The sequence below is a fragment of the Nipponia nippon genome, unplaced genomic scaffold (genome assembly GCF_047370975.1).
Source record: "Nipponia nippon isolate SJK-2023a ecotype South Korea unplaced genomic scaffold, ASM4737097v1 scaffold_16, whole genome shotgun sequence".
Classification (NCBI taxonomy): domain Eukaryota; kingdom Metazoa; phylum Chordata; class Aves; order Pelecaniformes; family Threskiornithidae; genus Nipponia; species Nipponia nippon.
The window spans coordinates 4826044-4970222 of NW_028262332.1; the positions used below are offsets into that span (position 1 = coordinate 4826044).

The 144179-nt window shown below is 43.2% G+C and overlaps 1 protein-coding gene and 1 long non-coding RNA gene across 3 annotated transcripts; one reads left to right on the forward strand and one right to left on the reverse strand.

Moving 5' to 3' along the window:
* The first annotated feature begins 12532 nt into the window (after positions 1-12532).
* On the forward strand, positions 12533-19038 carry LOC148056221 (uncharacterized). Its single transcript, XR_015703761.1, has 4 exons — positions 12533-12645; positions 14200-14371; positions 15883-16053; positions 17993-19038. It is a non-coding gene; the product is annotated as an uncharacterized LOC148056221 (long non-coding RNA).
* A 12636-nt stretch (positions 19039-31674) lies between these two features.
* Positions 31675-119148, reverse strand: BRINP1 (BMP/retinoic acid inducible neural specific 1). 2 transcript variants are annotated; one of them, XM_087753171.1, is made up of 8 exons: positions 118780-119148; positions 90848-91115; positions 58894-59084; positions 53739-53908; positions 52335-52440; positions 45421-45657; positions 39774-39996; positions 31675-33355 (listed from the first exon to the last, which is right to left on the reverse strand). In XM_087753171.1, the coding sequence occupies exons 2-8, from the start codon at positions 91063-91065 to the stop codon at positions 32215-32217; spliced, it is 2286 nt and encodes a 761-aa protein (XP_087609297.1). In that variant the 5' UTR covers positions 91066-91115; positions 118780-119148; the 3' UTR covers positions 31675-32214. The 2 variants fall into 2 exon arrangements, with proteins under 2 accessions (XP_087609297.1, XP_087609298.1); XM_087753172.1 differs by lacking the exons at positions 90848-91115; positions 118780-119148 and adding an exon at positions 70697-70913.
* Positions 119149-144179: the final 25031 nt, after the last annotated feature.

The following is a 144179-nucleotide window of genomic DNA, read 5'->3' on the forward strand; positions in this document are numbered from 1 at the left end:
GCTTTCTTTGGTCTTTCAGGTAAATCTTCAGATCTTGGAACATGTATTAAGGAATACTCATTTTTTTTGTGTAAGAAAACATGCAGTGCTTTTTTTCTGTAGATGCAGTTAGAAAAAAAAACAACCCACAACTCCCCCTCCCCCCCATGATCCCAGTATATCCTAAAGATTTAAAATAGAGAAGACACATAAACAAGAATTCAAAACATGCTTGTAAAAACCTCATGCATTTTTTTCAGCTGTTCTCATGCTGTTTGAACACGGAAAGCTGGGCATACTCTGGATACAGTTGACGTACCTCCTGCTATAACACTGTTGGAGTTGAGATGAGCTACATAAGCAGACAATTTGGCCCATAATTTTTCTCACAATCAGCAATTTAAAAAATAATCTCTGAAGGCAGTGGGTGTTTGAACACTGTTATCTCTGCTCATGCTGATGTTTTCCCTTACTGCGCCATCCTGAACCAAACCGTGTGCTGTTTGAAGCCTTGGCAATAGTGCAGCCTGGAGATGGAGTGGCCCTCCACCTTGTCAAACCACCCAGATCACACTTCTGCTCAACTAGGATAAGACTAGACTACAATAGGAATAAATCCCTCCCAGACTGTCCTCTCACTTCCCTAAACAACTGACATTTGAAAGAAAATCCATCCAAAGTTGCCTCTACTTCAGGTATGTCACAACAATGCCATGTCCTCCCTTCTTCTATGGGTAAACTGAGGTATGGAGGGGACACCTCTACATACAAAAAAGGATGTATAATAACAATAGAAGTTTCAACCCCAAACCACATATCCTGCTCATCGGAGTAATTTTCTTCTTAAATCCAATCTTATGCTTTAACTGAAAGTCTGCCTGTAAATGAGAAGAGAGCAAAACCTGTGGTTTCAACAAAGTGTTTCTGTTAGAACTGGAAAACCCTGGAGCTTTTGGTACATTATTATGCTCATTTAAAATTTGTTAAAATTAATGGAGAAAAATAAGAAAACAAAAATCATTAAAGGAAGCTTTTTCTTTTAATATGTATAAACTCAAAGCGATTGATGAACTGTTTTTTTTTTCCTACACAACTGTTTTGTTAATGAAGTATTTTGTTGTTTATTTACCTTTACAAATATCCAAGGACAGCTTCACAGCAGGGTTTATGTTATTCCCCAGGAAGCTGAAAGTTTGTGGGTTTAGGGAAATGTTTTTATTTAACATTTATATCAGAATACAGACCTGACTCACATGCAGAATTTTGTCCCACTAAGATATTTCAATATATCAGTAGGATTGATAGCAGAAAAAGTTAAACATAAATGTAATTTTGTTGCAAAATAGTTAAAGGATAGTTTGAAAATGCTACAAATTTTATTTTAAGTTAAAATCCTCCAGATATGTCAATTATTTGCCTCATGGTAGTGATATTTTGGGGCACATTATTCTCTCCCACAGGCTTCAGAGTAAGGCTTATACCTGTCTACTTCAAAGAAATGTTGAAGCAAAATCTGTGATGCTGATTTTTTTATTTATTATTTTGATAGAAATCAAATACTTCTTTGCAAATATTTTGATGGAAAATCCCTAGCAATTTCCCACAATTCAATGAACTCAACTGGATTCCTTAAATGGTCTAAATTCCATGAAAAACAACATCCTGAATCTGTGTCCAGGGGAAATAGGTATAAATGTTTTAGTGGGTTTATTATGTTTGGATCTTCCTTGGTTGTATCCCTGTGCCCCCCCTGATTTCTGCTGTTCCCACAGATGATTGAGCACTATTATAATGTTGAGCGCTCCCCATTTGAGTGTTCTGTTGCTTTCTACATCCGGTAGACAGTAACCTGGAGGGGTGCAGGGAAATGGGAGAAGAGAAAGGATGCCTTCTGAGGAGCATCGTTTCAGACGCATGCCAAACTTTTGTGACCACCCAGCCTTAAAATGGCATTTGTCTCCCATTTCCCCATCCCTGGACTATTGAGAGCAGTCATATTCATTGCTAGCAGGTTGACACTCATCTTTCCAGACTGTATATACTGATATACCTGTGACAAACACAGCAACAGGAGATCTTCAGATGCAGCTGCAGATTCTGGACAATTTGAGATGTTTCCAACAGGCTCCTTTTATTATCTCTACAATCCTACTTCTTTGCTACCAAAAGCCAACCAACCATGAAATAGCTGGTTCAGCCACATGAAATTTAACACATCTCACTCTCTTTTTTTTCTCCTGTGGTTGCATTTCATACTGAGTTTTGATGAGCTTTAGGGATATGTGCCCTTGTATGATCCAAAGTTAATAAAATAACAATGAGATCCCAAAAGTACTAATAGGATAATATATGGTGAGAAAAAGGTTCTGGGGAGAAAAAAGAAGCAAGAGACAATATGAAGAAAAGATGAGGGAAAAAAGGAAAAAAAAAAAAGAAGAAAGAAGAAAAGAGGGACAGGAGCAAAAAGGAAAAAAATTAACACAAAAACAAAAATAAGGGAAAGGATAAAAGGTAAAAGTGCAGATGGAGGAGACAAAATGGAGAAGATGAATGGGTGGGCTGAAGGAAGGCAAAGGAAGGGGAAAGCTGAATAAGGAGTGATGAAAGAACTCCAGAGTGATCAGTTTTGCAGGTGCATCTCAGCAGGTTGTCTCTGATCGGCTCTCTCAGGGACACAGCATGTTACCTGGACTAATTTATAAAGGAAATGAAAAGGAAATGGACTTGTTATAATGAACACCATTAATTCACCTCTTCAGACTTCACTGTTTGAACAGAGAGTATCAAACTACTCAACTGTCATTTGTCTATTCCATTCTTCTCTGTTGCCTGTTGGAAATGACTGGTGAGCACATACGCCCCCGAATGGCTGCACAGCCACTAATTAGCATATATATTGTTTGTCCTGGTACAAATTTATAGCAAACAGCAATATTTTACACTCCAGTAAAGTTAATAAATGAGGCTTTAGGCTATAAAAATTTCATGTTCTTTTGTGCAAAGGTCAATTATAAATAGTTAAGCACATATTCATCCAAAAGCTCTGGGCTTCAGCACTGGAAGACTAAAATATATTTTGGTCAGTCTGTTTGCCAGCTGGACAAATGCCTCTCATACAGCCTCTGAGACACCTCTCTCCCGAAGACCACTCAGTTGTAGAGTGCTTTTGGCTGTGAGATGACTGATGTCCCATTTTAGCTTAGAGGAGGAAGATGCTCTGAAGTGTTGGAGGTACAATAGGATCACACTGGGCCAGGCTAGGGGAGACTTTAATGATTGGAGTTGTCTTCTCTGAGAAGGAGTACTGGGGTTAGAAAATCAGATGCATTTGCTCAACAGCTCCAATGATGCTACAAAGGATAAAAACATAGGAAGAAGTTAAACTAAGGAATATGAAAGCTCTTCTTCATTTTCAGGATAGAAGGAAATCTGGGTTTAAAGAGATCTTTTATTTACATTATGGGAACACGTAGGAGCCACATTGTGCTCAACACTATAAATATATGAAAGAGAGGTGGCCTATGTTTTAAAGGACATCATCTGCATATGAGTGAGGAAAGGAGACATTTGGCAGTTATGCACATTATTACTATTATTATTTCTTTATAATACAGTTGCAACAGTAAGATTATATCCTATTACATGAGGTCACATGTGAACATATAAAGACAGACATCTCTCCTCAAGACTGAGAGCTTATAAGGTAAGGGATCAATGATATATGGATATATCTTCTTTCTAGTGCAGGGGGAGAGGAAAAGCATTGATCTTTCCTGCAACAGCCTTCTTGAGAATGGAGGCATTAAATCATAGAATTTTTTTTGAGGGATCCGGGGGAAGCTGGTCTGTGACAAGGTAATTCAATTGGAGGACATTGGAGATTACAGGATAGACTAGACTGAACATAGGATGCAGGAGGCTAGTTCCTGGAAAGAGACACTGTGAACAAGAGCATCCTAAGACTCAACACTGCAGGAGATTAGGAACGGAGAAGGCTGGAGCCCAGATCATGGAACAAGCAGTGTTAAACAAACTGTCATCCAACATTTGTCATCAGTGTTAACCTGGTAACCAGGCAACTGAGAGATATGTAAGAAGCTCACTGCATCATCCAGAGTGAAGGGATGTGTTGGGAAGGGATGAGAAAGGGCTTAAGAGCTCTGTGATTCATGGGATCAGCAACCTGTCATCAACGGCTGTCGTGTTGGCAACTCAGGGGACACACAAAAACTTCATAGGGTAGATCAGGGGTGAAGCAGGAAAGCATGGAAATGAAGGGAGGAAATCAGCACAGATGGGGGCTGTGCTGAAGATCCTAAGCTTCAATTATTGCCATTACTAGCTACCTCTGAGCAATTCCTGCAGTTATCCCAAATGCAGTTTTTCGCTTTGGTTTTATGCTTTCCCTCTCTCTCTCCAGGGTTGTGCATCCAGTGTGTCTCTGCGGAGCTTCATTCTCAGCTAAGGGTCATATTCAGGGACACATATCATGCCTCCACTGCCCAGAGACCATGTCAGACACCACAAGCTCCAACAAAGAGAAGGAGAGCCACTAGACTACAGTGAACTCCCTCACAGCAGCAGGTGGGGGATGGAGGAATAAAGTTGTTGAATTAGACCATTGATATCCTAAGATTGGCATGTCTGCAGACTGGAGGCAAGAGACCCCCAAGTTGGAGTGAGTTCATACAGAGAATGGTTTTAATTTCCTATACAAGAAGGAGAAGTTTGGCAGGGAACAGAAAGCTGTGTAGAGGAGAGATTAAATACTTGGCACACGGAGAGACACAGAAAGGTTTTGGGACAAAGGAAGGGGTATGGAGAAGGGATAGGAGGAAGGGGAAGATACATCATGCCACTGGAATGGTTGGTAATGCTCTGCATGCATCCAGAAAGGAGAACTCAGCAGTCAAAGCTTGTTTTTCCCACTCACCCTTCTTTTCACTGGATGAACTAGGAAGCTGGCCATGTGAACAGAGGGTGTGCAGAGAGTTACCACTTCTCAGCTCTCTGTGAGGCGGAGCAGTGAGGAGGCACCCTAGATACCACAAACTTCTGTAATGGGCTTAATGGTAAAGTTGACTGAAGCTAAACTATTTCCATCATAACAGCCTGTGAGTTCATTTCCACCCGATCCATTTTTTCTGCTTGACATTAAGGGAGCTCTGCAGCAGCAGGCAGTCCAGCAGAGAGCAATAACAGGATTGGAAAGGAAAAGCAGTCACCCAAGGTCAGCAGAAGCCTTTGGCTGCTAGTGCCAGGGTGGCTCAGCAAAGGTCACCACAAATAGGCAGAGACGTCTGCTTTGCAAAAGGCTGTTTAGCATATAAAAGAGGCCAGGCCTGAGCTGGGCTAGTCAGAGGGGTTTCAGAGATGCATCTGGCACCCAGAAATGGAAGGGGTGCTGATGTCTGCACTTGGTCAGAAGGAGACAAAGTTCAGGAAAGAAGACAATCCAGCTGTGGCTGTCATGTTGGCTTTGCTTCATTTACAGAGCCTGTTAATTACACATGGTTGGTGTTGGGAACAGCTGGCAAGGTTCCTCCTTCTGTCCTGCTTCTGCATGAACTGGTTTGGTTGTGTTCTTCTCAGGATTTCAGTCCCAGGTTCTGGAGGAATTTATTTGATTGTTTGTCTCAAAGGTGACTCAAATCAGACCCAGAAGGTTCTTGTCTTTGTGTGTCCAGGCACCAGTTCTCATTCTGGTTGTAGTTATGTAACTTCCCAATTTTAGATTGAGCTGTGAAACAATTTCACAATCTCAAACCATAAAGGCTGATAAAAGGGGTGGGGGGAGAACATCTCTTCTGCTTGGATATTTTCAGGACCCCTGTATCCTTCAAATTACAGGGACTCCTAGAGACAGATAATTTCAGCTCTCACTGCTCTAAACCTAGATCCTCCATATTGTACATAGATGAGGATTTTTGCCTTTTAAACTTTTGGAATTACTAGAGCCAGAATGGAAAAAGCTTCTGAAGTATAAGAAACAGAACTTTTGTTACTCCCTTGAATTCAAGGGAGATTATATTTGTTAGGCAGTGGTATATTTGTGACTGGAGAGCTCATTTTCAGAAAATGTTTACACAGATGATTTAAGATATAACTCCTGGGATTTTAAAGCATTTAAATAAAGTTTGGTGAAGACTTTGAATACAGCCTGGATCTTATCGTATAAGAGCAAAGGCTTGCATTCACCCACCTGTGAACAAAATCTGGTCTGAAGTGCTGTGCACAAGCAAAAATGACAAGCCTTGTGACAGCACACAACCTTCACAAGGGAAGTTAGCAGAGATCCTGCCAACGTGAAGTTCAAGCAAAGTGAAGAGAAATATGTCTGCAAAAATCCAGGCAAAATGGGTATGGTAATATCTTGCATTAAGAGGAGATTTGGATGAGGGTGGCCACCGGTTGAGAAGAAAACAGCCACAGGAGTGTCCTTTTGTGAGATAAACCCACTTTCAATAGTCCCCAGTTTCAGCTGATGTATCTTTAAACTTACCACTGATGGTGTAGGTCAAACCCCTCTCCTGGTATTTCAGAAATCACCTGGTTTTCAAAATACTGAGTGCTGGACACTGCTGTAGCAAGGGTAGGATAAGAGAGGTATCAGCCCTGCTACCCTGAAGGCAGAAGGAGATGTTAGAGGAGGGCACACCCATAATAGAGCACAGCCAACTCTGCTGCTGTTATTGCCACCTTGGAAGTGGGGCTGCAGGTCTACATAGGGGGATGGAAGGAGCCTAAGGAGTGTGAGAGGGTGTGTCCTGTGATCCACATCATCTCCTGCAGCTCCAGCTGTGGTGATCCGAGTGGTTGATAGATACAGGTTAGTTGTCCACTCTCTCACCTGGATATATTAACCCCTCAGGAGTTCAAAAACTAATATAGATTCAGAAATTTGGAAGCTCAGGCTGGTCTCATCAACACTTTCAACGTTATTATCTCTTCTAGTCAGAAGTAGATTCCAAACACCCTCAGGAATTCACCTTTAATAAACAGTTGTGGGGCGAGGGGGTGGAGAGCATCCAGCAAGGCCCCCTGTTATTATATTTTCCCCTTCAGTGCCGCTCTCACTCAAATATCTCTGAGCCGTAGGGGGCTGCTGGTAGTGATGGGGATCTTATTGCAATTCATTTCTCATCCAAATTAAAATCAGCGCATTCAGTTCACATTGCTGTGCTGACTGAGTGCTTTTGCTGGAGCAGAGTAAGGCGAGTGGTCCTTGGCAGTGACAAAGATGGGAGGTGGACACTGGAGACTCGCTACCTGAGAAGAAAAATGATCATTGAGCCATTGCAGAGTTAAAGCTAGCCCAAATTACCCTCTCCTGTTTCCACTGAAATCAATAGTCAAGCTTGGAAAGCAACAAGATTGCCTTCAGACCACAATTTTGTGAGGATGTGATGTAGCAAGTGTCATCTACATCTGGAGAAGGCTGAGGCAGAAAAAAAATACTAGTCCTATGTCAATATGAAATAGGTACAGCCACCTGAGTGCCACAGCTAGGCTGGGCTCCTGAGATGTTGGTCCAACCACTTTTCTCCTTGCAACAACCATCCTCTGAGATCTGGAGAAGGCTGAGGCAGAAAAAAAATACTAGTCCTATGTCAATATGAAATAGGTACAGCCACCTGAGTGCCACAGCTAGGCTGGGCTCCTGAGATGTTGGTCCAACCACTTTTCTCCTTGCAACAACCATCCTCTGAGATCTGGATCGGCTCCAGATCTCCCCTCAGGCTCTGCTGTCCCCCTCTCCAGCATGCTGTATGAGAAGCAATAACAACATTCAAATGTGTGCTACAGCCACAGGTCCCTTTTAGTATATGACAGGGGCAGCTTAAGGCAGTTTCCTCACTGTAGCAAGATTTGGCATCTTCAGGCAATGGAGGAGATGTGGGGGGAAGCCAAGCTGATAAAGCTCTGATCTGAGTAATTTGAGTGACTTGCAGAATTCATTTGACTAAATAGCTGAAGGGGCTTGGGGAATTATTCTTGGGCTTATTCCCAAATCTTCTATAACCATCAGTAACAGAGGAACATGGCCCCAGCATCTTCAGTGGGAAAGTCAGTAGTGGGGCTCCTCTTCACTGCTGTTCAGAAATCTGAATTACAAATGCTTCCCTTTGAAATCTCCTTTCACTTGAGAGTAGAGGCATGGGCTCCGGGGTTTATTTTATGTTTTGTTATTTTATTCCCAGTCTTTTTTTCTTGTCTTCAAAAGGTGCTTCTCACAATGCAGAGGGAGGATCTATTTCTTAGTTGAAGAGGGAAAAAAGTAAATGTGGAACAATAGTTGACAAAATGAGCCTATAAGGGAAAATCTTCCAGCAGTTTTGCTTTTTATTGCAAGTTATTATATACACCCCCTCCTCTGACATTATTTTATAATCTAAAACACTACCACGCAGTAAAAAATTTTAAATACAAATATATTATTACTTCTTTGCCTGGCTTAATGATGGACACCTTGAGTAAGTTTACCCACAAGGTATAAGCAGCTGGTGTCCCTGTTGCCTTTGACAACTGCTCTTGTCCCCTGCACTCTGTTGCCTCATTTCTATATGCTGCAGCACCTATTTACTTGGCCAAGAGCCGGGAGCCTCCCAGCTGAAGGAGGAATTTGAGCCTATGAAGCTATTTATTGTCATATATATACAACCTCTGACATCAATTTCATTTCTTGTTTTTATTGACCCATTTCATGCTTCTGAAGTCAATTTTCAAAGCCTGTTAGGGGCAGGTGTGCTCCCATGTCCTTGTTAAATGGCCACACTCTTTGGAGATCCCAAAGAGCACAACCGAGCAGCATCACTTTACATCCAGGACTCAGACTCCTGGTGTCAGCTGCTGCACACCTCTTCCCTGGAGCCCTGGAGTGGGACAGCCTTGGAGCCAGGCAGAGAAAAGCTGTGAAATGTAGAGAGGAGGGGGAAGGACTGGAACAGACTCAAGAAAAAGGAATGAAAATAAGAGAATAGCAGGAGAAAGTGATTTGCCATGACAGATCAGGCTGGAAAAAAGTAAAACAGAACAACAGGAGAATAATTTGGTGTTAACATAAAAAGGGCAGTGGGGAGAGATGGAGGTGGAAGAACAAAAGTTTGTGGGAAGAAAGGAGAAAAGAGAGAAGACAAAAAGAAAGAAAATAATTGAAAAATTAGTCTGAGGAAGACAAAGAAAGAAGGAAAAGTATAGTGAAAAGAGTTTGTACTTATTCCTCCAGGAGCTGCTGGGTCCAGTTTGTGCATAAGCATTCTGGGACTGTGTTTTAGAGGCTTTTCTCACTCCATAGATGAGTGTCAACCTTTTGGGCTGTCCCTATTGATGGTGACCTGGTAAGAGGACAACACAACAAGAATGGAATGGTCCCCACCAAAAACGTGCATTTCTTCCATGGGTGAGCTCCTCTTTTCCAGGGCAAGCCTGAGAGAGATTGCTCTGAGTGTGTGTGAGAGTCATCTTAGGCTTTTCTACGTTGTCAATAACACTCCTGCCTCAGGGCAAATACCCTGTGTCCAGCTTTGGTTCTTACCAGCCACCGCCATGTGATTCATCTTCATAAGGCTCAGCCCTGCAAACTGCTGATCCACTTACCCTTGCTCAAGGCAAAGTGCTTCACAGTGTATTCAGAGCTAAACAGATACTTAAAGTACTGCACAGAATTGGGGAAAGCATGCCCAGTACCTCACAGGATCAATCCCTATCAAAGAAATGGCTCAAGTTTTCACGTACTAGTTTGTGGTAGTTATTTTCATCTTACAGACATTGTGGATATCACAAATACAACAAAAATTTAGCTGATGAGGCAGCAGGGATGGAGGGAGAGTCTTTACAAATTTTTAGCTAAATTCTGCCATTAGTACCCTATTAGTGGCACAAAACTCTCTTAGGAAGCTTCTGAGGAAAGTACATCAACCTATTTCATTGGTTTTTTAGCAGAATTGGGTCCACGGATACACCGATTCCTGGACCTTGAGAGCTCTAAGCCAGCTAGGGCTGGACAGAGAGTACAACCTTCTCCTGCTTCCTCACTTGAAGTCACTACTTGCCACCCTCAGAAAGTGCTGAAATATGCTCTCTGTACCTCCTCTGAGCTCCCCACTGTCAGAAGCCTCTTTGGATTTCCAATTTAACTCCTCCAGGGACAGTGTGCCTGGAAGGAAGGAACATAAGCTTACTAAATGAATCTCTTAATCACTGTCATTTCAGTAGTAAAAAACCAGCCAAAACAACGATATATTTTTTGTAGACAAATGGAAGTCCAGAAGTTAATTCTCCCTTCATCTGATCACATCGCTCTTGAGAAATCTTGCTTGTTGAGCTGATTATACTTTTTTTTTTTTTAATAAAGCATATTTCCTTTGATATTTTTCATATTCAGCAAGGTGAAAATGCAGGTCAAAAAATGTTTTATTTCTGAGCAGAGAGAAAAATAATGTGTATACCAGGCTTTGAAGCCTTCTTGACTAAACATACCCACAGAGTGCTCAGGAGGATCCAAGCCCACGACATGTCTTTATAGACCAGATTGTAACATGCTATCAGTCTGGGCTAAGACTGGGAGGGCTTTTGCCTGTCACCAGTAGTGGGTGCAGACTAAAACTGAAGAGCAGTACAGACTCTCATTTCCAGTTCACTACTGATGCAGCCATACTCGTGATGGCATTAGTGTTGCCCCTAGCTCCCAGTTGGTCAAAATTATGGTGCACCCAATATGAAGTATCATAGTTAGATGAACCTGAATGAATTAAGTCTAGTCTACTCTCCATGTTAAACTGTCATAACACATTCAGGGTCCAGGGGGCAGAAGTAACCCATCTTTCTACTCACTGTGGTGCTCACAGGATTTAATTATGTCCATGTTTGGCCTGGTGTTCCTATGCACCCCTTCTGGGTGAACTGCCTGTAGATTTATTGTGGTTCACCTGGGATTGTGGACAAACAACTGGTATTTTCTCCTTGCTATTAATTGTCCTGGGGTAAGTCTCACCATGAGGAAATAGCTCTACCTAGGAGAAAGTGATCTTTGAAGAAAACACTGAAATGAAATAGCAGAAACTAAGCAGCTGCAGTGACATTACCTGCATGCCACGCATAAGAAGGAAAGGTATGGATTGAAAGCTGATCCCTACCTTTCATCCATGCAGTGTGCTTCCTACACCTGGGGAAGGTTATCCCAGATTTGTGAAACTAAAGAAATGCAAAGAAATCCCATCATCCTCTGCTTCCTCCCCCAGCTGGATTAAAATTGTGCATTCAGAAAGCAAGCTGAAATGGATTCTGTTTAATAAATTCTGTTTGAAAGCTGGAAGGAGGTTTGCAGCCAGCAGAGGAGGGAAGCTCTGGAACAGCCTTCAGCAGGAGTGGGTGGCATGCAGCAGCCTGACTAGTTTTATGATGAAGCTTGATCAGTTTATGAGTGGGATTATGTGGTACAGTTGCCTGAGATAGCAGGGGACTGGATGCAATGACCTTTGAGATCTCTTTCCATCACGTGTTCATCAACTGCAATGAAGTCATGGGATATAACAGACATAGTTCAATTTTTTTCGTGGAAGCTACTTTAGCTTACACCAGCTGAGCATCTGCCCTAGTGTGGCCAAAGTCAAGGCAGGCAACCTTTAATCCTTGTAATGTGTGATAACACTTCAGTTCTCTTTGCCCACAGCTGGCTTCCTGATAATACCAATGATGTCTTTATTCTGCACTGTCTATTTCTATTGTAGAGATGTTAGCAATGGCCTATCTGGTGGCCACATTCAAATATGTATTTTTCCCTTTGTCTGGCAATAAAAGATACCCTGAAAGAGCAAGGATGGTGGTGAGAGTGTCAGGTGGGGTCACGAGGCACAGGCATTCCACAAAAGGGAACAAAATAACAATGAGAAAATACCTCAAAACACTTTCTAGAAATAACAGCCTAATTAATACAGCTTTTGTTTGCTCAGTGGCTGTACCTCCTTTTCCTATGCTTGGGAATGACTACTGGGGAATATTAGAGGGAACTTGACTTTGTTTCTAGGCTTTACGCCTAACAACCTGCTTTGATAGAGAAATGTGTATGAAATCAGGGGGACAGATACACAGCATGTGAACTTTGGGTTGTGTCAGAACTAACCAGCGCAACATGAACATGGGATACAGAGTACTAACAATGTACTGCCTCTTTTTTTATATATATATATATCACAGAGGAATAGTGTGCCCCCAATCAAAGTGCTAGCTGGACTACAAACACAGAACAAAAAAGACAACCTGCAGAAGCTTACAATTCAAGTAAGTTATGACACAGAAAAATAATTCCAGGAAAAAATATTTGGCAATAAATCCAAAGAATTAATGATCTCAGTTGTAGGAGGATAACTCACAGAAAGGCAAAATGAGTCTAATAAATTATAAAGAAGCAAAATTAGCCTAATAAACCTTTGGCTAGAAGTTAATCATTGCAGTGCACAGGTAAAATGTAACTTCCCTTTGGGTGACCCCAAGCATGGAGAGTGACTCAGCATGGATGTACCAGTCTGGACATGTCAGAGTTGGGGAAGAAAGTGGGAACCGAGGGTTTGTTTCACTCCTTTATGAAACTCTCACAATGGATTGCTCATCAGATAACAGATGTCTCATTGTGTGCCCAGTCCATTCCTGATAGAAGACAGACACCAGGTTTGTAGAACTATCTATCTGTTAAGCTTTGTAGGACATCCAGCTTTGTGGGGCTTTTTTGCCAGTTTCTGTGGTCAGCCAAAATGGCATCTGTTGTGCTGTTGTTTCTCTAGAGGTCTTCAGAGATCTGCTGTGCATGTACTGCTAGTGTACACTGGCAGTGCTGGACTCATCCCTATGCATTTGAGGATACCAAAAAAAGGCTCTAGTTTTATAACACCATAAAATAAAAAATAACTTTGTCCAAGCTGCACAGGAAAGCAAGTCCAGTTGCACATTTTTTTTTTATTAATTGATCCTATGGGCAACAGCTCAAGGGTACAAAAGTTCATGGTTTCTCTTGCTGCCCCATATTACTGAGAAGCATCTCTACATTTGACATGGGAATGGCATTGACATGTCCCTCTATCTGCCCTGTGAAGGGGTAGGTTAGAATAGGGAACATGTCAGGTCAGGGCTCTGTGGCCTCAAACTATAGCCATGGAGTAGGGAATGATGTCCCCAGACAGATGTCTTGCTCTTGCCAGCATGCACAACAGCATGTTTTCTGTGCATCCCCACTGCTAGCGAGGAAAGACTTGAAGTGCTGTCTAAAACTCCACTTTTAAGAAACCTCAGCAGCTGCCCAAGGACACTAGTTTGCTTAATTGCTGTATCAGTACATTCAAAGATACTCACTATCTCACTATCGGCCCTAGCGAAACATGTATTATCCATTTGTCCTTGAAACCAGCCATCCCCTTGTGAAGTGATTAAAGTAGTCTTGTGCCGGACGAACCGTGCACATCTTTTTTTCTCCTGCTCCCCCAAAAGATATCATCCCCCCTGCCTTCCCCTACTAGTCACGACAAAGCTTCTTCAGTGCAATTTATTATGTTTGCACTCATTTGTTTTCCTTCAGACAGTCTTTGAGACACTGCATCCAATGACCTCTGGCAAAGGAACAGGAATAGTACACACTTTTATCCTGGCACTAGACAGCAGCAGTGACAAATTGGTTTACTTTTCTGCCTGACACTGGGGGTTGTGAGTAGGGAAAGGGGGTTTTATTAGCCTGGACGTACTTACGCATCTGAAATATGCTTTGTAATCTTTCCTCTCTGATGTTATTCAAAATATATATTTGAGCTTGTCTATTACTCTCTGGGAATGCAGAAAGTTTTGCCCGAATAGATGGAACCTTCTGGTGGGAAATAAACTTGTTATCATGATGTGCCAGGATTTTTTTTTTTTTTTAACAGCTAAATATACATTTATACATTTGTGTATGGATGTATTCAGCTATGCTAGGAAAAGGAACAGCAGACACATCCACAACCACACTTTCCAGCACAAAAATATCCAGCCGTTTACCAGTGAAAAGAGATTAGGAAGTGTGCATGGCCACTAACACTTCTCAAAGCCTATGGGAACATTTTGGAAAGAAAGTACTTTTCCCACTTCACTCCTAAACTGAGCAGAAATAGCCTAGCAGATGGGGGACTCTGGGTGATTCTTGAAAGTGCAAAGTGATAACAGCAATGATTTTATTTTCACTATTTCATGTTTTGTTAGCACCCCTCCTGCCCCCCCAGCGCACATACCCCCAAGGGCACATCCACCTTTGGGGGGTGCCCAGCAGAATGGCACAGGAACTAAAGCAATGGAGATAACTTGTGTGGAATTCAAAATACTAACCCCTTTTGCAAGCCTATAAGATCTACTGATGAAAAGCACTCTCTAACAGGTGGGTATTGTTGCCTTTATTATATTCCTCATTGATTTAAAAATCAAGGAAAGGTTATAACACTTGAGGACTTTTCCATAAGAGTGCATAACCATTTCTAAAAGGACATTCATATATTTGACTAGTCATCTTGTACTCTGGCTGTGCTAGTTGCTGTTGTTCTGAGGATGATTCGTGCAACATACTGTTCATCTAAGTTTACTGCACTATCAGAATAGCATTTTCACTGTTCCCATGTTGCTGCTATGTCCTGACCTTAAAGGGATGATCTCAACGCGGCCTCCTCAGACAACTGCATTTGTGTTCCCTCCTCCGCTTTCTTTTTTGTGACTGATGTTATTTTGTGTTATCTTAATTACATGCTTTAAGGATGCCTGCTGCACAAATCATTGATGGAGTTTGATGTTTGTTAATATCACATTGCATTATGAAAATCTGGTACATTAAGACCTCGGTGTCTTTCCAAATTATTCTGAACATATAAAAAACTTAACAAGCAACCCACTTTAACTAATACAGACTAATAGGTTGAGAAGGGAGGGGGTGAGTTTGGGAACACATTTATTTGAGGGGTTGTAAGTAAAATGATTTAAAGAGCCCTTGATCAGGACTTGCTAGTCCAGGTCAGGATTTAGTGTCAAAATTAGGGTTAGTACTAGTGGGGGTAGTAGATAATCACTTTGTGGTCAAATCAAGTCAACCTTCACACACGTATTTAATTTTTCCCCAACCAGCAATTTGACTTTAAATGTGAACACTTAGCTAAATCAGGTGCAGATGGTTGTTTTTATCAAATGAATGCTGTTTTATCACTTTAAAAGCTTTTGTTTTTAGTCAAGTGAAGGAAGTGGGCAGCACTCCCTTGTTTTTGAAAGAAGAGGAGCATATGCTTTTTGATTTGAAATGTAGCACTAATAGCATTATCCAAAGGGGATAGGCTGTGCTATTGTGGGTTGTAGATAATGCATTTATGCTCAAATATCCTTTATTCCCCTCTGATTGAAAGAATTTAATAGCATATTGTATTACCATGCCATGGAGAATATAGTTTATTCTAAGAGTGAATTTTTTGACAGTATCAACTCTGGTTTTGTTTTTTTTTTTTTTTTAATTTTTAGGGAAATTCTTGATGAATTTGCAATGTTCTTATAAGACTGTGTTGAAAAACACCCTTCAACCTACCATGAACAACAAAAAAATAGTGTCGAGGGGAGATCTGGAGATAATGCAGACAAGCACCAGAACCAGTTTCAAAAATAGCTTTACTGACACATCCTTTTTTTGCATTTCTCAATCTCTGCTCTCTTCTCACCAGAAGCTGGTGCTCATGCTACAATGGTGCCAATCTGGGCATGCAGCAAAATGGAGAGAAGCAGGCTTGAGACAAGAAAACTCAGTCCATTTGTGACTTTCTGTAGCAAGCTTCTTTTCCCCAGGGCTGTAAGACAAATGGTTTAATAACCCAGAATGCTGTGCTCTTTGCTTCAGCAAAGTTGACTCTCTGCATTCAGCTTTATTCACAGGTATCTCCAACAACCTCCTGGGAAAATGCTGAACAAACGGAGATCACGGCTTGGAGGCCCAGGGCTGGCCTTGCATTGTTTGCTTTTTATTGTAAGGCTTATCTTGCTGTGTCATATGGTTAAAAACTGGAGCCTTGCCTCCAAGATAGCAGTTGCAAGGTAAGAAAAGCTTGTGCGCATTTGTCTTCGGGTCAGTTTTATAAATGAATGTACTGATGCAGCCCTCAACAAAAATTCAAGGGAGAAACTATGAGCAAAAGAGAGCCAGAACAAGTCCCAGCTTCTTTCCCGTTGTGTGGTTTTCTGGAAATGAAAAATTTGAACACTGCTCTCATGCTCTCTCACCAGAGAACTGGCTGCACTCCAATAATGGTGTGAAGTGCTGGACTGGGTACTTCCACTCTGAGACAGCAAGCATGGCCATAGCTAGTCTAGCTGGAGGTACATTTGGAAAATGAAACCAGGTCTCATACTTAGTGCCCATCTGCCCCAGGATCTTGGGATGTCTTAGTAGTGTCAGAGATAGTAAGCCAAGCCTGTTAGAGATATCAAAATAGAATCAGATGACTAAGGATGAGAAGCTCAACGGAAAGAAGGCACCACAGCCCATGAGGTGTAATGCCCAAGTGGGGTGGCAAAGGAGAGGGAAGAGATTTTTGAAATCAAGCTGAGGTCTGAGTGCTCACTCACTACTTAGTAGCAGGAAACACAAAAAGAACTCCTGTTGTCTCCCAGAAGAATTCAGCTGAGGCCACAGCTTGAACATGAGCTGACTCACTGATGGGCAGCAATTACTTCAGACCTGTTTAGGACAAGACAGGAGGTCCATCCTGCAGCTCCTAGCTCCTCTTGCAGGATCACAGAGCAACAGCGGTTTGGTGTTCATCACAGTGCTTCATTGTGAAGCATAGTAATATCTGTGTCTTCTTCAGCAAAGTGAGGATTACTTTTACCCAGTTTTAGCCATGTAAAAGTTTAGATGTCTAAGCCAGTGATCTAGCCCTCCTCTACAGGCTGTGAAGAGAAAGGGAGGCATCTCCAGAGAATGAGTCACCTCTTCCAATGTACAGTGTCTAAAGTGGGTGGGATGACTCATCCTCCAAAGGTAACAGTCTCTCTTTCTATGGCTTAAATGACTAGTTTCAACTGAAATTCTAACTTTTTGGTGGCAGAAATTAGCCATCTTCACTGTTACCCACATTTGTCTCAAGGTATTTTCAAAATTCAGAGCAAGGTGAGAAGGCTTACTTCTCAGTAGATGGCCCCTTCAAAGGACCATTTTGTGCTTTCTCCTGGGATCTGCTGAAATGATTTGCTCGAGTTTCCTGGAGTCAGAGAAACTAAAGCCTGTTGGAAACATAAAAAGAAGTCACGTGACCCATCCCCAATCCACAGGCAGAAAGCTGCAGTTAACTTTTGTTATCCTTAATGTTTTCTCCTTTCAACAACATCTTCCAACAGTCAGTAAGAAAATTTTGGTTGTCTTCAGTGGGCTTTCATTCAAGCCTGCAGAGAGAGCAACAGAGAAAATTCATTTGCAGAGGCAAATCAACAGAAGAGAAAGGTAATGACACAAGAGAGCTAAAAGATGTAATTGTGAGAGGGAGGAAAGAGGGAAGCAAAGAGAGGTGCTTTAAAGATTGAGCAGTGGAAGAACACAGAGGCAATGCTAGTGGAGAAGAGATCTGGGCACGGGGAGAGGGACAAACTCATACCCTTGAAATACACATCTCCAACACTGCAGCATCACTTCTATTTGAAAATGCCTAACTGCTCTTCAGTTTAATCATTGCTGCACTTTTGGGTATAAGATGAATAATTAAGCCTGGGAGTAGAATACAGCAAGTGTTAATAGGGCAGAAGGTACTGCAAAGTCCTTATAAAAAGCTGTGCTTGCAGCACAAAGTGGCTGCTGTTCTCTGCATCCCCAATCACGAAGTGAGGAGCAGGAAAGTACTAAATTTAATGAAGTGCATCTGTATCCATTCTGCTGAACACTTTTCCCCCTGCGTTTGATACTATTGCTTGCTAAATAATACCCCGTCTCTAGCAAAGGATGAACAATGTAATTCTAAATTGTCCTTCCAAATCAAACCAGGACAGACATCCTGCACAGCCCTTCATTCCATGCCTACACCTGCAGACTCCCACAAGCAGAGTCTTCTCCCTTACGTAAGTTAATGTTTGAAGAAAATATCTTGTGCCTTAAAGAGACAATTCAGTCTGAAGTGGTGATGTTATGGAGTTCATCCTCTTTGATGAGTTCAAGATTGCTTCCTGTTGCTGTCAGAAGACCAAAAATGAAGAAATAAATGCCCACTTCAAACCATGAGAGACAACAATTAAACAATGTCTGAGAAGACGCTGGGCCAGCTACGCTGCTCAGGCACCTTGCAGTGCTGGCTCATGCATATAGCAAGAGAAGGCACAGCAAAGAAAAGCTGTAACTGGAATCAGATGCAGCTATTAATCCATGTACAATGCAAGTTATTGCATTTTGCTGCTCTGTCTACTGTTTCTCGATCTGAAGTGTCTCCATTTCCCTGAGCACACTTCTTCCTCAGACTGGACCATCAGGACAACAAGTAGCTTGAAAGAGAGCAGTTCATATTTGAATTACCCAAAACATATTTAGGGACAGTGTGTGAGGAGTGTTGTTCATTCCTGTGAGAGATCAGACTGAGTGTCACACTAAACAGCAAATGCAAATCTCCTCTTTTAGGTCTTCATTTTCTGCATGCAACCAATTAAACAGAGCTATATAAACTAATCAAATTAGGCTGGGAAGGAAGACAGACAGATTGTTATTTTTAAATACTTGGGAGATGTTTGGGAATGGGAGGTCATACAGGTAAAGAGGAAGGTCAATAAATAGAAAGTAAGAAATTATTTTTAACCATTGCAGCGAAGGTATTTTTAGAGCAATCACCTGAAAGCTCCCTGAACTACATAGAATGATAAGCAGTGCTCAACACTGCAGCAGTAATGGGAGCTCAGTTGCAGCCTAGCTCAGACCCATGTTCCCTTGCTTCTTTCAAGTGAGTTTTCATCATAATGATTTTTTTTCTTTTTCTTTTTCTCCCACCTCCTGTCCTTACTGCTGTCACTGAGGGTACCTCAGAGAGTCTGGCTCTCATATGGACATATGAGGAGGTTTTCAGTTGTTGCTAAGTGAGTATTTTTCCCTCTTTTTGGTTTGTTTTTCATTCTTTTTTTTTTTTGACTGGTCTCCTCCCACCTCTGCACTAAGTGGAAGAGATGAAGAGCCAAGCCTCCACAGGCAAGCATGTGTGAAAAGAAGCCAGAGGCTGACTTCCAAAAGGGCTGGAGGACCTTGGGGGCAGGGGGATACACCTCTGGCTGAAATATCATTGAGGAATGCCACACTTGGGGCAGGGGACAGGGGTGTTGCCAGAGTCCTGTGCAACAAATCTCCGTGCTGGAGGCAGCAGACATAGGCAGGGCTGCCTGAGGAGTCTGTGTGTGTTTGTCTGTGGTGGGAGAGAGGGACATCACTGCATTTTTAATTTCACTTTTGGCCCTTTTTGCACACTATCCCACACAGTTTCACCAATTACCTATATCACATTTTGTCAGCAACGAGACAGGATCAACACCTTCATTTTTCATAGTCTGGACAATGGTTCAGGAAAATTTAGGTAAAGGAAAACACCTTTGGATCAGGATAAACTTAGAACAGGCCTCCCACAGACATTCTACATTAATGCTGCAGAAAAAAGCATGGGATGCACTGATCATATTGTGTAGAAAACACTTTTTTTTCATCTCTGCTCTTCTTAGAAAGGGCCAGATCTTCAAGATGATTCAGCTTAAATCAGGCAGTGCCATAATGTGTAAGCTGTGAATTTAAAACAGATGTTTTCAAAGGTAAGGGAAGATGTCTGAGTATCTTCCTCAACCTGAATTAGTATTTTTCCCTCCTGGATGCTAAGTTTTTGAATGTGTCAGTATGTTGACATGTTGCCACAGTTTGGGGAAGACAACAGTTTTGGAGCCATCTTCCTATCTGCTATATTAAGTGTATAGTTTTACTGCATCTTCCTGGCCACTCCATTGAAAAGAATGGTGCCTCTGCCTTCATGGTTTTCCAGAGCTAGTGCAATGAGAAGGGATTTTTCTTTCTTTCAAGGATCAAAGCAAGACATAGAAGATGCCAAATGATAAATATTTGACTTTGAAATGTGAAAGAGAAGAGGAAGACTACCATCAAGGGAATAAATCTCTTGGGATGTCCTGCAGTCTGAATGTACATTTTGTATTGCTAAGATAGGAGTTGTGGATGCAATGTGTAAAGATGTGAGTTTTACAAGAAAATAGAATCAGCCAGGAGACCTCTGGGAAATCACAGAATGTGTGTACGCTTTATGGTTTGTATAAAATTAAATGAACTTTTTTTCTTAGAGGTATTGATCCTTGTTCTTTTATTATTTTTTTCCCCCCCCACCCTTATTTCATTGTTCATATCCCTGTCTTTCTGGTCCCTTGTTTGAAATGGTCCTATTTATGTGAAACAGGTTGATAACTCTCATCTCTTCTCTTTTGCTCTCAATAATTATAGGTCTCCTAGGAAAGCTGGCCTTCAGTAGGAATTTTGTAAAGGTTTTGAAAGATTTTATTAGAAAAGATTTGGATCCTGCACAATTATCAGTTCTGAAAAGTGCTTTGCCCACCTCCTCCAGTGGAAGTGCTATTGATCATCTCACAAAAGGAAGGCATGTACTTACAGAGAGAAAAGTTGAGGTCTGGTTGCCTTTTCAACATCAATGATAAAATTGCATCTAATGTTCACCTCATTCACCTTAACTCCACTGGTCTGCACTAATTAAGGTGGAGCAAGCCTTGCCGGTTAATAAAGAACACTGTAATTCAGCTTGTGCTGGCCAGCAATTGCAACAAGAGGAACAACCCAGTAACTGATTCAAAAGATGGGCTTTGATTAACAGAAATATCTAGGGCTTTTGTTCACTGATTGTACAGCACACGCTGTAAAACCCTGCCACTATCAATGGCTTAGATGTAAGACTCAAAATGCCTTCTCTCCCTTTTAAGTTGGGCTCTAACTTATAAAGTCCTGCTTTAAAATATTGCAGATGATCATCATAAATCTGCCTTCTATTTTGCAAAAGCACTGTTCTACTTGGCCATATGTACCACCGTATTGCTCCAAGGTCCTATACTCAGGGCAATCACATCCCACATGATAGCTGACTCCTTTCGGAGCAATCACCTTGCTCCCTGTAAGTCAAACACTAGTGTCGTTTACAGAATAGTTTGCTCCTGGGTCTATTTTAGATATCCCTGTGTATGACAACTTTGGTTCTCTCTATCCAGGACAGTTCTTCACCACTATCAGAACAGACTTTACCCCTTCACATCCCTACCAGCCATCCGCATGACACGTCCTGCAGTAAGCAGCATGTCCTCTGTGCCATGCTAGCAGAGCTGCAACACAAGTCCTTTGCTACCTCCAGCACTTTGAGGTGAAAAAATATACTGACAAAATAATTTTCTGGGGCAGTGGGAAGCCACACAAGGGCAAGAGCCAATTTGGGTGCTGTGTGAGGTCTCACCATCACAGCTGATTCCCTCTATGGAGCATTAGCCATGGAAAGTGTGACGGACACCAGCTTTTGCAGACTGGCCTGAAGATCAGCGTAGGGGTTGTAAGCACATGGAGCAAACCCATAGGCTTCTCACACCCCAGCCCTGTCTGGGTCAGCACATTACAGCTGTGCAGACAGGAGACAGTGTAATCAGGGATCACTCCTTCCTCCAAGGCCTCTCAGGAGCAAACCCATAGGCTTCTCACACCCCAGCCCTGTCTGGGTCAGCACATTACAGCTGTGCAGACAGGAGACAGTGTAATCAGGGATCACTCCTTCCTCCAAGGCCTCTCAGGAGCAGTAAGAAAGGTCTACATGTACTCAGCAAGGCCAACTTTTCACACCCCATTAGCCCAGATGTGATGAACTTCACTTCCCATAACTAGCTCTGCCAATAGAGCTGACCAATTTTTTTTTCCCCAGCTGAACAGTTTTCTCTTACAGAAATGCGAATTCAGCAAAATATAATTTTTGTTGACATTTTTAATGGGAAATTATTGAAACACTTCATTTCCATTTTAGCATTTGGCCAGTTCTGTCTCATCTGGTACGTAGTAATCAAAATCCAGCAGAGTAGCCTTTGCCTCTTTCAATCATTTACCAGAGTTTCCCTTCAAGAAGGCTGTCCTGAGATTCCTGAGCTGAAATATGATGGGAAGTTGCCTTTCACTCTAAACTTTGAGAATGGCACTTTCCATTTAACTTTAGAACTTTCTTCCTCAGAATGAAAATATTGTTCCAGAAAGCTGCATTTCTAGGGAGGAAAGCTGTCTTGCACCAGCTGAATCATAGAAAGGATGGTTTGAATCAAGGCTTTTAAAGAATTAACAGTTGCCACAACAGGACTCCCTCTTATGCAGCCAAGGCGGTGCAGAGAGGAGTTGGTACTGGGAGCCCTGTGTGGTTTAGGCTTTTTATAGTGACAGATTTCTTTGCATAATGCATTTTGGGTGAAGCTTCAGGTTTATTTTGTACTTATCTGATGTCAGAAAAGTATATATTAAGTCTTCAAAAAAAAAAGCAGGTTTTTTAATCAGCTTATTACAGCCTTCCCTGTATAATAAAGCAGATATATGGCAGTAAACCTGGAATCCTACAGGAATTTGTTGTAAAGTGACAGATTCAGGTCAGAGCTGTTAATGAACAGACACATTGATGTGATGCATAATGATGGGGGAAATGGTGTTATTGTTTTACAGGAGAGTGCAGAAAGGTAGGATATGCCGGGTCCGTTAGAACAGCTGGGTACCCTGAAGTTTAATACCTTGCCTTTGGCCAATACCTGATATTTCAGAGAAATTAGAGCTATTCTACAATTGGCGAATAAAGTAGCCACATGGCAGACATTTGGTTCCTTAGCTCCCTTCACCCTGGCAACTAACCCTAAATTTCCCAGTTGAGTCTTGCTTCTTCAGGTACAGACTTTGAAAACCACAGACATGGGCTGGGTATACTGCAACAGTGCTACAAGAGACCCATTTTTTTTCTTCCTTTGCTTCTGCCACTGACTAACTATGTGACCACAGGCAACTCTTTCAACATCTCCTTCTGCCCTGCTTCCTATTTTAAACAAATACTTTTTGGAGCACAAGTTTCTCATGTCCATGTCGTCTAGTTGGCTTTTATTTTATTTCTTGTTCTAAATTTGCTGGTCTTTATTTTCATTAACTGGATCTTATAATAAATGCACAAGTAATGCTGACCTGAAGGAAATGCTGCTCACCCTATAAAGAACATCAGAGCAGTAAAAAACCACTTTACAAATAGGAATATATGTAGAGTGGCAAAGGCAATGGCTCCTGTTCAACATTTCCTGGGAAGAGAGGGCAGCAAAAAACACCCTAAAGAACAGATGAAGGACTGGTCCATCTTTATGGGACTGACCCTTAAAAGCCCACTGGGTACTTCAGCTGGTGCCACATGCATCTTCCTCTTAATTAGTGCTCTTTTGAGAAACTTCTTGAAACCAGATCACCTTTTTCTTATGTCTCAGTAAAATGCCAGCTACTCTGGGGTCTTGGTGCATGACTGAGGTCCCCCAGTGCTACATCAGAGATATTAATTCTCATTAAGAAGCGATGCAATTGGTGTTCATTTGGACATGCGCCGTGCACTTCACTGGCTACTCCAGGAAGCAATGTAAGTGTTCATCTTGGTCTAAAAGGCTCTGTGTATATGCCATCACAGCTGCCTAGGCTTACTGAACCCAACCCAGCCACTGAGATTAAAAAAGTAATTCAGGCTAGCAAGTTTTTTTTTGATCTTGGAACTCTGGGGCCTTTACAGCCCTGAGATCTGGGATTCCCCTAGACCTCGACACACATTACCAGTTATTGAGAACTCTGAATTTGAGCCAGAAAAAGATATGAGCATGATCTTAACTCATATGGTTTTAAACAGCCCCTTTGACTTTCATGCATCTGTCTGCACACATGCATACACACTATTGCAATCCATCGTGCTCAGCACCTTGCAGGACTGACCCCTTCACTAACCCTTCTAAACCCAAGTCTATTGACTTTCAAAGCAACCCTCAAGGGTTTCTTATCTACATTTCCTGAACAAGCTGCTTGTTTAGGCTGAGCCTTTTTGCATTAGTCTTCAACCAGAGTTGATTTTGAGCAATGAACATGATTAGATTTTCATATCAAGAGAGACTGAAAGTATGGAGATAGTTCCCAAGTATCCCGGAGTAAGTCAGGAATGAACTTCCTTCCTTGAGTAGCTTGTAAAAACACAAAAAGATCAGAATTAGTGCCTAAATCCAACCTAGCCAATATCCAGGTTTTGCTTTCTCATCCTGGAGTGAATCTTAACAGAACAGAGTCTAAATGTCTTAGGGAAGTTTGAAAACCAGATCTCAGTAGTTAGATGCATGACATTTGTATAATATGATCTTGTCATCACATTGCAGAACAAGATTCAGTCCTAAATTACACCACAGCCCAACTCAGAGGGAGATGCTGCATGCTGTCAAGAAGCCTGCCCCAGAAAACAGACTGAAATAAGGATTGCTTTATCTCTAGAAAATGTCTATTACAGGCTTCTCTTTGCACCAAAATCAGGCAAAGGCAGTTCTTTCAGGCTTGACCTAAGCATTTGGGATGTCACAAGTCTGACACAAAATCCACATCATTGTAGCACATCATTATATGTCTTTCTCAAGGTCACTGTCAATGCATGTGAGAGTGGCACACTCAGACTCCAGGAACTCTCAGTGGAAATAAAAGCATACCTGGAATAACCATTCCTGCCCTGTCATCTCTCCTCATCTTCATATAATGGTCAGTCTTAAGACTGAGACTCAAGACAGACTCGGTCCCAGTTCTGTGCAGATTTTGCCATAGCAAACCAGTCTCTGTCCATCTTGGGTTTGCCTTTCCCACCTATAAAAATTAGGCTAGCCCTAAACTGATCATGTCTATTTAAGTGACAAGCTTGTATTATTTCTGTGTATGCCCAGGGCCAAACACAATGAGGCTTGGGTTGTAATTGAGACCTCAAAATATAGATAAATAGATAAATTAATAGATATCTATTAATAAGTTAAAAGATATCTAATATAAATACATCAAAACCTAACTAAATATATGCCTGTATATATAAATACAAAAGGTATCAATTGTGTTTCTGTCTTTGTGGTGTCACATTAAGTCTCTTGGCTTCCTCATTTGAATTTAACAGCACCATAATCCAGGTGCTCTTTCCTCTGTTCCTGGCAGCATCTTTGAGAATTCTTGACCTTCAGCTCCCCTTGGCACACCCTGTTCAAGATTTGTGAGCACCTTGGAAAATCATCCCCGTTGAATTTCTTTTTACTATTTAGACAAATATATGTTCCAGACATGACTGACCGTATTAAAAACCAGGGTTAGCTCAGATACTCAAAAAATAGTATCTATCCCATGGGTTTCAATCAGAAAATCTAGATTTCAAACTTCTCTTTCTTAGACCTCCTTTAAAATTTCAGTCAAAATAATTCAGTTGGACATTTTCTACTGGAAGTTGTTGTGTTGTTAAAAACTAAGGCATCTCACAGCAATTTATCACTGGCAAAAGCATCCGTAATAAACAGAATGAGTCTGTGTGCTTTTCCCATTTCATTTTGTTTCTTTGTTCAGTTCAATTTGGTTGACTTTTTCAGTGGCATTAAAATATTATTTTAAGCTGCACTTACATGATGTGTGTTATATATAATACCTAATAGGCTGGTTTTGTTCATTACTAAGCCAAAACTGAAAAGAGGAGATGATGAAAGACAGATGGGTTTGGGGAGTGAAAGGAGTCCTCCCTGAGCAGTGAGGTCAGTAATCCAATTTCTTTTGTGCCTGCCTATATCTGTTCAGGGTCACCTAACCAGATCTCGCTCCTCCACAGGTTCTACTGCCATGATTATTTTTTCTAACAATACCTTTTGTAGTTCTCCTGGGGAGGGACCCATGGCCTGTTTTTTCTAGGTCTCTACACAAGGTCAAATTTCCTTCTTCTCTGAAAAGCAAGCACTGGAGGCCAACAGGAACCACCCCGTGATTGCACTGCTGTACAGGTAAACATTAAAGATGGGGACACAAAATGGTGTACTTGGGGCTGTTCCTGTAGTTGTCTTTAGTAGCACTAAATGCCATTAAGATGTTTAGCTAGCTACATCCCACCTCATGTGTCCTGCTAAATTTAATACAGCTCTGACTGGAAAGATAGTCCTATTGTGAGACCCACTCTCACCACAGTGCCTGGTGGTATCTTTGTCAGTATTTATCTGAGAAGCCTCAGAGTTGGTGGGCTGGGGAGTACCACTGTTCGCCTGTTTCTTGTGGTCAGGATTCATATGGACAGTCTTGTATGTGAGAAGGTTTGTTTTGCTTATCCAAGGGATATAGCCTGATACCATTTGGGGATTTTTTTCTTGTTACACAAAAGGGGAAGTCATTTTTGGTTGAACAATGTATTTGTACAAAGCACCCATCTTCTGTCAGTTGAAAATTCAAGAGGAAGGACTGCAGTTTCCAACAAGGTTTTTACATAGCTTTTAGTCCTCACTATTTTCCATATTTATTTAATTTACAGAAGAATAATAATCCTGATGACATTAAGAGAAGGCAGTTTTAGATTATGGGAAAAAAAGATTACTGGAAGAAGCTGCAAAGAAAATGTGAGGGGGTGTTAATTGATACGTGGATTAGAAAAAGTATCTTGGTCAAGAAGATCTGTAATCCCACTGGGTCCAGCAGGTCTAATGTATCATTTCAAACTTTCTAGGGTAGAAAGAGCATGGAAATGTCTCCCTCATGACCTCCTTATGCCTTGTCTCATCTGTCTCCCTTCTGCCTCTCCCCTAACACACACCACTGACCACCCTCCTCTGTCTCTGCTTTCAGACAAGAAACTGCAGCACCTAATCTTCGTGCCATTTTTTTTCCTTTCAACAAGCACCAGGGTAGATTCATCAAGGAAAGCACTTTAGCTGGAGACAGGAGCACACAATTTGGATTGCCACTCAGCTTTTCTCCTCCAGCACTGGGAATTGAGCAGCCAGACTGGGGATCGTGCTACACCCTGGTGCAGGAGTTGCCATCTGCCAAATGTCCTTCTGAGTGGTGTTTTAGCAAGTGGGCTAAAAAGAACATCCTGTACATGGCAGATGAAGTCCATCACAGCTGTCACAGGAACATACGCACACAGCCTGGGCTGGAGGTGGATTCTGGCTCCAGAGGGAGACTGGGCAAGTGGCCAATAAGCCTCTATTGCTTGCCCATATTTCCCTTTGGGGAAAGGGATTCCTGGTTTAGCATGGCCAGAGATGGCTCCGACGAGCAGGACAGCACCAGGAAGCATTGGCATTCACTAATCCCAGGTACAGCTCCCCTAGGAAGATGCTAACTTCATTAACTGAGTTTGCCAGGGCCTTTGTGACCAGTCTTGATTTCTTTGAGGTCACTGGCATATGTCCCACCAGCTCAAAAAGCAGCAGATCTCCTATGATCTTTTATGCAACAGCAAACAGACTTCCTGGGAAGGGGGAAATAAGAGGGGAAATTGTCTCCAACCTTTATTTACTTCCCTGCCTTCTGCCCTTGTCACCCCCTCCCCCTTACTTGTCCACCCGCTTCTCATGCCTCCAAGAAGACATTTCTGCTCCAGGACGTTATGGTTGTTGGAGCTGTGGAGAGGTCACTAGGGCTGTGCCTTTTGCCTCTGAGGAGGGCAAAACTGCTGAGGTCCAGATTCTTCCTGATGATTTCATGTGATAGCTAATTAATGGCCTCCCCACGTTTCCATGGCAACTCCATGCTGTGCTCTTAGCCCTGATCCAAATGGGCATTCTGTACACTTCTGAAGCAATAGCATCAGCATATTAATAAGACTTGCTGACGTCCTTTGCTTTCTGCCGCATCGGCTGGTACGTCTAAATTTGAATAACTTAAAAAAAGCACATTTCTTAGTAAGCTACTAGTGCATTCTCTCATGTGACTTGAAGCAACTGATCCCACAAATCTTCTGCGTTTGAAGAGAAGCAGCAGGCAAATTCTGCTCTGCCTTCTGGTTTTTGCCATGCTTTGCCGTTGGGACACCTGGCACCTGGCTTTATTTGGGTTATTTGGAAGCTCCAGCTTTCATGCAGTCCCTAATTTAATTGCAGCAAGAGACAAGTATCTGCCATGATTTGGTAGGACCATCTCTGTATTAGCTGAGCTGGACAATCTTATGGATTACTCCCTAACTCCTTCTTGTACAGGGGAAGGAAGATGAGTTTCATTCTCGTACAGAGAATGGTTACTCATATTTCAAAGCATGAATGTCCCTTTTATCATTAAACTCTATAACAATACCTACTGATCATGCAGTTTAGTGAATCTAGTTGTACGGGTGAAAGGATTCTCTGAGCCCCATCTAATTTTCTATTAATTACCCTCCATTCTAGTCATTGTCTTGAAAAATATTTTTTTTGACCAAGTGGAAGACTTGGACATAATTTCCTCAGAAGCTCATTGACACCACTGTAGCGTTGCTGTGGCATCTCTAGGGGGATCTGAACTACTTTTTCTTATTGAGACAAGTATGTGAGATGCCTCCACATCTTCCATTTCCTGCAGAACCTATACCCTAAAACAAACCTGTGGAATCTGGTTCTGGATCTAGCTGTCACAGTCTGTCCCCTTACCTGCGGAAGGTCTTATGGGACTGAGCAGTGGAAGCAGAGCATGTGCCCTGTTTGTGGCAGACATTTCTTTTCTAGCATCAAAAGCAGACTGTAGCATGGTCCAGGCCACATTTGATTGGGTTGTTTGGTTTTGTTTTTCCTTTTTCTCTTTGAGCCCAAAATGGTGGCTGAGCTACCAGTTAGCTTCATTTTCCCCTACCCTGAAGGACAAGGGAATTTATTCTTGACATTTTGGCTTCATTCCACCACAAAATTTCATCTAGCTATGTTGCACCATTGCTCCAGGTCATTGTGTCGATGTGCCATCATACCCTCGTGCCATGTTACACCATCAGGTACTCCTAGGATAAGTTTCATATTCTGACAGCTTATCTATGCCAAACTTCCTTCTGTCTCCCCACACTGGTTTTCTATGCTTCAGCTTCACCGCTCCCAGCCATGCTGGAAATGCGAGCTCAGGTCAGACAATGCCTCTAACTCCACTGCTGTTCTACCATTGCTTGGGTCTGAACTGGACAGCAGCGGTTTCAAGTTCTGTTGGCTCCCAATGTCTTGTTTAAGGTTTGCAGTGTTGTCCCCCTTGCTGAAGCCCAGTATAACTAGGGGCTAATCATCTCAAGGCATCATTAAAAATACATGAGAGCAATTGATTTGATCCCTAACAGTCCCACAAATACAGGGCAAGATTTAGCTAATGTGTTGCTAGTTACCCGCAAGATCTGAGATTTAATTGCAACTTCTCTGGCTTCTAGTCACTAGAGCTGGATACTTACCTCATAGGCAAGCAATTTATCAAATTAATTTCACTTTGTGTTAGCACATTCACTATTCCCAGCCATGAACAAGTCCCATCACTGAATGCAGACTGCATCTGAGGCTATAGGTTGCTCATAAGCAGTATTCAGTATTTTTAGAGCAATAACTATAGTTCTTTTCAATGTCAGCTCTTTGGGTCATACATGTAAATTAAACAGTACATTTCTATTCCCTGCTTGGATGGATGTAACTGTCAGGAACATTATTTCCACTCATAATTACAAATTTGACATTCATTTCCCATGAATACTCTCTACTATTTGCTTAAAACTAACTTCCATGCATACTGTTGCTGGTGAATTTTCTCTTATTAGAAAGCTGACACAGGAACATGACAACTGTAAAGAAAACTCTTTGAATGGTGGGGTCTATAAGCATGAACCTCTACTGCACAAAGCAAAGACCAATCAAATGAAAAATAAAGAAATTAACAAACTGGGAAAAGTAGGCAACCTTGTAACCTCTTGCATGGACTGACCAGTAGAGATAGAAAGAGATCTCAATGCAAGTCAGGGAAAACACAAAGTTACTACCAATGGAAATCAATGGATGTCCTGAGAAACGCCTTTGTTGTTTAATTCACCCAGCTCTTCTTCAGATGCATGCACTCCCCCACCTTTTGGTAGACAGACATGGACTGATGTGTGCTTTTGTGACTAGGACTCCTTTTTGTTTTCTTACTAACTACCCAGATAGTTTCTCTTATGCCCTCAATTGCTAGTTCAGCAGGAGAGTTCAGTGAATGTATATTTTCCTGAAGGTATCTCATTCCTTCTTGGTTTGGATGAGCATCAACCAAAACCACACAAATTAAACTAAACCTGAAGCCAAACTTAATTGTCTAAGTCCCTGGTGTCACATGAATAACACCTCAATGCATTTAGCGCTTTCCAGAAGAACTGATGTTATTCGCAGAATCTGAGCCAAAGTCTCCAAATAAGAAGGTCAAAATTTCTACAAAAGTATTTTGAATTTGATTGAATCAACACGTTAAATTGTGAGACAGATCTGAATCTTGGACTTTGGATCAGGACTGTCCCTCCTGTTCAGGTCTTTTTTTCCCCCAGGATACTCCTCCAGCTCTAGAAGCCAGCAGGATTAGAGATTTATTTCTCCTTTCTAGGAGGGCAGAAATTCTAGTCTCTCACTAGCACTTTGCACAATCAACTGTAACTAAAAAGCAGTGAGATTAAGAGAAACATCCCACTATTCACCTCCCACTGTGTTCTGGCTTCATCACCCAGCTCAGTTAATCCTACATTCATACACTCCATTCAATATATTATTTTTTTTAAATTCAAACACACATGAACACACACTCCACAAAATTTTACCCACCTCTTAGTTATTTTAGGATTGGGTTTTTTTACAACTCAACCCTTTTTAATTTGGCTTTATCCTTGCAAATTCAGTGTAGATTTGGTTATTGTGCTCCTCCCTCCCACCCCTCCCTTTTACTACTTCTGCAGATATTCTAATAAAATTTTCTCATCTGTTTTCTGTAATTTTTTTTTTCTTTTGTGGACAAATTGTAAGTGAAACAAGGATATTATTCACAACCATGGAAACATAAGAAAGTAAAAGGGATTTTTCCTTCCTCAAAGAACAAAAATGACATGTATACCCTTCAGCATCTCCAGGTTTCCTTGGAAATGTATTTTCTTGCATTGTGCTTTGGTTTTTGTGGTGATCAGGGTTTCCCAGTGTTATTGGAAAACCCAGAACCTGAGGCAAAAAGCCAAACTCAGGTTTGCCTTTAAGTTTAGGTTTATCAAAGTGGCATGTGATTTTGGCTTTCTCTGTTTTAGGGACTCTGTTGAAGTACCTTAAAGATGAGAGACTCCGAAGATTTACAGGTGCTCATCCTCAAGGGGTTAGGCTCTGACATCATTGAAGGCAACAGCAGTCTGATACAGGGCATGAACTCCAGTTCAGCAAGGTAGCCGAAGGGACCTGACATGTCCCATTCTCCAGCAAGTGCTGAGACTCTACCTCTGGTGAAAAGTCTTCCAAGATGGAAATCCCAAAGTGAAGACACCTGAGACCTGCACCCACCCTCCACCACTTATGTGTCTTCTCACCAATGAGGCATTAGTTTTACTCTCAAAGGACTGCCATCACCTTCTGTCCTCCAGCAAACCTCAGCACAGGCTGTGTGAATAACTAAACATAAAGCTGGCATAAATCTCAACAGAAGAAATATCTTTTATCTTTAACCATTTACTCCCACTATAGGAATAATGGCAGTTCTTTTACATTTACATATAACTCTTGTTTGTTTGTTTTGATTTTTTTTTTTGTTTGTCTCTTTGTCTTGGCACCTGCATAGCAGAAAATTTTACAGTTCATTACAGAAGTTTGCCCCTCTCTCTGTTCCTCCCTTGATTTACTCTGCTGCCTCTGAGGACTAGCAAGCAACACCCCCAAGGTCAAGAGAGAGTAAGGTGTTACCCTTTTATGACGGATTATAGAAATAACAAACATGCCTGACAGTTTTATACAGCTGCTAGAACGGGTTTAGTTTTCAACAAATGAAGAATTTCTTCTTTTTTTTCTGTTTTGTATATTAATTACATTTTACAAATCCTGGTTTTCCCCCCTTTCTTTACTTTCCCCCCACTTTTCTTTCTTTCTTTTTACTTTTTTCTCTTTTTTTTTTTTCTCTTTTATTTTTTTACAGCAAAAGGATCAATCACCAACTTGTCCACTGAAAAGTCCGGGTTAGCAGAGTTTGGCTGTCATCTGGTCCGACTGTTTGAGGATCTCAGTGTTGTACAGGTCTAGAGCGTGGTTCACACGGATGATCTCACTGTTGGTGAGTTTCAGGCGGTGCTTGAGCATACAAGAGAACAGATCCAACTGGGGCTTCCCTGGGGCCACGGGAGGCGCCAGTCTATTGATTCGGTCCCGAATATCCAGCAGCAAGAGCATGACGGAGGAGGAAGAATAGAACTGCCCACCTTGCGTGTACGACTGGTTGACCTGCTGCACAGCACTGCGCAGTAGGTCAGCATTAAAACGCAGGCTGTAGCCATACACCTGCACATCTGAGATCTTGATGTAGAACTGACGCTTGGTGGGGTCAGAAAGGTCCACGGGCCCTTGGCCAGTCTCATTACGCAGCAGGGAGGGCAGCCGAGTCCGGCTGCGTAGGTAGATGTGGACGGTCTCGAAAAAGGTTTTCCACCGATTGCCCAGTAGCAGGGTCCAGTTGTAGCACTGGCTGTTTTGGAGGCGGATTTTCTCCCAGCGTGGGTAGCCGTACTCCCCAAAGGGCATGTTCCAGCCCTCAGAGTGACTCCCACTGAATGGGTTGACGTAGACAAAGAACATAGGGTCCAGGCTGCTGTTGCGCATCTGGCAGATTCGCATGGAGATCCCAATCACCATATGGATGAAGTCCATCCGGTTCTTGTTGCTCTTCAAGGTGAGGGACATGCGCTTGCGCCACCTGGGGTCGAAGAAGGTGTCCAGGCGGATCTCATTGCTGATGAAGGTGGTGTGTACATATAGACGAGAGTCCATTTTCTGCAGCAGGTACTTCAGCTCTAGGTCCTGGAAGTCCAAGTCCGTTTCAAAGCTGATGAACTGCTCGCTCCGCTCTGAGTCTACGTTCTGAGGCTCGCAGCGACCCCGGTAAAGCTTATAGCCCTTGTTGCATGAGCCACAGAGAGAGATGTTGGCAAGGCTGCACATGGCACAGCTGTTGTTGCCCCCGATGATGCAGGGGATGGGGCGCTGGCACAGGCTGGTGCCACCATGGCAAACACAGCTCCGTTGGCTTTCCAGAAAGGTCCCCCAGAACCCATTCTCATTGCAGTAGAGCAGGGACTGGACTCGAGTAAGCCATTCCTGTATTGTCCTGGTGGGAGAAAGAAGAAAGCATTAACATTGTAGAGCCTCACAGAGTCTTTGGCATCCTACTGGATGCCACAGCGTTTTCAGGAATATATCTGAGGCAGAGCTCTCAGAACACTGGTGCCCTACCATGGCATCTAGCAGCTATTCCACTCTGTTTCAAGACTGAATCTTTCATCTGCTGTTTACTCCTTTGGTGGAGAATAAAAGCCCTCTAAGAAATAGCTAGAAGTTAGGATTGATCATCTGAAGTCTCCCTCTTCACACCGTTCTAGGAGCTGAGACTGGCATACTCTCCTGCCAAGAATCCCATCGGTGCCACGGTGACAAATTCAACCATGGGAATGGAGCTGGTAAAGCCATGACAGAGACTGAGGTGCTATCAGATGTCACAAGTCAGCGTAACTTCTAGGATAGCAGGAGAAAACTCCTCTCCATGTCATGGGCAATTCCCCCCACTCTCCAAAAACAGACCTGTAATGGGATGAGGCAAAGCCACTTGTTACCTCTGCTTATGGTGCAGACCTCAATAACAGCAAAAAAGAGGATGGAAGTCAGGGAGCATAGAGACAAAGCCACTAGAGCAGCTTCTCCTTTAAAAAACCTGCTACTAATTAACCTCCTCTTACAGCCTCTCCCCTTAACAAGCAGCCACAGTTGCTCATTCCCAAGCCCCACCACTCCCATAATTGCTATATCAGCACCCTCACCTCCATGTCCTGCAGTCCAGGAACGACTCCTAATGAATGACACCGTAACCCACGTTTACTTTTTGTATAACCCACTTGCAATGTTGCCTTGCTGCCCCTTCTTCCCCCCTCCCCGTCACCCTGGGAAATCTCAGCACAGCAACTCCTTTCTCAGCAGCCTTCAGCAGAATGCCTTGTTCAGCCGCCTGCTCCCTCCCCTCCGCCTTCCCCCCAGCTAATGAATACTTCATTGTCTCCTCTGGGCAAAAAGTTCTTGGTAGCGCTGCAGTGAGAGGACTGGCTAATGACAAATTAGGATTCAGTCCCTGTAGAACAGGAGGAGTGATTATGGACAGAGGCTCTCAGAGCTGGATTAGTGAAATTCATGGCACCTGCATTGCCTGACCTCCGAATAATCATTAAGCTGTAGGCTGTATCAAAGAAGGCATTAAATGATACAGCAGCAAAGAACAGCAAGATGATTAGGAGGAGGGAGCAAGTGGAGGGATGAGAGTATAAAACAGAGGAAAGCACTAGAAGGAAAGAAATAATCAAGAAGCAGAAGAAGAAAGGGTAGGGGAAGAAACGGGGCGGGGGGAATGTGCAGGTAAAAGGAAAAATGAGACAGAAATGCAATGGGCAGGAAGAATAGGGATAGAGAAAGGGGAAAACAGAAACAACAGCAACAACTGAAAGACAGAGGGCAGGCAAGAATGAAAAAAAGCAGGAAGAAACTGAGTGAAAGGAAAAAAAAATGAGGCAGAGTGAGGAAAAAGGAAATGCATTAGCAGGAAAATTCTGAAGCTTTGGATGTGGGAAGAGACAATTTTCACATTCCTCTTGTGGTACAGGGCTGCCAGGGTCTCTTTCCCCTATTCACAGCTAACAGGAGGTCTCCTGCTAGTGGAAAAGACAAGGTTGGCTAGGGAGCTTGGGAGCAAGGCAGTGACCTCTATAAATATCTGCTGTAGAGGAAGACGGTGACAGCCCTGGTCCCTAGAAAAAGTGCACAGGGTTCCTCCTGGTTTCTAGGATAGGTCTGCTTCAGAGGGGAGGGGACAGCACAGTGTGATGGCAAAACATGTTGCTGACAGCAACAAGCACTCTCAAAACCACCCCCTGGGGACTGAGTCTGCCTTCTACTCATAGGTGAATTTTTGCTCACTTTTTCAGTAATACAAATATTTTTTACCCCATCTGAAGCCTTGCAGTTTCTGTTTGGAGAGCCAGCCAAATGCACTGGAATTTAGCAAGGCACGCAGATTCCAAGTTTCAGTCTCCCTAAGGTGCTGTGAGCCCACCTTGATTCCTCCATGCACCTCCTTGAAAACTTCTTTCTTTGCTTCTAACCACTAATCTAAGCATGAAGCACAGGGATGACGAGCAAGTGGAGGATGAACTAAAACCAAAGCAACCCTCCAATACGCGCACACTGGCTGCCTGGGTTCACTGGGTTGGGGGAATTGCTTAAGGGAAGCACAAGGTTCCTGCATGCTGCCTCTTCCTATGATTGGGCTTGATGACAATGATGAAAATCAGAGATTGCTTTGAAGGCAGTATCTCCTGCAGCCCCAAGCTTTGTCCCTAGCTCCCGCTGTAATTTCTACCAAGACAAGGACAGGGAGAAGCCCAGTAGCATGAAGAAAACAAAGGGCTGAGGCAGCAGGCTAGTGGCAGATAGATGGTAAATGTCTGGCTCCATCAGGTACCCTCTCAACATCCCTACCCCTGTCCATGAGGTGAGGACAGTATTTCCCTGATTTCCACAGCTCTCTCCATGGTCATGTTTGTTCTTTTTGTGGTACTGGGCTTCCAGATGAGGTAGTAACGGGTGGTCATAGGACTAAAGGTGGCTTCTGAGGTGGGTTTGATGAGGTATTCGGCACTGTCAGAGGTGTACCTGAGTGAACATACTGCCACCACTTTTGTACAGCTGCTGATAGTCTCATACAGCTGTGTATGCAAACAACAGCCACGCACTGAGCAACTACCATGCATAGATCTCAATTCCAGCTCTGTGCAAGTGAATATGACTCTCCTGATTTCCTCATGTACTCGCTTGTGCCCAGGATTCCCAGTGTATTTGTGCAGTGCTGGCTTGATGCTTTACACAGGTTTTACTTGTTGATAATGCCATTGAGTTCATGGGACAAGGACTGCCAGACTATACAACAGGGGACATGATAAAAATTAGAGTCAAATGACCATATACTGTGTGTCTTAGGTGTGCTCTGTCTTAGAGGAAAAAAAAATGTTATCCTCTGTCCTTCTCTTATACTAAGAGTTGGCAGAGCAAAACGAGGAAGGAGTCTCATCTGATATCTTGCAATGGAAACTAGTAATTTTCCTGTTCCCCAGATCAACTTTGTAGAGGAAGGATGGGAGGAGATCAGGACAAAGAGAAGTTTTTTCTTTTGGGGGGTGTGTGTATGTGTCTTAGCATTCAGCAAAGACACAAGTAGGACAAAAAAAAAAAAAAGGCGGCTGCCCACCATCTGCTGATGGCAGCAATAAAGGACATAATTAAATGAAAATGCAGAATCCAGGGCAGAGATGGGCATCGACTACAAACATGACAATGGGAAGTGTGAGAGAGAGGAAAAGTGGTATAAATTACCCCATTTTGTCTTGCAACTAGGACAGGATAAGAATATATGCAGGACCAGTCACAGCCCTTCAACGGACAGGAGGTAACTTCTTAAAACACATACCCATGATGGCTCAGACTCATGTGAGTATAACCAAGAGGTGTCAGGGCACAAGGAAGCTGAAAAGAGCCACTGATTAAAAGCTGAAAGCCAGTAGCAGAGTAGCCATTGGTTTTCATTTTAATTATTTTCTCTTTCATTAAGGAGTCATCAGTTTATCTTTCTCCCTCTTAATATCATTGCGAAAGTTATTTAATGCAATGTTTGCTACCTCTGGCAATTCAAAGTATAAAGTATTAGAGCATGTGAAATTAAAAAAAGGAAAACTATGTTTTCAAAGGTCACTGTCAAGCAATTTTACATTCAACTTTAATATCTTACATTCCAAACTAAAATGAGTGAGAGCTATTTTGCAGTGTTTTCTTGCTGTTGCTCACTGGAGGCATGCAGTCCCCTGGCAATCCTGGGAACTGGGAGCCAGCTAATCATGCAGAACTGTTTCACCATTTAAAAACTCTCTCTTGTGACAAAAAAAAATGTTTTGCAGGACAGTGTTGGGCTTTCAGATCAGAAGTGGAGGTCAGGTTATACAGAAAGGTGGTGAATAATTTTCTTTCCTCCTGACTTGTCATCTTTCAGGATTAATCAGGTCTGGGGAGGGGAAGAGGCTGATGGGTGTCCCTTGAGAGAAAGATGCAGTTTTGTGGTAGGTGGTGTCTGAGCTGATTAGAAAAACAAACCGTACCAAAACAAAAACAAAAAAACAAATAAAAAAAATAAAAAAACCAATCAAAACCCCAGTCCAGCAGGACAGATTTTTTTTTTTTTTAATTGCAAGGAAAAAAGGTAGGGATTTAGCAAGTTTTCCTTTGCAAACTCACCTTTCACTTTCCAACCAGCACTAGCTGCTGTGGAGGTACTTTTGGGCTTTCTGTATGGAAGAGTGAAGTAAAAAATGCTATTTTTATTCTCAGCAGCTGTGAGATGTATTCTTAACTAATGACAATTTGGCTGGAGCCCAGAACATGTATCAACCCCCCCCCTCCTTTGGATGTTATTTATATTTTATATCCAGAGTTTTAAAATCCAACTATAGGTACTCTTTCAACATTGAAGCTTTAACAACTGAGGAGTGGTTTCTTTTTTAAACCAACAGACTTGCCTGCAAAGAGGTGTTTTTTAAGCAAAAGCAGTGCAGAGCAAATATATATATATATATATATACACACACATATTTCCTTCTTAGCTATTGCAAAAGGTCATGGACAATCAGTCTCATTGCCAAAATCCCTACTCCTTCTTTCTTTTGGAAACACCACCTCTTCCTTTCCCTGAGGACAATCAACAGCAATCCTATTTCTTTTTTACATTGCTTTTGAATATATAAAGTAGGCTTACTGTTATGTATTTTAAAGAGCGAGAGAGGCTTGCTCTTAATAGAACCTTTCCATCCTTTCAAAGCCACTGGCATGCTTGATAAGTGTCTGTCGTTCTGTACAGTAACAATTAGAAAATCAGAGTATTTCCAAGCCCCGTGAAAAGAACAATGAAATGCATACCTCTTCCACTACACATCTGACTATCAAGCCCCTCCCCTGTCTAGCTACAAATGCAGAATGACAAATAAGAAAAGAAATTATAATATGCCTGGTGGTGTTGACTTAAACAAATCAAGAACATCAGTCAGTTAAAAGCCCAGCTGACATCATCCATTTCGTCCTCCTTCCCCCCAGAATTATAGTATTAGTTGGAGGCTCCCTTTCTGCATGGCTGACTTTTTAAAATAGAAGAGAAATGCTAAAGACATATTTATCTGAATGTGTTGCAGCAGCATGGTTGGCTGGATATTTGCTCACTGCTGCTTCACATTGTTGTTGTGGCACAATTCAAAATAATGCTTGGACATGCTTGTGCCTCCACCACCAGTTGGATTGTTTATAGCAACTCAGCCAATTGGCAGGAATGAGCCAATTTTAGGAAGTTCTCCAGACATTTTTTCATAATCTCTTAAACTTAATAGACATTTCTCCTCATCTCTAGTAAGTCCATCAAGTCTTTGTCCAGAAACATGAGATCTTGGTAATTAAAGACTTGTTAAGCCCTGGAAGAGTTTCCTGAGCTGCACAGTGATGAAATTAAAACTCAGTGTGCTCAGCGGCCAGGGGGCTGGATGATAACAGGAGACAGCAGTCAATCAGTTTATTTTCTCTTGAGACTGAATATTTAGATAATGAAGGAGGTGAAAAAACAGTTCCTTTACAAATATTAACTTGGCCTGACCCTTCCAAGAGAAGCATGGAAGAAAAGCCACTTGGACTAATTTTTCCCTAGATTTTCAGTGTTACTTCACTCCAGACAACATAGAAAGAAACAGCAAGAAATGCTTATTAAAATCCACGGATGCAAGTCTCCAAAAATGATTGGAAGCTAACTTAAAACTCAGCCATAGGTCAGGGCTGAAAGGAGCCAGCAGGAGGTGACTATTGGATATCAATAGTTGCTGTAGCTGTAATGGGAAATCTCCTCTGTCCATCTGTAATAACATTGCTAGGCTTCTGGTCAGTGCAGGTTTGCAGGTTCACTCTGCATTTTGTAGAAGGGATGTGACCTATTCCAAGTGAAACTAAAGCTTCTCTTTCTCTCTGACCATATTCATTGAGGAGCACACCTCAAAAATGGGCTGAAGGATCCTGTGCTCCATTGTCTGCTTTAACAGCAAACAGAGGCTTAAAGCTTGGCTGTGGTACATGATGCAAGACCGCTTAAAAAGCAGCTTAGTCTGCTTGGCTGTCTGATGTCAGCCCTGTAATGCTCTTGCAGAACACCACAGAATAAGTGGGTGACCTTCACCTGGGTAGGTAAGACCACACAGAAGGGATGTGAATATTTTGAGGTATGTGATAAAGCTTACTTACACCTCCAGAAATTTCAACCCACTCCAAGAATTTAACATTTTCCCCCAAACCTCCATGTTAGCACACCCTATCTCCAAACACTTAGGCTGTTGGGTTTAGGTCCAAGACCAGGCTCAGATCCATCAGTCACCCATCACATCACTCCCATCCCCAATGAAGGATGAAGGTACCTTTCTCTAGGCAGCTGGTGGTTAGGATTGTGCCGACACCGGACACTGAGGCCAAAGAGTTTGCGGGCAGTGCGCTGGATCTTCTGGCGCTGGGCTTCCAGGGAGCTCTGCAGCAGCTTGTAGCGGTTCTGCAGATCCCAGTCGTTCCCCCAGTGCTGGTGGATGCTCCCAATGGTCAGGAAGTGGTTGCTAGGTAGCCTTTTCATGAAGGATTTAAACTCATCTGGAACACATAAAAACATGGAGAAATACAAAGGTTTCTAAACTATAACAAAGTTACAAAGCTTTTCATTGGCAGGATGGAGAAACAGCAATGATGTACGAGGCCACCAGTTCTCTGCTAAAGGAAGGCGATGTCCATTAACTCACTGGTCTGTCATTTTGCCCCGGGAAGCTCACTAATTCCATGGCTGTTGCTGCTCCTGTATGGGAGATGAAACCCGGAGAATATTAGGGTGAAACAATATGGTTAATGTGTACAGGGCGGAGAAAAAAAGAGAGCAAATTTCCTGGAGCATGGGATTATAGGCTAGGGGTTATGAACAAAAAGCAGGGAGTTGTAATGATTGTCAGTTAAAGAGTTCTCATTTAAATTGTTTTTTGGCTGCTCCTAAAATGCCGTTTGTTGTTGAAGTCAAATCACTTTGGCTGTGTTGTTAAAAAAAATAGAAAAAAAAAGCTTTAAAAAATCCCCAGAGGAAGGGTTTGGATTGTACTAAAATGTCCTCCTTTCTCATTTTTTAAAAAGAGCATTCTGTTTTTTTTTTTTCATTTAACTTCATTTGAAGTTAAATGAGTTGCTTTATGTAACAATGAAAATAAAATAAAATAGTTTGCAGGGCTAAAGTCAGAACAAAATGTGTCAATTTTAGCCAAAGGAAAAAATTTAATTGATCCAAAAATATGTTGTTAAATGTTGTTTTGTGATCACTTTATTTCAGTTTGATTTTGTTTGATAATGAAAAAAACATTATGAAGGGTTTGTTTGAGTTTTTTTCATCATGAAACAGAAAATCTGATAGTGTTTCTGTTTATGACCACCCCTTTCTTCCTAACTGAGAAGTATAGTTTGCTTAGACTCTGATTACCAGGCTAGGACGTCCTCATATGGAAAAAAACAGATGGTTCCAACTTTCTCAGTGGAAAATAACCTGATTTCTGATACCAGAAAACTGTTTGACACACTGAGACCGTGAGAAATGCAAGGAGCGAGCCAACAAAAACCCCATAAAGTGTAATAAAGAAAAGAACAAAGTTCTGCACCAGGGCAGAACAACCCCACACATCAGTACAGACTTGGAACCAACCAGCTGAATAACAGCTGCTAGAAACGTCCTGGGGGTTATGGTGGACACCATGCTGAAGGTGGGTAAACACTATGTTCTCACTGGAAATAACACAAACTGCATATTGAGCAAAATCCAGTAGGTTGGGGAAGTTAATTCTTCCTGGCACTACTGAGGCTGCACCTGCATTTTTCTGCCTAGCTTTAGGGACACCTGATTAAAGATGGGCGTTGAGAAACTGGGGAGGGCACAGCTGAAGGCTACTGAGATGGTCAAGGACCTGAGCACAAGTCCTACAAGGTCAGGTGGAGGGAGCTGCACTTGTTTAATCTAGTGAAGAAGAGGTCAAGGGGCAATCTAATTACAGCCTACAACTGCTTAAAAGGTACTTACAAATACGAAGGAGAGAAACTCTTCTCATTAGAGACAGATGATATAACAAGGAGTAATAGTTTGCAGCTTGAGAAGTTCAGATGATTTATTGAAAAACTTCTTCACTTGGATGTAATGCAGCACTGAAACATGCTGCCCAGAGATGTAGACGAATGTCTCATTTTAGACTCTGCTAGACAAGACCACAGCTGACCTGATCTAGTGCTGGTAGTAGTCCTGCTTCTAGAGGGAGGTGGACTAGAGCCCTGCCATAAACCCCACAAAGTATCCAACAAGAAATGCAGCCATCTTTCGCTATAAGTTGTCTACGTTATTTTTCTTCCTTTCCTAATTGTTTTATTTTGAAGTCCTTCATCCCATTTTCAGAAGCAAAAAAGAACAATAGCCAAAAAAAAGGCAAAAAATGAAAGCTTGTAAAGGTTGATATCTTTTCAAAAAAAGAAATAATCCATAGAATTATTCAAGAAAATCAGACCAGATAATTTGCAACCTATTCTATAAAGCTTATATATATTTGCATAACAGATTTCCTATTATTCAGCAACTTGCAGTTCATGCTCAACTGCTTAACAAAGAATATCTATGCATTAGTCAGTACCATCATTATATAGACGGTAAATGGATGTTCACATCCTACTCGTCACATGGTGAAACTGAGCACCTAATAAAAATAATTATCATTGTTGTACTATCAAGATGCACAGGACATCTGCTTTTCTCCTTTCTTCCCCAAAGATAACCGAGATTTTTTTTTTTTATAATCTCTCAGGTTTTCACTCTGTTTGTCGTGCTGCTTTCAGTGCCCTTCTCCTCCCAAAAAATTACTCTCTCCTGTTCAGTGGTCCTCTGAAACTATCATCATGTATAATTGCTTCTGTTGACCATGCTGATTACTCCTGGTACCTTTCAGCAGTAAAAGCCTTGCATTTGCTTCCCGCCCCTTATAAATCAATTTCCTCAAAAGCTTGTTTGTGCAAAATACCAAGCTCTTTTTCCTCTGATGATGAATGTGCTACATTTTTCATAGATATGGGTAAGGAAGAAATTTCAGTGCAGTGTGCACATTTTGATACTGCAGTGCAACGTTGGGGGAAAAACAAATGAGCAAAATAAAAGCTAGATGGGGTTGTTTTAAAAAAAGGGGTGTGAAAAAAGAAAATACTTCCCAAAAAGAATAGTTTCTTCATTATTTATTTATATTTATTTATACCTATCCCTGGAGACCCCAGCCAAGTCTATGGCTGCATTGTGCTAAGCCTTGTACCTTTCTGGGATTAGTTCATTCTTAACCCTGAGAATTTCCAATTAACTAATAAGGCTGTTTGCATTTGTTTTAATTTTATTTATCTGCACAGTGTTGATGATGGCTAGGACTACATCTCCCATAATGCAACATGGGCTCTCTTTTTGCAGAGCCACCCAGTGCCTGCAGGCAGTCCCATGGCTATGACTCATCATCACAGGTGGTACCAGGCAGAGAGTCCTGCCCCAGTACGGGGCTTCTGGAGAAGAATGGTGCCATCACAGTGAAATGGCCATGTCAAACATCTCTTTCAAAGATGAAACTTTCATTTTTCCAGTGCTTGTCTTTTCAGTTAAAAAAATCACATTTTCATCTGAAAGCAGTAACACTGCAAAAAAACCCCCATGACTTTTACTCAAAAGGCTGTTTTAAAATCCAGAATCACAGTCCTGATGCAGAATTTTTTGGCCAGTCATACTAAAATGCCAAGAATAAGGCAGTGTTATTTTTCTCAATTTACACATGAGCAATGAAGCACAGGACTAAGAGGGAGCTCCTGAGCTGATTTAAAGCAGCACCAGTTCACTGCATCCTCCTTGACTTTGAAGATGCTATCCCAAATCACACCAACTCTTGATTTGCCCTGCATGATTTTTTCAAATTGACATAGGAATCCAACACAGATCAGAAACAGAATATAGATCTTTTAGGCTATCAGCAGTTTCCTGTGCAAATGGTATTTGCTTTCAGAGCACTCGTGCCTTTCAGCCCACTTTATTGGAAAAGCCTTCAGATATCATTAGAGATTTCTTTTCTGCTGTTCATTACAAAGAAATTCCTCTAGTTATTGGGAATATTTATTAAAACAAAGAAGCAAAATACTAATACTACATTCTTTTGTGATAGCAACTTTCATCTCAAAGGATAAGTTCACGCATGATGCAACAAAGTGATGAATGAGATGCAGCAGCTTTAAACATAAAGATAATCACTCCATCTAGCCCTGAAAAGCCTCCAGCCCTGGTTGGAATATGGCTACAGCACAGCAGAGAATTGCACTGCAATGTGTCACTTTAACTTTGCAAATGAAAAACACCTTCGCCTGTTGAAATCTCAAGGGAAACAAGACTGAATATAATTATCTACCACAGTCTTTGCTTAGATCAAGTGCAACAAGTACAGAATGTAACAGTAAAACAATCACTGTGGGACTGTAAATCTTCTCTCTCCATAGGGGTCTCACCTTCTAAGTGTCTGGGTTAGATCCCCTTGTAATGTAAAGGGGTTTGATGAGTGGTGGCCAACATGTGGCTCTTGAGCATCTTGTGTGAAGATCCTGTGTCAGAACTAGCAACTATTAACACTTAACTAGTGGCGGAGCTGTGCTAGCAGGCACTGCCAGTAATCCTAATTTGTGTAGTACTGAGCTAGCAAAAGCTTCTGAAATCCACATTTCAGGTTTGTCCTGGTGTACCCACCCCATCCATGAATCTATAGAAACTCCCAGAAAGCCACTGACCTCTTCAGCTAGTGACGTACTTCTGGAACTGCCCCAGCCTTGTGGCTCCCCATAGTATATGAGGGACTCTTGTCAAGATGGTCATCAGCCTTGGGCCATTAACTACTACTCTGACTTTGCTTAGCTGAGCACCAAGTTGACAGTGTGAATTGGACATAAGAATCTGTGCAACAGCAGACACACCAGCAGGGTCCACATATTGAATTATGAAGCAGTCCTCAACAGCCTGTTGAGGAAACATCATAGGACACTTCATTTCAACCATTAAAGGGATTAAGGTGACCTTTAACATGAAGAAAGAAATTGCTGCTGGGAAGACTTCTGAGGAAGAATTATTCAATGCCTTGAATGGAGCTAGATGGTCCCTTCCTCATCGTTTTCATTCCTAACATGGAGACCTGGACAATTATGACAATAATCATTAAAGAAAATATGTTGGAAAGTAACTGGCTAACACTAAGAGATGAGAGGCAGCACAGGAATAAGAAGTGCTCGATTAAGTTCTGCTTAGTGCCCGTGTGGCTGAAGGGTAGGTAGATCACTTGCTAAAGGAAAGGATGTAATTGCATTGATAATATTGGTCTCTTTTCTACCTCAAGCCCTTGAGAGTGATGTTGCACACCTACTATGGGTGTTACCAGCATCAATGTGGAACAAACTCTGCAGGCACCCCCAGTGTCACACTGGGAGAAAGTGAAGGGAGAAGAGAAATGTCCACACAAGCAGCCATTGGCACTGTAGGAGAGAGAAGTCGTTTTCCCTCCTCCTCTCTATCTCAAATGAGGTGTCATCTGGCCTGTGCTCTCTCTCTGTGAATTGCCTTTCACCAAAGCAGAATAAATCATTCATGCAAATCTGAAAAGCAATTTCTGCATCATTCATATTGTGGAAGTTTCTCTGTAGAAGTATTAAAGAGAGATTCTGAGCTGGTTTAGTATGAAAAATCAGATTTTTAATCAAACAAACTCTTTCATGGAAAATATCCCCTTATACATAGAATTACATGTGGTGTGTGGTTTTGTCTATACATGTATAGAGGAAAAAAGGTACTCCCTCAAGACTAAGATCATGGTGTGGGGTTTAATATCCTCTATTTTTTATCCAAACTGGAACATTATATTAAGGGAAGAAAGGATTCTTAATTGGTATAATCTGACATGCTTTGTTTGAAATAAATCAATTGGAAAATGTGTTTTGCTCAGTTACCTGAATTCTCCAGATCTTTATAGGCTTCTGTCCAGGTCTTGGCCATATTTGCTAGTGTGTACTCCATTATCTGGATGTCGGTGATGGGGCAGTTGCACTGCGGGAACTCCTCCGCACACTGGCAGCCACACTGGCTGTTCCGGCAGATGTACTCCCCCTCACCATTGCACATGATGTAACTCAAGGCAGATTGGACAAACTTCTCTTGTAAATACTGAGGGAAGATGATCTGGAGACCTGGCATAGAAACAAGAAGTAAGGATGTGAAAAAAAAAAAAAAGTTATTTCAGGTATCTGTTCTTCTTTTCAAAACCTGTTTCATTAACAGCTTGGGAAAGTGATACTGAGGAATTAAAAGCTGCTGGGATATTTCTCTTTGAGTTGTCATGAGTAAGGAAGGTGGGGTACAAATTGCATGCCTCCAGTGCAAGTAGTGAGCTAGCTGAGAGCAGAGCCCGTCTGCTCTATGAGAGAACGGTGACAAGTAACTTCCCCCTCCCCGATGCCCAGTGTACCCCCTTCATCCCAGTCCTGGATCCCAGTATGGTACAAAGCATCTGAATGAAAAGCCTCACTTATTCCCAGGTGTAGGTTCTTTTATACTTTGCAACCAAGCGCTAGTTCAGAAGTGATGAACATTATGCTGTTCTGACCTGTTTTGAGAGAGACTAAATAGTTTGGGTACCACAAGAACAAGGAAACTACTCACTGAAAGAGAAAAGAAGAAAGTAAGGAAAACAGAAGAAAGGAAAATAATACAAGCAGGGACTTATAAAAGATCCTTGCAGAGTTAAGTGCTCAGCTCCCACAGCATAAATACAGGAGCTGGGTACCTGAGTCTTTTCAGCTTGCTCCCTGCTAGGAAGGCTACTTGCCAAATCCTATAAAAGTGCAAATGGATTTAGTGCCAATGATTTCTGTGGTGCTCTGAAGATTTACATTAGCTGAGAGATCTATCCCCATGTCTCTTTCTCCGTAACAAGTGTTTGTGTATCCATCCATCTGTGCATGCATTAGTGTAGGTGTACGCTTGCTCAGGTACCAGAGGACATAACAGTTTAAGTGTTTGCTCTGTGTACAGTGTACATGTTTTTCCATCCTGTCCCTCTCCAGCCCCTGTCTCTGGGCTCCCTACAGATGTCCCTGAGGATTCACAGCTGTTTCCTTCTACCTCATGAGTCCTGCTTGTCAGACTCAGTCAGCACCTGCAGTGCACAAGGCAGAGACGACAATAACTCTTAGTGAGCCTTTCGCAGGAAGCCTGGCCGGCTTCGCCTTCCTTGTAAAAGGCCCAGGGATTTCAGAGTGGCAGATAAAGGAGTTTATGGCTTGAACAGCAGTGCTGAACTCCAGTGTAATGAAGGCACGCAGGTCAATTACCCATCTGTTTGTGTTTCTATTGTGCTGAATTACTGTATCCGTGGCTGACAGCTCATTGGAGTGGAATGAAAATAAGACAATAATTCAGAGATTGAGACTGTGCAGGAAGGGCTGTGACTCCTTTCACAAGTTCAGGCTCATCTCCGTGATGGGTCATGTTCACCTCAGGCAAGAGAAAAGTGGCAAGCGGTGCCTCAGGGACCCCCATTACCCTTTTGCTTTTGGTTCCACAGAGACACCTCTGCCTTCAAAATGTCCCTCTGAAAGACCAAGTCTGGGGGGATCAGGAGGGTGTTGAAGGCACAGAGACCTCTGTTTCCTATCCCCTCCTGCTATTGCCAGGGCACAGTCTCTGAGAGCACCATACCCGGTGGCAGCAAGCTGCCCCATTGTCTGACCTAATTCGCAGTCAAGTGTGGAGCAGTGGCAGCCACCAGGCAGGATGAACACAGAGCAACATTCAGCTGAAGAGGTTTGCAACACTTGCACAAGGAAGGATTTCAGGCCCAGCATTTGGAGACACTGTGTCTGTGTAGATCCTGCTGCCTTTTCTGTGGTGCTGTTGCAGGGAAGGGAGGAACGTGCAAGGGGCTGACCAGAGTCTACAGCATCCCTGTGAATACCTCAAAATTAGTCTAAGGAAGATCAGCATTTTGAGGTCCCTTTGGTCTTTGCCGTGATGTTTCTCGATAAGAAGCTCAGCTTTCCTCCTGTTGTCTTCAGGAAGGACTGAAGTTCAGTCTCTTTTAGGGATTTACCTGAAGCAACCACCACAGAGGAATGGTCCCTTTTCAAACCTTCACACTGGCATTAGGAATGATCCCACCTGCCAGACTCCAAGACTTTCCTTCAGGATGGAAAGAAAATGAAGCACTGTTGAAGACCTGAGATCTACAAAAGGGGCTTGGAGATCCTGAAGGCTGCTGTACTCATTGAGCTTGCAAGCTCACAGGAGAGGCAGGCTGGACTTCTTGATGTGCATTGACCCTGTTTATTCATGGTCCAAGTTCCACGAATAAATCTTTCCACTCTCTGCTTCATGAGGGAGCAACCTGCCCTGGTTGCTCCTCCAACCTTTGAATATGAGGCCCAAATGCCCTCAGGCTCTTTGGCTGACCATATTTTCTCTTTGAATTTTACCTTGGATAACAGCATTGACATGCTGTCTGGTCCCAGCTACAAATAATACTGGTTTGGGAGACTTTTTTCTGGAGGGGATAGGGATAAAAAAAGCAACTAAAGTTTCAGGATAAGCACTTCCCATTGCAAGGAACATGCATTATGTATCTCAGCACATGCAGAAACATGAAGACTCTGTAATATCCAAAACATATCATGGTCCCATCCTACTCTACAGAGTGCCTCATGTGGATGCTTGCTTTTTGTCCATAAAACTCAGTTTCTAAAAAGCATTTCCATGATAACCTTCTCTTGTAAGAAATAATCTCATGTTTAAGAGGTAATCAGACCACCTGTACACTTAGCAGCAATTCAACAAAACACTTCTATAAATACTTAACTTTAATCAGGTAAGCAGTTCTGCTGGAATCCATACAGTTACTTGTAGCATTTAACAAGCAGCACATATTCAGATATGTACTTAGACCAGGAAAAGGTGACACACAAATCCAGCTACTCATTGAAACACGAGTGTGCATACACCAAACGTAAAGCCCTAACTTTAAAACTGCAAACATGCTGTAAGGATTACATGTGACTCAGATCTTTCAGCCAGGAATTTCCTTGCGGAAGAAATCAGTGTTAGGGTTACTGAAATAGAACCATGCCTGCTTTCACATTTGTACTTTGACATATATGTACAAGTACCCACACATTTATCATCATACCCAGACACAGGCAGATTGATATCAATATTTTTGGTTTTGTATTGAGCATCCTTGTGACCAGATCCTAGCAAGGTGGCCAGTAGCATCTCACCCAGTCCCAGTACCTTCCTCCATCATTCATATGTAGTTCCGTACCATGCCCAGTGACTAAATATTGCTGAAATTGACTTGATTACAGCACAGGTGAGATTAATCATTTTTAAGGTAAGCTTTATAAACATGAGATTGTAAGAAGGCCATACTGATTGAGACCACTGCTCTGCATGCTTCAGCTGCCACCTTTAAAGTAGGAAAACAGTAGTCCCAAGGACTGTAACAGCACACCAGCCCCACACAGCAGCTTGCAGCCAGCCATGATAGCCAGGAAAGCCCTGCTGCCAACCACAACCTTAATAAAACATCCCAAGATGCTGTTTTGCTCTTTAAGAATTTTCTTTGAATATTGCTAACATTAAAAAAAATATTTTTAAGCTTTCAGTGTTGTCTACTGATAAAGACCTCATCTCAGCAGCCAAGCAGGGGGGCAACCTATCTTAAAGACCAAGATACTGGATCATTTTCATGGGGTGAACACCTCAATCCAAGCCAGGGTGCACAAGGAATGGGCTCGTCCTCCACAGCAGCCTGAGGAGTTGATAATAGATGCAGAAGGTAAGTTTGCTGATGATGACTGTTAGGGAGAATATATTTAGTTTTGAAGTTAACTTATTAATCAGAAGGAGGAATTCTGCCACTCTGTAAAGTTCCTCTTAAAAATTAAGAGGAGCACAGATTTGGTATAGGTTTGGCTTAGATAACTACATGCAGAATATGAAGTGCCTGACAAGGGAACATGTCCTTAATTCACCTAGAAAAACTGTTAGGGAGAGATGTTTGGCTTTGGACTGTATATAAAAGGCTTCCCGCATTAAAAGAGGTAAATTTCCCCAGCTCTAAATTAGAGCTATTTGAAACATTTTCCACAGAAGAGTTCTCTGTTGAAAATGCAGTTTCACTGAAGCATTTTGTGAGAGCATGTTGACTCCAAAAGCACTTTTGACAGGGAAAGGTCTAAATGTATTTTTCATACTTCCTCATTTTGTTTCACTGAAAAGCTGAAATGTTTTGTGTTGTCATTACGGCTCTGCCCATCTTGGCAAAGACTTTAATATTAATTGTAATGTAAATTTAAAAATTCTATTACCATATTTGACATAACAAACTACCTAATATGCAATATTTCCTGTTCAGCGTCGCAATGTTTAGAATAGCACAGAAGGATTTTACCATATTGAAATAGCGCCATGTTGCAATATCGACATATACTGTCACACTGTCCAAGAGGACATGTCTCTGGAACTTTAATTTCCCAAAACTGTTCAAAATGTTGCTTTTTTTCACTCAAATTTTCAAATTTCAGCCTAGGACACTTTTCGAAGGAACACAAATTCCCGTTTCCCACCAAACTGCCATAGAGCTAACAGCATCTTCCCCTCCCACGCTCTGCTTTACTCCTTTTCCAGGCAGCACAGGCAGCTCGTGCATCAGTCGCACTACAGGTGGAGGCAGGTGAAGGGATGGTTTCATGCTGGTGGCAGGGACAGGAGGATACGAAGTGCAAATAAGAGCAGTCACCTGTGAGATCCACAACAGGATCCCCCCAGTCCTATGAGGGAAGGCTACATCACTGCACAGCCCTTCCCATGCACAGGACAGGGAACCTGCCCCCAGGTAGAGCTAGGAAAAAGGGAAACCTTCTGAGCTACTGTAATAAACGTACCTGTATATATACCCCAGCACAGGCATCTGACACAGATGTACATGCATGCTGGGTCCACATGGATACTGGTTTATAAAATAGTGATGATTTTCTGTCCATGTAACCACAGGTGCAGAACCAGACATCCTGCACTGTGCATGCATTCAGGTCCTCTCCTAAATCTCCAGGGTGGCTGACCTTCCCGAACCCAACATGCCGGCATGAAGGTAGCCTAGCTCTGGGTCTGGCCATTGCAACTCCTAAAGGGCACATATTTAAAATCACGACTCTCAGGGCTGGGCAGCAGCAAGCAAGTTCAGAAACAGAAATTCTCCCTGTCACGAAGATGCTGCTCTTTTATTGAGCCGGCCTTGGAGCCAGAGTGACACAAAGGTAGTAGCATGGATTTCTGTCAGCAGCTCATGCTCGGCTGCTAATCAGATCAGAGGAGACTCGGTCACAATCCATTACCTGCAGCCCTGTGACTAATTCCTAATGAGGCCTCGCAGAGCAGAGGAAGGATCCTGGGTAATTATCCCAAGAACCGCACGCCAGATTAGGCGGAAAACACTCAGGTGTAGCTTTAAAGGTCACTTTTTTCTATTATAAAGAGCTCTTACCTTCCTCCCTTTCCCCTCACTGTCTCCCTTGACTTGGATCTGGTCTCTCTCTGTGCTGGGTTATGCCATGAAGCTCCATGAAACACATGAGTGGTTGACCCCTAAGGTCCTCTGTCTGCTCCCATCAGAAATCATAGCTTTATCCACCTTACATCCCCTCTCTCTCTCCTAAGTTTTCCCTCTCCCAAGCATTTTGCTTTTTCTCTTCTCTTGTAGGATCAGATAGCCAATAGAGATCTATTGATTTACCTACTTAGCAGTTTGTCTGCCCATAAACCAAGCTGTCTGCTTATTCAGCTATTTACCTAGTTATCTGATGTGTCATCCTTGGGTTTTCATTACCAGCAGCCATCATCACAGTATATAAAAAGCCTGAAATTGTTTATTGTTAATTAGGTAAGAACCAGAACTCAGTGATTTAGATAATCACTGGAACAGTGAAAAAACCCTGCCTATTATTTTTAAAGGCAAATAATAACAACAACAATAATATATCCGCAACATGACTCAGTAAATGAAACCCAGTTTCTGTGAAACCAAGATTAACACAGCACTTGCCAAATTATACTCAAAGCAGAAGATGTAATGTAGCCCATTCATCTGAAAAATTAAAATTTGTGCAAGTACAAGGATTCCAGAAATAAAACCATCTGGGCAAATGAGCAATTAAATCCCACATTTCCTTATTTTGTCAAAAACTTGGGAATAACCTTAGTAAATTACACGCCCAGTGAATTTCCTCCTTCTACTGAAGCTGACTTCTCGCTAACCAGCATGTATTTATTTATTAATTCAGTCATGACCTCTATCTGTTGACTTCTGGACTAGCTCCCCAACTGGGACTGAAGCCATGGCTTCTAGCATCCAAATAAAACCTCTGTGACTTTTCCCAAAGATTACAGTCATTAGAAAGTCCCAAAAGCTGATCTGCAAGCCTCTTACGCAAATCAGCAATTTGGGAGGGACAAAGAGAGACATGGACAGAACACCCCTTCAATATTAATGGAAAGAGTCACATTTATTTATATTTATTTTATTTATATCACTGTATGTATAATACACATCAAAATTCAATGGCAGGGGGCACCCAGACTCTTCACTGGGGCCCAGTCTGCAGTTCCCTGCGCCTTTAGCTCAGTCCCTGTCAAGCCCTGGCTCTGCTGTGCTGAGCATCATATGAAGCCACCAGAAGCCACCGGTCCTGCTTCAGAGAACTTACAGCAAAGAAGGTGATCACAGCAAATAAAGAGGAGGGGAAAAGGCTAGAAAATCGGCCACTCCTCTTTCATTTCATCCCCCCACTCCATGCCCTGTATTCCTGTGCCCTACCTTGCAGGTGGAGTTTGCTCTCAGTGCTTTGCAGAAGGACAGAACTCACAGAGTCCAGATTGTCGTAGCTGTTACAGCCCAGGGGGCCAGTCCGAGTTTCTGTTACCTATGGAGGATGTAGAAAAGAGAGAGTGTTCCCTTTGATTGCAGCATCACTTCTTCCCCAGGCAGGTTCAGACCTTGTAATATAATGACCCCTTGTCACCAGCTGATGCAATCCAAAATGCATCTTCCCTAATTGGGAAGAAACGCCCCACACTGGACAGACATGGCTAATGTTTGGCACACTCACAAGCTGCAAAAAACGAGTGAATTGTATCTGCTTTCTTTATGGCACTGCATGTTATTCTGGGCTTGGCAATGAAGTCCTGCAGATTGATGTTTCTCATAGAGGATCTCCATTGGAGAACATCAGAAGCCAGTAGAGGAATTATTCCCTGGCTTCTCTTATTGGAAAGGAAGATATAGAGATGGATTGCCAGCCCACAATGATGCCTAGTGCTTCCACAACATATGTGCACACCATCCTTGTGCTGAGAATAGATGGAGGCACAGATGACCTGCAGTGCTGTTGCTGTTGGTTTCCAGCCATGGAGGAGAGCTGCCCTTCCTGAATTCACAAAGGATGATTATCTGCTGTCACTGTTTCAATATCTCAATTCGATTTCCCATCCAGAAGGGAACAGACTCAGACATGAGACACTGCAGAACAATAACAAGAGCTGAAACCTTTCAGAAATGGCTAACAATGACGACTCCATCCACACCACCTTCCCTGGAGTGAATTCTGCAACAATAAAATCCCTCCCCAGTATAGGATGATTACTTTCAGAGAAGGCAGCTTTTGTCTGCAGAGCCATTTTCCCTATTTTGTATGCTCTGAGCAGCTCCCCTTCCTTCCTGCTGAAACCCCCAAGCTGTCTCTCAGTCTGTTTCATTCTAGATGCCTCAGTAATGCCACACTGAGTTTTTCACCTTTTCTTGTAGTAAATTCATCTGAGAGTTGTTCAGCAGTCTTACACCCATAAGATGAAAATACTTCTGGATTGCACGGGGTTGCACATTTCACAGACCTGCCTTTGCCTTCCAACCTCCATCGCTGATCTGGATTATCTGTTCCCTCTCTCCCTTCCAGAGGTCACTGCCACATGTAATGGAAGTCACCTGTCCTACATAACCATCACACTGAATGCCCACACCTTTCCAGATATTACTGGCCCTGGGGAAATCAATTCTTCAGTAAGGTCCATAAGAGAACAATTTACCCTGGGAAATCAGTGTGGGAAGAAAATAACTTGTGATCAAAAAAGACATCACATTGGACTAGCAAACTCCTGCCCCAAATCCCTACAGTACTGGTATGGACCACAATCTTCTTTCTCTTCCCAAGGCAAGATATAGTACCTTGATTGCTCCGGTAGAGATCTGGATCTCATGGAGTCTCCTCATGGTGCCATCACGGTCTACAAAGTAGGAGGAAGCAAGCTGGTGCAATGCTTCAACACTCTGGGTAGCATTTCCTGACTTTCTGTCGAGGCGGCTTTTGTCCATGTACATGGTCAAGGCCTCCTCTCCTGCAGCAGAAAGAAAAGCAGATTTCAGTAAGGCCCAGGAAGGTGCCATTGTAGGGTCATCTTAACAGGAACACATGATGTCACATGTTGCACCTAAAGAAAGAAAAGTCTGATACCTAAAGCACTCTTAAATGAACCCATCATTCCTCACTGGTACCAGAACCTCCGTGTAGTATATATGAGCCTCCTTCTCTACTCAGCCAGAAAGGCCAGGTCCACCACGCTTGTAGATCAGCTCCACTGAATTGAGTGGATAACATTTTGGATGTTTATTAGCCAGCATAGCTTTACCACAACTGTTGAAAAGGAGTCAGACTATTTGTCCCACTTGAGGAACGCTTTTCTCTGTGGGCAGTGCCTCTGGAATGATGCACACCTGACTGGAGAAGATGCCACTTTTATGCAATTCTCTCTGACCTGATTTCTAGAAGGAACAAATGATGATTTAAGTTGCAAGTAGGACATAGGTATGTAGGTGGGTACAGAGGACAAACAAATGCTAGTTGTAGCTCTTTAGCTTCAAGTGACCATGCAAAAGGGTAAGGGCAGGGGGCTGAGTGAAGGAGAGCAATCAGAGGAAAGAGCAAATGAAAAAGTTGTTAAACCAACCACCCTTTCTGTTTTTTTTTTCCCCTCTCCTAGAGTCTCATTCAGTGAATTTAAGTGAAGAGCAAAAAATATTGTGCAAGATAAGGGACAACAGGTGATTTTGAGCCAGTAATCACAGAGAATCTGGGAGTGAAGCAGTTAAGACCCGATAGCACCAAACATCCTAAACATTAGCAGAAACCTGGATCTAACAAAAGATACATGAAAAGGACATGAAGCTGAGAAGTAATATTTACCTAAAAGTTCAATTTGTGCTGTATGAGCCAGATTAAAATCTGGTTCATTCTTAACATAAGGCTGGCATTATAGGAGTAAAAAGGTAGAATACCATCCTGCATTCTTAACGTCTGAAGTTCTGATTTTAATAAATGAAGAAAATAGATACCTAGGGTAGGAATATGTCATTTCTACATAGCTCTCTTAATGAGAAGAATGGTACTTGTTCTGATTTGTCTGAATAATTTCTTTTATTGCATACATAAAAAAAAACAAAAAAAAACCTACAAAAACCAAAACAAACAAAACAAAACAAAAAAACAGTAAGCCCTCCCTGTTGCTTTCTCTGGAAATTTTCCAGCTTTTATCTGGAAGCCAAATGCCTGAAACCAAACCAAAAATATTCTGGCTGAAAATCAAAATATTTTTACTAGATTTCAGTTTTTCAAGCTATTGATATGTTGTGGATTGAGCCTTTGGCTTTGAGATGAAAAATGGAAATTTTCAGTGGAAAGAAGATACTTTTAATCAAAAGAATTGATCAGCTAAAATCTTTTAATTGGCTTCACGGGAACTAAGTGGAGAAGTTTGGCATGTAAAACTTTGTCTTTGATATTTTGTTAAAAATAACATACTATCCTTTGACCACAATCAAAGTTGTAGTAGCAACAGTATCATCATTGTTACTTCTCACAAAAACACTTTCCCTGGAAAATGACCACCTTTGATTCCCTTTATCACAGTTAACATTATTATGCGTTGAGCAGTGTGAGCAGGGATCAAGGCTCTGTCACATCAGGCTCTATCCACACAAACAGCAGAAAGATGGTTCCTGTCCCAGAGGATTTAAAACCCACATAGCTGGTGAAACATAACAGGTGTATACAACAATCAGCCAGCAAAGCACAAGGTAATAAGATGACTGTGATTAGTGTGAGAAACCATGGTCACTGCACACCAGATGCCTGGCCGCTGTCAATGCATTTTCAGATTTCATCTTTGAGGTGAGTTTTACAAGGGTATTTGAAGGATGGTCAGACTTCATTAATTTTGACGAGGCAACACGTTTGCCACCAAAAGGACTTCTGCATGGGAGTTAGCCAAGAGGCTTGGGGAAAGACAGGCTGGATTGGTGTGAAAGTGTTGTATTTTTGAGCCAAAAGTTTTGTATCTCTCATGTAATGTAAGTATTTAACTGCATGGAGATGCAGCAGACAAATGATGCTTTGCCTCCATTTCACAAGGATGTGAAAGGAGAGGGAAGACCTAGGATAACTCTCCCCTTAGCTGCGATTCTCGGAGGAACCTGCGGGATCCAGGTATCAACTCTTCAATTCCACTAGTAACTGGAAAAAACACCTTTTTGTGGAAAAATATCATGCTCTCTTTTAATAGCCAAGGTGCAAAAATTAGGACCTTCTCAGTTTGGACCAGTTCATTTTAGCAGAGGAATGCTGATATTGGAAGCATGGGTTGAATTGCATCAGGCAATAACACTGGTTTCAGATTACCAGGAGATCCACCATTAGCTTTCAGTCCCCAGACAACACAAAGCAGGCAATCAGCAGCTGAGGCAGCTCCTAGACATCAGACAGGAGAAACCTGTTCTCTAGGGCAGTGGAGATTAGTGATTTCCCTGCAAAACCTGTCATTTTTCCTCCCTGAGGTGTTTGGACCCCTCCACTGGGGGGAAGAAGAAAACAGGAAAGTAAAGCCTAATATATTTGATGCTTCTCCTGAGAGACAAATACTGTCCCTATGTGAAGGGTGCTGAGCAGAAATAATGTAGCTGGAAACCTATTCTGTATACATGCGTGCAGACCTGGAAAAGCACAGAATCCCCATGGAGAGTGCACATGAGAAAGCTACCCTTAGATCAAGAGAGGTTAATAGACTTTTGCTGCATTATTAAGTCTTAATTTCTCATTTATTAAGCAGATGCTATGTTCAAAGTTGTCTTTCCTTCAGGGCTTTCCTTGAAAATTGGCTCTCAGCTCTGTGTGCTCCATCCCAGAGCATGGATGCCCTCAAAATGACCCTTCACCAATCCCTTTGTCAGAACTAAACTGGAGCAGAGCCATTTTTTTATTAGGCTCCAGGGTGACCCAGCTGCTCTGTAGATTGAAAGGCATAAGAGTGTTCCTCATGTGGCCAGGTGTGAAAATAGCTGCTGCATTCAGGTGGGCTGGCCTGAACCATCACCCAGCCTCCTGGGGTCCATGCAACAGCTGGCATTTAAAAGCAAAACAATTTCCTCTGTTTGTCACTTGTTTGCAACCTAATAAGACATCAGGCTAAGTTTACAAACCACTGTAATCCAAAGCAGAATTCTTGTAACTTCTCTGAGGAGACCTGAGGTCTTGGGAGAGCAAGGGTGCCAGGACATGTCTGCTTTTATATCCCAGTGGTCTTGTTTAGCCCACAGACTGTGATTAGAGTGTGTCCTCCCTGCATAATGCATGCTCAGCTTCATATACATTTTCTCTGGGACTGCCATTGCCAAGATAAATCCTTCTTTTCTCCCCCACCATTGCTCACCATGCTCAGGGCTGATGGAGCATTTAGCACTCCTCTCCAACACCAGTTCTCGTTGCAAGCCTCTGCATATTTAAAATTGTTGTGTTGTAAAATCAGGAGAAGAAACAAGCCACTGTGAATAATTCACCACCTCACCCAGGCAAAATTAAAAATATATTTTACCATCAAAGGTCTTTCTTATTTTGAATTTCCACATATGTGAGTGGCAAGAAAAAAAAGCACATCAATAGAAAGAAAAGTAAACTGGAGTCTATACTGGGCTGGCTTGAGCTCTGTAAAATACGGTCCTTAAAAATTATTTCCTCAATAAAAAGGAGTTTATCTTTATGCAGACTTCATTAAGGCCTGATACAGGCAGTCACTTGTACTCTTCAGTGCATGGAAACTTGCTTTCTCTCACATTTCTTGCTGATGGAGTAGACTGTTTGAATGCCTGGACTGGAAGAGCAGCCCAAGGTTCTTTAAAGGACATTTGCCACACAAGAGGCCATTTGACTTCAATGGAACCACGCCAATCTACCTACAACTTAATTTGTGCACAAATCATATGCACACATCTAATATCATCTATGTCTCATCCAAGTGTCTGCAGAATGCTTTGGGAACAGACAGATGGCCAGAAATTCCTCAAAGTTCACTACAAACTTCACAATGTGGCAAGGCTGGGGGTCAGGTACATTAGAAGAAGCAAGAGCAACAAACTCTGTACTAAAATTAAGACCCTTTACCACTACAGAATCCCTCTTACAGAAAACAGTTCTCAAAAGAAAGGCATTTAAATACACACCCCAAAGGGGTAAAGAATGGTAAAAATGGCACCCAAGAGAAAAAAAAAATCAGCAGCAAATATAAAGATTTTCACCCTTCTCATTTTCAATACTTAGTACATGAATTTTTTTATGCAGCACCAATAGCAGTGTATGCACATGGATTAATGGCCCGACAGTACTCTGTCTTACGTCATCACTGACATAGTCTGCTTGCACACACAAGCCTTTCTGCACTCCTTGCATATATATTTTGAATTTTACTTAACTGTTGTTTTTTCAAAAGTCTACTTCATGTTATTGCTTTCACTTATGCATTCAGCACAGGCCTTTCTGGCCATCTCTTCCCCTGCTGCACACACTCCCTGCCCAACTCCTTGAACTCCCTTTTCCTGGAGCTCTTTAAAATTCCTCCAGTTCCAGCAAGAAAGGATGTTTTTTTCCTCCTGCATTTGGTTTCATTCTGAAAAAAAAGAGGGATCAACACACTCTATTGTCAAATTAAGGACAGTGGTGCAGGAATGACAGACAGGTTCCCCAGCTAAATGAAGCATGTTTATCTTGACGCACACCGGTACCCATACACCGTTGTCAGAGGAGCACAGGTGCACACGTATCACAGATGCCAAACTCACACACATTGCACTGTGAATTCATTTGCAAAGGCTATTCATACTCTGGGGATTTTCACACCATCTCATGACGAGACGGGCTTTGGCTGGGGGAGCTGCAGCCTGGCTCTATGCTACCAACCAATCTTCACGCAACATGGCCAAGGTTTGCAGGTGCTGTCCAGTGCCTTCACCACCCCACCATTGACACCCACATAAGAAAACAGCTCAGGTTGCCACCTACCTCCCAGGGTGGCAGAGATGAGGATGTGGGTGCCGTACTTTTTGATGATGGTATCAATGAACTGCTGCGTGGTGGGTCTCCTGCCCAGGAGGCGGATGCTCCTCTGAAACTCAGGCATCAGGGGCAGTGGATTGTGGAGCAGGTCCCTCCGCTCGATGGCTGTGTTCCTCACCTTCCAACGGGCAAACTCCCTATGCGACAACACAGGAACACAACAGGGGTGAGGCTTCGAGTCTGGAGGGGCAGGGAGAGCCACTGAGGGCAGGGAAGGAGGATAGCAAAGGGGACAATCCTGTTGGACACCCCTACATGAATACACACGTGAGGCCACAAGGCTAGACAGAAGGAGAGGGGGAGGAGAAGAGGAAAAGCAAGACATTACTGCACAACACCACCACACTTTGAGGATCAGAGTCTGGGCTGATGAGGAGGTAGTCTCAGAGTCTCCAGGGATGTCTGGCAGAGGGCTGCATTTCCCTACACAGAAAGCAGCCTGGTTCTTTCAGATCACACACTTTAGGGTCTTATCCTTCTCCATAAAGAGCAAATTCTGGTTTCTGTCAGGAAAAGAGCCGGTCAGTTAGTCAGACTGTAGATCCAGACCAGTCTGATCACTGCTATGTCTCCATGTCCACAAACCTACTACTACTAAAAAAGCAGTAGCTACTGCTTTTGCAAAGCAAGGCTGAAGGAAACACTTTCGCCAAACATCTTAATCTTTCAGCACCAGGGAATACAGCAAAAGATCATTTTGAAAAACAATATGCTTGATAAACCATCTAAAAGGATCAATTCAGATATATGCAGAGGCCAGGATGAAAATGGACATTGTTTCTTTCTCTTTCTTTTTTTTAAAAGCCTATAAAGTGATTTTCAAATCCCTTCCTTTAAACTGATAGTAACTGGGAAAAAAATAATGTTTGCAAAAGCAGTGCTGTATTGCAGGTATCCATTTTGAAATAACAGAGAGGGAAATGCCTAGAGAAAACCTTGCACACCTGCGATCTAAACATCAGGGCTCTGACATACATCACCAGCTGAGCACCTAAAAGATGAGAAACCTATTAATGTTCTTGGAAAAATATTGAGCAAGGCCTTCTTAAAAGGAAAGAATATTATTTGTTACCACTCTCCTACAACACACCTGCACTATCTTAAGTCATCTCCCAGATAATCGAGTCACAGGTTTCTCTGTCACTTTTCATTCACTTATTCCTGTAACTCGGGTTTAAGACAAAAATTTGATTTAAATAATAGGAATGACAATACCTGGCACTGATGCAGCACTTTCTATCAATGTGTGTCAACTAGCACCAGCAATCCCACTTTGCTGGGAGAGAACCTGACATGCAGGCAGATTTAGGAAATGCTGTAAGTCAGTTGCAAAGCCAGGATCAAACACCAGATTATTTTTTCCCAGGCTGATTCTACACCCAGTCCACTTTATGTGTGTTAGGTTATTTTACTCAATACAATTATGTATGTATTTGTTTTGATTGCAGCCCATCACAACACCCCAGGCTGCCTAACAGCAGTTGCATTGATTAAAATAGCAAAGTGTCAGCTTTTTCCTTCAAAATATCTCCTTACACCTGAGCTGATGCCCCCTCTGTAGTTCCGAGGCTTTCACAAGCCAAGTAAAAATGCCAAAACAAAACAACCCTCTTACCACATCCTAAGAGTCATTAGCGTCAAACCTTGACATCTGCAGAAACGTCAGTCTTTTCTAGAAGAACCTCTGTCAAAAGGCCAAAAAAACCCAAACCCAAATCCAACCCCCAAAAAACATAGACTAGGATCTTAATACCAGGAGTGGAGAAAACATAGACCATTGTCTCTAAAGTTGTCTGCAGATAACAAGTGCCTTACCAATGTCCACATATTCACTGTATGGAACAGAATATAGTTTTTCCTCTGCTGTCCAAGAATAGTGTAAAAGTCCCATACTTGTATCTGTGAAAAGATACATTTGGGGGTCCCACGGTTTCTTTTAATGATAGGTGGAACCTTAAAAGTAAAGACAAATGGCCTCTCTCTAACACTACAGAGAGAGGTTGCTCTAACTATTCATTATTAGAGTGGTGATCCCAAATCTGGCTATACAAGGAAATCCCCTTTGCATGAAGAAGAAATGTTCCCTTCAGGATACACCAGTTACACTGTACAGAAAGACAGCTCTGGATGCTAAAAGACATGCAAGGTTTTATAATAAATAGAGATTCCCATGTTCCTATCATAAAGATCATAACTAGCAAGTGTAGGAAAAATGCCATCTGTGCTTCCTCTCCAAAGAGACAATTATTACTTCCTGTAAAACTCAAGCACACTTTTACTCTCAGATTACTGCTTCCTGTAAGCATTATCAATAAAGTCAAGAGGGACTAGAGTCCTCCAGAGCCAGCACGTTTTCAGAAAGGGCTGGGGAATGCTTTATGTTCCCAGACAAAGTACAGAGAGTTTGCTTTTGTTACTGTCAGGTTAGGTATTCCAAAGCAAAGACCATGGAGTTGAAACATGCAACTATTCAAGTAGGGCCCTATTGATGTATCAACACCCAAACCCTAGGCGTGCCTCCATTCAGTGTGTGGAGATGGACAGGGCAAACAGTTACAACTAGGACTATGCACTGGAAAGCAGTGGGCAATAAAGATGGGAGAAGGTAGGAACAGAGAATGAAAATTTTCTAAACTGTGTTCAAAGGGAAAGTGTGTTCATTTTTTACACCAGGTCTGACATCTCATGACACCACTGGCAGGGGCAAAACGAGCAGTTTAAAAGAAATCATTGTGATATCTTCAACCTTGCCTGCTGCCAAGAGACAATTCCAGTCACCATTCATGCAGTAGACAAGCCCTTAGCAGAATCTACATCTAAAGCATCATAGTGAAGGAGACTTTCCACTCAGTTCTTATGCATGCTGTCCCTCCCCAGGGTTTCCTACTCCTAGGGCATATCATTGAGGTGAAAGGCCAGTTCTATTATACTCTCCAAATGCTTGGATATGTGGCTTTCATAGCTGATGAGAAAAGCTGAGCAAATACGTTATGATGAATAATTTATGCAACTAACTTAGATGTTTATCTGCTGCTCATAGAATATCCATGAGCCAGTTGCAATTCCCTCTAATTTATGCATTATTTGAATTTACTTAGTGGCATTTTTCAAGCTTTTTAAGGTTTTGCATAGTATTTGGCTGTATTCTCTTTGTGTGCTGTTGATTGGTTGGGACTGGTCAAGCAAATGATATGTTGTTTAGCTTCCTGATTAATGACCACAAATACATTTTAAACTTGGCTTCCCGAGTTCCAGAATATTTTACGTTGAAAGCAATCCTCTAAATACTAGCAATCTTCCATGCAACCTATAGAAGTCTGTTCTGTAAGATGCACCCAAGGACAATACTATGGTACAATTTTGGAAAATAGACTTAACGTTAACTGATATGGCTAGTGAAATCACTTGGAATTATTGAGGTGATAAACAAAAAAGAGAGAAATTTGCAGGGAAGAGTATAGTTCTGGCCTTAGGGAATGGTCCATCCTGTAACTCCTGAAGCCTGTGAAGAAACACCTCCCCAATGCTACTGGCCAAAACTGAATCCATGGCACTGGGTTAGGTAAGCATATTCTCATCTGTTCGTCACCACTGAATCCTTGAATCTGTGAATCTTTGGAGGATCTACCAAGGCCTTGGATTCATGGATGATGCCTGCAAAAGGGCACTGAAATCTTTCCTCACAGAAATCAGTCTTGGATGCCATTTCACTGATCATTGTTGCTTAGAACCACCAGTGACACCACAGTCTCAATGCCACTGCCTGGAAAGCACAGGTGAGGCCTCTGCAGGTCTCAAGGCACTTAATAAAAGGGAAATGTTGCACTGTTGCTTGCTCATTTTCCAGGTGAAGAAGTTGCAAAGACTTGACCAGGATTATGATGGCACCCCATGATATGGTTAGGATTAGTACAGAGCTTTCTGACCCTCAGGGGAAATCCCTAGCAAGGACCTGAACTTCTGCCAGTGGGGAAGCTTTTAAGGTCTTTGGAAAGATGATAAACCTCTTAGCAAGGAGGAGGAAGAGTCTGTATCCCTGATGCAGAGACGGGATAAGGAGAAACTATGACCTAATGTCTGAGTACGGGAGAGAGGCACTTGTTTACACTCTAATGTCTCACCAGTGTAGACAGCCCATGCTAATGTGAAGTGTAGCCAGGAAAATGCCTGGCAGGTCAACAGAGGGGAGTCTGCTCTCTAATGTCTGGTGAAAGTACTGAAGAGCCTACTCTTCTAACATCTGGAAGTGGTAGGAAGTGCTAATGCCTAAAGGGGGAAGGGAGGTGAGAGGAAACAGGGATGATGTACTGCCTCAGGGAGGTAGATACACATATTTCACGCCTTCCTCCCTGTCACAGTAAGGGGATCATTTTATTTGTATACAGCTACATCTAAGAAAACACTTGCCCTTTCAGAGTTTGTGTTAATGAGCTTGCCATCAAGGCCATGCATGTCAGACAGAGGGAGCCACTAGGGACATCTCAGTGCTCATTAGCACTACGACCCCTCCAGGAAAACAGAAAAAAGGGGGAAAAAATGCTGAAGAGGAAGGAAAAGTCAAAAGCCTGGAATGGGTACATCACCCAGACCCCCCACTGCATCAGCAGAGAGGCTAGGAGAATCCAAGGGCATAAGCTTCTCTACCCAGGGAGACAAGTCTGAAAGAGAGGCTGTTGGAGAAAATTAAATTCCACATCTTCAAATGGCCAAGACAACCAAAGGATGTAAGCAAAGAAACAAGTTCAGTACAGACCTCGGGGGTTGGCACTCAAAACCAAAAAGAAATTAAACGCATTAAACAATGATTGAGACAGAGTCTGTTTGAAAAAGGAAAAAAGACAGAGCAGGAAGACACTGAACAAAGCCTATAACTGTCATGCTAACCAGAACACCCCAACACCTCCTGCCACTGGATATATTGCCTTCCAGGCAGCTAGTGCATCCCACTCACAGTGCACACTCAGCAAACAGGACCAGCCCCACCACTCCCTGAGAACTGGGCAAGAAGGCACCAGCTCCTTTCTGTTCAGCAGTTCTTTATCTTTTTTTATAGATTATAGCTCAAGAGCTATCAACTGCTCCCACAGGTGATGAGCAGAGAGAGCCTTTCCAAAGGCAACACCCTCTTCAGTAACAGCAAGATACAAAAGTTGCTTAATGTGCTCTACCTGGCATGCTGCACACATTACTGACACTCTGATGTCAGTAGCATTCCTAGTCAGAGAAATCCTAGAGCCTTCTTGCTCTCTTGGACTTTGGTGTATACACAATGGCATTTTGGTGTATACACAATGGCTTCTGCCTAGACAGGTCTCTGCCCCTTATTTTCATCCAAGCACCTCACAATCATTAAGACAGACATTTTTGGACACCCCTATTTATGTTGCAGACAAGTGTTATTACCTGTTAGAATAAGTGTGAACCAAAACAGACAGCTTTTAGGTCTTGCCCAGGTAAAAACCAAGTTTTGTGTTAGCATCAGGAACTTAGCCTAAAGTCCTCCAGAATCCTCACAGATGCTCCTAAAACAGAGCTGCTGTTTTGGGGTTTTTGTTTTGTTTTCTCTTTCCTTTTCTCAGCCTAATTGTCCCAGTTGTGGGCTGCACAAAGTAACAGTTATATTCAGTCCTCAGGGTGATAGCTCTTCCAGGTTACTGTGAGCCCTTGACTCTGCAAACAATGCCATGGGGGCAGGATATGAGCATGACAACAGCACTATAATGCTTATCTCTTAGTGCCAGATCTGGCTTAATGTGAGTCTGTACAGGGTATCTGTGATTATGGTGGGGTCAGTGACGTTTTATTTCTAGTCTGTGCCCTCAAAATGCCAGACAGCCCCAGGCTGAGCAGTGCAATATTCCTTTAGCAGTTTCCTCTGCAGCTTGGCCTCTTCTCTATCTAGGCCAGCATGAAGAAGTCAGTCTTCAAAGCTGAGCTTTTCAAAGGACCTACAAGAATTAGTTTCCTGTGAGGGTTTGGCACTCATCCCCCCTAATCTATTTAAGAAAACTCCAGTCCATAGATTCAAACCAGTTCCAAATTAGACAGAGGATGAAGCCGTGTTGTAAGGAGGAGAGAAAAAAATACAAAAATCTAATTTCAGAGAAGTATGAAAAAGAAATCACTTAAGCTGAAAGTCTGACCACATTTTGCATAACAATGAGGCAAGCAGACAGGCTGACTATGACAGCTGGCAGATGAATAAGATAAATTGACTATTGATCTATTGATAAATCCTGTGCTGTCTGCAGCAGTTTTATTCCTATATTTACCTGGATAGGACTGAATCCAAGGAGAAGACCATCAGTGTTTGGGTCATTCAACAGAATCATATGGCAGAAATAAAACAGCACCGTTGGACTACTTACTCCTTCACCTGTCTCCACAGGACAATGGAAGAATCTTCTGTTGTTTTTTCCTTGGTCTATACTTTGGCCATGTGCTTGGTGTTGGCTGAGGTGTCTGAAACCTCAACTACTTCCCCTTTTCTGGGCAATCATTTCAGCCTGTTGGATTTTCCTGTACAGAGTTTTGTTTTCATCTCTCTGATATTTTTCTTAAAAATATTAAATTGTTCCAGGGTTGAAAACTTGGAGGGTTTTTTTTGTAGAAGGAGAGGGAGGTAAATAACAGGTCCAGAATGACAGTAAGTTTGCAAGCAGCAAGAAGAAAGAAAATTACTTCAGAGTCAGGTGGATTTCATGTGACCTTGAAAATGCCTTGGTAAACAGATTGTTCCAGCACTGAATTAAAAACCAATCAGACAGACATGACTGAGTCTTGTGTTCTCTCTTAGGATGGGACTACATTTGGGTCTCTTAGGAGGCAACATGTAATTGTTGGATGCTGAAAAGACTGACTTGTTTAAAAAAAGATGAAGCTGGAATAAATTTATTACTAGAGAGTCAAAGCAGAGTGATACAGCACAGGTAAGTACAAGTTAAAAGATAAGTCATTAAATTTGGTCATTACTAAGTTTGCTTATTATTAAATTTGAGCATGGCCAGGACATGGCTACGATTCCTAGCTCTGACTTCAAATCTAAACATAGCTACCATTGCAATCAGACAATCACAAGCAAATGTGGCAGAGTAAGTTACTACCCCTTCATGTGAATGGAATCACCTCCAAATTATGTGCCTATGCATCCTTAGATAACACATAGTAACTTTAAACTTCTTCAACACAGAGTAAACTCACCAGCTACCTTCCTCTGTCATCTCTTGATCTGTTCTCATATTTCACCTGAGTCAGCCACTACAATTGCTTTTCATCACACCCATCAGGTTACACTGCAAACAGCTTGTGGGACACTTCTTCCACTCAGCTTTCCCCATAAAGTTCTTTATGCAGATTTCATTGCAAACAGCACACACCTCGGGCACTAGAGATACCCTTTCCTACACCAGCCTACTTAAGCCTTGTCCACCCTGGAGACTTGCTTGTGAGTAGTTCCCATTACTGTTAACACCATTTCAGCTGTTTTCAGCGTTGGGCTGATGGCACTTCTAAGCCACTACAATTTACATAGTGGTTGATACTAGCTGGTAGAAGCCGAAGTGACATCTCTACAAGAGCTCCCAGCATTGTTAGCACTGCTGCAGCTTAACAAACATTATCAACAATAGAAATGTTCTGTTCTGTTGCTGTTTTCTTCCTAAAAGGTTACCTAAACCAGACATGGTTTATTAAGCTACTGAGAAAGCTATTCTAATAAGCTGTAGGGCCCTGTGCTCCAAGCACTGGAATGGACAATATAGAGACACCCATTCCTTCACTGTGAATTATCACAAGAGATGCAGCCAGCACAATTCCCCACTAAAATACCTGAGGTAGCCTAGAGAAACTAATCTATGAAACAGGCATCTTGATTTCTACAGTTACGATTACAACACCACTGATATTTTTCACAGCATGGTCTCCTGGATTTATGTTTCCATGGGTATGACCCAGAATTCAGGATCAAGCAGATCCTGGGAAGTCAAGGAGCTGTCAAGAAGATACTTTCAAAGAACAGCACTTTTGAAGCAACAGATAGAAACATCTGAGTCACTGAAGGGATTTTAGATAGTTTTGAGGAAACCTGGGATAACTGGTACAATTTTAGGTTCTCCTCTCCACAATTCTTCCAATTCCCTTCTTGTACGCTCCTTTGCTCAGCACATAATCCTTGTCCAGAGAGCTGATGGCATACATCAGCCAACTAGACTAAGCCACAACAAGTTGGACAGGAAGCCAAGACACAGGATGGTGAGGCAATTAACTAAGGCTGTATAGGAGCACAGGGCAGAGACAGGAAAAGGCCCCAGATTGTTCAGTCTAGTGTTGTAGCAACTAAAAAAAAAACCACAAAAACAACCAAGAAAAAAAGACCTTTTCACATTGAAGTGTTTGGACTCCAGCAGGTTAGAGGATTAAACTCTTGATGAAGTCCCTCCTTATATGACTAAATAGTACATGAAAGTATTTAAATCTGTTACTTTTGAAAGCAAGTTTGAAATGGAAGACAGACAGATTTTAATTTATATAGTACATAACAAATCACCCAGGGGAAGACTGGCCCATGCTAAGTCATGGCGAGTACTCTTTACCCCTCAGTAAGCTAGGTCTGCCCTGCCCCAAAATTCACCATCTAGACTGGGCCACAATTGCCTATCAGTGTTCACATGAACACAACAGCATGAATCAAAGGTGGTAAAAAGAACATAGTTTGGAACAAGTCATTTCATTAAATTGCACTTACTTCATTTCCTGAAGATATAGGTGTAGGGACTACAGGGTTTTTTTTCCTAATTTTAGCTGTAGCAAGCTGATAACCTCAGCCTGTGACACCACAGCCCCAAGCTTTGCTCTTTATCATGATTCACAGTTAACTCAGATGAAAAAACTGCAAGAAATGTGGACTTGAACCTTAATTTCTCATGCTGCAGGCTAGGGTACCTGGCTACTGCACTACTGGCCACTTAAGCACAGCATTTGTCAATACTGGGAAAGTATATATCAGAAATTTAGCTTTGATTGCCTTTTTCTCAAAAAGCACAGAATTTTCTCCAATGCACCATGCAGCCATGTTTCAAAACTTGAACTGTTGTTAGAAAATGGAGCCATCACCCCTCTCTGGTCAGTTGTGCTACTCACTTGGCAAAGGCTCAAATTCACCATGTCAGGAGGAAAAAAAGTAGTGTTTAAATACAAAACCCCTCCTGCACCCAGCTGTGTCCTCAAGGCAGTCCTGGCAGAGCCACCTGGGCACAGCTACTACGCTTGCGGGCTCAGCAAGAGCAGGCAGTTATTGGAAAGCTGTCCCCTCTCGCCCACCCCCTCACCCCTGAGTCATTCTCAGCTGATGGAGACACTAGTGATCATGTAAGGCAGGTGCTGGTGGGCAGCTTGGATGCCTAAAGACAGCCAGTTGGCAAAGCCACCTGTTTACATCAGGGATTTCTTGCTGCAGGACAGTTGAGGGGCTTTTGTCCAGGTTAAGTGAAGTGAAGGGGGTCTATACCCTTCCCTGCCAGGAAATATCCTCCAGATGGAAGAGCATGCTCCAGCCTGCATGTAGAGAACATGTAGGGAAATCATGACTTGCACAGATGCAACAGGACAGAGGGACCAATCACTGTCTGCTCCTAAAGGCATACCCAGATTCAATACATGGTCACCAGCCTCAGAATAAGCCAGGAGATGTGATGAGGACAGGCATCCTTCATTACCCATGCCATTGCAAGGGATCTTGCAGAAAGCAGTTGTGAGTACATGGAGGAGGTATGAGAGTGCAAGTGAACAAAATCTGTTTTGTCGTCATAAATTAAAACCACGCTCCCCTCCCACACCAACCCTTGCTACTTTATTCCTATAGTGTTGTGACATTATTTCCTCCAAGCTGGTTTAGGAGAAAATGGCGGTTCCTCAGGACACCTATTTCTGTGCCTTCACCCTAAGAGCTGTGGCTCAACATCCCTTTGGTTTTCAAGCTGTGCTGTTACATTCAGGCCACTCGCCAAGGGCTGCTATTTTAATGGTGACATCCAACAAGCAGGGATATACACAGTGGCTATGTGCAGAGACTGTCCCCTCTCAGCATAGGATTCTGATGGTATCTGGGCCTGAAATTACTAGAAAAAGGCATAAGGTGAAAGGTGAAGGGCCAAAAAAATTAGGCTGCAGAGTATAGCTGCAGCAAAATTCAAGCCATCCATAATCAGAGACATTTGTGCTTTGTTCAAGATTTAAAAAAAAAAAGCCTGTCCCAAAAAGCCTGTGACATTTCAGAATTACAGTAAAATTGAAGAAATTTTCTTTAGGAAAAAGGTGACCCATTTCCTCAGTCTACATCCTTCTTTAGCAAAAACCTGAACACAAGCAGTGAGAAAGCCTTGAACATTCTCTCATTTCTCAAAAATCTCATTTCAACAAAAATTAGTTTTGATGTATTTAATTTTCATTCCTAGTCATGTCATTTCAAACTCAGACATGTTTTGATGAAGGAAATAAAAAGACTACAATAAAATAAAAATTCACAAACTCTTGAAGAAAGGCAATCTTTTTGCATGCTGCAAAGTGGCCTGCAATAAAAAGACAACCATGCTTTTCATGCAACATTTCATAAAGGAAAAGCTTTATTTTTGTCCTGTCCTATCCAGGGAACAGAGACTAGTGAATGCAAATGCTTTTGTTTTCTGGGATCTGTTTGTGAAGCTTTGAAGCACTTGCTTATTCAGGCACATGCTTAGCAATTTCCCAATCATGAGTCATGTTTCCTTTAGCTGTTATTTGTGACTTTGATACATGGATCTCAAAGCACCTTTAAACAAATGTGTCACTGTAGACAGAGAAGCTCAGGCAGTAAGAGATGAACAACTTTTCCAAGGAAGAGGTCTAGCATACAGCACAGCCATGAACAAAATTAACCCAGATCTGGAGCCAGGACAAAGCATTTCACCAGCAAGGACTAAAGTAGGTAGAATCATAGAATCATTTAGGTTGGAAAAGACCCTTAAGATCATAGAGTCCAACCATTAACAGAACACTATCAGATAGGGAGGGTCATGGTCAAACTTGCTGCCCCAGACAGCTGCCCATTTTGCCTGTGCCAATAAACACTCCCACCCAGGGTCCTTGCTGCCTGCTCAGGGCTCGGTTCAGCAGGGTGCGCCACTTCCCACATTGTACTCAATAATGCTAAGCATAGCAGTGGCAATGTGCAAATACAACCCCACATCAGCCACAGACAAGAGAAGCAGGAGCAGAAGTACATGTCTTAAAATCACCACTGCATGTAAATTCCCAAATCCCAGCCCTTTGGGGAGGACACAAGAGCCATGTGCTTCAAAACATGGAGCAAGCTGGAGTCATACCACAAGGACAGTGTTGGACCTGTTCTATAGCAAGAATGAGAGGTATCAAATGCATGCTCATGGCATTTATCTTCTACAAAGCAATAGGACCCCAAAGGCTGTGAAATCAATCTAATGAAATGCAAACCACTTCCTTTGGGAAGAGTATGTTGATTGCCAACTCTGTTGTGTTCAAACCAGTAAAGAAGAACGTGCTGTATGGTCTCAAGAGAAGGTTGAAGACCTCTAAGGCCTCCAGCAATGCTAGTCTGTACCACTTCAGGTTGTGCCTGTCTGAATTCCTACAATTTTATGAACATACTATAGCCAGATGATACAGGAGACTATTTTAGTGTAAAAAGCACCTATCCACATGAATTACTTAATTCATTTACAAAGCAAAATCAACTCACATACTAAGGTCCAGATGCAAAATTCAGGTTCTGGAGAAGTTAAGAGCAAAAACTCCTCAACTTCAGTGCAGGCAATGTCCCGCCCCACATGCAAAGGCGGTCTCAAGGCCCAGCAGATCTCTGGGCTGTCAGCATCAAAATTTAGGGTTTGGGACAGAAGGTTGGCGCTGAGCCCTGCTGCAAAGAAAAGGGCACAATCCCCTTCACTGAGTACAGAGCTCTCTGCTGTAGGGCAGGATAAGGCCAGCTGCAAAAATTTATAGCCTCACCATTCAAGGTCTATTTAGGGGGAAAGAGAAGTCAGCTGTGGGGGGTTTTGTGTTTGGTGGTTTGGGCTTTTTTGGGTGGTTTGTTTTTTTTTTTTTTTTTGCAAGGGATGGTGGTGTTTGGGTTTTTTTTTTTGAGTGGGAGGGGTTTTTTTTAAGTTTAGTAGGCAGTAAAATAGAGTGTGAAGGCAGTTTTACTTTAGCAAGGGCTCTTATGTCTCAAATTTTCATTTTGGCTTGGCAGGTATTTGCTTTGTGCTTTTATTGTGGCTCGGGAATCCTTTGCTGAGTCTGGGTGGGAGATTATATGGGGTTGGTTCTTAGCCTTTCGCCTGTGCTGCTGTCTTTCATGATAGGCTTTTCTGCTTGTGCTAAGTTAAAGTCAGTATCTCTCTGAGGTAAGGCATTGGAAACTTAGTCTGGGGGATCAGATGCCATGGAAAAGCTAAGGAGAAGACCTCCCCTCATGCCTATTTCAGGGGGTGAGGACTGGGCAAAGTAAAAGTGCAGGCTCCTGTGCTAGCTAAACCCATACATATGGCTGAATAAGGGATTATGTGCTATTGCGCATCTGAGCCTCTGCTCAGAAATAATGAACTGGACCCCAGAATTTTGAAGCACATGCATATTTATATATTTATCTACTGAACAAAACAACAATATCTGCAATGCTTTTTATTTGCCTTCTGGGTTTTGAGATTTAAAGACTCATATTTTCTAGCTTTTCTTTGCAATCCTAAAAGACAGCCTATTCTTATTTTTTAAATGGAAGTTGTGAGTTATACAATAATATGACTCAAGCCTGGAGTACTTAAAGAGAGGAAAAAAGCTAGTATGAATCCCCCAACTTTTACAAATACTGGAGGAAAAAAAAAAAAAAAGAAATCTGTGCAGTCTGATAGAGAGCCAGTCCCAACGTTTCCTGCTACTGACTAGAAACCTTACAACTCCCAGTGCCTGAGCAAGTGTCAGGAAGAAGGGGGACAGGTCAACATCTGCCTCCTTGCTGTGGGCTAGGTAGTTATCCCCTGGGGTACAGCCCTATCCTCTCCTGGACCAGGGTAAACTGCCAGATCAGCTGAGCTGCTGCTCAGGCCAGTAGGATGCTTTTTAGCACTCCCCTCCATGCCGAGGCACTCAGTTTTCTTCTTTCTCCTGCTCTTTGGTGGAGTCGCTTCCCCTCTTTATGCTTCCCAGCCCTCCTTTTTTGATCTCCCCCAGCTGTTGCATTGCGGTGAGCAGTACAGATTTAGGGTCCTACAGACCATATTCTTGTGGCAGGACGTAGAACCTGATGTAAACTTCAACTTGTTCAGGGCAGGGGCTGTTGCAAGCCTGATGTGGGGGAGAGAGGCGTCCTAAAACTGCCTACAGTAGGAAGAATCAATTATACGGCCCTGTGCAAGAGCATCACCCAGAGGCCTCCACAATAAGTGCATGTTTATCTCACTCAAATATTGCCTCTGCAGCAGACCTATTTGTCCCTGCTCCTTGTTCTGTTACTTACAAAGCCCAGCTACTGGCGAATTCGCTGATCTCCGGATATAAGAAGCAGTGACCATACTAAGGTGTCTTTCTGCAGCTCTGATATTACTCCTGTTTTAACTTACTCCCAACAGGAGATGTACTGGGTATTCCCACTTCCCTGAGCCTCATCCCCCTGCCTGCCCATCTCCCCTTGCCCCACTTATCCCCGTGTTTGGAAGGGCAGGTGGTGGCTGTATTTAAAGCCTCAATCTTCTTGGGCACTGAACCGTTACAAGCAGCCCACTCATCAGCAGTGCTGAGTTTCACTGACTGATTGTTTTCTGATTCTGTTTGGCATTTTATCCCGGCTGCATAGAAAACTTATTATAAAATCATGTTTGTGTTCCATAGATTATATCTGTGGCTCACTGCGGCAGGAGTACGAAGCATGACAGACAGAGTCGAAGGGGCATGGCTGATGAAAGTCCCCGCCAAGGTGACAGGGGCCAAACTGCAGTGCAGTCACAGTGTTTGCAGAGATGAAAATAGAAGCCCTTTGATCAGCCCCAGGTTATCCTGGGGGTAGTTTAGCTGTTGCAATTCTCCTGACCAGATCCGTGCCACACGCCACAGATAAACGTTCTAAACAGAGATTAGTTTTATGTTAGATGACTGCAACAGTCCCTGCTGCTATTAAAAATTGGATAGTCTTTCCCCCGGCTAGCTCCAGGCCAGAGCCTGACATCCAGTCACACCTGTATCAAGTCCTACAGCCTGTGGTAGAAGTAGAGAGAATTATCATTTAGGTTTTCAGTTGTTAGTTGGGTTCTGGGAGCAGCCAAGGCCTGGGAGATGCAGTCTGCAAAGAGACCACCCATACTGTCCTAGAGGTTTAGGACTGTAATTCTTAAAACAGCAAAACGCTGTGCCTGGCAGAGTGGGAGATGGGATACTGTGACCCTGGAGGGTCCTTTTAGTCCCATGTTGCTTGGGTTGTGATACCAGATGCTAAAGCCTCTCTGTCCTTCCGTCATCTTCCATGTAAGCCAAAAAAATGGTGTTCTGCGAGATCAGCTAGGCATGGCAGCAGCAGAAGAGACACTCTGCGTTGTGTGTGCCACAAAAATAAAGCCAACCCTTTTCTAACCATGCTTTTTTCATCTTCCTCCTAGCTACATTTTCTGAGTGCCTCCCAGAAACGCACAGGGCAATATGACTAGGATCTGACTGGTGGCATTCCTTCCCTTGGCCTCTCTCCTGGGGAGAGCTGAACACTTGGACTAGTGTTTTGTCCACTGCTTGACACAAACATTCCCAAAACAGGAAAGGTGTCCACAGCAAAAGGTCAAGTAGGAAAAAAAAAGTATCACTTCTAGAGAAACAACTAGACATAGCTTGTTGGAGAGGTGGAAAAATGTTACAGCGTCCTTCTCTCCAGAGTTGTTTCTGGTTTCTAAAACATGCATTTCAGGATGGGGGCTCCTCTGTTTCCCCCATCCCTGAGCACAGACAGATCTGCCAGATTCTCCTGCCCACTTCCACTGCTCATCTAAAAGCAAGCGGTCTCCCCTCGTTCACACATTGCAGATGCTGGTGGTGCAAAAGGCTTCACGTCAGTGGGGCTGGCCATCTGGAACAACCTTCGTGTATCTCTCCGTCTCATTGACTCTGTTCCATTTGAGTCTCAGCTGAAATTGTATCTTTTTTCTCTCCTCCCTTGCCTGTGACTCTCTTATTTTCTCCCTCATATTGTCTCTGCTGCGATATATTATTTATTCTCTGTAACTGTCCTATTTAATACTGCAAAATGGTTGGGAAGATGGTTTCTGTGGATGAAGTTGCAGAAAGCAAAGGGGTCCTGTCATTTACCCATCACAATGGAGCTGACTAAACACATCCCAGCATCATGGGAGATGGCAATATCACACCAGCACCCTGGATGATTTGCTACCCAATACAGTCAGGAGCACAGTGTGAAATGGTCACAGTGCCTTGGAGAAACCGTCAAGGAGATGCTTATGGGGACTTCTGGCTAAAGCAAACAGCCTTCAGGATCAGACTGGGAGCTCCTCTCCTTGCAGTGAGCTCAGGGCATCACGTTACTCCAAAAGGACTGAATGCCCTTTCCTGGAGGAGCAGCTTGGGATGTTACACATGCCATCATAGTCTTAATCTAGGGTGGAGCATGCTCTTGAGAGCTCTTGAGAGCCCATGGGTCCTACAGTCTCACCATTTCTGGAAAACCAGGGATCTGCAGGAGTCAGATCAGCAAAACACAATGAGTCTGTGAGGCTTCTTCCTACATTGGGATTTTTTATCACGCGAATGCCACGCTGCAGCTGGTTCTGGGAAGGCCTCTGCCCACACACTAAATAAATTCTGGTGCGGTGCGCTGCTTCTCTATGGAAACCGTACCCTGCATTTCTCTCTATAGGATTTTTCTCATTTCAGGCTCCATAATAAATTAACGAGAAGATGTTTTCGTTACACCAACCATAGGAGAGACTCTTTTCTGTACTCGATTAATCTTTAGTGATCTATATTAAATATTTATCTGAAGAAACAAGGCCTGTATTGTAGCAACATTTTCTATTATGAGACTTTATCATATTAAAAGATATTTTCCTGGCGTTGACTCCTTCATATATATCCAGCCAGAATTTCCGATGGAAGGGCACCCTTTTTTTTTTTCTTTCTCTCCCAGTGACCTTTTCCCTCCATAACAAGCTGCTGATATGTTAGAATTTACTGGGTTATAAACATTTTTATCGAGTAGGAGGAAGCTGGGTGATTTGGCATCAGCTTCCCTAATAAAACCCAGGGGAGAGGCTGTGATGTTTGACACCAATAAAGGCATGGAAGAAGCTGCAGCCTTCTGGGATGCTGGTCACGAATGACAAGGGGAGTCAGTGAGTGTCAGTCACGTAGCTTCGCTCTGCTGAGGCACTTTTGGAAGGAGGCCAGTTTGCTGGCATGGGAGAGGGAGCTGGGAGGAACCTGGTAAAGGGCTCTTCTGTTCTTTCCCAGCATTACCAAAATTGTGCGTTCTATCACACAGAGCAGTGAACTGGGATTTGCAAACCCTCTTCTCCTGCAACTGGGAGGTGGAGAGACACTAAACAGTTGAGACAGATACCTAAGAAGGGTTGAGGACCTTGGTGTTGAGTTCAGGCACTGGTCCTACAAGAACATGGAGAACTCAGATCATAGTTTGATCTTGAATCAGTGGTTAAATTTTTCTACCTGAGACAGACCTGGCATTGGCTATAGATAAACACAATTTTAACAATTTTTATTGAGGTACTGTCTAAAAGAAACCCAGACATAGGACTCTGCTTGTGGTGCCAGGTGCTGAACAACAATGCAGCAAAAAAGATGGTGCGAGTTCACCAAGAGCTCACAACCTAATATGTCTCTGCCTCCCAAGGGAGCAATGATTTAAACTGGTCAATAACTAACTCATTCCACAAAAGCCTGAATAAATCATCCGATGACTAGATATACACACATTATAAATGTTTAGTTCTGATAATATATGACTGAGCTGTTATTTTGACAAATAGCTAGTGAATAATATATTTGATGAATTGCATAATATTTTACTAATGATTAATTTATTCATTCAAAACAAACACACAAAACCCAGCCTTTTCCTCAGCTATCATAAGGAACCCTAAGTAATGGCTGCAAAGAGCTTTGAGATCCCTGGATGAGCTGTGTCTGTTATTCTTCCTTTTCTCATTGTGTATTTCTACTGATTTATTACCAAGGATAATAAATCCATGGCTTATGTTATGGACAGCCTCATTTAAGATTGTGACAGATTCTATTTAAAAGCTCCTGATTTTATAATGCCCACTAAAATATACAGGAATTTGGCACTTAGGCAGTTAAGTACCCACACAAAGTGCCTAAATACCTTTTTTAAGTCTGGGCCAAATTTATCTGAAATATCATGTGCTTCTGACTGGAGACAGAAGTGCTGTGGTTGGGGATAGTCTTGGTAGGGCTAGTTACTACCAGGCGGCAGTCTATAAGATTTAGTTGAGGATTGCCCTGGCTGTAGTTCTCCCTCTCCCTCACTCTTAATCCCATTCAGAAATATAATTTCTGTGAGTTCACAGAGAAGATCAAGGACCAAAGAGCAAGAGCGCTTCCTCAGAGCTTTGCTGCAAAGGCGGACTGATTGATTACAGATTGGATGCTGCTCCAACTTCCTTTCCTAAATGAAAAATTGAGACCTCTTAAAAATTGAATAAAATATGCCATTCTAAGAAGGATTTCCACTGGCATGAGCACAATAAGAGGTAGTAGTGAGTTGCTCAATATTTCTGTGTGCACTGGATAATCCTTTACTACTCAGTCCCTTTGCACTGTCCCTGTGGCACCTGATGATAACTCATCTGTAATTGGTAAGGGCTTCAGTTTTGTGTCTCCAGACAAAGCTTAAATCGCTCACGTTTGGGAGAGCTCTGACTTCAGTTGCAGCTGGAGCTGTCCAGGAGATTATTCCTTTTTGTAGCTACTTTCACGGCTGCAGAATCTGGCTTTGTTCCATGCTGGAAGAATCTGGAACAGCTTGTAATGTTTTCACTAGATAAAATTTTGTCAAAATAGCTCATTTCTTAGATCTCTGTCTTTCACCATAGTCACTAATGACCAGAGAGGCCAGGACTTCAAAAATATGTTGAATCCAATTCATCAGCCTGAAACACTATACTACTAACAAAACAAAGCATTTTGACAAAACCTTACTTTAAAGAAAATATTTTGTTACCTCACTGAGACAATTTTATTACACCTAAAATGCAAAGAATTTGCCATCCTGTCATTTGTCTTCCACCATCCTTGTAGAACTACCCCAGATCTGCTCCCCTTTCAGTGCAGAATCCCCACCACTATGAGTGAAAATCCAGCCCCAGTGGTACAAACACTTGCAAGATTCTGACAGAGAGCTGAGCTACTTCTATTCCAGCTGGCAGACAGCAGCTGTGCGTATAAAGTCTTTACCTTTGGATGCTCACCCACAATCGTACAGGAGACAATCACCAATGGAGTTTCTATGTTCAAGAGGGGAGATAAAACACTGTCTTTTTTAAAAGACGTGATGAAAATATCTCGGTCCCCAGGAGCGAAAACAATAAACTTATTTTTATGACTCTTCTGCAGAAGAAAATTAAGTCCAAATACAGTTGGCAATTATCCTGTAAACTTATTATATAGAGGCATTCAGCCTCTTCCACACTCTTGGTTCCTCCTTTGTTATATGCTAGAAGAGCTGGTAGGACTTTTTCTGTCCCCTATTATAGAGCCATTTCACAGGAAAGTATTCTCAGATTTCCTTTAATTCACCATAGGCTGTGCAAGATGCTTCAGCCACCCCAATATCTGTGTGCACGTCAAACATCAATGCTCATATCTGCACAGAGGCAGGTATGAGGCTCTGGAACAGCTACAAGCATGATATGCTCCGCTACCTCCCTATCTCTTCAGTATGCATGACTCAAAACGAATGTGCACAGCCTGACTAAACACATATGTGGAAGACAAGCCCACCACTTAAGGGTGACAGTGGCAATCCCCCTTCATCTTATCACTGGAGCACCCCTGTCTCGGTGTGTATGCAAATATTCCAGGAATAACGTGCCCCTGGGTGGTGCATATACCTCATAGAAACATTGGAACAAGTTGTTTCAACATCCAAAGGCTTTTCTCCCCTTTCAGGTCAATTAAGTTAATCTGAGATTATCAAACTATTAGCAAAACATCAGTTCTGGCATTGCTAACTTATTCACATGTGTCTGTTCGGTGTGCAATCTTACGGTAGGATGGAAGACTCTAGAATATATTTCTCTTTAGGTTTGCAATGCTATTGCTCTGTGGCTTGTTTTCCCTGATTATGCACGCTGACAAGATTTACTATTATGAATTGCCCCACAAAACCACCTTCAAACTCAAATTTAATAACCTAAGTATTATGAAGATCAATATTGTGGCTATTCTCATTCATATGATTAGCACTAATATAATTTTGGGAAATATTTCTGCTGCAGTAGTGACTGGAGACCTGGATTAAGAGGAGATCCTCAGCATCTATACAGAAGAAAAGACGTTATTCTCTCCAGCTGCGTACTGAAGTGCAATACTCAATCTCTGAGTCTCCACGGGTTTGGATATTTTATGTAAGTTATCTAATAAGATAACAAACCAGCCTTACAATCCCTACAGCCATATTGCTAACTGTTTGAAAATCATGAGTCAGGCTCCAAAAAAGAATTAAGAGATTGGTTTTAAAATTCATGAGACTTTTTAAATCTGATAAACTTCAGGGTTTTTTTTTTTTACTTCTTTTTTTCCTTCTGCTTTCTGAGTATGTAGGAGTCATATTATCAAGTTTTCCTCAGCAATTATGAGGGCCGTAAACTTACTTTAAAAATTGAGTTGAGACTCTTACATAATCACAGGACTCTGAAAGTGTGGGCTTTGAAGAGACACTAAATAGTCTTGAGATACAGTTCAACATGTGACTCGGCAACACTCGCCTGCTGCATTGCTATGGCACAGATTTCAAATATCAAATACTCCCAAGAAACAGCCCAGAGTCTTTTACAGGTGGAGGGGGGAATCTGAGACTTTAGTAGTCTGTGCATGAATGGGGGTAAGGGGAGAAAAACAGGGGGAAGGAAGACAAAATGCAAGGAGAACCTATTAGTCTGGTGGGGACTATTCATTTAGCTTGAACCAAAGATGAAGCTATCAACCTTCTTTTCTTATTCCTGTCTCTCCTGCTTACTCTTAACCATGCAACACGCAGTTCTGCCTGTGTACCAAGCTCTCTTATTAGCCTTACCCAGGCTGTGTGCCTGCACTCCCCAGGGAGAGCCCCAGACATTTGGAGGGGAGTAAAAAGTAATGTTCTTTCTGGGTTTTTGCTCAAGAGCTGGAAGCTAACACTGAAATATTTAATGCTGAATACTCAATAAGCAGGTTTTCCTTTGCTGAGAGGGAAAGAACCAGTATGAAAGAAAGGAGAGGAAAAGCAAAACGAGGTTGGGCAGGGACACACGGATAGCGAAAACATCTTTTCCCTCCTGACATAATGCTCGACTTCACCTCATCCTTTCTTCCACCTCCAGGTAGCAGTGTCCCTCACTGGTCAGTGTTTACAACCTCATCCAGGCTGAATCCCCTGAGTGCACTGTGATGGTCAGCGAAATCAGTGCTTAAACCCAGTCTGTGTTCCATCAGACCTGCCAGTCGCTGCCAGTACATGAAACCTTTGCAGCTTGCAAAAGGGCACTTTTATTGCAGAAATGAATCTCTAGCCACATCAGCAGGGGGATCAGTGTCGGAATGATTGTAAGAGCTATCACGAAGTCAATCAGAGCCCAGAGATATGTCCCAGTTATAAGTTATAGAGGATCAGCTCTTCCACTGGCTTTTTGTGATACTCATTCATGGGAATGAGAGGCTGTTGCAATATCAGGCATATTTGAGCCTCCAGGCCCTGGTGTGCTCGCTGAGAGCATAGCCATCAAATAAGGTTCTTTTTCAATGAACCTTGCCCTGGGAGATGGAGAGCACCCAGAAGCTTGTCTTTAACTGGTCTCTAAAACATCTAGTTTCTCCCTGCCCTTGCTAAAACTGATGGCAGGAGAAAACACAGCATGGGTTTTCGGGCCAATAGGTGTTGAAGGCTTGCATGCCATATAGGCATAACAAAGGATTCCCTTCAATTTGGGCTAAGGAACTCCAGGAGGCAAAAAAAACCCTGCCATAACCCCAGAGCAGAGAGTTTCCATGTTGCTGCTTACAAAGTGCTGCACACCATCGGCACAGTTCAGCCTGCAGGAACAGAATGACAGTTAGCTGGCTCTTGCCACCTCTAGAAAATGGCTGTGAACAAGCAGAGGCTGTGTTAGTGTAAAATTTGGCCCTGCAAGGCTACATGAGAGCCATGTATGGCAAGGGAGGGCATGTTAGTGTAATTCTGCCATAGCACAGCTTTTATGGAAACTCCCCTTTCTCCAAGCAAGTGCTTTCATTGCAAGCAGAAGCACAAGCAGGCCTGACCTGATGGGGAATTTGATGTAATGGCTTCCTCTCCCAGCTGCTTACCCCTCTGCTGGGAGCCGTCTGCACATTAAAGCAGATGTTAGTTGCACTCGGGTCATGTTTCCAAGCCTTCTTTTGCAGTCATAAGGGCTAGAAATTCTTCCTTCCCTCCTCACACTCATTTCTTAATTAAAGCTTAAATTCTGATGTTGTCACATGACTGTAGGAGCAGAGCCCCAGGCAGGCATTTAGTGCTCCGTGTTGTCAGCGGGACTTTGATTTAGAAGCATAGCAGATACTTTAGAGAATCCCATCCCTCTGCTACACCCCAGCCTGGCCCTGCTTGCAGCTGCCAGTGTCAGACCTCAAGGCTTGCCTTTCAGGGCAGGCGCTGGAGCAGGTCAGAGGCTTTCCCACGGCTGCAGAGTATGGGGACAATGGGGAGGATCCTTTTGAAACAGAGTGGTTGGAGAGCTAGGCAGCTGCAAGGAGTCTGGCAGGCAGGAAAGAGGAGGCAGCACCTGTCTGCAGCCTGCACTGCAGAGTGCCTCCAGCCCAGGCAGCTCGATGGATGCGAATACCACTGTGACCTGCAGCTCCCATCTCTACCCTTCTCCTCCCCTCCCTCTCAGTATTTCTCAGCTGATGGGTTGTATTTAACCAGCAAAAATGACCCTCTGATGAAGGGAACCTCATTGCAGCTTCCTGTAAATCCTTCATGGTCACTGTATCAGTGGTAGAAGGCTGTGAAGTGCTGTGGATGTGAAATTGGGTCTGATCACCCAAGACACAGAGCTTCCAGGCTTGGTCACCAGCGAACAGCATCCCTAGTGCACAGACCTGGCAGCCTAAATACTGCCTCCACCCCATTCCCCAGGAGCAGACCAGGTGCCACCTGCCCAGGGCTCTCTGTAGGGGAAGCCTAGGCTGCACCAAGCTGCCTGCGTGCTGTGTCAGCTGCTTCACCAGGCACGCATGTGCTGCAGCCCACAGAGGAACCTCTGGCTCCACACAGGCATATTTGATTTCATGCTGCCTGGAGAGGACATCCTGGCACAAAGGGCTGACCCAAACCCTTCTCTTCCCTGGGTTTCTTTTCAGATGTGTCCTTGGGTTCTGTACCTGAGCTTAGTAGTTTAACATGGGAAAACAGCCTGGATGGCTCCGACTGCCCCAGTGGGACGCATCTTGTTCCATTTACAGAGTCTGGTGGGTGGCAATCAGCAGAAAGTAAAGGAAAAAAAATACTTTCTGGAGCCCAAGGGAAACATTAGAGGGATCCAGAAATAGAAAAAACCCTATAATAGGTAGAGTCATGCCATCTCCCAGTGCTACTGGTGCCAGAACAAAATTATTCCATGCATCTAACAGGATGACTTTTTTTTTTTTAATGTAACAGCTTCTCTGCTGAAATAAGCATCTGCCTGATTTAAAAGCAGAATTAATAATCTTCTCACAAAAAAAAAAAAAAGAAAAAAAAAAAGAGTGAAGGCTTCTCCTTGGCTTGTTAGCCTTTAAAATATGCTCCCAAGCCACTGGACCATAGTCTGCTGCTCTGAAGAAACCTGAGATGAACATGCAGAGTCATTGCTGTCGCAGCATGCAGGGGAGCAGCCTTGGGAGGCCTGCTGGGCACAGCCCTCTACTTTCATGCAGGATTCCCCCCACCAAGCAAGGTCTCAGAGATGACTGTGTAGACATCTCCCTGCTAGCCCAGCAGGATGCAGATCTCTTTGGAAAGGTCCAGTGACTAAAAATACTTGTCTGTGCTGCTTCTGGGATTCATTGGGAGCACAGTTGAAATATTTCATTCTGGATTCAGAAAGGGAATTTTTGTGCTTGAGCATGCAACTCTGCAGAACTGTGCTAACGCTCAGCCGATCCAGCTAAGAGCTTACCCGGGTCAGCAGGCAGGGCAACCAGTTAGTGATACGTCTTTCTAGGCATACAGCTCACGTGCATGCTTTTCTCCAGAGGACCTGACATGTCCTAACCACAAGCACGCTATCAAAATATGAACTTATCAATTGCATTGCTTCTGCACCGTTCCCTATGGCCTGGGAATGCATTGCCACGTTGAGATGAGGGTCTGCCCTTCCCCAAAGCTTGGCCAGATGTTCTGTTACCATATCTTAGCAGCTCTGAGCATATCAAAGGCTGGTGCCATTTATCCTTCCATTTGCCCTCTGTTCTCAAGAATATCAAAGAGAAGGAGAGGTGTGTCCTTCTGTCAAGTCCTGCAGCTGCCCAGGGATGTTTGCAAGCCCTTGCCATCTGAATCCAAATGCAGCCAGAGCAGCTGCTCCTCCAGCTCCAAAGAGGGCCAAGCTCATTGTCTGCTCAGCCCAACACCCCCAGGACTAAGCACTGTAGAGTTCAGCCTGAGCCATTCCCTGCCATCCCCCACTCCTGCCTTTATTCTGCTTATGCAAATATATTAAAAGCTTCCCATAGGCAGGGAGATGCATTATGCAGGGAATGTAACAACACTGGTCCCTGAACTGCATGAAGAATGAAGGTGGTGGCTAAAGGAGAGGCTACGTGATGGAATTGGCTGGTTTACACCCATCACTGAATGGCTCATGTTTGCCAAGCTGCTGTGTTAGAGCTGGTGAGACAGGAATGTAAATTGTGGCTCTGTTGTAAAGTTGCATAAACTTGTAGTAATGTCATTTTTAGATTAACATTTACATTGAAGAGAACACTAGAAGGCTTCATTGTTTACGTGCACTATGGAAATAGGTTTAAATTTTTGGTTTACACACATTTATTTACAAGGCATTTACTGATTACAAACCAATGTACATCACTCGTTTACATGCATAATGTAAACTATGGAGATTTTGTATTTTTTGCCACGCAATGCTGTACGGATTTCCATTGCTCATTCCACACAGAGGCAAGAGCCTCCTTTCATCTCAGCTCCCTCTGTCCTTCAATTGCTGTGTTGCCGCTCCTAAAAAAGCCTTGCCTCTGACTGGAAAACATAAAAGTTGATGTCCCCTTTAAACAGATAGATAGCATAAAAAGCTAATAGGAAAACCTTGTCAGCAGAACTTCAGCACGATTAAAAAAGCCAAAGCAAAGATTAAAAAGCCTACCAGTGCCTATCAATTTGTACCAGTGCAAAGCATCACCTTAATGCTGTTTGAGAGCCTTCACAATGCTTTTTTGGATGCTTCAGGCATCCAAACAACTGCAACAGGGCTGAAAACTTGCCCAGATATGCGTGCAAGAGAGGAACTATGCACCTGTGTTGTACAGTTTGTCTCAGTCAGTAGCACCCAGGTCTCAGCATCCACGTCAGTTTTGAACAAGTATGAGCCTTCCCACAGCAAAGCTGCAATCCTATTGCTCATCTTGGCTGTGCTGCCCTTGCCCAGAGGTGCTGAAGAAATTTTTTTTTTCTTTATCCTAAGGTGCTAAAAGCTGGACACAAGCGAAGTCAAAGCTGAACCCTGGGGAATTTTAAGATTTCAGAGTCTGAGAGTGAACAATAAGGACAGACAGTCTTTTTTTTTTTTTTCTCCTTGCCAAGGACATAAAAACTACTTGCAAATTCAACATAAATTGAATAACCAAGTTGAAGAGCAAACAGCTAAACAAAATACACTCAAAATCAAAATGTTTCCCTTTTGACATTTTTTAAGTGGCATTGGTTGATTTTGGGTTTTGAGATAAACTTTTATGCCTTAAAAATTGAAAAAAAAAAAGTTTTTCACTGGATTAATAAAATGAAAACAAACAGCAAATCTTAAACCTTCCACTGAGCCTAAAATGAAATGTTTTGATTTTTTTATTTTACTGAAAAGTTAAACAAACATCCATTTCAGATCAACCCATTTTTAATGTTATTTTTATTCTGTACAACCAGTGAACCACAAAATCAATTATTTGTACAGCTCTAGTGACCAGTAGATTAAATTCAATGCAACAGAGAGACAGCAAAAGGAGTCAATGAGGATGGAGAGATGGGAGAAGAAGAACGGACTAAAAAAATGGTGGAAGCAGCTCTAATAGTTCTTGTCGCTGCCAAAATTTAGCATGCATTTTCACAAACACTTTAATATGACCTTAATCCACATTACTGCTGAAAACAGCAGTCTCACCAGTCCCCTTAGTCCCCTTCCTGCCTCCATCCACACAGTCCTGTCCCTTTATTATCACCTAACCACACAACGAACGAGACCAGAAAAGTGATCTGGTTGAAAATTAACTTATTTTTCTTTTTTCTTGCAAGATTACTTTTCTGCCAGATCAGTTCTTCGGTTGTGGAAATCACAGGTTTGCATGAAACCTGCCTGGAAGGTCTGGTGAGGAAAGGCAAAACTTCCATAATAGAAGCTGCTAAAAACATAAAAAACATAAAAAAACATAAAAATCTCACATTCACTAGCCAGATTGTCCAAGTCCAGTGCCCGAATGCAGGAGCTGCATTTTGCTCAGAAATAATGAAAGCTCATAATGCTCCCAGACAAACAGTCAGGGCAAGCAGCCTTATAAACCGTGGTGCTGTGTATGCAGGTCCTGGGGCAGTGGGCAATGCTGGATATGCTAGAACAGATTCTCCAGCCAATAAATTGGTTAATTTTCCTTGAAGTCAACAGCTTCACATATTTATGTCACAGAGAATCTGGCTCATTGTTTCTAATTTGTGGTGCCATAGAACTTTGAAAGTTTCATGAGACCAAATTTTTTCTTCTCCTTTTTTATTTTTTTTCCTCTAAGGGAAAATTTAAGCAGCAGAACAGCATATGCATTTCTAAGTCAGTTGTAGCCTATGCTACGTGCACAGCAAAGACCCTCGCTTCATGATAATTCTCTTCCTCTTTACTGAGGGAATGACACATTTAGAGAGCATGTAGCTGCTCAGATTTGTGGGTTTTCTAGGACTAACTAAAAATCTCTAGTGTAGCCAAATGCATTCAGTAGTGCAAATCCCTTTATGAGCACCCGGTTTAGTGTCCGCTCTGAATCGGAGAAACAGGGAAATCATGGAAATGTTGGTTAGATGGGTCCCTGGGGGTCCATAATCCAATCTCCCACTTGAAATGGGACTATCACCAGCTCTTGAGCACATCAGCTGTGGCTTTGTCCAGCCAAGCCTTGAAAACTACCAAGGATGGAGATACCCCTCCATTGATCTGTCCCAGACCTACACCACCCTTCTGATGAAAGAATATTTTGGGGGAAAAAAAAAATCAGCTTTTTTTCCCCAGGCACCATCCCAACCGATTTATAGCTAGCTTGTACAGCCAGTTACTCACAACCTTTCCTGTCTCAGGAGCTGTATTTCCTTTTTATATATCCAGGGACCTTACTGTAATGAGTGTACATAAGCAATCAGTTTTGTCCTGTCACTCTGCAGGTGGAGGGATGGGACAGGACTGGCTGGTTTGTTGTCACACTAAGTTTTGAATCTGTTGGTGCATTTTAACCAGACTTGGCAGAGGTCTCAGAAGTATTCTGTATTTTCAGGTTTCATGAAATTAGGCAGCCTCTAAATGGTACTGCTGCAGGAGAAGTTGCAAGGCAAGCAGATCTCCCTTTTATACCCCAGGGTTTCCCTGCTCTCTTACATAGAAAGCCAGATTTCCCTGTCCTTACTATCATTTCAGAAAATGGAATTAAACTCCCACATGTGGAAAATCCACATTTCTTCTTGTACATGCACATTCCCCTTCCAGCCCCATGTGATCATCCACTTTATATTGCTGTCATCCCTTACGTACAAACACCTTCCAGCATTTAATTAAGTCTGCCCAGCAACGCAGAGCAGACAAATGCTGTCATCTCCCATTCTCGGTGGGGCAGGGAAGGAAACAAGGCACAGAGAAGTGAGCTTACCCACGGTCACACCATGAGCCTGGGGCAAAAATATAGATACTGCCTGCATTACCTCTCTGCCAGTCTAACTGTGAGTCCCTCTTTCCAAGGTGGTGTGTCCTGTCCCTGCTTTGCTGTAGGAAAACTGGCAGTGGCAGCCTGTCTATCCGACTGGATGAGACCATCTTACCACTTCCCTCTTTGCCTCCTGTGTCTCACTTCTAGCATTGAACAACAAAGCCTCATTTTTTCTAGAAAAGATTCATTTTTCTAGACCTTGCTTAAACTGAGCAGCATCATTAGTGAAATGCCTCTGTTTCAGTGCTTCTGCCTGGCTATTTGCATAGTGTATTGAAGTGCTCAGTCTACTGTTTCTTTTCCTTTGCCTTATAGCTAAATAATCAGTTTCTGGGAGAAGAAAAAAGGACAACACAACAATATACTTCAAAGAAGTGGACTGAAGCTGTTAACTACTCTCTTGTGGTGACAGGAATGTTTTCTGTTCTGAGCAGTGCCCTAGTCCCAAAGCCAAGCTGAGCTTCATCTGTTTTCCAGCCTTCGTGCAGTACCTAGTACCCAAGGCTCTCATGACTAGGAACAACAAGGATAGTGATAATGAATATTCAGACATCCCACAAAACACTCTCAGCGTCTGCCATCCTATCTGCATTAGCATCAGAGTGCACAGATAATGATCAAAGCAGCATTTTCCTGCCAGAGGCCCCCCTAAACCGGCCTTATTAGTATGAATTGATGCTGATTAATGTGCTTCCTTAATGCAATTGTATCTACCCCTACTGTCCATGATTTAATATAAAACATCTCCCCCTTTGCTTGCTTTCCTACTACTATCTCATGCAAGGTGCAAACCTTGACTGAGGTTACCAGGAAAATCGGTGGTTCAAGTTTTGTGAGAAAGAGGCCTAAAATCTGCTAAAATGCAATACCCAGAAGGAGGGAATGAGCCTTTGGAGACTGTAACAGCAAACTGCCTTTCTGTGCTAGGATGGTAGATTGGGATTCAGGCATCCTATGAAGAGATATCAGCAGCTATGCTGTTCTACAGCGACTCTGTTTATGCAGTGTATAAAATAGCCTTGCTCACTAAAACAGGCTCTTTGATTGCTGCTGACAGACTTCTGGACTTCAGCTGTGATGGAAGGAGGAGTGTTGCATGTTTTAGTTTGGTGCTGCTTCCTATTTAACATCACCTATAAAAATGAGAAAATGCTGCATTTCACCTTATGCTGCTATATAGCTGTAGAGTGGCTTTATCTCTTTGGGTTTTCAGTGTAAATGACACAGTCCTAATGCGCTGTGTCCATGCTCCCACACAGCAAGACACTGGGGAAATCACCACTAAACAGGTGACAGTGTTTCAATTAGGGACGGGTGAGGTCCTCTCGCCTGATTTCACATCCACTCCAAATCCTTGGTTGCTGTGGCTGGTTTGAGGTCTGCTGCTATTGGCCTTAGGAGAAGAGCAGTGGTCAGGTTAAACCTCATTCAACAAAATCACAAGTGCCCCAAGGAACTGTGTGACTGAGGGACAAGGAACAAACCAGCCAACTAAAAAAAGTATGGGAGAAAAGGAACATTGAAAGAGAAGACTACACAGAAAATTCCCATGCTCCAAATCAGCTGCTTTTCTAAGGAAAGGAGCAATATCCTTAATGTAGAATATGTGCCTCCCTTGGGCTAGTCTAGTGCAAAGAGCAATTGAGAGACATCATTTGGGAGGAAAGAGGCTTCTATGTTGGAATTAAACAGTTGACAAAATCCCAACAGCTTTACAGATTCTCGAAGTCAATTTAAGGAGCCCACAAAATGAGATTTTACCCCTGTGGGTTTCAGTAAAATGATATGGTCTGGAGGGTGTGTTAGCTCAGAGTCCAGCTCTTAACTGCTAGAATTGGCTGTGGTTCCACTGATTCACTGTAGCTAGACTGATTTTGACACTCCTTAAAAAATGCATGGGCCCAATTTTTAAGTGGCCAGTTCTGCCAACAGGGTCAGATATTAAAAACAAACAACCCTCTAACGTCTAGCCAGTCTACTACCTAATGGCTCCATCTGCTCTGCTGAAGCACATGAGGTTTTCCCCTCCTCCTCAGCTGACTGCAGTTGAACCAAAAGTTAGTCCCAGAGAGTGCGTTTCCAAAGCACTCAACCCCCAGCAGCTCAAAGCATGACACACATGGCTGGATTTCCCCAAGCCCTCAGCTCCCTCCTTCAGCGTAGTGCATGGTATTTGGCCACAAGATGCATCCCTAGGTGCCCTTGCAGTCTTCCCACGTCTCTCTGAACTCTCTACCTAACTATTTCCACCGGACTCTGTCTCACCTCCAGTTTCTTTTGTGAATGACTTCTCCAGCATTGTGACCAGCTGCAAGACCCTTCTCAGACACCCCCCCACACCCACGAGCCTCCTGTGCACGCAGAATGCTGCTGCCCATTTCCTCCCATGTTGGAAGGAGGACATTGTTCTCCCCATGCTAGAAGTGTCTTTCATAAGCGCTTTGGCAATATCCATCAAAGATCCATGGAGAAAAACAGATCCCTTTCCACTTCTCATGTACAGAGTTAATCCTGAACCAAGATAAGCCTTCAAATTCTTAGCAGTTTCCTACAAACCAAAGGGGAATTTGTTCCTCACCCCTTAGCAGATAAAACTAGAAATTGGAGGCTTCACATGCAAGCAAGATTTTAGCTCCTTTATAAAGGTTGGAACAGCAAAGCCACGGCGCAGGCTGCCTGCTCTGGGTGTGAATTCCCCATCACAGGAAACCTTTCAGGAGAGGTTGCCCACAAACCTCTGTCAGATGTGACACGGGTATGTCTGAGTCTGCCCTGGGGAAGAGGCATGGATTAAATGACCTCTCAAGGTCCTTCCAGACCTGTCTCTCCATGATTCTTAGAGACAGGATCCCAGGCTTGATGGATCTGTGCCCTGACCTACAGTGACAGTTCTTAGATGTGCCTGAACACATACATTGCATGCGTTTCTCTCCCACTACAGCCCCTGTAGACTGCTGCGGTAGCATTCAGGGCTGAATAGCTCTTTAGCAAAGGGCAGAGCCACTGCCAGGGGCATTGCATGGGGCAAAGATTCGCAGTCTCGATCAGAGTGTATGTTGTCAGGCAGGGCAGGCAGAGAGCTGGGGATATCCACAAACAGGAAGAAAGTCTTCTTGAAAAAGGCATGTTTTCTCTGCTCCTCTGTGCAAGTAAAGAAGCTGAGATGTCCTTAGTGGAAGCTTGGCAGCATAATTTGTAGTTTCTGGGGTTGTCTTCCCCCCTGAGCTGTTCTGAATGAAGAGGACAAGCCAGGACAATAAATTCAACCCATGCTAACCTGCCCTTGCTCTGCGGGCTGGTGTGAGGGGAGGGGATGCTGCACTCCCTGGAGGCCATAGGACAGGCACAACTCATTTTTCTTCCCCACACATAGACGGTCTTGCACATCGTTGTTACTCTGCAAGTGCTTTTGGCTCTCTGCCCATGGGAGAACACTGGCTGCACACATGTGGTTTCCCTGCTTCCCCCTCCCCCAGTTGCCGTGTATGTGTTATCTGCGTGCATGTTGCCAGTAGGCTATTCACTAGTATTTTCCTACCTACTAGTTTACATGGTTATGTTTGCAAGTGTCTTTCTGAAACACAACAGGACTATATAATTATGTAAATGCACACATGTCTATGAGAGTTTTGCAGTCTCTTTGGGTTTTAGAGCAAATCTCATGACACTTGCTGGCTTATTCCCCTTCACTCCAAACTATTCGCTGCTTTAATAGGAGGCTCATATGAGCACCCCAGCTTTTCATGTTAAAATGAAAGAAGAAGAGTGTGTTTCTGGATATCGCAGCTGGCAAGAAGAGCTCGAAACAGGCAAAAACAAAGGCTTCAAAATCTAGAAGGCAAAGGAAAATCCAAATTCTGCCTATTCTCTGTATTTTTTAATTGGAAGACTTTTAAACCAAGACCACAGTTCTGGGAGCAAGTCCAGCTCACACATGGAGATAATCTGCAAAGGTCTGTGATAGGCAGTACACAGCTAAGGCTCATGCACAGCAGTATGAGAACTGCAGTACTGATGTGCGTCTTGACATCTTTATGTCTGTTCTCGCCCATGTAAACCTTAAGCTATTGGCAGTTCACATGTATGAGTTTGGTACAGAGGCTTGGTCTGCCCGTAGGTACATTGATTTCAAAAACATTCCTGTGAACCTGCCTATGAACTTATCTGTTGCTGCAAATGAAGTACACCCAGACTCTTGGTCCCTTTTTATCTTGATCTATGTTGTGCACATTACCATGATACCGCAGTGCCTTCATCTCACTATCATTACATCTGAGTCTTTGAAGCAATTTGCATTGCCAGCTGAGGACCATGAAGAACCAAAGAAGAATTTCCAGGTGGAAAAGGAACAATAATGCATCTGCCCATTCACTGCGAGCCTTGAGCCCATGGGAACTGTCTGAGTTCCCACCACCTAACAACTTATCCAAGCTACAGGTGCTGTAGAAAACCAACGTACCTGTATATTTTATATCTGGTTGTAAATCCTTGACGATGTCTTTCCACAAAGGATAAGTAGCTCCGCGAGTGGTGGAAAGGCCCCCTGTCTGAAATAAGCCAATCAAATTCCTTGGAGACATGTTGGTTGGTAGCAGCTGCGTCCTGGTGGGAGGGCTGTACTAGTATATGGTCCCATATAAACAGGAGGTAGAGGAACTCAACAAGCCTCCAGTTCATGCTTTTCTGTCTGCCTTTTTCCTCTCATTCTTGCTCCATTCTGTGGAGTCCTGTTGAAAAAGAGAGGGAAGAGGAGGAAGGAAAGAGAGAGAGAAACAGAGGGGAGGAGAGGGAGGAGGGAGAGAAAGAGAGAGTTTAAAAATGGGAATTGTTTTGATCCTTTGACAACCATCTCTCGGGGTGAAAACAGACATGAAAAATCAAGTTTTAAAAGACTTCAATCTTCCTGTGTTACAGCTTAGAGTATTTGGCAGTGTTTTATTCATGTACCTAAGTGGTGTCTTTAACCTCCTGAGCATATATCACCTTTGAAATAACCAGGTCCTGACCTGAGACATCCTCACCCCAGCTTTTCCATCATTTCCCTCGTGAAGTTCTCTGCTGTGCTGCAAAGGCGAGTGAAGGCTGGGCGCAGAAGGTGGCTGCACTCTAGGCTACAATTACCCTGTTAGTGTCCCTTTAATGCTGTGCCAGAGAAACGTGTCTTCTGCTTTCATGTCTCTCTGATGATCTGTAATCCATACTCCATGCAACCTGAGCAATCTATAAAGACCCAGATTTTACTTTAAAGTGTTGCCAAAAAAGAAATAAAACAAAATAATTACCCAGGCTTCAGTGACGAGCACGTGCAGAAACACAGAAACAGACACACACACACACACAGAGACACACATGACTATGAAATCCTGCCAAACTTTGAAAGATCAAAATCACCTCAACCTGTTTTCCTGCCTGGGTGTTTGGGAGGTGTGTGTCTGGTGGAGGGGGAAAGGGTCTGTTACTATTTCGATTATGATAGGACCTCGAGGCTCTTCCTAAGATCAAGGCTCTGCGGGGCGACATACTGAACATGCATATTCAGTGTTGGAGATTTACTAGAGACCTTAAGGGGATGCTTCACACCACCTGGTGCAGGGCACACAGTCACTCACATGATAGGAGAGTGGCTGTCCCACTGCACCCCCAATCAAACGATGGCTGCGGACAGCCCTGCTACGAGCCAGCTCCTCTCCCTGATGTGTTTAACAGCTAAACAGACAAGACATATGATGAGTGGGAAGGGAAACAGAGGGGTGAAATGCCTTGCCAAAGGTTACACAGCATGCCACAGATACAGCTGGAAGAGAGCCCTCGCCTCCTGACTCCTATTTCCAGCATTTCAGCCGTTAGATCATCCACCTCCGCAGTCATGCTGTTGGCATGATGCCCCTCTCCAAATGAAGCCGTGTGCTCCATTGGTGGAAGGTGAGTGGCTTGCTTAGCTGTCAACCTACACCTGGTGTGGACCCCCTCCCATTCTCCTTCCTAACCACAACACAGCTACAACAGCAGCCCAGTGTGTTGGATTGTGCTCCTCATCGCTGGGAGTTGCTGATGCTGCTCTAAAAAAGTCCTCTCCATACGCAGGATGTGTTCCTCCTGCCCACCTCCTGTCCATCTGGCTGCCTTGCTGAGTTTTGTGGAGGATGTGCCAACACAGAGGGCATGCCCGGGTAGGCAGAGCAATCTCGAGGCTGCATCCCCCCCTCTGGGAGCACAAACCTGGCCAAAAGTTGTCCTCAGGACAGGCACTACCCACCTACGTCTGCAGAATATAGTGCAAAGAGACTGTAGCTACTCTTTAAAGCAGGAGAAATTAGGCTATGCAGAGCTCTGCTACAGTGAGATTTAGTGTCAGGCTTATTTGTACATCTCCAGAAACCCTTCTGGTTTTGAGTCTGAGTCCACCATAAGCACTCTGAAAGTCTGTAATTCCCAGAGAGAAAAGGTTTTGCTAAGAGTATAGGAGAGGCCAAACCGAGGTGTGCTAGGGGTGCCATGCACAGTTGCAGCACTGCATGTGAATGTGAGATCTTGGCTGGAGTGAGCAGCATAGTATAGATCAGAGGGCATCAGCATTTGCAGCTGATGTGGCCATATCCTCAGCTCCAGCAGCTTTCACCAGGAGCATGGCAAAGCTGTAGCCCATGGCAGTGAGCGTGCATGTCTCCTGCGCAGGTGGATTGAACCTGGGAGCGCGACGGGGAGCACAAGTGCCGAGTGTGTGTGCGCGCCAGAGTGTGTGGGAGCCTGCACGTGTGCCCAGCATGTGTTTGTGGAGCTGCAGTGAGCTCAGCAGCACTTGACAAAATGGAGTTGTGTAAGTCTCGTTAAAAATGACAGTCAGCTGTTGCATTACATGAAGAAATGAAAAAAATTAAGTATGAGAAAGTCAACAAATGTTCACTTTTTCTGTTGGGCACATATAAACTTCTTTCCAATTGCAGATAGAATATTACCGTTATTAAACCTAATGGTACCTGTAGCTCCAGACTGAGGAGGTTGTTCTTGTTCTGGAGGCATGTGTTTCATATTAGCCTTCAGCACTGACTCCTACTTCACCCATAAATGTGGCAGTTCTCGGTGCTGTAGTCGCTTGCTTCTCAGAAAGGAGTGTTTCTGCTTTACCTTGCAAAACTGAGGTTTGGGGAGTTTCTAGCCCCACATTGAGGGGAATACAGTATATTCCAAGTGAGCTACAGTACAGCTCTGCTTCCACTTGCAGTGGTCATGAACCCAAGGTGATTACTGGGAAATACTCCCAGCTACATCCCACCCTTGGCATTTCCAAGTTCCAGTTCAGGAGTTCTTTTCTCCTGCTTCTCCATCCAGGCTGCTTCTCTGCCTTGCTGCTCTTTGCAGATCTACAGCGTCCCATCACAGTAAGCAGCTGCAAACTCAGCATATTTGCCATTAGACGGGTATGCAGATTTGCTCCTGATAACAATCAGGTGTTCTGTACACATTGTCCAAAGTTGCTTCGTTGTCTGTTCATTAAACTCATCCATAACTACTTCCTTCATCAGCCAGCCTGGATCAGTTTTCCTTTAAACATTTCACTTTGTATTGAATTTCTATTGCAAAGAGAGGAAGGGAACTTTTACATACCAAAGTGGAGTGATAGCTCACTTCCAGTTCCCAGCACAGTGCAAGTGTGAACTTAGATATGAGAAGAGCTAAAAGAAATGGGTTTCAGAGAAATCCCGGTGTGTCCTCCCACATGCGAGCATCATACATTGGGGAAATATCCGCTTATAAAAGAGAGGAGATATTCACTAATTCCCCCCACGCACCTATTCACCCTCCCTTCTTTTCCTTTTAGGTCAAAGTTAGAGTCATGTTGATGAGAGTTGTGATAGGTCTTAACCAAGAGTTAAGAAATGGGGAGAACATGCCTTCAGATCACTAGAAGAAATGGACACATCTCCAGTCTGGTAGCTGGCTGTGGGTTTCAGTGCTGAGAGCAGGGAATGGTGCCTGAGGCAATGGAGGATGGTAGAGTGCATTTGGGTCTAGACAACTATCACACCATCAACTTTAATTTTTTAGTAGTATCTTTTTCCCCCCTGTAGCTGCTGTAGAGATTGTGTTTCGCATTAAACATTAACACACACCACAGGGCTGGTCCCCATGGAAGCTATAAAGCTTACTAAAGTGGGATTATTTTGTGTCTAAGGTAATATTGTGAAGTGCATTCTATCTAACTCCTAACAAGTTTGAATCTGAAATTAATTTGTTAGGCGTCTTTATGGGGCTCCACTGATGTAAGATATATTCTGGGGATTTTGTGAAAGGGACAGGGGAAGAAGGGGCAGGCAGGCGATGTCTCCAAGTATATAGCCCTTGGGTAGGAGACCCAAGACTAACTAAAAGCTAAATCTGGCACAAAAGCAATCTCTGCACTAAAGGGGAGGCTTGGGGGAGTCAGACACTGGGTTTTGATCCAGGAATCCAGCATTCTGCTCAATTCTGCCCCAGACACCCTCTATGATCCTGGGCAGTGCCCTTACATGCTTTTTTTGCCTCACTTTCCAATTATCAGCATGGAGACACAATAGTATTTGTTTGACTGCTTGGACCATGAACTTGTTGGAGAGGCCATTATCTGGGTATAGCACCTAGGAAAATGCAGTCCTGCTGCCCACATGGCTCACTAGGTGTTCCTGTCCTATAAGCAATGAATGACAACCATCTCAAGGTGTCAGCAAGCTTTTTAATGCAGCAGCAAAAAAAAAAAATCCAAGCTACAAAGCCCATTTCCACTCAGGAACACTACAGAGCAATGCAGTGATCTGGGTCCTTCTGATTCATGTCAACAAATATGATCATGCAATTGTCACATGTGTTAATAAACGTGATAGGTGGGTGAGCTAGGGCATAGGCTAGAGTTCACAGTAAATAAGTACTGGGAGAAGAAAATGTTAGATATACCGATTCTGAGTCACGTTACTGTCAGTTTCCAGCATTGTCCATCATGAAGGCACATCCACCAATGCAAATGGAGATTTCTGTTACAACGCCTTTTAGTTTGTTAGGCAGTTTAAGATGGCCTTATTCTAAGCTGAATTCAGCCTGGAACATTAAATGTTCCTTGTCTTATGACTCTTCAGGATTCTTGGAGGAAAAATAGGCAAGTACTTTCTGTAAAGTGCAAGTTGTATTTGAATGTACACTTAATTTCATCGTGATTGATATCTGTGTGTTAATTATATTCTATTTTAGGCAATACCTTTGCTGTCACAAGGCAGTGCCTTTTATCCAAGGAGTTCAAATTGAATTAGAGACATTAATTAAAGCTCTCAGCACTCTAGTAAGGCAGGCAAGTGCTGTTACTCCTATTGTTTCTTGAAATAAGAAGAAAGGGATAAAGCTGGGTGTCTGCTTAGCCACTTAAAAGGTAATTTCTATACAGTGGGGTAGCTCAGAATGACAGATTTTGCACAAAATGATATTGCAAGGTCTGTTTCATATGAGGGAGGCTGTGTAGCCCCAGATCATTGCTATAAATGGGAAGGGAGAATGCAGGAGCTCTGATGCTCCATCGCTTGCTGTAAACACTCCACTACTCCTCTGCCTCCTGGGATTTTCTACCTTTCTTCTAACCCCTGTACCTTTCATTTATCCTTTCTATTAGATTCAAATTGATCTTGCACACACCCCTTCTGTTTTCTTATGTTCGTTGTTGTAAACTATTTCCGTCAGAAATGCAGACTCAGGAAAGAGAAATTACTGAACACATTATTTGCAATAAAGAAATAAGTCCCCTATCTCTTTAAGCTTCATGCACCAATAATTCTTTCTTGTGTCCCACATTGCTTCTTGGCAGGTTGAGAGAGGTTTCTGCCTGCTGCCATTTACCAGAGGGAAGAGGCTAACAATTGCTATTTGTATCTGAAACACTTCTGTTCTGCAGCAACTTCACACGCTGCTCTAGGATGCTGATAAATTAGTAAAAGACTAAACTGTCAAGGGAGAGATGAAACAGCTTATGTTAGTTTAGAGCTTGACCCTGTAAAGTGACGAACGTCTGACCTCATTTCAGCAAACAGCTTAAGTGTATCCTTAATTTTAAGTATGGGAGACACTCTCCTAGATTTTATTCAACTATCCCTGCTTTAAGTTAACTGTACACTCACATTTCTGCTAGAGAGGTAACTACTGCCCTACACTTTCAGGATTTAACTCGTGTTAAGTCACTGGGTGTCCTGCACCTAATTCAGAGATGGCTCATGAAAGTGCTGGAAGGCAGTTACCGCCCATGAAGCAGCTTTAGCTCTCCTTTGGAAATGCTGGCCAGCAACCCAACCAAGCTGAGGTCATCTTTTGTGTGTCAAGGCCAGGGGAAAACAGGGAACATGGATGGAAAGGGAAGGGGAATCCAGCCTGTCAAGGTTGTTAAGTCATATGAACTTCTGTGGATAAACCTGAGTCCTGGGAAAACAGAATTTGGCCATTTCTGCCCTAGATCTCCTTATAGTTCAAACTACAGAGGCTGATATCTGACTAGAGTCAGGGATGAAGCTGCAATTTAGCAGTGGCTCTGACTTTCTGGATGACTCTGGCATGCAACATCCTAAAATCCCAAATGATTGCAAAGCTATTTCTTTATGGAAGTGGGTTTTCTCCATTTCAGGCAGTGATGGGTGAATCCCTCCCCAAACCTTGGTAATTCTGCACTGATCAGTGTCTAAATTTGCACTTATTCTTTAACCATTTCAGTTTAAAATATGCATGAGTGATTAGACCTGAGGGATATTCATCAGCTGAAATATTTTTGGGTAAGGAAAACCAAGGAGGGACGATGAGAAATACCTCTCCAAAAATACCCACACAGTCCATGAATTCACTTCACTTTTGCCAAATTGTTCATGCTGAAAAAAATAATGATTGGGAGATGTCAGCGTTTCGGTCGCGAGAGCACCAAGGGGAAACATTTCCAAATCTCCATTTTAAACTACTAGAGCTTTTGCTTTTTCTCCTTTTGATTTGTCTTTCCAGCCTCTTAAGAGAGAACAGTGATAAAAATATTTCTTTTGACCCCAAATGACTTAGAGGAGAAAAGGTTTTTTCTTTTCAGTTTGTCAACACTTTTTGCTTACAACTTGTCAGAATATTCAGTGAACCAAAACCACCCTACAAATCCTTCCTTATTAATGCAGTTCAACCAGCAGCCTAAAGGGAGCAGGTTTTGTGCAGAAACTCTAATTACTCCCTGCCTATAGTGAGGTGAGAATCACACTGGTAACAACGAGGTACCTGTTTTCAGCTTGTTTGTCCCTGCACTTCAGCTAATTATAAACTACTGGTGTTATTATGATGAGGATGAGAAGCCGCTTGATACTGAAGAACTGTGGCAGGCGTGCAACCTCCATCAAGTCACAACATCAGGTGGTGCTGGACAGAGGGAATTAAACTCCATTAGTCCTCATCATAAATCTACTAGCCAAGATGCCAAAGCCACCGCTCTGAAATCCAGGATCCACAGACACTTGGTTCAGGGCTCTACTTAGAAAGGGGCTCCATCTAACAGTGCTCAGTAGACTGAGAACTGAATTAAAAGGATCTTCTGCATGTGCACACAGATATGTGGTGAAGACTCACATTTTGAAGACAGTCCTGCCAAATCTGAGAGTGGAACGGTATTGTGCTAGGTGCTGTACAAAGAGAAACCAGAAAGACGGTCCGTGCCCCAAAAAGCTTACAATCTAATTAGAAGACCAAGGACACCAGATGGCCAGGGACAGATGGGGGAATGCAAGGGAACAGTGAGATAATACCGCTCAGCGGGCTGTGGAGCAGTGGTGTCAGCACACCAGCAGCCCTACTGTTGGCAAGATTTTGATAGCTATTGTCACAAATGAGAGTTATAAATAGGGAGGCTGGATAATGAGCTAGCTTTGTGGATGTTTGTGAGGAACTCCTCTCATTTGTGAAGTGGCAGAGATAGAATGAATATAGATGATAATAATAATGATAAATTGCACTTTTCTGAGCTGCTTATTAAAAAAAAATATGGTGGATGGTGAGCAGTGATTTCTATTAAATACTGCTCTGAACTTGACATTATTCCTACTATTATTAAATTATTGTCCAAGCTAGTCCACTTCCCCATAATTTCATTCTAAGTTACACAAAAATGCAGTTCTGTCTTCTGTCTTCCTCAGTGTTTATACACCTCATATCAAAGTCCAGTAATCTTGTAAGTGTTAATAGGTTTTTATCCTTGCAGTAGCTTTAGGAGACCAGGAAATGCTGTTTTTCCCATTCTGCAGAATGGGAATTGAGACAAGGGGTAGAGTAATGGCTTGTCCCAGATCATTTTATAACTGCTTCAGGAATTCAACCCAAATTTCTTAAGTCTCAGCTCAATGCTACATCTCCTTGCAGTACCCTTCCTACGCACCTTCATGCTACTATTCCAGAATTAGCTAAGACTTGCCACAGAGCTGTTTTGAATTTTTTTGAATTGCTCATTTTATGTCAGAAAAATGCCAATTCATCAGAGGCAAAACACTTTGTAGAAATTTGTTGATTTAAGGGAAAAAAAAATCATTTTGATAAAGTCAGCTTTTCTTTGGAACAGAATGTGTCGAGTGTTCTGTTTGGAAAGAATCGGTTCAAGATTGTGTTTTGTTTTTCATTACATGTTGAGTAATATACATTAAAAATCAAAATGAAGTGTTTTCTTAAACAGTATGTTTTGACTGAGCCAAAATAAATTTTGTAATTTATGCATAAAAGGAAATGTCCAAATTCATTTAATACTTTTCTTGCATTTTGGAACAAGAAACACCTGCAAACCATACACAATAAACTGAACAAAAATCATACAGTTCCCTACAATTTTTACTGGAAATTTGAGAAGGAGAGTAATCTGAAAACTAAGTTCAAAGATGCCTGTGTCAGAGTCCAGAAACCCTGGTTTTTGCTTTCATGCCTGGTCCATTCTGTGTGCCAGTCTTGCCTTTCTATTATATTCCATTGCAACAATTTGGACCTGTATGCAGAGAGCTTGAAGGAAAAACAATCGATGCCAAAACTGCCCTGAAGAGCAATAATGTAATGTTCAATCCAAAAGGTCAACTGTTATCCCACACCTGACATTCTTTGCAATATTTTTGTTGTTCTGAAGCTCATTCTTGGGCAGGGACTTTACCACCACAGCCACATGGAGTGATCACGCTACATGGAGTTTGGGAAATGCAAGCTAACACTGCTTGTTTTGGTATGCTAGGAAGCTGAGGTTACCTAATGAACCTTGCAAATGATACATCATCCTGTTTTTCTTGTCCCGCAGAAAGAAGCTTAGCTCTTGACCTGGGTCTTTTGTGTTCCTCAGCCCTTACTGGAGGAGCAGAAGGGGTTAAAATCCATAGGCCATTGCTTCTCCTGGTACAGCTCCTGCTGCTTGGATAATGACAGCCCTTCCTACCAGGATGAAAAGCACCATTTAACTCTGCGCTTCCTATGGGCACCAGGTTCTGCCACCATTCAAGCTGGATGAAGCCAAGGGAACCAGGGGCAGCTGAAGAGGGGAGGGAAAAGGGACCCCGAGTTGATGGCAGCTGCAAATTCTGGCCCCGGGCAGATCTGCATCTCTTATCACACCAAGCGGATGAAGAATTTGCTGTGGCCATAAAAATCTCCCTGTGCATTTAGCCACACCAGCTCCTGCAGCCACTGCCTTAGATCCTTGTGCAACAGTCCCTCCAGGCCACTCCAGAGACAAGGTGAAACCTCACAAGGACAGCATGGCTCAGACTTCTGCAGAGGAACAGAGCTGTAACCACAACCAGGGTGAGGATAACTGGTCACTGACGTGGCCTTGATATCCCTGCTACTACCTGATGGATGCTGCCCGGTGACTGAGAGGTGTGTTAAACAAATTGCTGATTTAAGTATTTAGGACAGATTCCTTTAGCACATAGGACACTGGTCTGAGGCTGAAAACACTCAGGTTCAGCTCCTTCTACTGCCCTGCCTCCCCATATAGGGTAAATTATATGCACATTAATGCACAGGAGCTTAAATTCAAGGTAGAAATGTGAGCTAGAAAGTGTGATAGCCCCAAATAACACGATCTTATTGGCAGCTTCTGAAACAGAAACCAGAAATCTTGAGTGTAAGTCTCCTGCTCTAAGCATGCATCTATGCAGGCTCTGCAGTTGCAGGTTCTGCTGGAAGGTCTATTGAAGTCAATGAGCCTTGTGTTGGATCTCATTGCAAAAAGATAATCAAATACCATATTAACTCTTAATTTGGAACAGCATATTAAATTAGAAGCTCAAATTAACCTGAAACTGCATTTATATAATGAGAAGATTTTAAATCTGTGTATCATGAAGGTGGGATAACTCCTAGCCAAAGCTGTTCTCACCAGCCTTCAATCCCAGTGCCAATCTATCTGCAGCACTGCATTTCAGCCTATTCCCTAAACCCTAAGCCTGGGATTTCCACTGGGACAGAAGGATGTGTGGAAAATAAAGCCATCTCATACTTACCAGTATTAATCTGTGAAACACAGAGGGCTGTTACTAGCTAGACCCCAACCAATGCCAAGAACTGAAAAATCTCAGAGTATATTGAGAATATGCACTGGCATCTCACCATCACACATAGCCTCTTCCACCAGCGCACCAATCCTGCAACACGGATTTGCTAAAAATTGAAGGAACTCAGTCCTTGCTAGGATTAAAGTCCAAAACCACTCAGGTCTGAACATCTCAAACATTAAAGCAGTCTGGTACCCAAGTTTAAGGCCAGCTCTAGCTGTGAGTTTTATTTATTTCCTTCTTTGAGACTGTTCTGCTCTGTGCTAAATCCATCTTCTGACCACCTGGAGCGTTTGAGAGTCTTGGCTGTGATGCTTGTCTGTTTAGATAGACTGTAAGTAGAGCTGGTCAAAAAATTTTGACAGAACAGTTTTTCGCAGGAAAACGCAGTTCTCCTGAAATCGAAACGTTGCATGGGAACGTGTCAATTTTGACAAACTTTGTTATGTTTAAAGTGTCAAAACAAATCATTTTGATTTTCTCTCTTCATTTCAGTTATACTGAAATGTTTCATTTTGAGGAGATAAACATATTATTTTTATGTTGTTTCAATTAATTTGTTTTGACATTTTTACATATTCTGTATTGTATTGATATATGTTTAAAATATACTATATATTGCATAAAATACTTGATGGTGTTTTATGTATTATATGTGTTGTCATTATACAATGCTAAATATTTCCCATAGCATTTTAGTGCTTCAGCACCACAGAAACAGAAGATATTGATGGTCTCAAATTATTATTGCTTTTGAATTTTTAGGCCATAAGAGCTTTGTGGGAGCATGGTTCACATTCAAACTGGAGCTTAAAAAAAACAACCACAAATCAAAAGGCGAGAATTTCCCAAGGAAATAACATGTCCGTTTTCCAAGCAGCTCTGTCAGCTCAATGACTGCATAGCATAGCTCCAGTCCCCTCTGCACATCAGAAAACCAACTTCTCTGCTTGTTAAAAAAAAAAAAAAAAAAGAAAATACAGATTTTCCCAGAGTGGAATTTGTGTATAATGTTTTCATGAGCATTAGGGATTTAAAAGTCTGAATACCATTGACCTCCTGGGGCCTTTGGCTTCCAAACCACTTATGTACTTTTAAAAGATATATTCCACCTCCTTCTTGGAGGTCTACCTGATTTTTTTTTTTCTTCTTCTAAGCCATATTTTTGCTCCTCTGTGCATAGCAGAGGGGAATTGCTACCCATGAATTTGCACCATCAAGTCTGTGTAGGTGGTGGTAAAAGTGGGTTGAAAAAAAGGGCAAGGCAAGTGGCAAAAGGGAAGGAGAGAACGGCGGTGCAGAGCGGAGCCTGTAATGAGGCAACTCTATTGATTCTTCATTTCATGGATGAAAATGTCCCCAACGGCTCCTGTGCATTCACTGCAGTTCGATAAGAGATTGAGGGCAGCGGGTCTCGGTACTGAGGTCTGCGCACTGTAGTGCTGCCAGCGCCTGTTTGCAGGGCTGAATGGCAAGAGGACAGAGAGTCCATTTTAATGTATGTGCAGATAACAATATATACAAAGGCAGGGCCGTAATACAAGGCTGTGCATGATGGTGGATGGAGCAGGAGGCAGAGCATGGCTATGCATGACCACCCTCGTTTCCCTTCTCCTCCCTATCATCAGGCTAAAAGAAAGTTTAAACAGGTAGTGATGGCTGCTCTTTCCCATTGCAAAGCTGTCAGCACCCTTCAGGGAGAGGGGTTAGTCCCCACCACCACATGAGCTTCACAGGGGTGAGCATAGCGTTTTGTGCAATGGGAATAAAAAGGAGAAGCATCCCCAATCTTTGGAAGTTTATTTAAAGGAGAAGGGGGGCTTTTCTGTCTGCTTTTCCTCTTAAAGGGACATGCCTCTACCACCAGTCACTGCAGTATGAAATCTGAATTCCCCCATGCAGCTGCTCTAAGTGCACCTCTGCATGCAGATTCGCCTGGTTATCTACCGTTGCTCCAGCTGGCCTGTCACTATAGATTACAGCTTTTTGCTAATAGCGAGTACTGCTGTAGTCTGAGACTTCCATTAAAGGCTGAAGTTTCCACCTCCCCACCACACAAATGGCTCCATCCCAGCCAACATTTCCGTACGCATGGCATCACCTCTTGGGTGGGAAAGGAGCAAAGTGCCTCAATTTGTTTCTGTGTTAGGCAACAATGGAACAAGTTGAAGGCAGAAAAAGATGTTTGAGGATGATAAATTTTGAAAACTGTGGATTATTTACTTGCAAGTTGATCTTATTCCTTGTCATCAGCACATCCATAATATTGCAGCCCCATCCCTCTGTCAGCAACAGTACAACTGAGCACTGAATTACCCCCTGGAAGAGTCCTTGAGGGAAATACTTCATTACTCCAAGCCACACTGTGGAGTCTCTGGAAAGGAGGAATGCTCCTGCAGGGAGAGATTGCCCATCCATGCCAGACACTGCAAATCATTAGCCCTTCATTGCCAGAGGATTTGAAGGCTGCTGACAGATCAAAAAGAATTGGCGTGGACACTTGACCTTTCTCTATTGCCAGGAGGAAATCATTGACCAGGAAGAATAGCACATGCTCTACTAGGCTTTACAAAGGGAGGGAAGAGGGTCTGGAAGAATTCAGAGCTATTTGTAAAACAAACACTGCGGCTTCAGCACAACCTGTGCAGTTGGCCAGCCTTGCCATCACTCATGGGCATGCTGAAGGGGTGAATTCCAGTTTGGCATGTGCCAGGTGCCCTCACAACTCCTCCTGCTCCAAAGGGGACATTCAGAATGAGCCTTTGCCCAGAAGCCTTTCTTGTGGATGCTGAAAGATTCACCCCTTTGCAGGCTGGGAACAGGACAGGACACTCTAAAGTGTAGTTTACAGTTTCATTGGCACAGTGTCCTGGCAAAGGGAATGAGCAGTCCCCTCCACCAGCATGCACACAGCTGACTTCTGCTAGATTTTCCCCACTACTTAATAGATCCCACATGCCTCTGCAGCCTCCCAAAGTGACTCTGTCTGAAAGCAATCCAGAGCAGGCGTCACATTTGTTTCTTCAACAGCCTGACTCCCAGAAAGATCCTGTACAATCAGCTGGCCAAATCCAAATCTGAAAAAACACCTCCATCACTGGTCATGAGTAATTAATTCTGCTTCGACATTCCCCAGGGCACCTAGCAGCTAGTCAGAGCTGCCGGAGAAAGAGACACTGCTGTGGAAAAGGAATAAACAGACTTTGCTCAACTGCAGCCATAGAATTAGATAATAAATAGCTAGCTAGATAAATAATTTTCTGTGAGTGGTAAATAAAATGCAGAACAGGAATACAACTAGCTGGCTTATGCCTGTGAAATCAGAGGTGCTTGGAAGGAGTTTCCAAAGAAAGAAGGGTATTTAGAATCTACTAAGCTCATGCAGACATAGCCTGAAGTGATCTATCATGTCTAATGTGACTGTTTACAATGACAGGCAGCTATTCTTGGACATTTTATTCTTGGTATAATATTCTTGGACCAAAGCAGCTCAAGGAAGCTTCCTCCTAATTTACGTCTACGTTTTCTCCCTCCTCCTGCCTGGATTGCAGGCTAGACATCTTCCTTCCCACAGCATCAACACAGTTTCCCCCCACCAGCTGTTGTGTGCTTGGGCTGTATTCCTCAGAGAGCTATAGGTATCAGCCCAAAATACAGATTCTTCAGCTGCTTCTCCTATCTGACCTTTAAATACCTCTCCTCCCTAAATCCATAAGGTCTGTCCAGATTTGTCCACACAACAGAGGCTCCAGTGACAAAAATGTTATTCTGCAGGACTTGAGGAAATCGGCAGGAGTTCCAGCAGCGTCCCGGATTCAGGTACCAACCCTGTGATGTGCATTGTACCAAGCAGATGGCGGTCTAATCCCTGCCAGCATGCAATGCCCAGTGCGCAGAGAGCACCCGTAACCCCTGTCTGATTGAATATGCTTATCCGCATCTGATTTTACTTGAGCACTAGAAGTCCCTGTGCACAAACTCTCCAGATGAATCAAGTGCGAGACACCCAGATTTGCGGTCCTGTCACAGCAAAGAGGAGAAAACTGCTGGTTCCCCTTTGCCCACACATCTCCCAGTCCTGTAAGTCTTTGCTGTACTTTTGGTCCCTGTGTCCCTGAGGATACAGGTCCCACCTTTCAGATACCCTTATGCTCTTCTCCTTAGGCATTCGGTTTGAACTCTGCTCCCATTGGAGTGAGGGTTTCCAAGCTTGCAGCTGGGTCCTCTGCCTTCCTGCACACCTTCACCTGGAGTCTCAAGTCAGTTCAGATCACTCTTTTCCCTCCCTCTTTGCTACTCTTCTCCTTCACCCACATTGCTCCTTCTTTATCCATTGCAGCGGGCACAGCCAAGACACATTAGTAATCTTCTACAGGAGAAGCAGAGGAGGAGAAAAGAGGAAAGTATGCAAAAATGGAGAGTAAGGAAAGTTGAATTAAAGGAAGAGTAACAAAGAATTGAAGGTGTGAATGAGAAAGTGCAGGAGTAGAAGTACAAGAAAAATCTAATGGGTGAGAACGAGATTTATAATTAATCCACAGTCTAGTGAGAGGGCAGGGGAATGAAAGTCAAGCCTGTAGTCTTCCCTATATGCTTCTGCAACTGATTTACTCTGTGACTTCAGACAAATTTTTTTTCTCCTTTTATCTCCCACTGCTCTGTACCCTTTCAGTATATGTTATTTGAGGTATGAATTGTCTTTAACTGTGTGTAGCATAAAGGAAACTGCAATCATAGGCACTAAAGATGCGAGACGTTATTTTTAACACATACTAAAATTAGGCACAAAAGAGTGCTTGGGGATTGACTGACAATGTTTATTAATTCAGGTTGAATCTGTTAGATAGTCACTATCAAAAAATGGGATGGGAAAAATTTAAAAGAATCAAAGTACATGACTACATTATTTCTTAACTTAATCTTCATATTGAAATGTTTACAAAGCAGATCTAGAAGGAAATGAAAAAAAAACACAAACGAAAGTGAAATAATACAGTTGTGAAAAAAGCTATGCATTTCTGCAAAATTTAGAGTTTTGAAGTGATTTGCTATACTCCTTCCCTTCTAGTCCCACATATAAAAACTCTTTTCATTCTTCTCCCCACCCCAATTATGTTTGAATTGCTAAAATTAATTTTTTACCTTCACTTTTGTTTCAGAAGCAAACCAACAAAAAAAAAAAAAAAAGAAAAACATTATTCGCCTATCCCTACTAGGAATTACAATAACTGTCTGTCAGATCTTCATAACAACATGAGGGATCTCAGCAAGGATGAGTTTCTGTGAGTTTCTTAAGCTGATGACTTCCATAGTCCTCTGCTCTCTTCTAGTTTAAACCTGCATTCAACAGAGAACTCAAAGTAAAATAATTAGATTTACAGAAAAATAAATGAGCAAATCCTTGTATCAAAAATGAGAGAAAAGTTCCCAGGAAATAATCTGAGATAGACTGGATTTACTTTTTTCCATTAGAAATTGCCATCTACTGCTGTTTTATTTTAAGACAGTCACAGCATCCCTTTTTTCCCTCTATTTCTCTGAATTCTTTCTTTTCGCTTCTCTTGGTTCTCCCCCTTTTTTTTTTTTTAAGCACCACTATCTCTAACATGTAACCAAATAGGCATGAGGTCCCTGCAGAAAATTGGAACGTGTGATGTCCAAGTGCATCTGACATTAAGCAAAAAAAAAGCATAGCTCCCTGCAATCAGCCATCCCTGATTCAAACCACCGAAGTGCCCTCTGAATGAGATACAGACACGCAGGGATGGGAACAGCATGGGCTGGGGATCCTGCTCCTCAAGCATCGTCTGGCATACATTTCTGTGTCTGATCTCTCAAGCATAGGACCCTGCTCACCACCACCCACTGGCAATCTCAGTCCCAGAAGTATTTAAGGAAGTATCACCTGCTTAGCTTCCTGCATCCAGGGGATTTAAAGAAAATTAGGCACATATATAGGATTTAGGCATCTAAATATCTCTGGGTGTTTCTACATTGTCAAAGAACTTGGCTCCTGGGTTCCTTAGCCATAGACACTGCATTTTTATTAGTTTGCTTTTGGGATTTCTTCAGAAGGAAACAAGCTTCCATGAAGAAGAAACTCAGTTCTGGGTATATTTTGCTTTATTAACATCAGTTGTGGGCAATATGAGCAAGCACAAGCCCTCCAATGGCTTATTTTCATCTTCCATACTGTCCCAGAAGACACTGCATGCTCAAACACTCTGCACATGCACATGCACATGGGGTATGCAAAATGCATCCTGAGCATCTCGCTACAAAAATACTGCAATACTGAGCTGGAAATCAGCCCTCGTATCCTTTCAAGAGCCTGGAATTTTAAAATTACACCTAAAAATAAAATCCAGAGTGTATCTCAGCTCTCCTGTTGATTTTCCCCAGCTCCAAATCTTATTCACGGAGGTCTGCAGACAAGCAGTAACGCTGCGCAAGGGCAGCAGAGTGTGTATTTGTCCTCAGCCCTTCTGTCCAACTCTATTATGGCACCCGAGGGAGGGTCATGCCCCCAGCATCAAAGGAGTGTCCCCGTTATCTGAAAAACGAAGGGTTTGGGGACTGTACTTCACCGGTCTCAAGGCTCTGTGGAAGAGCTCCCTTGAAGGAGCAGCAGTGAGGAAAAAAAATGCCACGGACAAAATTTGTATCTTCAAACTTGAAAACAAACAAAGTAATGAAAAGCACTGCAGGAGAATCCACTGGTAGGAAGGACTTATCAGCCTCTTTTGCTCTTCTTTTTAATGTAAGCAGCTTTATCATTAATTGCTATTTACTGCAAATGCTGAAGTTGGTAAAAAAGACTAATATGCTGCACCGAAACAGCAATCTTGATTCAGGCTTCTTAAAGCACAATACACATGTGTGTGTGTTCGTGTGTGTGCGCATGTGTGCACATGCACGCTTGCACAGTTCATTGTGCATGTAGTGTAAGTAAAAGCCCCATATCCATGTGCAAGGGAGAGAGAGAGATACAATTAACATATTCTTCCCTTATATATTCCAGTAAAAGGCCAACTTCATTAGTGGTCTTAGGAAATGAGAAGAGAAATTAATTCAGGCCATCGAGCCATTTTGCTGGGGTGGAGGGGAGTTAGATGCAAACCAGTACTGCGTTTGCCCAGCACTGGAAATGTAAAGACTCAGTACTGCTGAATATCAGTCTTTGGGGAGGCTACATTTCCTGAGGACATGGATTGCTGAATTCTTAAAAAATCCAGATTTTTTTCTCATGCCAAACTTGTAGCCAAGTTCCCTGAGTGGTTCACATACACTCTGTGAGCTGGAGGGCTCAGAACCACGGCACTGGCTGTAAGAAATTCAGCTCCTGTGCATGGAAACACATGCATTTAAAAAGCTCTTCTGAAAGATATCAGCCTAAGTGACCTGCCCAAGGTCATATATAACATGTCAGTGACAGCATCGGGATTGAACTGTCTTCCTACGGTGCTGCTTTATTCACACAGTTGTGTTGCATCCCAAAACAGCTGCTGCTCCCAGTCCACTGCTACCTTCCACTCCTTATCGCAGTCTCCTTAGAGACACATCTGTCCTGTGCTCCGTAAACCATAATATACCTATAGTCTTTTATTCACTATCCGTCACCATGCAATTTTATTACAGATCCCTGAATTATCCAGCCTAGTCTACAATCTGCTTATTCCTGCCAGCCATTCTCCCTTTCGACCCTCACCTCACCTTTCAGCCTTGTCAGTGTTTTAAGTCTTCCAGGTACTTGAAATGCAGGGACAATTCTGATTCCCTGGGGGAAATCCAGCAGAATTTCACTGAGGCCAGTCTGCTGGTCTCTCTCTCCCTTTTTTTTTAAACGCAGATGACTGGAAATCAGAAACTAGCACTGGTCTCTGCAGTCGCATTTGAACCAATCCTTCACGAATACTAACTCACAACTGCCATTTTAAAGCTCTGATCCCCGTTCCTGCCATCTATAAAATTTTATTCGCCTCCCTTCTCTGCTCCTTTCATCAGAAATCAATCTTCCAATAATGCAGGTAAACTGCAATCCTACCTCATAGCTATTTTTTTTGTATGCATCTTTCTCATGCATTTTGAAGAATGAAAGCTACCTTGTCCATCCTTCCCCTTTCCAGCCGAGCCTATAAGCACAGTAATCATCACACCTACACAACACCTCGTCGGCAGATTTGCACCTGCCCAGCACATCTCTCTCTTGTTTGCAACCCAGGAATCAAAGGAATCATTTGTCCCGATGTGGCAATTTGTCTCAGCATTCACACACTTGCCTTGCCAATGAACTTTGTGTTCCTACCTGCCAGGTCTCCTCTCCCTCCCTCTCAGCCCCAGTCACGCATCTCTCTCAGAGCTTTATTCCATCTAGAGTATATGCTTTCCTCACAGCCATCAGCTTTTCATCCTTCCCACCTTTCTCAAGGAAACACAGTTTTATTACTTGTCTCAGCCCCAGCGCAGCTGACTGCGGAGGAGTAGTCTCCTCTCGCTCACTTGGTGATGCTTTTAGCCACTGGACCAGTGGCCCTCAGAAAGTTTCACCTGCTGAAGCTGAATACCCATGTAACTGTTTGTATACGACAGCCTGTTCTCTCTTCACCAGAACGGCTGTGTATGGCAACAGGAAAAAAATGGTTGATATGAGAGGCAGAGTATGAAGAAGGGCAGGTTCCTCTTTCATCCCACCAACGTGGTCCCAGTGATGGCAGAAGACCACAGGCTTGATGCAGGATTGTGCCCAGCACATGGCAGACAGGGTGAACCTCCATCTGGGGGGGGCAGACCTTGGGACCCTCTGGTGCATGGGGCTGTGGCACTGGAGAGAAAATGTGGGGAGAGGAGATGGGACGCTAATGGGTTCCTTAATTGATCTCTCTCCACTCTGTCACTCCTGCCAGGCTTGTTCAGTTAAATCTCTAGATGCACTCAGGCATTTATCTCTGATGCAGCCTTCCTGCGTAAGCTTTGGCAAATTCTTTGAGGTGACATTTTACAAACACCTTGGAGGCTGATTTTCCAAGTGTTCAGCATATCCCACTACAGTATTTAAGGCCCTGTTTTCTAAAATGTTCTGTTACCTTACCACCAACTACTTTCAAAATCTGTCAAGGCCAAGCCCGAGCTCCTATTCCTGCAAACTGAAATGCTTCCTCTGGCTCTAATAGGATTTGAATTGATCCTCAAGCCTCGTGCTGCACTTCCTCTGATACAGAGCAGAGGTGATGGCATTCCCTGTTTCTTTTCCTCCTCCTCTGTCAGGACTGCAGGCCCTTGAGGGCAGGGAGCTTGCATCTGTACAGTACCTAGCACTGGGAGACACCAGGCTCATCTGAGCTCTGCACCATCCTGCAAATAATGGTGGTGATAGAGGAAACTGAAGTGTGCAGCTCAGGGTCATTGCCGCTGCTTATAACCACCCATTTTATGTCTTACTTCAATATCTACTGTAATCAGTGAAATTACTTTTGTGGGAGTTGACACAGAAGAAGAGATTGTTGGATTGATATTCTGTCTGGCATTGATGAAAACCTTTTTATAATACCTTAATCCAGCACCCACAGAAGCAATTTGCTAATCTCTTGCTGACTTAGCTTCTAGCGGGATCGACCATATCCAGTCATATTACCTGGCCAACCATATTATGTTCTTTCTATGCAGAGAGAAAATGTCCTTCCTGACCCCAGAAGATGGTCAGCTTTTGCTTTGAAGCATGAGATCTGATTACCATTGTCCTAGATTGCAGAGCTGCAAATGCTATTAATTGCTACGAAGTTATGTAGCCTCTTACACTTCAAATCCATCCAGACTTTTATCTCAGCGACATCCTGCAGCAGGGAATTGTGTAGCTTCACTATACACTGAAGAAAGGACTATTTCCTTTTAATATGCTTAAAAGTTGTGCCCTTTAATTTTGATGTGTCCCCTTGTTCTTGTATCATCAAAGCGTTAAAATGTTTCTGATCACTTTTCATTCTAACCTTCATACCCAAATGTCCCTTCTTACTCCTAGCTTTCCCAGACTAAATAAACTATTATTTCCAGGCTTTCCTTATTTAACTTGTTAATATTTGTAAAGCAATTTAAAATATATTAGTATGGTTCAGTTATAATATCACTTCTATTTTCCATCCTTCCTTTTAATGTCTCAAGTAGCCATCTAATTTGCCATCAATCTCCATTGATTCTCCCTCTGATGATATGTTAGTTTTTATAATATCCCGGGGAATATTTCTTCTGCCTTCCTGACCAGCATTTTGGAACAAAGAAGCTGAACTCCAGTGGATCATAAACATGATTCACTCTGCACTCAGCATGTGTATGGATTAGCTGTTGCTTAGACTTTGATCCTGGAAACGAGTTTCATTATGTCCATGGGTCTGTAATTAAAAATTTGTCTACGTGATTCAGATTACAGGATCAGGCCCTTTGCAGTCAAGATCGCACTGGGTCAGGGACACTTGAGCATATGTGTGAAAGCAAGCCTATATTTTATATTCTTTGAGCAATATCTAAGCACTCGATTACATATCCTGCAGAAGTGGGGCCTGCATGCCATTTAGACAAGGGGTATGAACTGAAGTCTATCCAGTCACAAATAGGGCAGAGATGGACAACGAGAAATAGTTATTCACTCCTTCTCATCCTATAGAAAGTCGGAGACACCCAAGGAAATTATGTTATACCAGATCTAAAAAATCCCAAACAAAATACTTCTGAACACAACCCCTAACTAATTCCATTACTGGAGAATATTATGAAAACCAAAAGCATAAAAGGACTCAATAAAGAAATAGCCATACCCACAAGAGCTATTCCTGGTGACACTGCACATGACAGTCCTGAGACAACTGCTGACTTTGCATGTCCCAAAACAGCTGAAACCTTATCCCAAGATTGATAGCACTCATCCATGCCTTTCTGATTCCTTCAGTGTCCTAGTGTTTTGGTTAGACCACTTTTCAGTTTTTCCCAGTCTTAACAATGCCCGATCCAGCTCCATCACCAAAACATATCACTCCATCCTCCATGCCACTACCAAATACCCTGAGCAACACATCCAGTTCCAATCACTGTATTTATCATCAACTCTTCTCCCCCAAGAAGCAAATAAAAGGGTTGATACACGTGCATCTCTAATGCACAGAAAGGATTTTATCAAAATACTTACAGGAACTCAAATTACTGCTATTAGGTTACTTTAAGCCAGCACCATACAAATATTGTGGGAGAATCCTAACTGGTGGCTTTTCCCTGGCTGATTAGATTTATCTATTTGCTGGCCTAAAATAGGGTACAGCAACTCACTATCATTTTCAAACACTTTATAGTTCTCTTTTAGGAGAGTGAAAATGGCAGATAAACACATCATCAGCATTCTCAGGCATAAAACAGTGAAGCCTGGAGTTGTTTCACAGAAGCAACTCCGAATTTGAACGGCATGACATACGCAATTCTAGAAATAGCTACTGGTCTTAAGGCTCCGTTACATGTATCCTTGCTTCTGCTTTTTATCTCCGTTCACAACTTTAGCACAAACATTATGCTGTCCTTGTTAGCTCTTTCCTTTGACTTTCTCAGCATTTCTCAAGCATTCTTGAGTCTCACCTTGTATCTCCTAAGCTCTTCCTGCTCCCTCAAAACACAGCTTTGATTTTGACTGCAAATCTCCCCCAGTACAGAGTAGTGCAAGAAATGCCTGGAATAACACTAGCATCCTCATATTCTAGGCAAGGAGGTGGTCTGAGCCAGGAGGGACCCACAGCCACATATGCACCCCAGCATATGTCTGAGGGCTTCACTTACCCGCTCACCATCTGTACCTGCTTGAAGAGCAGTCACATGCTGAAAGCAGCCAGGCTGCTCCAGCACTCGTAGCCTGCCTCACTGCTGTTTATTCCACTGATCCCAGGAGTCCAGCTAAAGATTCACACTTACTCGTCCTGATTCTTCTGCCTGCCCTGAATCACCAGCCTCCTCCTTAGGGTCACAGTTCATTTCCTTCCAACCTTCCTTGGTTAGTTTTAGTTTCTTTATACTTTTCTAATTATTGCTCTGAACTATTGAACAAACTTCTATTTATTCTTCTGGTCTTGGCAGCCACACCTGGAATATACTGCCTGCACAAGGCAATGGTTTTAAAGCTCGCCCTCCCTGTCTTCCATCCTGCTTAGCAAGTCAGCATTCACAACTGCAAGGATAAATTACTACAAAGGTCTCCAATGTTAGCAATGTATCTGACAACCTCATACGCAGCTCCAGCAGGGTAAAGAGATGGCTAAATGGGATCAGTTGTGCCGACTCAGGACTTCTGGCCAAAACTGCATCCAAAATCATGATGGACACAGCAGAGTCTAGAGTGCAGGCCAGGTTCTAAATCACGCTCTAAATCAAACCCTAAGAAAGAGATCCTCACTCACCATGAAGCCAGTTAACTCCCCTGGCTTCGACAGGCTGTGATGATTTACAGCAAGTGGTTCCAAGCTTTTCACAGGTACTTGCTGTACAACATATTTTGGCTGTAATATGCATAGATATAAAAGTCCAAGCTGTAAGAAGACCTGTCATAAGGTTCCAGGCTTTATCTTCTATAAACACCAGGTGAAAGAACACACTTTCTATCAGGATATCCATGAGACAGGTCCCAAGCATGAAGAGACTGCAAGAACCAGAGCCACTCTGCTGGAAATCATGCAGTACAGGGGAATGGATAGGAGCGTGAGAGCTCACTCTGCTCCTGTATTCTGTTTTGATTTCCAACAAAAAGCCCTAGAGCAAATTGTTTTTTCTGGAGCTTCTCTTATGTGTGAGAACCTCTCATAGCTTAGTTTGCAAGCTTTTGTGTCATTGCTTGGTATGTGTCAGCCCAGAGCTGGCTCTGTTGTATTTTGTGAACCTCTGGAAGGAAAGATGTCACTGTGATGGCAATACTCCATTGAACAGTGCCCACTGCTAACACACAGAGAGAATTTGTTCTAGGGCTTGAAAACCATACTGGTGCTCCTGGCACCTGAGTTTTTACCTCTGCCCAGCATTTCTATCACCAATATAAACAGTGAACAACAACACTATGTGTCTGGCAAAGGCTATTCACTCTGTCCTCCTCTGAAGGCCACCATTTGAAGCTGTTTTAGATTATTTGCTCCAATCAGTTGCTGCTGCTCTGACTTACTGTTATTTCTATTGCCAGTGTAAGACATGATCCATCAGCAGTGCAACCAGTTGTTTTTCTGAAATAGGAGCAGGGAATCGCGTGTATGAGAGTTCAAGCATTGGGGAATGCTATGTCAACACCCTGAGACATACCATCACCAGAGCCGCAGGGGCATTGGTGCTGCCATGGGTACCACTTTCACTCAGCATTGAGCTCTGAACAGGCCTGTCAGCAGACACAGCAACAGCGTTGTGCATAGCTAAGCTCTGTCAGCTGCGCCTTGTAGGCAACAATAAAATGGATGTAGAGCACATGACCTCGGAAGAACAAATAGCAAAAATAAATAAGCGCCTTTCTCTCTCTCTCCTGTGATGCTGCTTGCAGGTCCTGCCTCAAGGCTGCAAGGAAACAGCTCACTGAACAGGGAGCTGCAAAGGTTTAGACATGTTGTGTTAAACTCCCAACCTTACCACAGAGGGAATCCTGGGCCTGACTCTTAACTCCTTTTCAAAATTACATGTTTATGCCCAATTTATGCCACCGTCACTTAGGATCTGATCCAGCATCCCTGAAGTAAACTTGAGTCCTTCAATTGCCTTCAGCTCAGTCTAAAGCAGCTGCTCCTCTGATTTCTGCTCTTTCTCCCATTCCTCCTTCCTACTAGTCCTAGCACTTTTTCTTCCCTGAAACAGTACAGCTTAGCCCGTCAAGTCAGCAACAGCTATCCTACACCTACACTCAAATCCTGGTGAATGTCACCTCATTTGTCTAGTCCAGCTCTGCCCATGTTTGACTCTCTCCAGACAGCAGAACCCAGTAGATATATCCAGTTCCCCCCTCTGCCCCCCAGGCCTCTCTGCTTGATAATGTTTCCCTTTTCCACACTGATTACAAGCCGCAGCCTGCTGCAGCCGTGTCCAGCCGAGCTCCGGTCCCAAGCAGATCAGCTGGACATGGCAGTGCAGAGGCACAGTGAGCAGGGAAAAACCTCCCCTGGCATCTGAGAACACTGGGGTATCACATATAGCTGGGAGGAGATGCTCTACCCTCACTCAGTTCAGCACCATTTGGTAACTCAGCATCCTGCTCCGAGCGGCAGCCATCTTCGAGGCAAGAAGAAGAAATGCAGGATCAGACCATGATCCCTGGGTCTATTTAGAAGCCAGATCTCTCTGTGCGTGGATATTCTCTCTTTCTGGGAAGCTGCTCTGTGTGGCCTGGAAGGAAATGGGCCAAGGTCCTTATGGTTGTTAAAAATCTCATGATACGTTTGCAAGAGGGATGGTGTAAATCAAACCATAGGGCACAAGCTACCTAACTCCGGGTAATTTATATTCTGCCTCACTAAGTTCATCTCTGCACTTTCAATGCATGAAGTGATTTTTCACTTCCCCTGTAGTATTTGCTGGCACGGAAAAGCTGCTGGGCTCTGTCCCAGAAGTAGCTGCATTTCATCACCGGGTAAAAGATTCCTGCATGTATCGGGCCAGATCCTCAGCAGAACTCCCGTACGCACTAGCGGGTTTGCAGCCGGAAAGGATCCGGCCCAAACCCATTCAGCTGCACCTGGGCTCCTTGGAGAAGAGAGCCCTGTTGTTATTTATCGTCCACCCCCCTCCCGCCCCCGTATTATTATTAGCGCTTGGCTCCAGCTCCGCGAGGCCGGGGCAGGCAGGGGGGGAGGCAGGCGATCCCCGCCGCTCCGCGCCCCGCCGCGCCCGCCCACCGCGCACCGCCGCTGCGTGGAGCCACAGCGCCCCCTCCTGGGGCACGGCGGCGCCGCCCGCCCCGCGGCCGCGGAGGGGCTCCGCGCTGGCGCAGCGGGGCGCGGAGCTGCGCGGCGGCGGAGCGGGGGGAGCTCCCTCCCGCGGGGGGATCTGTGGCGGATCTGTGGCGGGGGTCCCTCCCTGGTTTTCCGTCTACAAATGTCATGCCTCGGGGTGCTTTTGGGGCTCTTCACCCTCATTTCTGAGCTTCAGCGATTTTTTTTAAATAATTTTTTCCTGCCTTCTTAACGTTTCTGCATCAGCGGTAAATACCGCGTCGACACAGAGCCCTGGATAAACTCTAGAAAGCCACATCCATTTCTGGAGGTGGGCAGGGAGACGGGTACGGATGTGCCAGTTCTCAATGGGAGTCAGTTTCTGCAGTGCTTCCCTGAGCAACGCACTCAAAGCAGGCAGTGGGGCTTCTGCCTGAGCAACGGCGGAAGGATTTGGCTTTGAACTATTTCTGTTACACAGACAACAATCATTATTGTCTGCTGGCAGACCCATTCCCACACAGTGTTTAGCATCAGCCTTACACATACTTCCAATGTAGTAAACAGTGGAGGTGAGGAGGGAAAGATATAGACTCTCCATCATCTCTTTTGGGACACCTTTTACCTACAGCAAGCCAATTCACCATACGTTCCTCCTCTGCAAAGTTTTAACACGGACTTCGCTCGGCCTTATTACATTCCTGCTCTTGGAGGGTTGCATAGTCTCCTCACTAGGCCCTATGGAAAGAGGGGAAGGGGAGGAAGGTCAGAGGGGGATGTTGATTAAATACATCTAACACCAGTGACATCATCTCCCCTGCGCATACTATGTCGTTTCTCATCAAAGGGGCTTGCAAAGGCACAGGAGTATTTATGCTCTAAGGATGGGAGCATTTTGCTCTGAACCAGGGTAAGACTGAAGTGGAGCCCTGCACTGTGTGTGTTGTAGCTATGGATGCAAATGTGGTTTTGCTCACATACACACTCGCACACGGACAAAAGCAACATAACTCTGGCAGAGCACTTCCCATACTCACAGAGTCCAGCTCTTGATCAGAGAGGGCATGATGGGTATGGGATTGCCAGTGCTCCCCCCAGCCATTTCCCTGGTGCCCTGCCTGCTGCTTTCCAGTGGTGAAATCATTACTGAGTCCTGGGAACATGCAAAGAGCAGTAAAACAAACGTAGACACACGAAACGTAGTGAGCTTTTTCTGCTGAGTCGCAAAGGGCTTTGGAGTCAGACAAACCCCAAATCAATGCCTGGAACTAACTACAAGGGAGAAGACTACGCTGGAGGAACAAACCACCTACTGAGAGACCTGCAAAGAAGACAGCATGTGTATGCTCATGTGAATGTCTAAATGTTTGATTCACATAATGAGAATACCAATGCAGTTATTTCTGCATGTTACAGTGTGTGTTCTTGTGTAGATCAAGTCTGTGTGTCTGAATGTGGGGGAACTGCGGGGCTGCATAGCTTGAATAGGTGCTTGCATCCATGTGAGAGCGAGACCAAGATGCTGTATTTAAGGATGGGGTGGACTGTGCGAGTTCGACAGCATGTGTTTTGTGTGCTTAGCGTGTCCATGCATGCGAGGGAGACCACGACTGCTTGTCTATGTGGTGTGTGGGAGGGAGAGAGACCAGGTTTGTCTGTCTGTCACTCACAAGCAGATCTGATCAATCTTTTTCCTTTATAAGGAATTAAAGAAAAGATCCTTTCATATTTCTTACACCAAAGCCTCATCTCCTCTTTACTCGCTACCTCCTCCTCTCACCATCCCCCAAATACTTCTTTATAACTCTTGGGAAAGAAGCTTTACTGCCATTAACAAATTATTATTATGCACCCAGATGAGCAGCCAGAGTAAAGCATGAAGGACCCTTCTGTCCTACCTAGTGCAGATGTCAATCACAAGGCTAAAGTCATACATAAGGACTGCCAGCATTTCATCTGCTGCTCATTTCTCTCCATGAAGAGGAGACTGCATCTAAGAAGTGACACCCTCTCCCCTTTCCCACTCCCAAGTAAAAGCACAAGGGGACTTTCCAAAGCCAAAACGCACACTCACACCTACAGCCCTCCTCTCTTTGGATTATCGTTGGGTCTTTAGACCCAGGCTGTACTGGAACTCGCGGATGATGTAATGGCGTGGAGATGCCCTCTGTCCCCCTATTCCCTATGGACTGGAAAAGGCAAAGTTATGCTCCACACCAGCCTCGCAAGCAGCGCTGAGAGCTGAGCCGGGGAAACCAATCTCCTGCGCTGTGGGATACAGCCCCCCCGCCATCGCTGCCCTCTCCCGGCTCTGCCGCTGTCTCCCAGTCCCCACTAGAAGTAAAGGCAATCAGCCCAGTGTGGAATTCAAGGCGACAGACTTTCCTTTTCCTCCGCGATTTGCTTGTCACTTGCGAAAACGGAACAGTGGATTAAGTGGAGATGACACCATCTCCTTGGGGACGGTTCCCCCCCCCCCCTCCGGGATGTACCGGTACTCCGGAATACAGATGGAGCCTGGCTACCTCCCACCCCCACCTCCACCCCCGCCCGCCGCCAGCCCAGCCGAGTCGGGGGATGAACCCTATTGCCGGGCACCCTCCAGGGGCTGCGTCTTTCCCTAGTAAGACCCAGTGTTCCCCGTCTTCCCAGTCCTTCCAGTGCCGGCGAATCTCGGCCCCACGCTCACCACACACAATCTCAAACCGGGCTGCAGGACTTCTGCCATCCAACCCCCCCTCCCCATAACTCCGTGCTGCCCAGGGCGGGGATGCAACGCGGAGGCAACCGTGTGCGCGGCTGGGGGCGGAGAGGTGCCGCGGGGCGCGTTACACAACGCGGCCGAGGCAGGACGGGGGAGCCCGGCCGGCGCCCGCAGCCGGCGCCGGGGCATCGCTGCAGCCGCAGCGCAGCGCTCGCCTTACCTGATGCTAATGTCCCTCTCTGGCGGAGATCTGGTCGCCCGTGGGTTTTATTCGGCTCGGTAGGAACTTGTGGGAGAGCTTCGCTGTCCAGCTCGCATACTGGGTGCTGGGCTGATAATACAGGCGTGAAAATCCTGGGGCTCTAGCAGTCCTTTTCATGCTCAGACAGAAAATCCCCTTCTTTGATCCAGATTGCGGGCATTAAGGGCAGAGGCAAAAAAAAAAAAATATCCTTTTTTTCCCCCTTTCTTTCGCTTTTTCTTTTTTCTTGCTTTTTTCCCCCCCCCCTTCCCTTATTCCTGTGCCCCCCCCCCCCTTCTGCTGTTCAGTTCGTAGCCATCGGGGGAAGGAGCAGAGGCAGCAGGGAGAATGGAGAGGGGGTTAGAAATAAAAATGAAAAGGGCTCCAGGAGGGAAGCGAGAGGCTGGGCTTGCCGCCGGGGGAGGGGCTTGAAGCGGTCTGGAGAGGATGAATGGGGAAGAGGAAAGCAGGGAGGAGCCCCAGCCTGGCCATTTTATTCTAAGAAGTGTTTTGTACATAATTAGGGAAGGGGGAGGGGGGAGCAAAAAGGAGGGACTTAAGCTCTGGCCAGACGGAGCCTGAGCCGTGGGAAGGAAGGATGAGACCGGGAAGGGCCGCTGGACGGGGCTGTGGGGGGATCTAAACTTGTCTGCCCCTCAGACGTGGGGAGGAGGCTGCAGAGGGACTGGTTGCGATTCCAGGCACCCCCCCTCCATCTAATGTCTATTTCTTTCTCCTCACCGGAGCCAGGCAGCACGGGGCTCGCTCCGCCGAGCAGGGAGCTGCTGGGAGGGCGGGGGGAAGCAGGCTGTCCCCCAGCCAGACTCCACACTGGGGGATTCCCATCTCCCCTAGGGGAGGGGGGGGGAAGGATCCGCTCCCTGCCAGCCTCGCCGTGCGGGCGCCGTTCAGCACCGCGGACAGCGCCGGCCCGGCGGGCCGTGGCGGGGCGCACCGGGCCCGGGGCCCCGCACCGCTCCACGCCGCGGCCCGGCCGCGGCGGCTGCTCCCCGCCGGTGCCTCCGCCGGCTCAGCCCTGCCTCCGCGGGCAGCGCCCGGCAGCAGCTGGGAACAGGCTGGGCTGGCGAAAGCCGAGACGAGCCGCCCCAGGAGGCAGCGGGCAGCCGGCTGCGCTCCCGGCGCCTCCTGGCCCGGCTACTCGGCTGGGTCCGCCCGGCAGGGTGGGCGAAAGTCCCACCGCTGGGCTCGGGGAAGGTTTGGGATGGGGAATGGAGATGGGGGGCCTCAAGGGCATGACCCACCCAAAGAAATCTGAGCAGCTCAGCAAAGGCAAGCGAGCATAGGAAGAGCATTTAACAATTCCTGCCATTGTGTGAGGTTTCTAGCCAGGGACCTCGCAGACAGGTAAGTCACTAGCTGTGCTCTGATAACAGAAGGAAAAAAATTCAGCCACCTTGTGCAGGGTATATGGCGCAAGGAGGGCAAGGGGAGTCACCCTCCTTCCATCCCCCTTCTCTGGCTTGCAAGGACATTCTGTCCTTCTCTCACCCATCCCCTGTATCTACAGAACATTGTCTTAAGCTAAATCTTCAGAAAATCTTTCCTAAGCAGAATTAGAAGCTGTTTGGTTAAACTCCAAGCTGTTCAGATAGGGCTGAAGCTTAGCTTATCTCAGTTACAGTGTACCCAAAGCTCCTGAGTTTTACTTTCTTCCAAGTGACTGTTCAGCCACAAAATACACTTCCTGGTAAGCCACCCCGTCACATTGGCTCAAATAAAAGGCTGAAATTATTTTCACAGATTCCCCTGGTACAAGGCCACAGAGGAATGGCTTACAGCACAGCAGAGAAGATTGAGGGATCAGGTCTTATACAGAGCATATAAACAAGTGCTTTGCACTTGTTTAAACAAATAAATGGTGTTTGGGGTTATAAGTAGTGTGTTCTTTCATTGGTGCTCTTGGAATTTACCAGAAACGGAAGAGGAATCCTTCTGTCCTACATGAAGTTGGTTGAAATCAAAGCAAAGGTGCTGTAGTCACATGGAATTTACCAACTCAACTAATGCATGGACAGTAGGTGTCTTTCCTCACTACATCTGGGAAGGCTACTGCGTGCTTGGGGCTAACGGGACCTGGTACCACCCAGCCTGATATTTCATATTCCTGTGAAGAGGGAGTGAGAAGAAACAGGTGAGATGATACTCTTCAGGCAGCCAAAGGTCTCACGGACCTAGAGAACAAATCAAATATTCTTTACAAAGTAACACCTTCTTCCAGAAAGTCAGAGTCAACAAACTCTTGGGACCGGTGTCCTGACTGGAAATAAGAATTGCTATCAATATCATAAAAATATAATAAGAGGAAAACATAAAACAAAGTGAAGACAATAGTTTTGCTCATTATTTTCCTGTCCCAGAATGTTTTCTCCCTTTTCCCCCCAATACATACATACACTATTGCTGCCTCTTTCCCAAAAGCTCTTACTGTCTCTGTATCAAAAGAGGATTATTTGGTGCATTGAGTATTCAACATGTTCTCTTACAGTATTGTTGTGTTCAATGAGCTTTGCTCATCTGAATGGACACTCACTGCATAGTCCACTGGTTTAATTTGCTGCTTTGGAAACCTAAGCAGGTTACAGCATATTTAGCTATGTGTCTGTTCTTATGTGTCAAAGATAAGGTTTCTGGATGGCATTTTTAAAAACAAAATTATTTCACTTCAGTAGCTTTCTCTTTTCAGTGGCCTCTTCTTTTTAGTCTTGGATATTTCAGTTCACCTTCTCCCTGCAATGAACAAAGCCTGGATCTTCACCCCAAATCAGCAAAGCTCCATTGAACAAGAATTTCTATTTCTTCTTCCAGTAAGGACTTTTTTTTGAGCTTTTAACAATTTTAGCATGTCCAATCCTCACTTTTTTTTTTTTCCCCTCTTTCAACAGTTGTCTTAAAAGCAATATTTAGGGTTTTTTAAACTATAATATTCTTCCCATGAAGAAAATAGAAACTAGTCAATCAAGGGAGGATATGAAGGAGAACAGAAATTCACAACACACATGGTGTAAAAAGAGAGTCTTCCATTTGCAAGCACTAGGCAAAAAAAAAAAAAAAGTTGTGGTGGCAAAGATGGGGAAACAGTAACTTGGACTGCCTATTAGAAGTTTAGGAAGACATCACATGAAACTGAGAGATCTAGAAAGCAAAGAGAAATGTCCATGTTGTTCACATAACAGCTGCCACAAAAATGAGCAAATGGATTTTCACTGTGTGCTTCAAGTGTGTTGTGGGGGTGGGTTAACTACAGCATTCAACTAAACACTGCACAGCTGCTCACTCACTCCCCTCCACCCCCCACTCCAGTGGGATGTGGGAAGAGGAAAGTATGAGAAGAGCAAGAAAACTTGGGGGTCAAGAAAAAAAATTTTAATAACTGAAGGAGCAGTAGAAGATGAGAAAAAAATAACCAAAACAAAACAAGCAATGCAAAGGCAGTCACCCACCACCTCCCCTGGGTAGACCAATACCCAGCTGTCTCCCAAGCAAAAGATGGCTAACCTAACTAAAATCCCTTTTTTTTTTTCCTTTTTATTGCTGAGCATGATGTTATATGGCATGGAATATCTTTTTGGTTTGCTCAGGTCATCCACCTGGTTGTGTCCCCTCCCAACCTCTTGCGCACACCCCAATCTATGTACTGGTGGAGCAGAGTGGGAAACAGAGAAGGCCTTGATGCTGTGCAAACACTGTTCAGCAACAGCTAAAACATCAGCATGTTAACAGCATTGTTTTAGTCACAAATCTAAAACTCAGAACTATATGAGATGCTATAACGGAAATTAACTCTGTCCCAGACAGTCCAGTACAAAGTGCCATTATCTAGTGCAAAAGGAGCAATATGTGCCAACTGCGTGGGGTGAATACTTCATTTCTATTTGTGATTCTACAGCAAAAATTCACTTCAGAGTCCGATGAGCTGGTGAAGATAATCAGACCATACTCTGAGTTCTTCCCATGCTACTGGCAAACTTTTTCTTTCCACATATCCTGTTGTGTTGCCCTCCTTGAGGATGCAGAATGCATTCTTGTCAAGGTTTTGCAGACTTCATTGTTTATTACAGGCTAAAAATGGACTAAACTTGCTTTGTGAGCATTGTACTGATATTCTGGTGCTCTCCCAGTTTCTTGTGAAATGTATTTCCTCTTTCTCCTCTGCAAACAATATCACAGTAAGTAGCAATCTTATTTAGACTGTGCTTTCTATTTGTTGCAGAGATATCCAACTCCTAAGCAACAACCATATTAATTTGCTGTTTGTATCCCTTAACACATGGGTGGGTGTCTCACTCTTTACAAAGCAGGATGGGTGATGTGAAGGGCTGTGTGGCCGGACAAATACCAGGCTGTTTTGATGGATGGTGGGAAGAAGTCTGGGAGGGGGCTCAAGGGTCAGGGCTAAGAGGCAAGGAGCCAGCAGAGACTGTTTCCACCCCACCCCCAATGCAGAATTAAAGGTTTACAGTCAAGGCTTGAGCAGGGGTTGGGGAGAAGGCTGGAACCCACTGACCAGCTAAGCAAAATGTTGGAAGGTCCCAGCAGAGTGGGAAGAAATTGTTTTGGTTTTGTTTTGGTTTGTTTTTTTTCTGAAAGGAGTTTCTGATATCTGGTTCCTCTGCATTAAACTGAATCATCCTCAGTGCAGCTCTAGAAGCCTGAAAGACTCTGAACTCACTAAACTTTCCAAATAGGTGCTTGTCCATCATTGCACTGCTCCTAAACTAACATATCCCAAATTTATCTTTTGAGATAAACCCCTTTCCAGCATCAAACTAACAAAGGAAGAAATGCCACAGCTTCAAAATTGAAATTCAGCTGTCCTAGGCACTCACCTTTCAGGATACTTGTTCTGAGCACCGTGAGCTTCTGGGGGTTGCAGAATGAGATTTTCAGTCTCCTGAGATCTATCTTTCAGATTAGCTTTTTTAGTATTTTTCCTACTGGTCTTGGGTAGGAAGCAGATGTCTTGTGAAAAAGAAATAATAGTGGTTTGTCTCTCATTGAAGATTAAAATAAGACAGGAACCACTAGAAGGTCAGTTCTAGGAAAATGTAGTGGGCAGAAAGAACAGCGAGAACTGATTGTTTCCCAGCTGTCATTGATACGAAGGTTCCTGGCCGAGGCTAACTGATGCAAAATTAATTATTTGATCCATGGAATTCATGGGGAATTAGAACAGGCCAGGCATTTGGCTGCAGGTATTTGTCTAAATATTCTCTCCAGTTAACAGAAAGGGGTAATTCTAACTCTACAGGTGTAATCTGCCTGTTATCTTAGACACTGTCTTCGACATGGGATGAATTTCCTTCTGAAATTAGCTCTCTCTCTGTGACTCTAAAGGGAACCAAATCAGAAACTTAGACTGAATTCCTAAATTTTAGAGGGATGAAGCTAGAGGAGTTGAATACTTCCCTCTAGAGCTTGCTGAGGTGCAGGGAAAAGCAAGCAAATGAACCCATATCTGCCGATTTTCCCATCTTAGTCACAAATCCATCCTCTTTATTAGCAGTCTTTCATATTCACTATTGTTACTATTGTCTGGTACCAAGTACAAGTCATCAGTATTCATCACCTGCAGCTTAGTTTCCTTCTGAACTTGGACTAAGGCTTTCAAAAGGGAACTACTTCTAACTCCCAACCCATCATGAGCTGTACACTGCACAGAAGGCTTCAAGCCTCACTCTGCCTCTATCTGCAATCACTCAGCACTTCAGACCACTCAAAAAAATGTTGGTAGATGAAACCTGCGTGGAGTCAAATGCAGGGACTAGAATGTTCAATTGAGCTTTTTTTCCTTATTCCTCACTCCAGCATATCTATGTTCTTGCATCTGTTTTATATTTCTCAGAGCCCCAAAAATGTTCATTGCAAAGGAGACGGCAAAGCAAGAGGCACAGATATCTATGTTTATGAAGCAGGCATGAGAAAGAGAGATCTTAGCTTGATTACCAGGGGTTACTGGAGGAAGTGGCCAGCAACTGCCATCTGTAGTCTTTCTAAGCTAATTCTGAAGTACGCCAATGAGAGTTAGAGGGTCAATGCTTCTTTTCTGATTTACTCAAGAGAAGCCAGTGCATATTTAGCAGGGCTGTGCTAAGGTCGTATGATCAGATGTTAGTATGGAATAACGGTACCACTCACAGCACAAAATCAAGTCATAACATGTATACACATCTGACTGCATGACTGTTAAATTGATGCTGATATATTGTAACTGTATGGACAACTTTTTTCAGCTTCTGGAAGGGATGGCACAAGACTCTTTCATCTTTGTCTTTTTATCTCTGGATTATAAATAATGACCAAGGCACCTGGCTATCTGCCACACAACAATGAGGGTAAATTCCATTTTCTGGAGCCCAAGGATCCATATCACCAGGGCAGGGAGTCCAGCACTTTACAACAGATTCATGCAACCAAATTGCACTTTTTCATCAACAGTAGTCTAGGTCAGAATGGACTATCACCATTATCTTTGCACAAACCAATATACCTGGCAAGTAGAGAATATAGGAAGAGAAGTAAGAAGTAATTTTTTTTTTTTTCCCCTGGGTATCATTTGTTATTTATTTGGGAGAAAATTTGAATTTGAATCACTAAGGAATTACATGGTTTAGAGCATACTGCTACTCTGAGATAACTGCACTTTGCCTCAGGTATGTAGCCAGTCACAAGGTTGATAGCTGGTGCATACCGGCACCCCAAGAAGTGGGGTTATTGTTACTGTACAGTAACCACATGCCTTAAGCAGGGTTATTTCTCATATACAATAAGGATTTTTCATCTTGTTAAGAAAAAGTTGATGCAATCAATTTTCAGGAACTATGTTGAAAGGCATATGCCTAAGTGCTTTTACAAAACCTCTCTACATAAACACAGCCTCTCAGGCTATTCTGGTTAGTGGTCAGAGCAGGAAAGGACAAATCAAAATATTCAGGAATCTGTTTCCAGAAACACGGTCAAGTAAACAAAGAACCTGTCCCTTGTCCACATGTCTAGGACCAAGATCTTAGCGTGTAGTGCGAAACACAGCTGCCAGACTGTTTAGACGTAGCTTTTATGCCACAGTTTCCCAAGCAGCATGGTAAAGAGTGTGTATAAAAACTCCAACTTGTTTATTTTACTTGGATGCTTTCCAAAGCAGACTGCTACTTACTCTGTGTATGCACACCTCTCCCTGAGCAGTCCTGAACTCAGCTGCTACCTTTCCCTACTAATGGTAATATTACTAACAAGGAACTTTGCCTACATGCTGCTTCACCTCCTGCTGGCCAGACACACTCTGGTACCAGCATGTTCCAGCTCTCCATACCAAACACTTCATTCACTGCATTTCTTCAGGAGTGGGTTGAACATTAGGCAGAAATTCAGCCTAGGGGATCCTGCCGGTTCTTATTTCCTATCTTTTCCCCTCTTGGTATCCATTTGTCCATGGCAGCTCTGAACCAGCCCAGCTGTCTCCCCTAGATCACTGTCATCCCCAATGTCCCAGTGTTGTTACAGTAGATTCATGCCCTAGGTTCAGTCTTTAGAGCCGACACTGTTTTTTGGTTGCCAGCAATGAATTCTGCACACAGACACTCAAGGCAACTTATAAGGCTGTGGCTGTCAAGTGTTTCTTTATGTAGCATTCAATTCTTATTTTCAAGCTTTTCTTTTGCTTGTAAGACCTTCTCCAGAAATAAACATTTCTTTCCTGGCTAGTTTTAGGTCATTTCCCTTCAAGCCAGTCAGCATTTAACTCTTCCCATGTTTCTTGAGAAAAATCACCCAGTTCACTTCTGGAGGGAGTGATCTATTGCATAAAATGTGCAGGACCAACTTGGACACCTGGGTTCTATTTTTGGCTCTGCTGCTGGACAGCCACATAATCTCAAGGGAATCACTTTACTCTTCTTCACTTCTGCTTCCATCTATGTAATACGAGTGATAATACACCAATCTAATGCTCTCATCTTGTCTGGATTATTGTTGTTTGTATAAATTTCATCCAGAAGCCAGAACTGAGCTAATTGCAATTACCCACCCAGATTTTTGCCTACACAGCAGCATGGAGGTACAATAGTAGCAACATATTAAGGTATTTGTGGGAAATGTTAGTACTGAGAGTATCATGGTTTACACCTACATCTCCACTCCTGCCGTTACCCACACTAGCAAGATTTCGCCATCACAGGAATGCTAACACACTTTACCAAAGCCTCATTTGGCTTTCTAGATCATCCTGAAGGAAGTTATAAGACTTGCCTCGCAGACCTCAGTATCACAACAGGTGAAATCAAAAGGAAGCAGTAGTCACCCTGTTGTTTATGAGAAGGATTTAGAAAGAGTATGTTTTACACAAAACCAGAGGCAGAACTGGGACAAATCCTGATATTCCAAGCCTCAGCTAAATGTCTTTAATCTCCAAATCATCCATCCTTACACATGCGCTGACAAAACCCACTCTATAGGGGCAAAGTAATTATTTTTATTCTCTTTCTTTCCTTGCTGCTTCACCAATAGTCGATCAATATTGTCATTAAAGCTCTGAGAATAGGTTCAGTTGGTTAATCTGCACCTGGAGTACAACACAGAAAGGAAAACAAAAACCCCTCAATCATGTAGTTGTTCTACAGTCATCACCAGTCCCTTTGTTTGGAAAAAGGGGTGCATCCATGGATGTCTGTCTCACAAACGACAAGGCATGCAGGCCTGGGTTTTCAATAGGCATTTGAAGCCTAGGAGATATTTTTCACCAGTGACAATTTGTAGGTAGGTCAGATTTAGAGGATGAACTGACTGAGGTATCCTTTAAATAGCTGCCTTATTGTATACTTAGTGTATTCCCTTAACAGGCTTATGCTATCATTAAGTCTTCTGTGGAAGAAGGAAGCCATTGTGCCAGTATAACACCAACCTAATTAGCTTTCTAAGGATTTATTTAACAGGTTTATTCTAACAAGTTTATTCTTTAAAAGTCTGATAACTGATTTGTTATAACTCTTTCTAATGAGTTTCTGTCTTCCTCTGTTGGGTTTAATTCTTTTTGCTGCTGCTCAGTACGGTTTTGCATCTACATAGAAGGCTGATTGTACTGTATTTAGGCTTTGATAAGCTTTATTCTTATAGCGGATATTCATTTCAGTGTACTGAAGTAGGTGGATGTACCTATGTTCATGTGAATAGGAATGTGTGGAAGAAGGAACTTTTTTATATTACATTTCAGTACAGTGCCTTTCATCCCAGTGAGGCCTCAGCAGTCTTACAAACTATCACATTCAAATCCTGCTTGCTGAAAGGAAAGATTCCTATTGATTTCAAGTGGGTTTCTAATCAGACCTATAGACAAAACTCCCCATTGGTGCACTCACCAAAAAATGGTAAGTGGAGAATTGTGTACAAGATAACCCCAAATATGATGTGATCCTTCTCATATATCCACAGCACCCCGAGTTTCCCCTGGGTGACAGGGTGAGATACTCTCTAGACTTCTAGGAGAGCAATATGTTAGGACATAGGGTTATTCTGACCCTGATGCTGAAGGTGAGAGACTCAAATCCTCTGACTGGGCAAAGTATTCTGTTACACCCTCTTTTCCTGAGGAAGGGTAGTGTATGACAGAATGTGCATAGATGCACACTTAACTGCTTTGTATAGCTCCAGACACCTCTATTCTGAGGGTACTTAAATTTAGCTGCACTCTAATGAGGCACTGTTTCTACATTACTTCTGCAGGTAGGGAAACTCAAGCAAGAGCTGTCAGAGCATTGATCAGAATTGCCCCATGGATCACTGGAACAGATTTTAGCTTTCCCAGGCCAGTTCTGTAATCTCAGGCTTTGTGTTCTCAACACAAAGAAACATCAGTTTGTTACAGAGCAAAAAAAGAACCTATGTTTAGGCCAAAATATATTATCATTCTTCAGACTCAAAGAGAAATGGTAATTAATAATACATAATTTTATTAATATTTGAGTATTATGTATTATACATAACTATAACTAGTAAATACAGTTAATGATTTTTGACCCACATTGTTATACTATGATTCAGATACACTTGTTATACACTTGATTCAGATCTTAGTGGACAGACACTCCTCTTTTGATGAGCTTATTCACAGTCACATTCAACCAGGATGAGCCCCATCTACAGAGAGCACTATGAAATTGATGTCTGGTGGCAGAACTTTGTGTCATCTTTAGAATGTCATTTTGCATAGCAAAGAAAAAAGAAGGTTCAGGGACAAGCCAACACTTTTGCCTCTTAGAAGCTGTGAATCTGCTGTAAGAATGAAGTAACATCTCTGTGGAAAGGGAGGAGGGAGTGTAGGTATGTGTCTGTGTGCACACAGGGAGACAGAAAGCCTCAATCTTCTAGATTTATTTCATAACACATTTAACATAAGGTGGAAATATTCTTATCATTTTTATAGATGAGAACCTGACAGACTGAGGGGACTTATGCATAAAGTAACATAGAAAAGATGTGTCCAGACAGCAAATTTGACTGTTGCTTCCAAAATAGCAAGCCTGTTTCCTCATCCCTGGATCAATCTTCTTCTAATGGAAGCTTTCAGTCTATAGTGCCTCAAAACCCATGACTTCATATAATCATCAGAAATAAGTGAAGAATTAACTAACATGACTTTGTGTATAAAGGAAGTCTAGAGGCCCTGGAAACAACTGGTTGTTCCCATTTTCACCACCTCAGCTCTGCCAGTGTTTCTTTTGAGGATCTGCTACCAAAGGTTTTACAATTTAAGGGAAAGGAAAAATTCAAAATTGTTCTCCACCAGAATATTAGTAAAGAGTTCTCAACATGGAGGGAAATATTTCCACAACATAATGATATATCTGCTTCCTGCTATTAAAAATAAGCCTTTCCACCCCTTGGAGTCCAAATGGAGAAACATCTCTAATAACAGAGGACTCTGAGCAATCCAAGAAAAACATGGTTTCCCCAAACAGGCCATATTCACAGGAGACAATATGTTCCTTCTCAGCACTCGTTATAAACATACAAACTGACCAATATCTATAGACTAGAGCTGGATGTATATTCCCTGATGAAATGGTTTTTCATTCAAAAACGCCAGTCTTCCAACACCAAACTTTGCAGGAAAAAGGTTCTTGTTTCAACAAAACTTCTCAGTCACAGGATTTTACTTAAGGGAAAAACAAAGAGAAAAACTTTCAGTCTGGCACCATGGGCTGTGCAGATGAGTCCAGGAGGTCAGAGTCTGGGACTCTGACTTGGGTCTTACTTAGTCCTCACATGATCTCCCTGGGGTCTATGCCCGAGTACTGAGCAGAGGTCTCCTTGAAGCAGAGTTTGTAGGAAAGGACATTGTAGATCAGCCTTATAGGTTTCTCACTCCTCCCATCCCCTGTGCCCAACCCTCTGTCCTAGAGAGTCATATTAAAGGTAGGTATGGGGGGAGGGGAAACATGCAGTCCCTGTGCTCTTTCACACACCAAGGGCAATGCAAATAGTGGGACTGCAGCATGATTTCTCTTTATCTCCTCTCTGTAAACCCCAGGCAGGGGATGGCATTGAGGAATGCCCATGTTTTGCTTCTGGAGCACATCCATATCTACAGTCATAGCCCCTTCCCTTACAGACAACATATTACAGAAGTAACTTCAGACACGACAAGGAGAGGGGCTCTGAGGACAAGTAGTCCCACCCCATCATCACTAGCTTACCCAGTGCTCTCCAGTTCTGCGACTCAGCTGTGATGACAAAAAGTCATTTCAGTTTTAGCCAAAGCCTGACCTTGGTTAGTAACAGTACAGGTTGTGCAGAGACTGTTGACTGAGTATTTGTTTCAACATTTCTGATTAAGAGGAAAACCTCATCTCCATGGCTCTCCAGTTTGACTTGTAGTCTATAAGTATAAGTCTCTACCATTAAAAAAAAAAAATCCCTTTCCACCACTGTGGTTCCCCAAATGTCACCATTTATTTCCATCCTTCTACCTGCAGTTTTGTGTGACCACAGGACAATGCCTTTGAGTAGTAAATGACTGTCTGAGCTGACCTCTATAGGCTTAGATCTTATCTACTCACAGCAGCAAGGCCAGCTTCTACCAATCAGCTTCTATTCTGTTTGCAGGGGTAATAAAAAAAGATATACCTTTGCTCCCCACCAGTTTAACACAGTTGTTTAATACAGTAATTCCATGAGAAAGTGCATGTTGTGAATGACTTACTGTTATTACATTCATTTAGGGCAGCCTGAAGATTCAAAAACAGAGATAAAAGTGCTATTATCCAAAGGACCCCTTTGCCCACAACAGTGTTTATGAAAATCATTTTGTTCTCTTGCAATTTGATTTTCCATTTTATTAAACTGTAAAGCATTTTAAAAGGAGAGTGGAAATACATTTGCTTGCTAGAGCCACCTCAATCAAATGAGGAGAGGGCATGGGATAACCTCTCCAGTTTCTCTGCTGCCTTCTGAGAAGAACCATGGTCTTGGTAATAAAGCAGCAGGACTTAACTGATGTAGCTGGTTTCTGCCAACTGGTGGTAGGGTACCAGAAAGGCTTAGAAACCAGGCTGTGAAGGTGGAGAACTACTCTGGCAGGTGTTTAAACACAGGTACCATTTTCAATTATCACAACTCCACCATGTGAGCACCCCCCAGCATGACTCTGAACAGTTACCTTCACTTTTGCAAAGCAGGGGACTGGGAAAAACTCCTTCCCACCCCCAGCCCCCCATTTCAGAGAAGGGCTGACTTGTCATTATAAACACCATATATATGGACCTTCAGCTTCCTGAAGCTCCCATGATGTCAAGGCTTTGTCTATCTGCTTCATTTTGATTACATGAGAATTGCTTCCTTCATTCATTTGGCAAAAAAGAAAGAGTCCATTCACACCTCCTTATACCAGTAGAAAAAAAAAAATCTTACTTAGCAAAAGAGAGGGCACACTCCACTGCTCCAAATCCCTTTGTTATCGTTGACTTTAAAAGCCTTGTATTCTTAAGTCATTATTGTCACCTTGGAGAACAGACTCTTCATTTTAGAATACTGTGGATTCCAAAAATCTCTTCTGACTATTCAGACATGAAGCTCCTCAGACCAGGTATGTCTCTGCTTATGTGTCTGAACATCCCCTAGTACAACTGAACCCCAATCTTTGCAAGAATTTTGAATTGCTCTCATATTGCAGTTAATGGTAACATTTCCCGATTTTTCACTGGAGTAATTTCATCAGTCACCATATGAAAGAAGGAGAATGTTCCTAAGGCTTCTTAATGGGTGTTCTTTCTGCCTTTTGAAAGTTCGTCAAAGCAGACAAAAACATCAATATCACCCCACCTGGCATACTGGATCTTGTCAAGCTTACCAGCTTTGGAAGGCTGAGGTGTGCAGGAATGCTTACAAAAGTATAGAAGGAACATTTTTGCCATTATTCTTTTAATTAATGGTTGGTTAATGCTGAACCCAACTTCTGCATAATTTCTCTGACCACTGCACTTCCAATGACAGAGTAAGAGAGTTGAAAGGAAAATGCTTGTACTTACACTAGAAAATAGTATAGAAGAAAAAGTATAGATGGCTAGAAAATACTATATCCTGCTAGAAAAAGAATGGTGATACATCAGGTCTGTCCAGCCTTCAGAAGGGAAAGCTCCAGGAGAAAAATCCATGCATTGACACCAGTTCCATGTTGCTCAGTACTGATAAGTTCAAGCATTTAGGAAATTACAACATTTTTCTCTACAATCTGTGTAAGGTACTTTCTGTAAAATACAAAACTAACTTAAACAGAAAAGGATATTTTATCTAACTTCTATTTTCTGATCCTTCAGAATGGTCACAAAAAATATTTAACTTTTCTTTTCTGCTATGAAAACTTGATTCTTAAAGTAGTAAAAAATGAACTATCCAAATTATGACACCTGGATCTGGGTCTTTCAGAAAGTAATTGATATGAGATTTATAATAACCCGGTTAAAATTATGTCAGTGCACATTACTGAGTAAGTCCTTTTTCCCCCCCATATTTTGTCAGGATGCTTTTTGATAAACCTTGCACTTTTCATCATTTCGTAAATAATTTAAATTCTCAGATTTTCCCTTGCAGATGTTCCATCCTCCTTTCTGACTCCATTCTCAGGCTCCAGCAAACACTACTGAACATTCCCAGGGGTTGCCTCATTTCACAGGTGGTGACTTGCGTTTCTGTGAAGTTTGTTGAAGGTCCTTTACGAACTACTGTCATGAGATAAACTTTGCACTGCTTTCTTGGGGATATGGAATTGCCAATATCCAGAGATCTTTAATTACTTTAAAATGTCACCAGAAACTCCTTTTGTGATACGCAAACCTTTCAGCCAGAGCCAAATGCAAGTGAGTATCTTCATAACATTAACATGTTCACAATTTGTGTTATTTCAGTAGTGGGTGGGCAAATTTGTGCTCCTTGAATTAAAACACCACAAAATGACAGGCTGACCTGTCAGCTAAGAAACAAGACATCTGAGAGTAAAGGTCGTCTTCCCTCCAAGCTGTAAAAGGGAAAATGGCATTAACCCCTGTCCCAGGAAGCTGCACAGTTCCTGGAGAGACCCCTCCCTCAGAGCCAGATGTAGAAGAACAATCCTGCCCAACTGGCTTTTCCACCCACTGTGTTTTCTAAGCGTTGATTAGATTCTCCAATCACAGATCAATTGATAATTTCATAAAACTAAGCGAATGGTTGTCAACACTGTAATCAGCCCAGTATGATGTGTATGCATTGACCTTCAATCCTCTGCCCAGAAGCATGTGTCAAAGATAAAATGCCTCTTCGCAATGCCTCTCCCTCCCACACTCCCCAGGCTATTGCTCTTTATGGACTGAGTAAGCTTTTGTTTAATTGGTTACAGCAAACAGAGAAATAAATAATAACAATACTCAGCCTGCCTCTAGTGACTCCCAGATGGCTGCAGTGAGGAGGCTTTGCTCTACAGGTGGCCCTCAGGAAAAGTTTGTAAGTCTGCTACAAGGGAAAACACAAACAGACTTTTAGCTCCACAACCAAGGCCTGTATTTTTCCTGTGCCTTAGTAATAGGAGTGAAATGAAAATCATGGGAAAGTTTCTCCATGCGTTTTCCACCCATACTCTGGAGCTCGCTGTCCTCTCTTCTCCAGTTCCTCAGTGTATACTATGAGGACATGACATAGACACAAGGCTATTACCCTTCTGTTCTTCCTGGCTTTCCACGCCATCCCCCTGGACTTAACTCCATCCTTGAATGAGTATCAATATTAGGCAAGACATGGGAAGTGAGGCAGAGAAGTAAGTTACTAATAGCCACTCAGAAAAACTGACCTGAAGTCTTTTGAAAGCATCAGTGTATTTCTTATCTGCTTCCATTTGCTCACCATTTCACCCCAAATAAATGCAGTGATTCTTATTTATTCATGTTTCTATCTGTGCATCCCCAATTTTTTTTTTCTGCAAGCAGTTTGTTATTCTTAGAGCTTGGTGAAAAATTTACAAGCCATATATAAACTCTTTTGCTGCTGCCAGAATATTCCATGAACAGATTTTAATTTTCTGAAGCATCTTTGCTGTGCAAAACCATTAGTATCACAACCCAGCCTCCTCTTCTAACAGGTGCTCAGAAATGTTCACAAGCTGATGATTACTGTGCAGCAACTGGTTACTTAAATCATAAGGTCCTGTTGAACCTATTTCCATATTAGATGATGGCTCCCAAACACTTGCAACTAGAGGCTCATAGAAAGTTTATGCAAGTCCTCACACAACATTGCATTCAGCAAAACATGACTGTTCAGCTTCACATAGCCTGGAAGTGAACATAAAGAGCTGGCTACTTAGAAACTCCAGCTGAGGTTCCCAGGAATCTTGTGTTGAACAACTGTTCCACAGTTGGCTCTCTACATTGCTCTCTAATCATGAAAAAATGTAAGTCTTTTTGACTTTGGTATAAACATGGAATGAAGTGTGAAATTAACCCATGTTGTACATAATTCGAAATGACCAGTCACATGCAGAGTCTAAGTGATTAGCAAAATAATTAATAACCTGCTAAATAATTAGCACACATAATTAGGTTTGGACAAAAATGAGAGCCTAAGTATGTGTGCTGCTTGAGTTTGGATGGTAGTGAACAAGACTGCAATGTAAACTATGTTTTAAGCCCATCATAGCATAACCTGGCTGCTGTGGCTTTGGGGTAACTGTTGTAATGATGTAATGTGGGTCTTGATATTACTCAGATAAAGTGACCTCCCTCTGTCTTCTACCATCCCCTGTTGATTAATATTGGGTGCAATCTTCTCCAAATTCTTTTTATAGCATCTCTGTCCCCAACAACTTCTTCAGAAGAAAACTTCTGTCCCCCATCTCTGTCCCCAACAACTTCTTCACTGTTCTTTAAACCCACCTCCAGAAACCAATAGTGGGCAGCCAGGACCATGTGTACAGAGGACATGCCTCATTGCTTTCATCATAATATTCCCACACACACCTCTAGAATCACATATTCAGGCCTAGATTTCCCTAGCCGAGTTGTCTTTCTCAGGATGTGTCATCATTCAAGCTACTTCAAGTGACGCTTTTCTCCTTAAGGTTGCTGTGGGAGAGGACAGAGGAATAGTTGTTGTTACTAGATGACGTGGGACTTTCTACAGCAGCAAGGAATGTACTCCCTGAAGAAAGCTTGTTTGACTTCCTTCTACTTCTGAGAGAGTTGCACAAGAAAATGCTCATTCACCAAAACCAGAGGAAGCTGTTCTTCTCCATGACCAAGACCAGCAGTACTAGCTATACAACATAAAGCCATGAGAATCGAGAGACCTTCTTCAAAAAGTCAGTGGATGACCACCAGTAGAAGGATATTTGGTATACATGCCTCACCTCAAAAATTACAATGGACAAACAGGAGTCTTGCATGATTCCTTCGAGCCTTCCAATGAACCATTCATCACTGGAGACACGGCAGCAGACAAGCTGGCTAAGTGGCACAATAAGCAAATCCCATCTCTCTCTAGAGGGGAGTTCTGTGCAGTTTCTAGCACACATGCAGATCTCCATCTGTGGTTGTGCTGAGCCAGGCCTCCTCTGGGTGGGTGTGGGGAGGGAAGCTTTGGCTGCATTTTTTCCCCCTGAGGCTGATGTGATATATTAGGTGCAGGTGACACTTGGGTCAAGTGAGCACCTGTTCTTCTGAGGCCTCAGGGGAGTCTTACTAACATGGGAAGAATTTATTTGAACAGCTAGAAACTGGGGGAAGATTATCACAGTACATTCTCTCCCTGGGAGTTGTAAACTGCTGGAATTCACTTCTCCCATTTGGGATGCTGCAAAAAAAAAAAAAGAGGAAGGGTCTCTCTACAAGGGCAGGAGGAAGGGCTTTATACTACAAAACTGGTCTCTGTGTTAGCTTTCAATTTGGATTGCAACAGTCGATAGATATCCTTGGTCTACTAAGAACAGCACCCCATCTCTCCACCACAGAAGTTGGAGTACAGGGCTAAGCCCATTTTATTTTGTCCAGAGGGTTTGTGATTTTTGTTAAGACAAGGGACAGCTTCCATAAAAAGACCTTTTGGAAAGCAGGAGCTAAAACCATAGTCATGCATATACACATTGAACATCTCATCTGGGTACATTTGCATGCTGCAAGATTAAAATAAAGGATTATTATCTTTGGCAGGTAATAGGCAAAGGGGTTTCACCTTTTCAGTGTCATCTGAGTCTACTAAGTCAGGATTCCTACACCATTGCTTACCCATTCCGTCATGAAAAATGCCCCATGTTATATTGGGAGGTCTAGGAAAGAGTCCTACAGGTCATCAGTCTGGGTCCTAAGGGAAGCTGTGGCCTGTGTTTGTGACCAGCTGATGGCTTTTTAATAGTTTGTGTAAAATGAATTGTTTGTCTTAGCCCAGCTTCCAGTGACTGGGTGTGTAGTGCACAAATCCAGCCTGGGGTTAGCATCCTTACAAGAAGTATCAGGTCTAGGCTTAAGTAGTCCTGGAGATTGGAGAAATGGGTTGGATATAAGTCCCAGGGAGGAGGTTAAAATGGTGTATTTGATCACATCAGAACACTGCACATAATTTCTGACCTCTTTGTAGGAAGAAGGAGAAGGGGGAAAGGGAAGCAGGAGGGCAGGAAATTAACTTTTTTCCCCACTTGTCTTCAAAATGTTGATTTTAGCTTTAGTTTGAAAGTTACTTTCTCTTGAAATTTCCTTTAATGCTGTTGTCTTACTCAGTAGTTTTAATGGTAAAAAACAGAATCAAAATGCAATACTTTCTCTGACCCTAAATGGAAGTAATTCTGCTGTTCTGGTTTGGTTTTTTTACTTTTCAATTTGCTAAAAAAGCTGTTATTCACCAGTCCTGCTGGAATCACTACTCTTCTCTCACTCCTAGTGCTGGTACTACTGGCATCAATTCAGTAGATCAACAGAGGATTTCAGTCTTCTAAAGCTGCCAATCCTGCACCTTTCAAAAAGGCCAACTGCACTTTCTATGATAGTGACTAATTACTGTGCTAGTGCTGGCAAAGCCTGCAAGCCCACAGACAGCCAGAAGCAGAATCCAGGGTGAGAAGCCTGAGCAGCTCCATGGAAATCAATCGTGTACATCTTGTTTTCCACAGGGGTCAGCTGAACACATTCCAGTCTCTCCCAATCCCTAGATGTAAGCAAGAACCACAAAAACAGCTCTTCCTGCTCAACAAGAAAATTTAGGATTTGGCCAAAGGACTTTGTTAAACAGGAGACCAGCTTATCCAGCTATTAAAGAAAGCTTGCAGAAGCATGCCCCTCCTCTGCGTGCTCAAAGACAGGAAGAGGGAAGGAGCAATGTTTCTCACAGTGTGACTTCTTCCAGATGAACTTCTGCCTTTTGTGCCAAATGTGTCCAGTTCCAAGGAGTAGCACCATTATGTCACCTGTGTCTGCCATTTATTCAGCAGAGTGCCACTGTCTTGAAAATGGCTGGCTTCCACTATGGAAAACAATTCACTTCCAGTGACAAAGACTCCTCCAGGAAGAGTCACTGTAAACAGAGGAAAGAAGACTTTCTATCCCTGGGATTCTCTCACTGGCCAACCAGCACCAGTCCTCTTATCTTGTGTGGTCCTGACTGGTCAGAAAAAAAAAGTCCCTACATCCCCCCCAAAGAAAGACTTTCCTCAAGGCCATATGATCCCCCCCACACTCACATGCACACACCCAACCACTCCATTGATGCTGAGAAGGGATAGCCGTGGTAATTAAAAGGTAGCAAAAGTCCTCGTCTGCATGAATGGGGGACAAGTCAATACAGTTCAGTCTGCTGCTGAATTGACTGCAATCAATTTCTCTTTTGCCCATCCAAGGCTGCAGCTGTAAAGTACTCACAATCTGATCAATGGTGACCTTGAGAGCAATGAAGAGAGACAAAGCCACACTGCAAACAGAGGGAGGGATGGAGAGGAGCCTTCAGAGCAAGCAGAAATGAAAGGGAAGGCAGAGCTTAGTCTTCTTCTAGAGCAAGGCAGAGGTGCAGTTTGGACAGCTGGTGTCAGCCAGCAGGGGTGTGCCACATTTGGGCATGTGTCCTGTTTCATCAGCCCTCCAGAAAGAGCAGCAATCATCCATCCCACTGATTAGCTGCATCATGAGGAAGAAGGGGATTAACCAAGGAGCAGGATGGTTCTTGCCCAAAAGATTTTAGAAGTGATACTAATGAGCTATTACCACTCCCTATCTATCATCTTCATCCTGCAGGGAGGTCAGGGTGAGGAAATACTCAGAAGCAGGCAGTGACAGGCATCCAAGGCAGCCCAGCATCTCTGCTTGGCTTTAGGATGAGTCCGTCCCTCAGGTAGCTCCTGCAAAGTTGTCCAAAGTAATAAAACAAGATTGTGTCTTAGCACTTTCCCCTCTCTCTCACACGCCTGACCAGCTCCAACCCAACCCAATCACCAGTAATGAATTAATAATTAATCAATCACTACCTGATTTCATTTTCAGCTTGCAAGATGAGAAAAAAGAAATGAGATCTTACAATAATACTCTGCAATGGGTTGTGTCTGTCTCTGGCAAATGCAATTTAACTGCCTTAATGAAATGCTAATTGGTAGAAAATATATATAAAAACCATCCTGAATACTACTCTAATTGAATTCCCTTTTTCCAGATCTACAAAACAAAATGCTCAGTGCAGAAAGAACAGTAAACAGACTCAAAGGCTGTCCTTTTCAAGACAGGGTAAAATTACAAAGAACTGCACAAGGGTTCATTGGGAATAACACCATTGTTGTTCCTAATTGTGTGTGTGTGTTGTGTGTGCCTGTGGCATAGCTAAATAAAAAATGATGTTTATAAAGAGCTCCCTGCTCCTTTACTGATGGACTGGAGGAGCTGATCCGACAATTAAAGCATCATCTCAGTAATAGCCATAAATAAACAGGCAGCATTAGAACAGACTTGCAATAAAGATGATATTAAAAGCAGAACAAAATGAGAGGCAGCACTAAATGAGAAAGGGTGAAGTATAAGTCACATTGATTTGCTCTGTCTTTCTTGCCAAGGATAAGGAAAGAATGAGATGTCCTTACTGTGTACCCCCAATCCTCAGCAAAGCTGTTACAGAGGAAGAGAAGGACAGTTTTCTAACAAAGGGTGATATGTTTGTAAGTGACTTGTAGTCAGAAAAAGTGAAAAAAGGGAGCAAAGTGGACACAACCAGAGCTGAGTAGAAATTTTCCATGGGGACTTGTACAGTAAAGCATTGATATGTCAAAATCCCAGCTTCTTGCAGGCCAGGATCAGTTCTGACCCACCTTCCACAACTCATAAAAGTTTTGAATTGTCAGAAGTGTGAAACTGTCAAAGTGCCAAGTTCCCAATTCCAAGTTGCAATGGCTTTTCATATAGAAACTGTAGATCACAGCACTAAGAGTTTAGCAAAAAAAAAAAAAACCAAAAAAAACCCAAAAAAACCCAACAAACCCAAAGCACTCAATTACACACACAAAATACCAGCAGACCTGACGCAGATACTGGCCACCACTCCCCACAAATTACTGACCTGGGAACAGTTCTGAAGTTAAAAGTCTTTGTCCTCTTTTTGAGAGAAAGAAGTGCTGACATTCTGAAAGCTATCCTGAGCTGAGAGAGCAGCATCCTCTCCATAATGGATATGCTTCAGCCCAAACTCATTCTTGACATTGCCATCGGCAAAGCCTTACCTACCTCTCTTACGCAGCATCAGGTTTCTCAAGCAAGACACTAGCAATGTTGGTAGCTTGAGTCCAGTGGTCCACACAGGCAGTACATTTCACACACTCTATCAGTATTACTATCTTTAAACCCAGCTTGTCAGTACAGCACCTTCCTAGAGACTTTAAATGCCTTGGCAAATAGCCTTTCCAGCTGAGTATAATTACCTTAATTAAAACCCCACCTAATCCTTCTGACTGGAAATGTTCACATAATCGTTGTGTTTGTCTTAATGATCTCGTTAGCAGCAGGTTCAGAAAGTCCTTCAGCTCCTCTGCCAGTGGGCTGAGACATGAATACTTATCATGGGGGAAGTCACACAGGTGTCTCTGCTGTTCTGGCGGTGTGGGTATTTGGGCTGAGGCCTCAAGGGGAGGGATGGGTGATAGAGGTCTCTCTGTGTTCTCTTCTCTGTAAGCACCACTAATTTCTAGTTATTTCTTTCCTCCATGGGATAGGAACCTTCCAAACCTCCAAAGACTAGGCTTGGGTGTATCCTGATGCCATGCCAAGGCAAGGGGACGTCTTGGCTATTGTCTATGCTTGTCTGAGGAACAGTTAACAAGACAGTAATGACCATAAGGTAGCAGAAAATACCTTTGCTACATGGTCTAGAGCAGCCAGGGATGTTTCATCACCTCTGGTCTAAATACAGCAATTCAGTTTTGTCTCTGCTTCCCAAGGAGCCTCTTATGGTTCATAGAAAGTAGAGAATATCCGCTTTTGATATGCATCCTGCTTACCTTCTGTCCACCTCCTTTGGCTATGTCTATGCAAAGCTAACCACTTTCCTCCTCTAACCATTGTCACCAGCCTCATGAAGTCCAGAAATAGGTTTGAAAATTTATATTATTATATACATATTATATTTATATCATCCTGATCTAGTGGAAGGTGTGCCTACCCATGGAAGGGGTGTTGGAACTAGATGATTTTTAAGGTCCCTCTCAAACCATTCTATGATTCTGTGATATATGCTCTGTGTTAACTAATGTGGCTTCTGGGCAGCACATCATTCTAAAAAGGCCATTTCTGCTCCCCATTCTGTAATTCTTGTTCCAATCTAATTGTCAAGCAGAAAGAGTATGTCGGTTTTTTGGGCTATAGGCTGTTAGGAGCTAAAATGAGGTAGCAGCATAGTTTGGCTTGAGTGGGTCTGGGAGACAAGATCCTGGCTGCTTCTTCCTCCTTACTGGGTGTGCAGACACCAGCACTCCTTCTTTTTCCTTGCTGCCATGAAAATTGCCGTATTGAATTTTTAAATAAACTGTGCTGGTTGGAATATCTAAAGAGCCTTTGCACAGTCCCTGACGGGATTTTTTTTTTTTTTTTTAAATTAAAAATCTTGGCCTCAGGCAAAATGGAAATGTCTTCAGATTTGCAATCAGTGCTCATGTAACATATCTGAAATGCAGTTTATAAACTGGTGATTTGATGGGATTTGTTCCTGGGGGCCGTAACAAATGGATTTGCGGAATCTCAGAGCCCAGGACGGCATGACACAAATTGCTACCAATGACCACTACAAGGCATGAGGGGAGAATGGGAAAGAACAAGAAAAGAGCAACCCAGTTCTAATCACTGAGTTGTGCATGGGAGTCACGTTGTCCTCTCCTTCCAACCTCCTCCTCATCTTTGTGTTTCACCCACCAAGATGTCCAGTTTGTGCCAAGAGCAACACCTTAAAAACATTGTTCCCAAGTGGAAAACTTCTGTGAGCCCCAAGACCAGCCATCCCTGTGCGCCATCCACCTGATGGAGATGGGAAATTAATAACTAAATACCTGCTGCTAAAGGGTGAATGGGAACTGTCACAAAGAACCTGTTGAGGAGAAAAAGGCTTGAACTTTGTCCTGAGGCAGCTCTCCCCACTCACTGAGCTGGATCATCTGATTAGCTAAGACCAAAGGGAAATCTTTCTAGAGGAAGGCCTGGGGAAGGAGGGAAAGAGAAAAATACCTTGCATGCTTTCCTCTCTCAAGGATACAACTCCAATGACCTTAGCTAAGGATTAAATAGATGACCATGTCACTAATGTGCTTGGGTTAAACAGGGAGAGAATACTAGAGGAAGGAGCCAGTGAGTTACGACTGGGGACTGCATGTTGAACAGAAGAAGGGAAGAGGTGCCTGGAGAGATGCAGTGAGGCCAGAGCTGTGTGTAGGAGAAATGGATGATTGAGTTAATTTGCCGAGGCCTCATCCAGAGCATGCAAAGACAAGTGGTGCAGAGGTTCATCAGTCATTGCTAATGCAAGGCTAATGCAAGCTGGAAAGCCATACATCATTGTGCAGAGCTGGGTCAGAATCAGACGCTTCAGGGATATTAGCTCTGGGATGGATCCCCTTGACTGCAGCTCTTCCTCCTCTGCACATCCACACCAGACTCAGTTGTCTCCTTATACTGGTGGGATCATCTCACCTGGAACAAGCATGGAGGGAATGTTCACAGTCCCCATGGGCCACATAGGTCCCAAGTCCTGAAGCATGTGTGAATTGCACCATGCTACAAACAATGTGTTGCCCTCACAGCCTTGTAGTTCACACACAAATATGTCCTAAAGGCATTACCTTATTTTTTTTCTCAACATGGCTAATCCAAAGGTACCACCTATCTCTTCCAGCCCACACTAGTTCAGTGTCAACCTTCTTTCCTCATCCCACCATGTTATGATGATTTTATGTATCACCTTATGAAATGTAGCAGCATCCAGGAGGATGTGTGCTAGGAACCAAGCAGAAGGAATGCATCACACCTGAAAACAGGAAGAGCAAGAGAAGTGGAGCAAGTAGGTAAAAGTGCCTCTTGGAGCTGGTAGAGTCTGCATGTGTACCTCAAAAGCTTTTCTTCACAGTTGAGTTTGCCTAAGGCTGATGCTGCATCACTGAGATGAAGCAGAAGGAGGAACAGTCTCATAGGCAGATTGTGCAATGCTTGCGAGGTCAAAAGTATACAAGCTGTTGGGGTATCGGAGCTAAGCTGTAGGGCAGTGAGAGGAATGTGCTGACGGGTTGAGAAGTTGCACAGTGCTCTGGGAAAGAGGACAGGTCGGTGCAGAGCCGGGCTCCACAGTTTGGGGCAGGCCTGAGAAACAGTTTTTTGCTTTGCCTTTCCCCCAAAATGGTAAATGGTTCTTATCCATCATTATTATGTCACTGTGCATGGAGATGGCCTAAGGGCTCCACAGAGTTCAGTGGGCTGATCCATAAAAAGGCACCCAAAGATGAGCTGACTTCTTTCACACAGCAAAGGAGTGGGTGAGATCTTTAAATCTCTGGAGTCAGAAACAGTTTGGAGTCTTGGTAGCCTGAAACTGCAGTTTTCAGTATCCACCATTCTTCTAAATGCTTCTCAGGTTCTATTTGACGTGACTGTCTCAGGATTCTCTTAACCCAAACTGGAAATTCATTGAAAACCTTTTAAATGGAGACAGTTTCAATATCTTCTTAACTCAAAAATTTGGGGGGCGTGGTGATGGAAACTGTCCAAAGGATATCTCCTGTGAAATGCGGAAAATGACAGCTCACAATGTCTTTCTCCTTTTGTAGCTTAGCAAATTACGGGATCGAAGGGATTTTTGTTTGCTTTGTGAATACACGACAAAATGAAAGAAAAATTTTTACTGAAAGTTTCATTTGACCAGAAAAGATTGGTTTTATATATTTATTTTACTCATTTTGACTTTGCAGAGGACTTGACATTTTAGTTCTGCAACTTGCTTCAGGATATGAACATTTTTCAAACTTACAAAAATCTAGGCTCTTTCTGTTGCCTTGTATCTCCCAAAAATGTTGTGACAAACTGGCAAAAGGTCCCTACGGGCCCTTTGCCACTGTGTCTCAAAGCCTCTTTTGCTCTGGCTAAAGTTCTTGTGCATTGATCTGCTATGGGAGCATGCAACTAGCTTCATCTCACGCTGCCAAGTGGTATTTCATGGCAGTTTAATGCCTTCCTATGACATGTCCTTAGGAAATATTTTCTCTCTTGATTGAACCCAGAAACAGGTTGTGTCTGATTGGCAACCCAGTGGCAAAATCCCTTGTGACTAATTTAAAGAAACCATAAACCAAAGAATCCCTTTCCCTCGCAACAAAATTACCTTAAAGCCTCAACATCATTCACAACTGGAGAAGG

Coding starts and splice junctions, on each gene's coding strand:
- BRINP1 (XM_087753171.1), bottom strand. CDS start 91,065: ATGAACTGGAGGCTTGTTGAGTTCCTCTACCTCCTGTTTATATGGGAC. Junction 39,997..45,420: donor TAAAGATCTGGAGAATTCAG/GTAACTGAGCAA, acceptor TATGTGTTCCAG/ATGAGTTTAAATCCTTCATG. Junction 33,356..39,773: donor CACCAGCTGCCTAGAGAAAG/GTACCTTCATCC, acceptor TTCTCCCACCAG/GACAATACAGGAATGGCTTA.